The sequence below is a fragment of the Oryctolagus cuniculus genome, chromosome 13 (genome assembly GCF_964237555.1).
Source record: "Oryctolagus cuniculus chromosome 13, mOryCun1.1, whole genome shotgun sequence".
NCBI classification, from domain to species: domain Eukaryota; kingdom Metazoa; phylum Chordata; class Mammalia; order Lagomorpha; family Leporidae; genus Oryctolagus; species Oryctolagus cuniculus.
Window position 1 is genome coordinate 77,053,952 of NC_091444.1, and position 144,107 is coordinate 77,198,058.

The 144,107-nt window shown below is 43.7% G+C and overlaps 2 protein-coding genes and 1 pseudogene across 6 annotated transcripts; 2 read left to right on the forward strand and 1 right to left on the reverse strand.

Moving 5' to 3' along the window:
- Positions 1-15,671: 15,671 nt before the first annotated feature.
- FBH1 (F-box DNA helicase 1) lies at positions 15,672-97,145 on the forward strand. Its single transcript, XM_070054990.1, has 15 exons — positions 15,672-15,722; positions 18,830-18,934; positions 19,491-19,521; positions 53,669-53,721; positions 70,463-70,653; positions 71,443-71,535; positions 71,864-71,958; positions 73,907-74,075; positions 74,759-74,981; positions 75,649-75,736; positions 76,076-76,264; positions 77,154-77,279; positions 78,511-78,617; positions 87,142-87,273; positions 88,527-97,145. Exons 1-15 carry the CDS (start codon positions 15,672-15,674, stop codon positions 88,695-88,697), a joined length of 1,824 nt encoding a protein of 607 aa, XP_069911091.1. The 3' UTR covers positions 88,698-97,145.
- On the forward strand, positions 23,635-28,106 carry LOC127483592 (synaptojanin-2-binding protein pseudogene; annotated as a pseudogene).
- Positions 75,784-119,185, reverse strand: PFKFB3 (6-phosphofructo-2-kinase/fructose-2,6-biphosphatase 3). Of its 5 annotated transcripts, none has more exons than XM_070055782.1 (8): positions 116,048-117,696; positions 103,060-103,185; positions 102,216-102,312; positions 101,489-101,555; positions 100,851-100,925; positions 100,114-100,170; positions 96,896-97,020; positions 75,784-77,404 (listed from the first exon to the last, which is right to left on the reverse strand). In XM_070055782.1, the coding sequence occupies exons 1-7, from the start codon at positions 116,079-116,081 to the stop codon at positions 96,925-96,927; spliced, it is 552 nt and encodes a 183-aa protein (XP_069911883.1). In that variant the 5' UTR covers positions 116,082-117,696; the 3' UTR covers positions 75,784-77,404; positions 96,896-96,924. The 5 variants fall into 5 exon arrangements, with proteins under 5 accessions (XP_069911883.1, XP_051677545.1, XP_069911884.1 ...); XM_051821585.2 differs by lacking the exons at positions 75,784-77,404; positions 116,048-117,696 and adding exons at positions 89,575-89,978; positions 118,770-119,185; XM_070055783.1 differs by lacking the exon at positions 75,784-77,404 and adding an exon at positions 89,575-89,978.
- Positions 119,186-144,107: the final 24,922 nt, after the last annotated feature.

Consider the following 144,107-nt stretch of genomic DNA (forward strand, 5'->3'; position numbering starts at 1 on the left):
ACGAATCCACTGCAACATTGTTGAGAAATCAACGGCAACACACTACTTTGTGAAAAACTTCAACAATGGTAGTGGAGTAAATGAGGATGAAGGGTTTACAGGAACAGTGGAAGTCAGAAGAAAATAAGGACCATGTTGTACCACAGAAGCCAAGTGAGAAGGGCAATGCAAAGTGAGTAGATGTTAGTGTCAAATACTCTGAATTCAGGAATGGGTGTTCTGTGAACTAGTTAAGATGCTGCTTGGGATGCCTTCATCCCATCATGTCATATCTGGAGTTCAAGTCCCAACTCCGCTTTTGATTTCCAGCTTCCTGCCAGTGCACTCCCTGTGAGGCAGTGGGTGATGGTTCAAGCAGCTGGGTCCCTGTCACCTATGTGAGAGAACTAAGTTGAGTTCCAGGCTTTCACCTGGCCCACCCCCAGCTGCTGCATGCCTTTAGAGCATGAACCTTCAGATGAGAGATTTCTCTCTTAACTCCCATCTGCTGATTTCTGTCTCTCTACCTCTCAAAACAGACAAATAAATACAAATAAATAGCCCCACACTTTGAGTTCAGGTGGGAACAAGATTGAAAAATGTCCACTGAACACAGGTACAGAGAAGTAATTTGTGACTTTATGTCTTCAGGGAGTGATATCAACACTTGGAACAGGACAACTGTGAGGTACACGGGACTGTCCTAGGCACAGTTACTATATGTTGCCCTCCAATAAGCAAGCACCAGTAGCATCGCTCACCCTGGGCCATACTGAAAATATACAAGTGATAACCAATAAATACTGCCACACATTCCCAAATGTATCCTGAAGACTCAGCACTGCCTCTTGAAAAGCTGCTGGCTTGGGAAAATCTGGTTTGGTAGTTACAGGGCAGATGTCCACTGCAGGGACCTGAAGTAAGAACAGGGGAGTGCAGAATTAAACCAGATAAGACTTGGTGGAAATCTAGCAGAAGGAAGAAAAGTGACAGAGTAGTAGTAACTGGCTGGGGGCAATGGGAAGGGTTTTGGTTTTTTGTTTTGTTTTGTTTTGTTTTTAGATTTGTTTTAGGCCGGCACCACGGCTTAATAGGCTAATCCTCCACCTGCGGTGCCGGCACATCGGGTTCTAGTCCCGGTCAGGGTGCCGGATTCTGTCCCGGTTGCCCCTCTTCCAGGCCAGCTCTCTGCTGTGGCCAGGGAGTGCAGTGGAGAATGGCCCAAGTCCTTGGGCCCTGCACCCCATGGGAGACCAGGAGAAGCACCTGGCTCCTGCCTTCGGATCAGCGCAGTGCACTGGCCGCAGCGGCCATTGTGGGGTGAACCAACAGAAAAGGAAGACCTTTCTCTCTGTCTCTCTCTCTCACTGTCCAGTCTGCCTGTCAAAAAAAAAAAAAAAAAAAAGGTTTGTTTTATTTATTCAAAAGGCAGAATTAGAGAGAGGCAGAGGCAGAGAAAGAGAGGGAGGTCTTCCATCCTCTGGTTCACTCCCCAAATGGGCACAATGACGAGCTGAACTGAACCTAAGCCAGGAGCCAGAAGCTTCTTCTGGGTCTCCCACGTGAGTGCAGAGGCCCAAGCACTTGGGCCATCTCCTACTGCTTTTCCAGGCTATAGCAGAGAGCTGGATGGGAAACAGAGCCACCAGGACTTGAACTGGCCCCAAGGAAGGGTTTTTTAAACACAGGATTCAGCCATGTTGAAGATCTAATGGAAATGAGCCAAAGGAAAGGAGAGCTTGAATATACAAAAGAAGGGAGAAGTGGTACCAGAAGGCAACTGAAGGGGTACAAGGCAAGCACAGGTGAAACAACTGTCGATAGACATGAGGCCTAACTCCTGCTTTGAAACAGCAACCTTAAGACAATGCTGAAGCATCTGTACTGGTTTCCTATTTCCTTTCTTACCATATGGACTGTTCTCTTTTTTTAAAATTTATTTTTATTTATTTGAAAGAGTTACAAAAAGAGGTAGAGACAGAGAGGTTTTCCATCCACTGGTTCACTCTCCAAATGGCTGGCATGGCTGGAGCTGAGCCGATCTGAAGTCAGGAGCCAAGAGCTTCTTCTGGGTCTCCCACATGGGTGCAGGGGCCCAAGGACTTGGGCCATCTTCTACTGCTTTCCCAGGCCACAGCAGAGAGCTTCGTCAGAAGAGGAGCAGCCAGGACTAGAACCAGCACCTAAATGGGATGCTGGTGCTTCAGGCCAGGGCTTTAACCCACTGTGCCACAGCACCTGCCCCCAGACTGTTTTCAACACAGCAGCCTGTATTATGTCTCTGCTCTAGCACTCTAATGGCTGCCCATCTCACTCAAACTGAAATCCAGTCTTCTTATAATGGTGTATCAGGAGTTGGGGGACATCCGGCCCATGGGCTGGGTAAGGTCTGCAAAATCTTTTGATCTGACCCTGCCAAGGAAACTACAGGTGGAAGTTGAAATTCAATAAATCTATAGCAGGCTAATTTTTTTTCCAGAGTTAGAGGAAAGGTTTATTGTCAGGCGGGGGAAGCCCAAAGGGCCATGGGGAGAGGGTGAGAGAGAGAGAGAGAGAGAGACGTGTTCAAGAACAGGTCCTGTTAAACCTTTGCCAGGGGGTGGGCAGGGAAGTAGGAGTAGCAAATCCTATTAGTGTGGTGGTGGAGTTGACACCTGTTGTTGGGCCATCTGGTCACCTGGCTTCCAGCAATGGCAGTGGAGGGAAGCCCAAGATGGCATCTGGGACATAGAAGGTGCCACAAATAACACTGTGCCATTTTAATAACATTCCCCCCTTTTGTTTTTATAAAGCAAGAGTTGTATTGGATTACATAAGCCCCAAAAGTCCAGAAGGGGTGCAAGAAAGATGATCTTTTTTTTTTTTTAATTTATTTGAGTTACACAAAGAGAGGAGAGGCAGAGAGAGTGAGAGAAAGGTCTTCCATCTGCTGGTTCACTCCCTAATTGGCAACAATGGCCAGAGCTGCGCCAATCCGAAGTCAGGACCCAGGAGCCTCCCCTAGGTCTCCCACGCGGGTGCAGAGGCCCAAGGACTTAGGCCATCTTCCACTGCTCTCCCAGGCCATAGCAGAGAGCTGGATTGAAAATGGAGCAGCCAGGACTAGAGCTGGTGCCCATTTGGGATGCTGGCACAATGATCTGCCTTCAGAGCTACTTCCTGCTGACATGGGGCAACAGGTACTCTCTGCTGGCATGGGGCGATGTCTCAAGCTGTTGTCTCCTGGGTGGAGAGCCGAGTAGATCCCTGTAGCAGCATTTGGTTGACCGAGCAGGCCAATTTTTAATTTGATAATTTTGTATGGCCCGTGAATGATTGAATGATGTTATAAATACCCAAATGGCCCTTGGCAGAAGAAAGGCTCCCCACTCTGGTAAGATCCTTTACAATCGGGTCTCCTGACCTTGTTTTCTAGCACTGCCTCCCTCGGTTATGACCCGCCAACCACAGAACTTTCCTGATTGTTCCTGCAGATAGGAAGCTCATTCCTGCTACAGCACCTTTACCTGGCGCTCTCTCTCCAGCCATCCACAAAGGTTTCCACTGTTTCACCTTCATGTGTTAAGTCAACTGTCACCTGTTCAATGAGTACTCTATTTAAAATTACTATCCCTCAATCCCACCTTTCCTCTCACTCCACTGTGGTCTATAGCACACGCTCCTTTCTAAGTTAGTTATTTTAGGACTGGAATATAAGCTCCAGGAGGGCAGAGTCCTGTTTGTATTGTTCAAAGACACATACCCAGCACACAGTAGGTGCACAATAAATGATGGCTGAGTAAACAAATGAGTATAGATAATTTGCATACTTCAAAAGCAGGAAGAAAGGGGCCAGCATTGTGGTGCAGCGGGCAGCCTATATTAGAGCTCTAGTTCAAATCCTGGGGGCTCCACTTCTGATCCAGTGCCCTGTTAACACACCTGGGAAAGTTCTTGGACCCCTACCACTCACATGAGAGACCCAGATGGAGTTCTAGGTTCCTGGCTTTGGCCTGACCCAGCCCCGACTGTCACAGAAGTGAACCAGTGGAGAGAAGATTTGTCTCTCACCCTCTCTCTGTTGCTCTGCCTTTCAAATGAATAAATCCTCAAAGTAAATTAATAAAATCAAAGCAGAAAGAAATTTCCATTTGGGACTTTTTGGGAGGAAGGAAGTGACATTTTCTGAGAGTGAAGGTCAAGAAGTGAGGGAGATAGGCTTAGGGAGAAAAGAAGTCTGAAAAACTTGGAGATTGCCTGGTGGCGCTGAGGGTCCATCTGATTGTGATGAACCAGAGACTGACAGGATCAGTCCAATCTACCATCTGATAGTCCACAGCACGTGCAATTGCTTAGAGACCCTGACACAGTGAACAGCTGAGTTAATTCAGGCTGAAGTTTTCCAGAGGCAGAGGGTTTAGGGGATGGCTCTCAACCCTGGCTAATCTTCAGTATCACCTGGAAGAAGTTTAAAAAAAAAATGGCCAGTTTGGTAAACCCAACTGTGACCATTACTGCCAACACATGAGTCAGTAAGTCTCACAGCATCTGCTGTTATTATCTACATTATCCCTGCCTGTGTGGGTTCACCATACACAGATGGGGAGGGGGTGCTGTTCTGGAGGTTTTTAGTCCCCTTTTCTAAATGGGAATTTTTGTTGCCATTGTCTTAGTCTTTCTCCTTAGAACACCTCACTCTACAAACCTGTGAACCCAAAGCCTCTTCTTTTTAGTCATGTATGAATATTGTAGTTAGTCAAAATACAAACTCCCCAAGAGCAGAGACCAAATGACTTAGTTTAATGCTTTATTTCTGAGACCTGATGATTGTGCTTTTTTAATACAATTTTTATGAATGAATCATTACCACCAGCAGTGGGGATTGTATTTTCTCAGTACTGTTATTTATCCAATTTAATTTCTTTTTCACCTGCAATGCTATATCCTGTCAAATTCAGACAGGAGGAGAAACAGCCTCTGAGACCTCAACACATTGCCCAAAGTCACACTGCTGGTGAGTCAAAATGAAGCCAGAGCTCAATTCTGATACTTAAACCCATGTTTTTAATCAATATGTTATACTGCATTTGATAGGAAGGTAAGGATGGAGACAAAAAGAGAAATGAGGAAGAAGTAGGTGGAAATTTCCGAGAATGCATCCTTATTTTGTGGCCCTTTGGCAACTGCAGCAAAATTTGTTATCAAGTCCCTTTCACAACTGGAGGCCCGATTCTTCCGCCAGTAGGATCACACTAGAATCTTGATCACCTGTAGGAAACATGTAGCTATTCCCCTCTTCAGGGAGATGTGTCAGTCTACTGGCTGAAATACAGGTTTGTGCTCACTTGCAAACTTGGTACCTCTGATTAGATAAGCTATCCACTATCCTGCTTACAATTTTGTACATATGCAAATTTATGTAAGTTTTCAAATATTGTGTTGCAATGCCATATTTTGCTTACACATAACCCAGCTTTTTCCCATCCTATTTATGAGGCCAGGACTGGATTTTAGTCTTCTATAAAGCAAGCATAAATAGACCATATGCCTTTTCCTCATGAGAACTCCAATACTTTACTATTTCCCTTTTAATAAGCAAATGTCCTCTCATTCAATAAATGCTTATCTGGTGTCAAATAGAGCATCCATTGCAGTGGGAGACAAGTGAAATATGTGATGTGTTATGTGGTAAGTGGCATAAGAAAAATACAGCAAGGTGAGGGAGCGAAGATGGTGGTGAGCCATTAGTCTCAACAAAGACCTTTCTGACAAGGTGAGATTTAAACAGATACCTGGGGTAACCATGTGAGCCAAGCAGTTACCAACAGGAAAAGCATTGCAGACAGAGGGATGGACATGCAAAGATCCCAAGGAGGAGGATTGCTTGGTACACTGAAGAAGCAAGGAGAAGAATGACCAAATAAAACAGTCTCTAGGTAAGGAATCAAAGCTAACGAGGCTTGGGAAGTTTACAAAAAACCATATGGGTCATCACTAGAACTTTGCTTTTTATTCTGCAAGAGATGGGAAGCTCCTGGTAGATTTTAAGATAGCAATGATACTTTCTAAAAATTTTTACTTATTTTGGAAGTCACAGAGAGATCTTCCATCTGCTAGGACTATCTCCAGATGGTTGCCAAGGGCCGGGATGAAGCCAGGAGCCAGGAGCTTCATCCGGGTCTCTCACATGGGTGGCAGGGGCCCAAACACTTGCACCATCTTCTGTTGCTTTCCCAGGTTATCAGTAGGGAGCTGGATCAGAAGTGGAGCACCAGTTGGAACACAAATCAGTGCCCATATGGGATGCTGATATCACAGTCAATAGCTCTACCTGCTATGCTACAATGCTGGCCCTGCAACCTGCATTATTTGCCTTTTAAAGTGATCACGGTGACCTCAGTGTGACGGAGTTGACCACTTAGAAGCAAAGGTAGAAGCGGGAGCCTTTGCCATGGTCCAGGTGTAAGATGATGGAAGCTTGGGCAGGAGTGAATGTGAAGGCAATGGTCAACAGAAATCAGATTCTGGAAATGTTATCAAGGTAATTCTGGCACGATTTGCTGGTGGAGTTGATTGGAGATGTGAATCAGATGGCTCCTGGGTTGTTAGCCTCAACAGAACAAAGCTGCCATTTCATGGGGATAGGGAAGACTGAGGAAAACTTGTTTTGGATCCATTAAGTTTGTAATGCCTGTTAGACATTCAGGCAGTGCTGCAATGTAGGCAGTTAAGTGTGAACCTAGTGTTCAGGGGCCTGGCTGTGGGCTGGAGTCAATGTGGGTTTCATTCAGCCAGAGATCTGCATTGTATTGCCTGGAGAGAGAACAAGGAGAAGACACACCGTGCAAGCTGTGAGGCTTGGATCCTGGGGCTCTGGCACTTACAGGCTGGAAAATGAGAAAGAAAAACCAGCAAGGACACTAAAAACAGCCCTTTAGGAAGGAAGAGAATCCAGAGAGAAAGAGAATGGGATCTTGGCAGGCAGGATAAGGGTTTCACAAAGAAAGTTATCAGTTGTGTCGAATGCTGCACACAAGTGAAGTGAGATGAAGCCTGGAAGCAGAAATCAGATCTGAGAACATGGAAGCTACTGAAGATCTTCAGCAGGTTCAGGAATGTGGGAACAAAGCCACATCGTGTGGGCCGGACAGAGTAAAAGTGGAGATGAACATTTTAGTAGAGAAGAGAAGGTTGCAGAGCCATGTGTTGATATTTGGTGGGAGTCACGGTTCAAAATATTTTTGTCTTTTAAAGGTGGTAGCTAGTAGAAAACGTTTAGAAGGGAGTGGAAGGGATCCAATTGAGAGGAAAAGAAATCCCTGAGAAAAGTAGATGATTCTAAGAGTCGAATGCAACTCAGTGACAAAGTGGCCAGACTGGTCTTACTCTTACCCAGTTACTTTGATCATGTCGCAAGGCTGGTACAGTAGTTACTGCTCTCTGATTTCTTCTGTCTTCTGGAGAGCTAAGAAGTAAGATAATGAACAAGTGAGGAATGAGGTTTTGGCAGGTTTAGAAGACGAGAAACAGCTGGTTAGGAGGACAGGTTAAATGGATTTGTGCAGTAAAGCCTGAAGCACCCCAAGGAGCTCACTTCAGAGAGAGTAAGCTTGTGTTTTCTCCCAGTCAAGTTCACCTGCTCTGTGCTGGTACCCAGGCTGCAGAGAACTGACTAGGGTTGTGGTTCAGGCAGGTAAAATGGAAAAGAGGCGTGGAGAGTATTTTCAAAGGACTTTTGTAAGCTAGGTAACGAGCTGAAAATAATGGGCAGAAGATTTAGGCGTGTCCTTTAGCAAACAGTTAATTCTTGTTAGTTGTGGTACTTCTGTTCAATAAAGCTGTCATGAACCCTGAACTGATAAACAATAGCGTTTAAGTTCCTGTAAGCTTCCTGGTCATAATCAGTCAAGAGATCAACACATTGTTTTAGGTGTGTTTCCTGTTTAATGACACCTAACACACGATGATTTATTAATATGGAACTCACGATCCAAAGCACCAATGATAAGCCTGAATGGAACTTAACCAGCATGTGTTTTCTCCACAAGGCTTATCACAGCACTCTTGTGCTTAGGAGCAATAGTTGGGGTAGGCATTTCACCTAGCAGTTAAAATGCCCTCCACATTGTAGTGCCTGGTTTCCATACCTGACTCTGATTCCCACTTCCTGCTACTGCAGACCGTGGGAGGCAGCAATGGATGGCCCAAGTAGTTGGGTTTCTACTACCCACATAGGAGACCTGGATTGAATTTTTGGCTCCAGGCATCAGCCTGGCCCAGAACACCTAGGGAGAGAACCAGTAGATAAGAGCTGTGGCTCTGCAACTTATTTTATTTTTTTAAAGACTTATTTGAAAGACAGTTACAAGGAGAAGTAGATACAGAGTTCTTCCATCCACTGGTTCACTCCCCAAATGGCCACAAAGGCTGGAGCTGAGCCTATCCGAAGCCAGGAGCTTCTTCTGGATCTCCCACTTGGGTGCAGGGGTCCAAGGAGTTGGGACATCCTCCGCTGCTTTCCCACACCATAGCTGAGAGCTGGATCAGAAGTGGAGCAGCCAGGACATGAACCGGCGCCCACATGGGATGCCAGCACTGCAGGTAGGGGCTTTAACACCCTGCACCACAGTGCCAGCCTGGACTCTCCAATTAAAAAAAAGAGCAAGTGAGCACTTGGAGGGAGGGAAGACTGGCATTTACAATAGCAAAATCACCAATAGAAACAGCAAAAAACAACACTAAATATACTGTGAATAGCAGAGGCTAGCTGAAGTAAGGTGGGGAGTCTTGCTCAACTGGGAACAGACAGGTTTAATTTATTTGAAAGGCAGAGTTACAGAACGAGGTCTTCCTATGGGCTGGTTCACTCCCCAAATGTGGGAAAAGGCTGGGGCTGGGCCAGGCCCAAGCCAGGAGCTTCTTCTGAGTTTCTCACATGAGTGCAGAGGCCCAAATACTTCTTCTACTTCTTTCCCATGACATTAGCAAGGAGCTGAATTGGAAATAGAGCAGTTGGGACACGAACCGGAACTCACATGGGATGCCAGCATTGCAGGAAATGGGTTTACCTCCTATGCCACAGTGCCGGTCCCCCAATTCCCATCACTGGGCTCAGGAAAACCAGGAGTACATGTCAATTTGGGGGTTCCAGTTATATTTTGGTGAGGTCAATCACACATATATATTAGCTGTAACAATGAGGATCCACTAAACTGTGCATATAGATCTTTGCCACTTTTGACCAAATGCTAAGAAGCAATCAGCAGACATCTGGTTCTCAAGTCATTTGGTTCAGTTTTCACAGGCAACACTTGTATATTACTTTTTACACTCTCCAATCTGACAATCTGATGTCCCCTGTCTCCTATCTACCCACTATGAAAGAGAGACTGCATATAAGACTGTACTAATGAATTTTTGTGCCCATTTTTTTTTTAAGTGACTGAAGCTTAAGGAGGTATTAAGTAGGCTTTCCCTGGTTCTCACAAACAGTAGCAATACTCTAACAATTGGCAGGTGGATTCCACAAAGAAGGCTGTCCAATTACTTCTCACTCAGGTGTGATTTCAAGGCCGCCCCACCCCCACCCCATCATTCCAGTAGGCCTAGCGATAAGGTAACTTACTAGACCCCAAATATGTGACTTTTTGATCTTTCTTTTTTGGGGAGGTGGTTCTTGTTTGTTCTGATCTGTGCCCTGTCTTTCCATCTATGGGAAGCAGCTGCCTGCTATGCTCACCACAACCCTTGGCAGGACATTACTGTTACCGTACGAAGAATTATGGGCGCGGGAGAAGCTCAGGGTGCCCGGACGGCACCCGCGTCAGCAACGCCGAACTGTTGGGGTGCACCTGGCATTGCTTCCCCCGACCTGCGGTGACCTCAAGTCGCCTCGTTCACACCCAGCCCCCCCGAGGCGACGAAGGAGGGGGGTTGGATTAACACAGGACCTCAATGGACCTAGGAAGCTTTGAGTCACAAATAAATTGGGCAACACATCAACAAGCTATAAAAATATACAGAAAACTAGGAATCTATTTTATGATATATCATATAGATTCTTGTAATACGCCATTACAAGCAGAAATGATCCCTCAAATAAGGAGAATGTTAATATAAAAGGAGGACCACAGTCACCTAGGTTAATGCTGACTTCAGCAATGCAAAATATGGATACAAGATGTAGTAAACTATTTTAAAGAAGCTAAGGAATTAGATGGACAAAAATCATATACATTTAACACAATAGCATTGCCATTGCCAGGGCTGAGTCGATTGGAGCCTAGAATCAACTCCAATCGGCAACAGGGAAACAGAAACCCCTCCAATCGTTGTGCCTGAGAGGAGGGTTATGTCCCCAGGGCCCCAGAAATTTCCAAAACGGAAATTTCCAATGTCCAAATATAAACAGATTAGAAAATGCAACAGATGGCAGAAAAGCACAAACATTCAGGGGAAGATCACAAACACCATACAGAACATAAACACCAAACAGAACACAGACACCTTACGGACACAAACACCAGGCAGAGGAAATGGCAGAAACCAACAAAGGGTAATAATACCACAGCAGATAAGATATCCGAAAGTAGACAATTCCCAGTGGAGGAGACAACCAATGAACAGAAAGGGCAATTACAGACCACAGTACAGGCAATATCAAATAAGACAGTAAAGTTAATAAATAGACCTAAAGGTAATAGATTATATATAAATTTAGCATTATCAGAAAAAGAGAAGGAAATACCAAAAGTATATCAGTGGGAGTTAATCATAAAATTAGTAAACCTAATCATAGCATAATAGGAGTAGCAAATGTAAGCACACCAGCACAATGGAAGATAATGTTCGCACATTTATGGAATAGAGAAATGAGACTGATAAAATATTGATAGCAGAAATACCACATAACATACTAGGGATGGATGAAATCCCAAACATCCTACCCCATTGGATAGAAAATAAAGGAATAAAATCAATAAAAGGGCAAGTGTATTTAGTCAGTATAGAAATGGAACCAATAAAATTACCAAAAATAAAAAATTCATATACTAAACAATACCCAATAAAATGAGGACACAAAGAAATTAGTGAGAAGGTAAAAGAATTATTACAGGAAGATATTATTGAACATACAACTTCCTTTAAGTATAACAGCCCTATATAGCCAATCTTAAAACCAAATGGCAAATGGAGATTTACAGTAGATTACAGAAATATTAATAAATTAACACCCCAGATGCCTGGAGAATTACCAGACATCACAAGTATCTTACAACAGATACATACAAAAAATATTAAAGTTTTGGAACAATAGATCTATCAGATATGTTTTTTGCCATCTCAATAGCAGAAGAATCTAGAGAAATACTGTTTATGTGGGAGTCGCAACAATATCAATTTAAGCGTCTATCACAAGGATATAAAAACAGCCCAATAATAGCCATATCATATTAAAACAAACTTTAAGAGATGTACCAGAAATAGAAGATATATACACCTACGTGGATGACATACTAATAGCATCCACAAATAACGAGACCTTAAAACAAGATATGGAAATAGTAATCAAACACCTCTTAAGAAAGGGATGGACCATAAACAGAGATAAAGTATAAGGACCAGCTAAGGCAATAAAATTCCTAGGCATGTTAATATCTACAGAAGGCCAAAAAATACCAGAGCAAGTAATTGATAAAATCCAAACAATAGGACCCCCTAAAAATAAAAAAGAAGCCCAACAGGTAATAGGATTATTTGGATATTGGAGAAATCATATACCATATCTGAACCTAATATTACAGCCAATATATAGAATAACCAGAAAAGCACAGGATTTTATGTGGACAGAAGAGCAAGAAAAAGCATTACAATTATGCAAACAATATATAAAAGAATATAACAATTTGCATAACTTAAAAGGAGATACTATTGTGGGGAGCAACTCGGACTAGACTAAGTTACTGGAATTAAGACTTATTCTATGCATCTGCTCTCCCACAATATGGCGCTGAGAAGGGAGAAACAGCTTCTACACAGCTGCCTCCAGTTCAACCAATAAACTGTAGGACCTACTCCTGATTGGAGGAGAGCAGCGTACTCGGCGTGTGGGTAGCAGAGTTGGGATTGGTGGAAGAGGACTATAAAGGAGGAGAGAGACAACATGCACCAGGAAAATCTAAGGGGAACATCTAAGGGGAACACCTGTGCAGCCCCCGAGAGAGCCGGCCGGTGGTATGCCGCTCCCCCACGGAAGTGGGGAAAGTGGCCAGGGGGAACCGCCCTTCCACGGAGGTGGAAGGGACGGTAGCCAACCCGGGAAGAACCAGCAGCAAACCCAGGGAGGGCCGAGCAGATAAAAGAACAGCGCAGGGTCCTGTGTCGTTCCTCCATGAAGAGGGGGAGCGACAACTATCATAGATATAATATATAAGAATGACTATATAATAATACCTCAAAACCCCAACCTGTAGGATTTTACTGTAAAAGATTTCCATTTGTAGAAAATATATATTCATTATTTGAAAAAATTGCATGGACAGCTTATGAAGCACTAAAAATGACATCCACTATGACAATAGGAAAAATGATCCTACGAACACCAATCACGTTAAAGGATTGGATAAAAATGAAACCAAAAGAAACACAAGGCTTAGGATGGGAACATAAAGTCCTGATATGGCAATGGTATCTGAAACAGTTCTTTGAGGAAAATAAGGCAAAAACAGGAACTTAGAAAATTACAGAAGAAGTAGCACAAATGCCCATAGCTACATTGCCAGACATCCCCATAATAAAAGTCAAAAGAAATCTGCAACATGGGGACCAGAATACAGTAGTGACTTAGAAAATGCATGGTTCACAGATGGATCTAGCACAGTAGATAAAGGAATTACAAAGTGGAAATCAGCAGCTTATAATTCAAATGAAGATATATTATTAATAAAACAAGGAGAAAATAAATCAGCACAACATGCAGAATTAATAGCTGCAGAACTAGCCATACAGTACACCAAGGAGCATAACCTAAAAACTATATATTTTCACAGACTCCTGGTGCTTAGCCAGTGGCCTGGCAATGTGGTCCAGTAAATGGAAAATGACAGATTATAAAATTAATGGAAAAGATTTATGGTCCAAAGACATATGGAAAAATATAGATGATATGGCAAAAGAAATAAAAATAAAAGTAACACATGTAGATGCCCATACTAATAGCAGGATGAAGCAAGTAAATACAATGACATTGTAGATAAACATTCAAAGATATGGCCATGAAATTACAAGGGAAGTGGCATGCAGAACAGCAGGAAATACAAAATTAAAACTAAAAAGACAATGGGAAACAGTGAAACCAGAGGAAAGATACACCCACAACATATACTACAAATTCACACTCAATTAGGACATGCAGGAACTCATACTTTGTATGAGTGGTTCCAGAAAAGAAACTTAAAAGTTGCCTGGAAAGGTATTAAAAAAGCGATAAGGCTATGCACAACATGCCCAAAAATGAAATTAAGATTTAATCTATATAAAATGCTTGAAACACAAGCACACTATAAAAGCTTTAATTATAGAATACAAATAGATTTTATAGGACCATTAGCAGCATTTAGGAATATGTATGTATGTACTATCATAGACACCTGTGCAGGACTAGGGATGGCAGTTGCATCAACAAAACCTAACCAAGCTGTAGCAATTCAAACAGTGTTACAATGGTGCGCAGCATATGGAATACCAACAATAATAGAATCAGATCAAGGGTCACATTTTACAGGGAACTTAATAAAACAAATGATAGATAAGCTAGGACTTCAATGGAATTATCACCTATCTTATAATCCCACAGCATCAGGGGATATAGAAAGGTGGAATGGAATACTGAAAAATGAATTAGAAATGCATAAGGGAGACAACCTAAAAATAGCACTACCTAAAACAGCAATGGAAATAAATACTAGATCTAGAAGGAATCGACCATCACCAGTAGAAGAGGCCATAACTAGACAAACATCACATCTACCAACCCTATTGGATATTGGCACCAATAGCAAGAAAATATATAGTAACATCCCATTTAAAGTTATGCTAAAAAGCAGGAAAGATGCAACAATAAAACCAGCAGAAATAGTAGCCACAGGTCAAGTTAATACAGTATGGACTATAGATAATAGAGGAGTGTTAAAGTTAACCAAAATTAAAGATATACATTAATCAGTGAAACACACAATATGTGTTTTCTCATAGACCAACCATGGAGCAACAGGAAGATACAGGAAACAACGGGAGAGACCAAACTAAAGATGCCAGCAAGAACCCCAGAAAACACTGCAGAAAAGTAGGGATAAGAACTATAAGACTAATGACTATGTTAATAATAATAATGAGATGATGATAAAATACTCAAAACAGGAGGAGGTGAAAAAAGAAATAATAATACGCTACCCCACCACAGCATACATAGATGAAGGAAAAATTGTGGATAGATGGAGATGTAATTATTATAGAAATACATTATTCCATATGGCCCAAATTTTCTGTGCTAAATATAGGCATTGTAGACATTATGGAGAAATATATGAAGAAGCATGTGAGGAATATTATAAAGCAATAAGACAGCTCCCTCCATTAGCCCATAGATCATTAGAAGACATAAACAACACAAATATAATGGATAATAGCCCATTAAGATGCACTTATACAGAATTATATAGGAATACAACTTCAGCAATAGCAATATATTTAGTTCATGCCAATACTTTGGAAAGTACAGAAATGCATCTTAAAACAATGCAATAAAAAATAATATGACCTACTACACACATGAAAGAGTAGCATCAGATGATATATATTATTGTAAATAATATATATAATATATATCATCATATATCATTGTAATAATATCATATATTAGTGTAATAATCATATATTATTGTAAATATATATCATCTGATATATATTATTGTAAACTATCCACACAACTTAGATTCTTACCCTTATTTTTTGCACCAACACTGCAAAAAAGATCATGTTTAGATCAATGGGGGATAGATAATCTTGCAGAAGTGTTACTACAGTAACACCACCAACAACAGAAACCAAAATCTGGCCTCCCCCACCAACAGGCGATACAGTCTCAGTAAAATCTTTACAACCTAAGGTTAAGATACACACCTATAACCATACAGAAATTTTATTTAAATGTCCTGAATACGTATGGGACAAATTCCCAAGAGATACTTCTAGGAAGAACACCACAATCTGGTGCACATCAGGCTTTCCGAACCTCCCATACTATGGGATGTTCAGAGTATTAAATGCGTCTGAGGAATATAGTGTACTTAACAAGTCATTTCCACCAATAGAAACATGGGCAAATATAATGGCATTAGGTATAAATACATATAAATTCCCGTTAATACTAACAGACCCTATACAACAGCCATACCAGATAAATAGTGCTTACCTACCATGTCCAAGGCTACAGTTTAAATGTCAACATTTTGATATACTCTGTTTTTGCAACAGTAGTAATAAATAGTAGTAAAAGAAACACTCAGGATGAGAATAAATATAAAAATGTTAAAAAAGGATTTACCTGCTTTGAATATTATAACAAAAGTAAAGAAACAATGGATATGAAAACATTCTCAGAAAAATACAAAACATGGTATGAATTCCCAAATAACCTAGCAAAGAAATTCACGATGGAGTTAGGGCTGGATAAGATAACAAACTATGATATAAAGATTTTACAAGTGAATAATTCACATTTTATGAATGAAACATTAGTGAATACCACATGGGAATTTACAGCTTTATTACCATGGAAAAATATGTCCAAACAAATGTGGACAATCACCCAAAACAATGATAATAAACAACAAAAACAACCAGATTAAAAAAGACATGATTATTTTACAATAATTTTAGAAACAACCCCAGAAACACTTACAAAAGCAAGTAGATTAACAAAATTGGTAGACAACCTACATAATCCTAATTTCTCTAATTATCCAGTAGACCCACTCTGTCGACCGAAAAGACCGTCATGGTTCCTATGTGATACATTAATGACAGATAATAATACATTAATTTTTTAAATACCTATGGATGTAGAAGTAACAAATGAAACCATTCAAATACCATATCCAGATAAAGGAAGAAATTAGAAAATAACAAATTCAATTACAGTAGTAAAATTTACAAATTTACAATATTGGAAACACAAGTAATAGCAGTCAGAGAATGTGATCGAATAATAGACAATAAAATAGTGAGATACAAAATAAAGGATGCAGATAAGAGAAGCCTCAAATGGTGGGTGACAGCAGGAATGGATTTTGATAATATACTAAGTATCAAATCCAACACACTAATGTACCATATCATTTTATATGATGTTACCTAAATGGAATGAGTCAGATAAAATAATACAATATGATTTTATAGCACGTGCTCCATCACTAACAAGAACGGTGAGGGCAGATACTGGGATCTGCAAAATCATATATATATATATATATCACCTAAGAACTTTCAAAAATGTAACAATCAGGTGCCATGTATTATAGATAGAGGAGGAATAAATGAAACACACAAATTATATACAGCACATTACATCACTGGGTGGCAATTAATGTATAAGTACCAACACCCATATGAAGTGCTGCCTGCACCATACACCATACCAGATATGAATGCACCAGTACAATTAATAATACAATCCATAATACAAAAAATTAGTGTAACAATAGACATAGCAATCTTTTCAACAGCATTACATAAGCCATGTCCAGAAGCAAATTGGCTTAAACCTATAACATAAGACCAGGAGGGTCAAGAAGGAAGAGAGAACTGTTAGAATGGATAGCAATAGGGGGATTAGCAATAAGAGAAATAGCAAATGCAAAGGCAATAGAAGATCTGGATTATGAATAACAACAATAGAGAAAATCAGAGATAAGGAAATACAGGGACTAAAAGCAATATTAAAATCCCTAACAACTATAAATGAGATTTTACATCATGAACAAATTGTTAGACAACAAATTATAACTAATTTATATAATCAGAATTATATGAAAAAAGATGAAAAGTTACAAAAGAGATTAGATGAGCTATTTAGGGAACATGAGTGCCATCAGATATTAATGTTACAACAACAGGCACTATCAGATATAAAGCAGTTATTGAATACAGGAAAAGGAGAACATACAGATACTTATACAATATTGTTAAATCCTAATGAAAGATCATATTGTAATGAAGTAGAATGTAAAATCTCTATTATTAAATTAATGTATACCCAAACATACACAGGATATAGATCAGGACTCTTGTATAAAAAGATAGGGTAAAATTTCATACAGCCAGTGAGAGGAGGAATAATAATTAATGGAACAAGTATACCCATGGAAGCATTAACCCCTATTGCACCCATGACTTATCTACATAATCATTACCTGAACATACATGATATGCATACATCAAAGGTTATATTTTTAGACCCAGAACCAAGAGTGATATCCATAGGGAATAATATGTTTGCAGTCTGTACTCCAGAACCAGCAAACGTGACATTCCCAGGATGGGAATGCCAGGACAAAAATGGCATAACAATTCCATATTCCAGTTTTCTCAATTTTAAGTCTATTATAATTATTATGATCATGATTTTGAGGATAATAATCCAATTGAGTATACCAATGATACAGAAACCACTACATTAGTTTGGAAAATATATGAAATAACAAAAACCTTAGAACCAGGATGCACATTAATATATACCACACTTGAAGTCACATTGCACACAAAGACCAGAGAGTACACAGAATATGCAAATAACCCTATTATAATAAATCATGTGCTACAGACAGCAGAATTATATGAGGATAAGATAGAAGATAAGATAGACATACAAAGATCAGAAAAATTAGATTTACAAATTAAACATAACATAGAACAGTTAGTAAGGCAGACCACCCTAATAGAGACCTAGAATCATTAAACAAAACCACAGGAATAGTGTCTAACATAGTACATGTATTAGAAACAGATACATTAGCATATAAGCATAATGCAAAGAACACAAGATGCACGAGGGCAGATACAGCGTGGCGTTTACTACATTTTGATGTTGTTTGTCTTCATCTTCCAGACTTCTGGAGCGACATCAAGGAACTCTTCCACTGCGCTGTTATCATAATCATAACGATAGGGCCGGCGCCGCGGATCACTAGGCTAATCCTCCGCCTTGCGGCACCGGCACTCCGGGTTCTAGTCCCGGTCGGGGCTCCGGACTCTGTCCCGGTTGCCCCTCTTCCAGGCCAGCTCTCTGCTGTGGCCAGGGAGTGCAGTGGAGGATGGCCCAGGTGCTTGGGCCCTGCACCCCATGGGAGACCAGGAGAAGCACCTGGCTCCTGCCATCGGATCAGTGCGGTGCGCCGGCCATTGGAGGGTGAACCAACGGCAAAGGAAGACCTTTCTCTCTGTCTCTCTCTCTCTCTGTCCACTCTGCCTGTTAAAAAAAAAAAAAAATCATAGCGATAGTCATAATCAGACTACTGCCTCGCCTGCGAAGGATTATTTCAGGCTTCAGAAAGAACAAGCACTAAAGCTATTGAAGTTTACGGAAAGGGAAGAGAAAAAACGGATAGCAAAAATAAAAAAGGAAGTAGGAAATATAGATTTAAGGTGAGAAGACCGCTACCTGTCAATATTAGATATATTCGATATAGAAATAGCAACAAATTCTGCGGTTTGCCGAAAGGCGGCGATTCGGGAGCCGCCGGGCGGAGGGTGGGCGCGGGGGAAACTGCCGAGGTTTGCTGCAGGCGGCGGCATCCGAGTTGCCCGGAGGTAGTTGGTGGGGTGGTGGTGGCGGCTCGGCTTCGGCGTTCTCACGTCGCCATGTCTCTTTCTGTGTTTCAGCTGTCATGACTGGAGGCGGGGCTCACAGCCTTACCAGGTACCAGCCGAGGCCAGGGCGCGGGGACTGCAAGGCGCAGGCCCCGGTGGGGAAGGGGAAGGGACGGCTGCTCGACCGCAGGCTTCAGAAGTCGCTGCGGGCCCGAAGGCCGACAGGAGCCCCGCGGGTCCCCGGGGAGTGCGGGGCCAGGTGCCTTGTGCGCTCGGCAGCGGGTCTTAGGGACTTACGGCCACGGGGACTCGAGAGAGCTCAGTAGTTTTTGGAGGGGAGGGGTGGGGGAGGTGGGGGTGACTGTCAGCCAGGCATCCCAGGCCCGGTTAATTTGGGTGTGGAGGGATCGCTGGGAGGAGGTGGTGGGCGCCACGGGAGAGCACTGCGTGCTTGCTGGGCACGCGGGGCCCAGAGAGTTGCTGTGCAGGCCCGGGGAGGAGCCGAGCGGCCTACGGTTCCCGCCTCGGTCCTCTGCGACGGACAGCACCTGCCCCCACGGTTGATTTCGGGAGAGGGGAGGGGGTGGTCGTGTTGGCCCAGATAGCTGCCCTGTTAAAATCCTGTTACTCTGCTTTTTTGAAATGCATTTTACTTTCTTTAATAGGAGGTGAAAGTCCTAAACTCAGTACAAGAAGGTATGATTTTACAGATTTTAATAATCATATGTAACTAATGAAATGTAAATAATCTTTGTTGAATGTTCTACTCTGAATTTGACAGATATCGTGTACTTAATTTTCAAAAAATTTATTCAAGGTATAAAAATTTCATATATACAGATTTAGGAATACAGTGATACTTCCCACCCTATCCATTCATGCTGCCTGCATTCCCACCCTCCTCCTCCCTCTCCTATTCCCACTCTTAATTTTTACAAAGATCTGTTTTCAGTAACCTTGTTGTTAACAAGTAGGTGATTCGCGAAATGGTTGTCAGTCTGCCTCTTCTAAAAATCTGTTCTCTTTCCCGTTAGCATAGAATGGTAGACACTTGTGCAATACTGGGGTTAGGATTACAGGTCCTGTTCAGATCAATTAAAAAACTTAGATGCAGTTAAATGTTAACTCTGCCTTAGAATTTTGAAGAAGCCTGGTTAGTCCAAGATTTCCTTATTTGCAGTGGTAACTGGTATCATGTTTAGCAGTGGTCACAGGACCATAGTTTGTAACAAAGACACAAGAAAAATGAGTCATAGCCTAATCTTTGCTGAGCAGAAATATCTCATATACACTGTTACATTAAATACATTTGCGTCTGTTTATGTGGTGCTTGTAATTGATGTTCCTACTTACTGGTTTCCCAGAGTGCTTTTGCCTTTCATATGGTCACATGTAGTTTTGTTCTTTTATTAGAGTTGTTTGTTCTTTATGATAACTCAATACTTTTGAGTTTTTTTAAATAATTTAAGAATTATTTGTTTTGATAGGGGAAAGAGAAGTCAGAAAAGGGAGAGCGAGAAAGAGAGAGAGATTCCATCTTTTGATTTACTTCCCAAATGGCTGCTATGGCTAGGGTTAGGGCAGGCAGGTTGCAGCGGCCAAAGTACTTGGACCATCTTTTGCTCCTTTCTTGGGTATGTTAGCAGGCAGGTGGGTCAGAAGAGGAGCAGCAGACACAAAGTGGTGGCCATATGGAATGTTGTCATTGCAGGTGGCAGCTTAACCCACTACACCACATTGCCTGCTCTATATTTTACTTTTTTCTGCTTTTTTTCCATTTTTTCTTTTCTCCTATTTTTTCCATTTCTGCCATTATTATTCCCTTTCTCTATAGACAGAAGCAAAAGCACATAGAATATCAGGATTTTAATGATTCCTAGAACATAATAAAAACACTCTGTGTTTAGCATCCTAGCAAAGTGGTTGTTCAGGTGGGACATCTGAAACTCAAACAGATTAAAATGATTTATTTGGATAGTGAGTGACAGAAATGAGTTTTGATTACAGTGTCCTGAGTTCTAAGCCTAGTACTCTTCTTTATCATGATGTGGGTGCATGTTTTAATTAGTGAGGGGAAGTGGGCCTTGGGTACCCAGTAAAAGAGGATATGAAAGGAATTTGAAAACTAACCCAATGAAAGAAGATAAAAATGGGACTGACAGGAGCAGGACAAGTTTGAAGAAGGAAAACACTGAGAGGTATAGGAAGAAGAATTTTAGAAGTCAGCTCAGAATACTGGGATTCATGACATTTGTTTAAAGTTTGGATTTAATTTTTATTTACATATTATATTATTTGATATATTTGTCACAATTACTGAGCCATACCCAGTTTCCCCAGTGAGGGAAAACATGTAGTGTTTGTGTCTAGCTTATTTCACTTAATAAGATTACCTTCATTTCCACCCCCTTTTCTGCAGATGTCCGGATTTCATTCTTTTTATGGTTGAATAGTATTCCAATGTGCTTATATACCCATAATTTTGTTATCCAACTTGATTGATTCCGTATCTTGTCTATTGCGAACAGTGCTGCAACAAACATGGTAGAGCAGATAGCTCTTTGGTGCAATGATTTCATTTGTTTTGGAGATATACCTGGTAGTGGCATTCCTGGATAATATGGTAATTCTATTTGTAGATTTTTAAGAAGTCTTCATACTGTTTCCATAGCAGTTTTTCATTCTCACCAACTGTGCATATATAAGTTCATTTTTCTCCATTTCCTCATCAGAATTTCATACTCTCTTTTTAAAAATAGTTTACGAGTGCATTAGATTCTCAGGGCCACAGCATATATTCCTAATAATGGGGTCCTACAGCACAATTCTCATCCATGTTAATGTGATATTATACAAATAGATTAGATTCAATATAGTTCATAGATAGATTTCTAACAATAAAATACATCCCATACTCCTTCATATTCTCTAAATTTTTGAGATTGTATTTTTTTTTTTTGACAGGCAGAGTTAGACAGAGAGAGACAGAGAGAAAGGTCTTCCTTCCATTGGTTCACCCCCCAAATGGCCACTACAGCTGCTGCCCTGCGCCGATCCGAAGCCAGGAGCCAGGTGCTTCCTCCTGGTCTCCCATGCGGGTGCAGGGCCCAAGCACTTGGGCCATCCTCCACTGCACTCTCAGGCCACAGCAGAGAGCTGGCCTGGAAAAGGAGCAACCGGGACAGAATCCGGTGCCCCGACTGGGACTAGAACCCGGTGTGCCGGCGCCGTAGGCGGAGGATTAGCCCTATTGAGCCATGGCACTGGCCCAAGATTGCATATTTTTAATTTACATTATAGTCAATGCTTAATGTGCCACTAAATAGTTCAACAAGTGAAAAGAATATGAAGTAGTTATTGAGTTTCTTGAGTTTCTGATAGTTTCCAGGCATTTATCCTTCAATAACTAGTTTGTGAATATTTTCTACCATTCTGTTAGATGTTTCTTTACTGATTGTGCAGAAGGTTCTAAGTTTGGTGATCTCATATATCCAATTTTGCTTTTGTTGCCTGTGCTTTGGGGTCTTGTCCAAGAAATCCTTGCCCACGTCAATGTCTTGAAGTGTTTCCCCTCTGTTTTCTTCTAACAATTTCATAGTTTCAGGTCTCACATTTAGGCCTTTAATCCATTAATCCTACATACTTATCTCCAGTGTCCCAGCACATTTGTTGAAAAGACTGTCTTTACTCCAACGTATATATTCCTGGTATCTTAGTAAATCATTTGGCTGTATGCATGTGGATTAATTTCTATACTGTTTTTTGTTCTGTTGGTCCATGTGTCAGTTTTTATGCCAGTACCAAGCTATTTTAATTGCTTTAGAGTTTTAATGTGCTTTAAAATGATACTGTGATGTTTTCCAACTTGGTTTTTGTTTGTTTCTTCCCTCAGAATCACTGTGGTTCTTCTGCTACATTTGTGACTCCTTGTGAATTTTGCGGTTTTTTTTTTCTAGTTCTGTAAAGAATGGCACCAGTATTTTGGGAGGGATTGTCTTGAATTTATAGATTGCTCTAAGTATTATGGACATTTTAATGATATTCTAATCCACAAACAAGGATTATTTTCCATATTTTGGTGCTTGATAATTTCTTTCATCAGAGTTTCATAATTTGCATTGTAGAGATCTTTTTTTTCCTTTGTTAAATTTATTCCTAAATATTTAAATTGTTGTAGCTTTGTGAATGTAATTCATTTCTTGATTTCTCTTTCATAAGATCATGGCTAGGGCATTAAAATATTTTTTGTATGTTGATTTTTACATCCTTTGACTTTACTGAATTGATTTATCAGTTCTAACACCTTTTTGGTAGAGTGCTTAGATTTTTTTATGATAAACAGGTTTGATAAAGATAAAAGACATGGCCGGCGCCGCGGCTCACTAGGCTAATCCTCCGCCTAGCGGCGCCGGCACACCGGGTTCTAGTCCCGGTCAGGGCGCCGGATTCTGTCCCGGTTGCCCCTCTTCCAGGCCAGCCCTCTGCTGTGGCCCGGGAGTGCAGTGGAGGATGGCCCAGGTGCTTGGGCCCTGCACCCCATGGGAGACCAGGAAAAGCACCTGGCTCCTGCCTTCAGATCAGCGCGGTGTGCCAGCCGCAGTGCGCCGGCCGCGGCGGCCATTGGAGGGTGAACCAACGGCAAAGGAAGACCTTTCTCTCTGTCTCTCTCTCACTGTCCACTCTGCCTGTCAAAAAAAAAAAATAAATAAATAAATAAATAAATAAATAAATGACATGAATAAAGGAAGAAAGATACAGGGTACCCTGGAAAGCCATATTAGGCAAAAGAGGTCTCTGAAGAGGTCTCCGGTTTTTGGTTTGTTTAAGTAGAGGAATTGATAAACCTTAAGGTTTCTATTGAAAGTTGTCCAGATATTTTTAGACACTTGGAAGGGTCTCTATTATAGTTTTGTAATGTAGTATTGTCTACTTTGACACCTACTTACTGAGAGTAGTGTATAGCCCCTTGAATAAAATGGGACTGCAAGTTGCTGAACTACATAGAACTATGGCCCAATTCAGATATCCCCTCACCTCTACCTCTTTCCTTAAATTTTTGATGTCCTTCCCATATCCATTCAGGGTTAGGATAGTGGTAGGATTGGCTGGCAAATCAGTTCTAGAGCTTCAGTGGGTTGTTGGTTTTGTGTCTTTGTTGGAGGCAGATGCCTGAGACTTCATTTAGCTTGTTTTGTCGAGGGAATAGTGCCTGATCTTGTATCTTTGAGCCCATCCTTAAGATTCTATTCCAATGGAAAATATTCTATTCCTTGTTGGATTAATATGTAAAGGTTTTAGACTGCCTGTGTTTGTCAGTTTCTTGTTACTTTAATTAAAATACTAGAGTGGGGCTAACATAATGGAAAGATGTTTACTTTGGCTTAGTTTTGAGGTTCTCAGTCTAAGACCAGATGCCACCATTACTCTAGTACCTTGAGAGGGTAGTGGATGGTGAAATGGGTGCATAGGGAGAAAGGCATGGCAATGCAGGAATCAGGGAGAGAATAGCTGTATACCATTCAACCCTGTCAGGAGAACTATCTTCAGAGGAGAGGCCCCAGTGACCGCTAGGCTCCTGAGCTAGATCCCATAATTTTATTGTCTCCACTCTTAATATTTTTGACTATTAACATCAATCATGAAATAATAGTTTCTGGGCATAAGCCACAAATACTTGGGTATTTGATACCCAAACTATTATCATTCATTCATTATTTATCATTTATTATCTCAGTGAGGTGAGAGAGGTGGAGGCAGAAATAGGCAATGGAAAGCTTTTCTACAACAAAAGTGAAATTTTAATCATCACAAAACATATGTATGCATAGCTGGCCTTTTACCTATTTTTTGTGGAGAGAATTTACCCCTTTTACTTTTGCTGTAAAGGTTTTGGAACAAACTTGATGTTGCTGACATATTGACTGCTTTGGATGCACAAGACTCCAGTATGGCCAGTGCCACGGCTCAATAGGCTAATCCTCTGCCTGAGGCGCCAGCACACTGGGTTCTAGTCCCGGTCGGGGCACTGGATTCTGTCCCAGTTGCTCCTCTTCCAGTTGCTTGATGTTTCTTTTATTGAGTTATTCATGAATGGGGTTATATTGTATTTATATATTTATAATCACTGTATTAATTATTCTCATTAGTGGTCTGAATATTTTATAGATATGATGAAAATCTCTCTGTGTCTCTCTGTGTGTGTGTGTGTCTCTCTCTCTCTCTGTCTAATTCTGCCTGTCCAAAAAAAAAAAAATCTTAGGAGAAGATGAAGCTCTAGAATCAACTTTGGATCCTGAGGTATTGTCTCTTGTTAGAATTTTTAAATATAAGTGTTACATGGTGTTAAAAGTAGAAAAAAGAGAGCCCCAGCTGAGCTGAATAGGAGCGGTAAAACATGAACGGAAGAGTGGATTATTTAATCACCAAGGAAGAAACCATTCTTACCAGAGGACCCTCAGGGCTGGGCTTCAACATCGTCGGTGGGACAGATCAACAGTATGTCTCCAATGACAGTGGGATCTCTGTCAGCCGCATCAAAGAGAATGGGGCTGCAGCCCTGGATGGGCGGCTCCAGGAGGATGATAAGATCCTCTCGGTAAATGGCCAGGACCTAAAGAACCTCCTGCATCAGGATGCTGTAGATCTCTTTCGTAACACAGGCTATGCTGTGTCCCTGAGAGTACAGCACAGGTTACAGGTGCAGAATGGACCTCTTGCACATCGAGGTGAAGGGGAGCCAAGTGGCATTCCCATGGCTGTGGTTCTGGTGCCAGTGTTTGCCCTCACCATGGTGGCAGCCTGGGCTTTCATGAGATACCGGCAACAGCTATGAAAAGTTTGCTTTCCTCCAGTGCTCCCATTGAAAATACATTTCTCTAGCCCTCTTCCACTACCATTCTACCATATCTTTCTCTACATAGCCAACACATGATTTAAAGTGACCAATGCCCACCTATAACTTTGCTGTTCAAAATCGCCAAATCTTCATATTTTAATGGGAGAGTAAAGATATTTTTTGAAGGAAAGCTGAAGAAAATATTGCTTAGAGCAAAAGAAGAGATACATATTTCACTAGGTCTTCTGATAGAAATGTCAGCTGCCACCCAAAGAGAGAAAGGTCCTGACTTCCTATCACCATGGGTGATACTTTATTTCTAAGCTGGCATGCCTCAACATCCAGCTGTATGATATGAGAAGAAGAAAGGAATTTTCTTTATAATGATCTTCCTAGGGAAATTTTTGTGGCCTTTATTTCATTTCTAACTACATACCTGTGTGCCGATATTAGACAAAGAAGAGTGAAAAGAGCATTTTTACTTTTTTTTACAAGATAAATACATAGATAAAGTACACATACATACACATGTATGATAGTGTAGTAGTAATGCCTTATGAAGAACTGAAGAGGTGAGGTAGTTGCTCTGGTTTCAAGGTTTCTGATCTAAGGCATGACCTTAATTGAAGAATTTAAAGAGATATTTGTAAGCATGTATAGTATGAACCAGAGAGTGAGCCTTAAAAGAGAATGCCCAGTCTAGGGCACTAAAATACTCAATCAACCAATTAAAGTTCTTGGAAGGACAAAATTTTTTCTCCTAATAGCTGTGGTGAAACTGAGGCAAATTTCCATAATCCAGTTCTCAATCTTTAAAAAATAAAAATAAAAAAACCTTTCAGGTATAAAGATAAATACAGTAGTAAAGATAAATACGGAACCTTCGGGCTTCACTTTTGACATTTGTGGTACCTCACAGGGCTGTGAAAGTGTCAGCTGAAATGATTGTGGTCAGGGCTGTGGCAGTAGGGCCAAAGCAACCCAGCAAGAAAACTCTCGAAGGACAAAAGACAGTGCTTCCCAGGGTAGCACCTGAACTCTCTCAAGCTGTTTACCAGCTTTTTAAATTTCTAGTACTAGGCAAAATTTGAGAGAAGGAACTGCATCTCAGCCAGGATGGGCATGAAATCAATTGTTTCTGATTGAGCTACACTGGAAGGGCCTTACTGCTAAGCTTTAGTTCTAAACACTGGTGATGGCCTTTCATTAATAAACTGTTTCTCAGGAAAAGGAAAGGAAAGTTTTCTGTTGTTTTAGGGTGTAGAGAAATTTGGTGGGTATTTCATGGGGAAACCCCAGAAGGAGGATATGGATGCTAGAGAATACCAAAAATGTGATGTCCTTAAAACTGTGTTGGTTTTAAAGCATGGAGGATTAATAACCACGGTTAATGTTTTGGCTTTAAAAAATAATTTTAATTGTCTATATACTGGCCAGACTGTAAGCCCTATATCATTCTGATTGCAACATTTTGAGGACTTTACCGCAGTCTGGCAATTATTTACCAAATATTGACTCAACATCAGCATTGCCAAATACTTTTGCAAAGAAGTAAAATGTATAGCCTCCATTCTGAAGAGCTTTTTGGTTCTGGTTGGGAAGAGGATACTTAAAATAGAATTAGCAACATAGGTAGAACAGTATATATAAGTTAGTTTCAAATTTATATCAAAGATAGCAAAAGAAAAAAGTTACTGAGAAATGGGGCACTTGGCAATGTCCCATAGAGAAGGAACAAGTTAAGGTGACCCTTGGGGTCACAGTTTAAGAAAATTCATAGTTAATTCATAAAAACTTAAAAGTATATCATTAAGTTAACAATTGTAATTAGTAATGAAAACTGATACCATGCACAAATTGATGCAGCAGCAAAGAAGATATGCAGGTGACCATCTCTTTTTTTTTTTTTAAGGAATTCAGAAAAAGAAAACTGTCTCATAATGGAATCAGGCTACCTTGGAAAGGGCAAGGTTTTAATATTAAAAGGTCCAGTAAGACCTTGTTCTGTATCAACTGTTGATATAGAGAGAAACTTTGTGGGGAGCAACTCGGACTAGACTGTTACTGGAATTAAGACTTATTCTATGCATCTGCTTTCCCACAATATGGCGCTGAGAAGGGAGTAACAACTTCTACGCAGCTGCCTCTCGCCAACTTGAGTGATGACCTGCAGGAGCTGATCCTGCTCCTGATTGGAGGAGAGCAGCGTACTCGGCGTGTGGGTAGCAGAGTTGGGATTGGTGGAAGAGGACTATAAAGGAGGAGAGAGACAACGTGCACCAGGAACACCTGAATAACACCTGAGCAGCCCCCGAGAGAGCCGGCCGGCAGTGTGCCGCTCCCCCGCGGAAGTGGGGAAAGTGGCAGGGGGAACCGCCCTTCCATGGAGGTGGAAGGGTCAGTAGCCAACCCGGGAAGAACCAGCAGCAAACCCGGGGAGGGCCGAGCAGACCAAAGAACAACGCAGGGTCCTGTGTCGTTCCTCCGCAAAGAGGGGGAGCGACAAAACTTGTTTTAAACAATCCTGTCATGTGTACCCTTTGAGCTGAGCTGTTCAGCCCCCCTAAGACTTACTTAGACAAGTGGACTCATCTAGATTCCAGAGAGAAACACTGACAGTATTCGAGTTCTCACCTCTGCCAGCCCCACTGTGGAGGTATTAACTCTAGGTCCTCCCTGTTTCTGAAGGCACATGTAGCAGCATCCACAAAGGGCATGCTTACCTCCCAGAAGTCACCTCAGGACTTGGACAGTAACTCCTGGGAGGACCTTGAGACACACAGACTGAAGCAAATGACAAGCAGGAAAGAGAGCTATTTAGTTTTTTTTATTGGTATATGTAAATTTAGAATACACCTATTCCATCATTAGTAGAGGCTTTGCTTTGGCTGATAATGGATTCTGATGCACTTTGATGATTTAGGTTTTCTTGGAAATTAAAGAAAGACCAAAATATTAATGATTTAGGCAAATATACTATTCAATTTATTCTTCTGATTTTGTGAAAACAAATTATTATCATAGATGAGGTATTAGAATCTATTACAGGTTGTAACAAAAAAACCTCATGTTCTTTAAAGATATATCTAATTAGGTTATATCTAGTGTTCCTACCAGCTAAATTATTATGTTCAACATTTTGAAAATTGAATGGAAATATTTTTAAGACATGATACTAAAAACATTTCTCTGTATTTATCATTTTGTGTTATGTATATATAATTCTAATAAGATATTGTTTGTTCAAAAAAAAAGTAGAAAAAAGAATGCTTTTTTTGCTTTGAAAAATTATTTGAGAGGCAGAGGAACAGAAGATACAGACCCACAGACAGAGCTGCTTTGTGCTAGTTCTCTGTCCTAATGCCTGCAATTGCTGGAGCAGTGCCAGGCCAAAGCCAGAGCCAGGAAACAGAAACTCACTCCAGGTCTTCCTCAGGGATGCAGGGATCCATCACCTGCTGCCTCCCTCAGTCTGCATTAGCAGGAAGGTGTAAACAGGATCCAGAGCCCAGGATGGAAACTAAGGTCTCTCCTTGTGAATGTAGGTGACCTCCTTGGTATCTGAGCTGCTGGGCAAATGCCCATGAAGGAGTTGGTTTGGCTTTCTTCCTTCTGTGTTCAGCCTATACCAATTACCTCCATACATTTTCATCTTATAATCTGTAATTTGTTGTGCTGTATGTATTATATTGTTACATTTGTGTTGTTCTACAAATGTGTATGATGCATCTATATGACACCAGTTATCAGAATGAAAAAAAAGTAATGCCTAGATAACACAGGAAATCAGTTTGGGTTCTTAAATTCACTGTATCTTTTTTTTTTTTTTTGACAGAGTAAGACAGAGAGAGAGAGACAGAGAGAAAGGTCTTCCTTCCATTGGTTCACCCCCCAAATGGCCTCTATGGCTGGCGCCCTGTGCCAATCCAAAGCCAGGAGCGAGGTGCTTCTCCTGGTCTCCCATGCGGGTGCAGGGCCCAAGCACTTGGGCCATCCTCCACTGCACTCCTGGGCCACAGCAGAGAGCTAGACTGCAAGAGGAGCAACTGGGACAGAATCCGGTGCCCCATCTGGGACTAGAACCCGGGGTGCTGGTGCTGCAGGCAGATGATTAGCCTAGTGAGCCGCGGCGCCAGCCTCAGTGTATCTTTCTAAAAAATAAAGGAGTATTCCAACTGAACCTATACCAAATGTATTATTCTTGTATCTATGGATGACTAGTCATACTAGTGATATTTAAAGAGAAACCATGGGGCTGTCCTAATTGTTTTGTTTTATAATTTTGATCTTGAAATGAACTGCCTGAAATTTCACAGCATTGTTACTATATTGGATTGTTACTAAATTGGATTGCCAATTATTGATATGCAAGAAACCTTTCCAGACAAAGTGCCCCATGGGGAATATTGATATATGGGACTATAAGTGCTAGTTTGGCTCTGTGATGTTTTAACAAATAGAAACCATTCTGAAAATAATTGAGTACTTATTTGGTTTTTTATGTAATAGCAACATAATTTTAAAATAATGATGATTTTTGTTTGATGACAACTGTACAGTAAGATAGAGCAAGGCTCAGCTCGTTGGCTATCTGGGTCTTTTGTGGTTTCATGTAAATTTTATGATTGTGTTTTGTAATGAATATTATTAGTATTTTGATAGAATATATGATATAAATGGGAGTTGAATCTTACAACTTTTTTCTGCATCTTTTGTGGTGCTCATATTGGTTTTGTTTTACATGATGTTCATTTGATTTACCTCATGTTTAATTTGAAAATATTGAACCATCCTGGCACCCCTGGAATAAATCCCAGTTGGTCCTGAAGTCTGATGTTTTTGATGTAGTGTTGGATTCAGCTTGCTAATATTTTGTTGAGTTTTTGTATTTGTGTTTATTGAGGGTATTTTTCTATTTGTGTTGTGTCTTTGGTTGTAGTTTCAGAGTAATGCTGTCCTCAGAATTTGGCAGAGTTCTATTTATTTCAATATTTTGAAATAGCTTGAGCGGCATTGCAATTAGTTCTACTTTACCTGTTTTACAGAATTCAGTTGTAAAGTCATCATGTCCTGGAATTTACTTTGGGAGACTTTTAATTAGTTCTTCAATTTAATTGCTTGTTATTGGTCTGTTAAGATTTGTTATATCTACCTTATTTATGCTTGTGTGTGTATATCCATTTCTTCAGAGATTTACAATTTGTTAGCAAGTAGTATTATGATCCTTTGTATTTCTGTAGTACACATTGTAATGGCTTCTCTTTAATCTCTGATTTTACTTGCATTTTATCTGATACTTTAGCAAAAGACTTTTTACCTTTCTTTAAGAACTTTTCATTTCATTGATCCTTTATAGTGTTTTTAATTTCTATTTTACTTCTTTTCCTATTCTTGTTATTTGTTCTTCCTGCTAATACTGGATGTGGTCTGTTCCTTCTTTTCTAAGACTTTCAGATGTATTGCTATATTTTTAAATTTAAAATATTTCTATTTTTGAAGTGTATATACTTCTGGGTGTAAATATTTTTTATTAATACTGCCTTTACTGTATCCCATATCTTTTGAGATGTTGTGTTATCATTTGATACAAGAAAATTTTTGATTTTCCTTTTAATTTCTTCAGTGATGTGCTGGTCTGTCAGTTCCATGTCTTTCCCAAATCTTTTATTTCTTTTGTTGTTGATTTCAACATTTATTCTTTCATGTTCTCAGAAACTATGTGGTATAATTTCAAGTTTCTTAAACTTTATTAACTTGATTTGTGGCCTAAAATATGCTCTGTCCTGGAAAGAGATGCATTTGATTATAAGAATGTATATTCTGTAGCTGGTGGGTGGTATGTTCTGTAAATAACTGTATGTCCATTTGCTATATAGTATGGTTCAACTCTGATGTATCTTTGTTGAATTTATGTCTGTATGATCTGTCTGCTTATGAAAGTGGGGCATTGAAATCCTTTAGTATTAGTATTGGATTGTATCTCTCCTTTTAGTATATTAATATTTGATGTACATATCTGGGTTGGTCTAGAGTTTGTTGTATTTATATTCTTGAGTGTTAAGTATTCTTGTTTTATAAATCCTTTATCAATATATAATGTTCTCCTTTGTCTCTTTTTATGGTTTTTAATTTAAAGTCTCTTTTTAATCTGATGAGTATAGCTATTTCTGTTGGTTTTGGTTTTCCATTTGGATGGTATGGCTTTTTCAAACCCTTAACTTTCAATCTGTGTGTGTCTTTACCTGTGTTATAAGTTTCTTGTAGGCAGCATATGATTTCCTTGGTTTTTTTTTTTGGTCCACTCAGCCAACCTATGTTTTTCAAATGGGAAATTTAATCAATCTATAGTCAAGGTTAATATTGAGAGATAATTTTGTTGCTTTCTTATTGTTTGTGTATTCTGGTTTGTATTACCTCCCATTGTTTGTTATTGCATTTTGGAAGCTTTCTATCATTTCACAATAATATAGAATTTCCTTTGTCTTTTGTGTATCTACTCTGTTAGTAAATTTGGTACCGTTGTCTATTTTTATGATTATTATAAATCATGTCACTTTTAATGTAGTACTCCTTTGAGGATTTCTTGTAGGTATGTTCTAGTGTTGAAGACTTCTCTAAAGTTTTTGATTTTATGGGAAATGTTTTATTTCTCCTTCATTTGTAAAGGGTATCTTCACTTGATATAGTATTTGGGTTTTGATTTTTTTCTTTAAAAACTTGAATGTATCATCATCCCATTTTCTTCTGGCATGTAGAAGTTAGGCTGAGAAGTCATTTGTTAGTCGAGTGATTTTCCTAATCTTTTTAATTATTTTTTTAATATTTTATTTAGTAAATATAAATTTTCAAAGTACAGTTAATGGATTACAATGGCTCCCCCCCCATAATTTCCCTCCCACTCACACCCCTCCCATCTCCCGCTCCCTCTCCCATTCCATTCACATCAAGATTCATTTTCAATTATCTTTATATACAGAAGATCAATTCAGTATATATTAAGTAAAGATTTCATCAGTTTGCACCCACACAGAAACACAAAGTGAAAAATACTGCTTGAGTACTCGTTATAGCATTAAATCATAATGTACAGCACATTAAGGACAGAGATCCTACATGAGGAGTAAGTGCACAGTGACTCCTGTTGTTGATTTAACAATTGCCACTCTTATTTTTGACACCAGTAATCACCCAAGGCTCTTGTCATGAGCTGCCAAGGCTATGGAAGCCTCATGAGTTCACCAACTCTGATCTTATTTAGACAAGGCCATAGTCAAAGTGGAAGTTCTCTCCTTCCTTCAGAGAAAGGTACCTCCTTCTTTGATGGCCTGTTCTTTCCACTGGGATCTCACTCCCAGAGATCTTTCATTTAGATCTTTTTTTTTTTCTTTTTTTTTTTGCTAGAGTGTCTTGGCTTTCCATGCCTGCAAAACTCTCATGGTTGTTTTGTTTGTTTGTTTGTTTTGTTTTTTTGTTTTTTGTTTTTTGGACAAAACACAGCTTTATTTTCAAAGTGCATCACATTTCCCCTCGCTATGCAAAGCCCTCTCTTCTGCTTACCCTGTTAGGAAATTCATGATTTGGAGAGCATATGGACGATTGCTTTCTCATTCTGTGGTTCCCCAGGTCCCTGGAGGGTACCATAAATAGCACCTAAGGGGTTGAAGGGAAGGCTAGATTTTCTGAACTCTGCTGTATAAACAACCTCATATACTCCTCCTCCAGCACGTACACACACACACACACACACATCACACAGGACTTCTATTTAGCCTTGAGGTTAAGCACCAGGATGGGAGACTCAGACTGTCTGTCTTCCACTAGCTGTGTGGCCTTGAATAAATGTGTCAACCTCCTTGTGCCAAAGTTCCCTCACCTGTAAAACAGCACTGACAACAAAATCTCCTGTTTTATGGAATCATTAAGACTGGGAATTACATGACGTAACTCTAATTGTGCAATGATTGTCCATTAGTGGTAGTACCATTTTAGTCCTAGATATTAAGGATTTGAATATGGTTTATCTCAACACTAAAGAGTTCCACTGCCAAAATAAAAAGGAAAAACGACCATTATTGTAATACAATCCTCTTCTATTACTGAAGCCACTGAGACTTGGAGAAGTTAAATGACTTGCCTGGGATCATTTGTTTAGTGGTGGATTGAGATCTAGACATAGGGTCCCAGGCAATCATGGTAAAGTTTTATGAACTCACCATTCACAAAGTTTCACAGATCAAAATAACTTTACCTGAATGTTTATTAAGCTGGCACCAGAGACCAACTGCCCATATTATTTTATTATCAGCAGACACTGGTCTTATTTATGTGATCCCTTTGACAATTAGTCCTATCTTTATGATCAATTATAAACTTAAATTGATCACTTTAACTAGTTAAATGGCATTGGTACATGCCAACTTAATGGGATTTAGAGTGCCATAGCACAATTCTAGCTCTACCATTAGGGGTATGTCCGAGTGTGTATGTGCCAAACTGTACATCTCCTCCCTCTCTTATTCCCACTATTATTTTTAACAGAGATCAATATTCAATTGAATTTAAACACCTAAGAATAATTGTGTGTTAATTAAAGAGTTCCACCAGTGGTATTAAGTAGAATTAAAAAAAATTAAAAGGAATAAAATAGTAAGCTGTCCCTCGACAGTCAGGACAAGGGCTGATAAAGTCATTGTTTCTCATAGTGTCCATTTCACTTCAACAGGTTTCCTTTTAGCTGCTCAGTTAGATGTCACCAGTCAGGGAGAACATATGATATTTGTCCCTTTGGGACTGGCTTATTTCACTCAGCATGATGTGTTCCAGATTCCTCCATTTTGTTGAAAATAGCCGGATTTCTTTTTTTTTTTTTTACTGCTGTATAGTATTCTACAGAATACATATCCCATAATTTCTTTATCCTGTCTTCTGTTGATGGGCATTTAGGTTGATTCCATGTCTTAGCTATTGTAAGTTGAACTGCAATAAACATTGAGGTGCAAATAGCTCTTTTATTTGCCAATTTAATTTTCCTTGGGTAAATTTTGAGGAGTGGAATGACTGGGCCGTATGGTATGGCTATGTTCAGATTTAGAGGTATCTCCAAACTTTCTTCATTAGTGTTTTTACCAGTTTGTATTCCCACCAACAGTGTATTAGTGTTCCTTTTCCCCACATCCTAGAAAGCATCTGCTCTTGGTTGATTTGTGTATGTAAGCCATTCTAACCGGGGTGAGGTATAACCTCATTGTGGTTTTGATTTGCATTTCCATGATGACTAGTGATCCTGAACTTTTTTTCATGTATCTGTTGGCCATTTGGATTTCCTCTTTTGAAAAATGTCTGTTTAAGTCCTTGGCCCATCTCTCAATTGGGTTATTTGCTTTGTTGTGGTGGAGTTTCTTGATCTCTTTGTAGATTCTGGTCATTAATCCTTTATCAGTTGCATAGTTTGCAAATAATTTCTCCTATTCTTTCAGTTGCCTCTTCACTTTCCTGACTGTTTCTTTGCAGTTCAGAAACTTCTCATTTGATGTAATCCCAATTGTTAATTTTGGCTTTGACTGCCTCTGCCTCTGGCGTCTTTTCCAAGAAGTCTTTGCCTGTGCCTATATCTTGCAGAGTTTCTCCGATGTTCTCTAATAATATGATGGTGTCAGTTCATAGATTTAGATCTTTAATCCATGTTGAATGGATTTTTGTGTGATGTGTAACGTAGGGGTCTTGCTTCATACTTCTGCATGTGGAAATCCAGTTTTCCCAGCACCATTTGTTGAATAGAGTGTCCTTGCTCCAGGAATTGGTTTTAGCTCCTTGATCAAATAAAAGTTGGTTGTAGATGTTTGGATTGATTTGTGGTGTTTCTGTTCTGTTCCATTGCTCCATCCATCTGTTTCTGTACCAGTACCATGCTGTTGTGATTATAACTGCCCTGTAGTATGCTGCTGTGGCAGCTTTTGTCGTTGTACTATGACTCTGTAGATAAGTGGACTGTCTGCTTTCAGTGAATCGCTAGAGGCTTGTGGTAGGTATGGTCAGAGATCTCTGTTCAGTTTCAGGGTTAAGGGTATGCCTAAGGTGACACACCCAGTTTTGGCATGGTGTCTCTCAATGACTAGCTAGGGCCGCAGGAACCAGATTCCCCGGCAGTGTCACTCACCAGGTAGCCAGGGCCGCCAAGCTTGTGGCGTCTCCCACTGAGACTACTCAAAGTCTCAGCCACAACGTGAGTTCACCCACACACCCTTAATTTTTTTTCCCCACATTCCTGGTTCAGAAGCTTTGAATGAACCTTAATTAAAAAGCTCCACAGAAAATAACTAGTATTTGCTATAAAATTCTCTAGCTTCTAATTTTCCTAACTTCTTCTAAAACAATTTGCATACATAATTGATGAATTTATTAAACCTTTGTCATATCACTTCTTGGCCTTTTGGCTAAGATCTAATATAGACCTTTGTCATGGTTTTCCCTTATTTCTTGATTGCCTTTTAATTTTGTTTATTCTTTGAGTAATAAAAAAGTTTTATGGCTTGAGAAAAGATTCAGTTTTATGACATCAATCCAAGTTGATATGAGTCTTTTCTAAAAGTAATTTTGGCCAGCGCCATGGCTCAATAGGGCTAATCCTCCGCCTACGGCGCCGGCACACTGGGTTCTAGTCCCAGTTGGGGCACCGGATTCTTTCCCGGTTGCTCCTTTTCCAGGCCAGCTCTCTGCTGTGGCCTGTGTCGCTCCCCCTCTTCGTGGAGGAACGACACTAAACCCTGCCTAGGCTTCATATCCGAGTCACGGCACCATTATGTCGCTCCCCCTCTTCGTGGAGGAACGACACTAAACCCTGCCTAGGCTTCATATCCGAGTCACGGCACCATTATGTCGCTCCCCCTCTTCGTGGAGGAACGACACAGGACCCTGCGCTGTTCTTTTGTCTGCTCGGCCCTCCCCGGGTTTGCTGCTGGTTCTTCCCGGGTTGGCTACTGTCCCTTCCACCTCCGTGGAAGGGCGGTTCCCCCTGCCACATTCCCCACTTCCACGGGGGAGCGGCACACCGCCGGCCGGCTCTCTCGGGGGCTGCACAGGTGTTCCCCTTAGATGTTCCCCTTAGATGTTCCTGGTACATGCCGTCTCTCTCCTCCTTTATAGTCCTCCTCTGCCAATCCCAACTCGGCTGCCCACACGCTGAGTACGCTGCTCTCCTCCAATCAGGAGCAAGTCCTACAGTTTATTGGCTGAACTGGAGGCAGCTGTGTAAAAGCTGTTTTCTTCTCTCCCAGCGCCATATTGTGGGAGAGCAGATGCATAGAATAAGTCTTAATTCCAGTAACTTAGTCTAGTCCGGGTTGCTCCCCACAGCCTGAGAGTGCAGTGGAGGATGGCCCAAGTGCTTGCCCTGCACCCGCCTGGGAGACCAGGAGAAGCAACTGGCTTCTGGCTTCGGATCAGTGCAGCGCGCCAGCCGCAGCAGCCATTGGAGGATGAACCAACAGAAAAAGGAAGACCTCTCTCTCTCTCTCTCTCTCACTGCCCACTCTGCCTGTCAAAAAAATAAATAAAATAAAATAAAAATATTCCCACATTCAACATGATGCAGACTGTGGCTTTTACCATTTATTGCCTTGATTATGTTGAATCTTCTATACACAATTTTAAGTTTTTTTTTTTAATCATGAAAGGATATTGTATTTTATCAAATACTTTCTCTGCATCTACTGAAATAATTATATGTTTTTTTCTTCAGTTTGTTAATGTGATGGATCACATTTATTGATTTGTGTATGTTGACTCGTTCCTGCACACCAAATTCCATATAGTCTGGGTGAATGGTCATTCTGATGTGTTGTTGCATTTGACTAGTTAGTATTTTGCTGAGGATTTGTGCATCTATGTTCATCAGGGATATTGGTCTATAGTTCTCTTTCCTTGTATGTTTTTCTGGTGTTGGAAATAGGATAACACTGGCCCCATGGTAGCAGTTTGGGAAGGATTCCATTCCTTTCAATTGTTGAATAGTTTGAGAAGAATTGGAATTAGTTCTTAAAATGTTTGGTAGAATTCAGCAGTGGAACCATCCAGCCCTAGGCTTTTCTCTGTTGGAAGGTTGCTTATTACTGATTCAGTCTCCATCTTTGTTATTGATGTATTTTGGTTTTCTATGTCTTTATGACTGAGTTTTTGTATGTGTCCAGGAATCTGTCCACTTCTTCTAGATTTTCCAATTTGTTGGCATATAGCTGTTTGTCATAATTCCTGATGATTATTTTTATTTCTGCACTATCCATTGTTACATCTCCTTTTTTCATCTCTGATTTTATTAATTTGGGGCTTATACTTTTTTTTGGTTAGCTGGACCAGTGGTGTGTGCATTTTATTTATTTATTTATTTATTTTTTTCAAAAAACCAGCTCTTCATTTCACTGATCTTTTCTACCATTTTTGGTTTCAATTTTGTTTATTTCTTCTCTAGTTGAATTATTTCTTCTCTCCTAGCTATTGTGAATTTCATTTGTTCTTGTTGTTCTAGATCCTTGAGATGCGTTTTTAGTTCCTTTATCTGATGTCTTCCTGATTTCTTGATGTTGTTAATAATTGCTATAAACTTCCCTCTTAACACTGCTGTTGCTGTGTCCCATAAATTTTGATGTGTTATCTTCATCCATTTCTGGGAGTTTTTGATTTTCTTTTATTTTCTTCTATGACCTATTTTGCATTCTGGACATATTGTTCATCTCCATGTGTTTGCATATTTTCTAGAATTTCTTAAGTTAATTTCCAACTTCATTTCATAATGGTATAAAAAGATATATGATATGAATTGATTCTGTTTGAATTTGTTATCACTGCTTTATGGCCTATCAAATGCTCTGTACTACAGAAAGTATCATGCACTGATGAAAAGAATGTGTATTCTGCAGCTGTGGGCTGAAATATTCTGTAGGTATCAGGTCAATTTGGTCTGTCGTGTAGATTAGCCCTGTTGTTTCTTTGTTTATTTTCTATCTTGTTAATCTATCCAGTGATGAAAATGGAATGTTGTAGTTCCCCATTATTATTTTATTAAAGTCTATGTCTCCCTTTAGTTGCATTGACATTTGTTTTAAATAGCCAGGCACCCTGATATTGGGTATATCTACATATACTACAGTCACATATTCCTTTTGAATTGATCCCTTAATCATCACATAATGTCCTTCTTTGTTACTTTGAGCAGCTTTTGTGTTAAAGTGTTTTGTCTGATATTATAATGCATGTTTTTCTTTCCATTAGCATGGAATATCTTTATACATTTTTTTTTCATTTTCTGTCTGTATCTCTGTTGGTGAAGTGTATTTTTTATAGGCAGCACATAGATGGGTTTTGTTTTTATGTATTAAGCCACTCTGATCTTTACATTGGAAGAATTTAGGGGCTGACAATATAGTGTAGCAGGTAAAGCCGCTGCCTGCAGTGTCAGCATCCCATGTGGGCACTGATTTGAGTCCGGCTGCTCCACTTTCTGATCCAGCTCTCTTCTATGACCTGGGAAAGCAGTAGAAGATGTCCCAAGTCTTTGGGCCCCCGCACCTGCGTGGGAGACCTGGAAGAAGTTCCTGGCTTCTGGCTTCAGATTGGCACAATTCTGGCCATTGAGGCCAATTGGGGAGTGAACCAGCAGATGGAAGACTTCTCTCTGTCTCTCTCTGCCACTTCTTCTCTCTCTGTGTAATTCTGATTTTCAAATAAGTAAATAAATAAATCTTTAAAAAATAAGTTGAAGTATTTAGGCCATTTACATTCAAGGATATTATTGATAAGTGATGAATTTATATTGCCATTCTTTCCCTTAAATATTCCTAAGCAAAAATGCTTTGGATTTTCTTTTACTAGACAATCTTCTAGGTTCAAACTGTTTTATTATTGTGCCTGTCTTTCTCTGATTCTGGGTGTAGTACATGCTTCAGTATCATCTTTAAGGCTGGATGAATTGTGATGGACTCTTTCAACTTTTTTTTAAGGTATTTATTTCACTTTCATGTATAAATGAAAGATTTTCTGGGAACAGTATTCTGGGTTAACAGTTTGGTTTTTTTTTTTCTTTATCACTCGTATTAAGTCTCTCCATTGTCTCTTAGCCTTCAGGTTTCCAATGAGAAATCAGCTGTCAATCTAATTGGAGGTCCTTTGAAGGTAATCTGGTGTTTCTCTCATTGTAGATTTTAGAATCTTTATGTTTTACATTTGAAACTTTGACAGTAATGTGTTGTGGTGATGGTATTTTCTGATCATACCCATTAGGTTTTCCATGTACTTCCTGTACTTGGGTGTCCTTATCATTCTCCAAATCTGAGAATTTTTCTGTTTTTATTTCACTGAATAGGTCTTATAATCCATTCTGTCTTTCTGCACCTGCAGGAATTCCCAAGACATATGTTTTATTATGTCCCATAAATCTTGAACACTGGTTTTAGTTTTTCTAATTTTTCTTCTTTCTTTTTGTCTGCAATAGTTCAGAGATGTTTCCTTCCAACTCAGATATTCTTTCTTTCTTCTGCCTCAACAAGTCTGTTGTTAGGTTTCTGCTGTATTTTTAAAATTTTTACATTGAGTTCTTCATTTCTAATATTTTGGTTTGATTTCTCTTCAGAAGCTCTATTTTCCAACATAATTTTTCATCTATATCTTGTATAGATTTTACTTATATATTTGTTCCTCTGTGTTTTTAATATTTATTTATTTATTTGAAAGTCGGAGTAACACTGAGAGACAGGGAGAGTGAGAGCAAGAGAGTAAGAGAGCTAGAGAATGAGAGAGAGGGAGAGGGAGAGAGAGAGAGAGAGATAGAGAGAGAGAGAGAGATTCTCATGCTGCCACTGGGTGTTTAAAAACTGATACATAATGATACAGAGGGGCTTCACAAAGTTCATGGGAAATGTGCACTATGAAAAAAATATTCATTGGTTTTAAACAGTTTGCCTTGAAAGTAATATCTCAACGCTATTTTTGTACAAACTTTTAAAATAACTCTCATGTATTTCATATTCCATAGACTTCCACCATTCAAATTAGTATAATACAGTGTCCACAGTATGCTCCAGGAGTTGGGTAACACTACCACAATCAATTTTGGACTATTTGTATCACCTTGCAAAGAAACCCTGGATCACTTATTCATCAACCTTTCATCCCCTCTTTCTTCCTTAGTCCTACAAAACCATTTATCAGTGTTTTCTCCAAAGGTCTGCTTGCTTGGGGCATTGCATACAATTAGAGCCAGAGCCCTGCAATATGAAGCCCTTTATGACTGGCTTCTTTTACTTAGTATAGTACTTTAATGATCTATCCATAGCATGATATCTCCCAAATCTCCTTTCTTCTTATTGCCAGATAATGTTAGACTCTTTAGAAGAATACAATTCTGTTGTATGAATTATTCATTTATCAGCTGAATGTTAATAGTGCCATGAACATTCATTTCCACATTACTGAGTGGGCATGATTTTATTTCCTTCCTTGTCATTGGATTTGATCAAATGCTGAGTTAATTGGGCTTATATTCCTTTTTTCCACCTTTCTTCATGCTGTCCTTCTGTTTTTAAATTTCTGTTCATCAAGCCTAATTTATCCAGACCAGCCCACAATTTACTTTTGTTAATAAGCTTTTCATTCTGTGACACTTATGTTTCGTAAAGACTTTTACCTTTCAGTACTTGTCATCTAGTTTGTATAGAACAATACCCTGAATTTTAAAATGCTTTTATTTTTATTCTTGGGAAATAATCTTGTCTACATTTAATTTGCATTGGGGGAGAATATCTGATATTTATGCCATTTTTCCATGTGTTGAAAATATTTTAGCTTATCAATTGTTAGGATACAGGTAAATACTTTATGCCCTACCAGATATTTATTATTTATTAAACTTGTATTTATTTGTTTGAACAGAAATGTTGCAGAGAGAGATGCAGAGGCAGAGAGAGAGAGAGAGATCTTCTATCCACTAGTTCACATCCCAAATGGCTGCAATGGCTGGGGTTGGGCCAGACAGAAACCAGGAGCTAGGAGCTTCTTCTGAGTCTCCCAGTTGGGTTCAGAGGCCTAAGCATTTGGGCCATCCTACACTGTTTCCCCTGGCTCATTAGCAAGGAGTTTTATTGGAAGTGGAGCAGCTGGTACTTGAACAAGCACCCATATAGGATGCTGACGTTACAGGCAGTAGCTTAACTCATTATGCCACAGAATGGGCCTCATACATAAATCTTTTCTAAGAAATGCATTTAATACAACCTCACCTTCTCACCAACCTGTCTTAGCAACACAATATTCCATAGAGTGTTGATCACTTAGCCTTATGATTATGTGATTGTCTAAGAGCTGTAATTCACTGCTGCTGCCCAGATCCTAAGAGGATACATAGCAAAAGGTCAACATTCAAGAATGAATTAATTTTGATGTTGTAAATGGCATCCCTTGTCAGGAATAGATACTAGGTCATTTTTTCTTAAAGCACATGTCTTCCTCTTTGCATTTTAAATAAAATCAGGAATCAATGAAAATGCAGAAATGGTTATTCAAACAGGGCCTTACAGAGTAACAAGTGATCATGGCACTTCAGATTCTGAAACTATTTTTCCCATTAGGCTGTGTTCATCAGCTCTTAAAAACTAACTCCAATCCCAGAAGAGATTGTTTAGTAATCCAGGATACCAGTTTATTGATGTATAGTGAATACCATTTACCAAGACATACAGGATCATCCTGTCATTCATGTTTTCCTTTAATAGTAATTAAGATAACGGGATTTCTGTACTTACTAATATAAAACAGTGGGATAGCTCCCTCTTACTAGATTACTTTCTTTTTTAATATTTCAACAGTTATATTTATTTATTTGAAAGGCAGAACTACAAAGTGTGAAGGAGATCTTTCTCTCTCAAACACACACAGGGAGGGAGGCAGAGAGAGAGAGAGGAATATCTTCCATCCTGTGGTGGCAAAAGCTATGGCTGGGCCAGGCCAAAGCCAGGGGCAGGGACTACATCTGGGTTCCCATCTGGGTTGCAAGGGCCCAATTACTTGGACTATAATCCAGGGCCTTCCTAGGTGCATTATCAGGGAGCTAATTCAGAAGCTGAGCATCCAGGATTCAGACCAGCAGTCTGATATGACATGCCAGTATTGCAAGCAGCAGCTCAATGCACTGAATCACAATGATAGCCCCTACTAGTTAGCTTAAGTCACAATAGCAAGGCTTTGGTTGTAGTAAGCAGATATACCTGCCTGAGGATCTGGAATATTTGTGTTGACTGGCCTTTCTCAGTGATAGATCATTTTTCTAAATCAAATGAATTAATCCCATCTTACTAGCATATTCCTTATATATATATGCATATATATGAGTATTTTTAAATACACATGTATATGAAGTGTGTTGTCTTGAAGTCTTCTGTGGATGAGAATGCCAAGAGATATCACCTAAGTGTCATACAGAAATGCTAAGGAATTATACATCCCCAAATTTGTAGCACTACCCAATAGGTTTTGACTTGTTAAAAAATAATGAGGGATTTCCTGTAAATCCCCATAGAAATCAGAAGAATGGCATACAGTTATTATCCATTTAGAGTCTACATTATGAATCAAACTAATAAAGAACTTTCAACTAACACTATACAATTTAATAAAATTTACAAAAAGTTATTTCTTATCTACAGTGATGATACACAACCTACATACACTTAGTTCATGTTTTCAGGATAAATTATACAAGAATTTCATTGTACCCTTCTGCAAAATGCAGTCTTTTTGTCCATTTAAAATTTATTTCAAAAATTAGGTATTTTTCCCTTTAAATTAAAATGTCAAAAATGTTAAATGTATTAAATATATATTCATATATATTCATATATATTTTTTAAAATAGAGAAGTAGGAAAATTACCCATATACTGCCTTTTATACTGATTTTATAAAGCCTGATTATAGAGATATAAAGAGGCTTTAAGAAGTCATGGGGAATATGTACTATGAAAAACTATGCATTGATTTCAAAATTATACAAAAATTAATGTATCTCTATGGTTCATTTTCACATAAACTTTAGAGTACTCCTGTATGTTTCACATACCATGAATTTCACCCATTTAAACTAACAAAATTCAGTGTTCCCTAGTATATTCACAGAGTTGTGTAAACATTACCACAATCAACTTTATTTTATCACATTGAAAAAAAAACCCTTTAGCACTTATCATTACCCCTTAAGTCCCTCTGTCTTCCCTTGACATTGGAAACCAGTGATCTGTTTTCTCTCTAAGGCATTTCCTGTCCTAGACATTTCCTACAAATAGAATCTTACATTATATTACCCGTTATTACTGGCTTCTTTCACTTATCATAACATTTTCAGGGTTCATTAATGTCATAGCACTTATCAGTACTTCATTTTTAACATTAAATAGTGTGTATATATATATATATGAATGATATTCTATTGTCTGAATTATCTATTCATTAATTGTTGAAAATTGTGATTTATTCTCACTATTTATTAGCATTAATAATGCTGCTGTAAATGATTGTTTCCAAGTTGTGTGAACATAAAGTTTTTTGTTCCTATCATTATATTTTGGTAAATCCTAGTTAGTTGGCCCTATTCCCCCATCTCTTCACCTTTGCTCATACTGTTCTTTTAGCTTCTATTCTATTTTGTACTACCTCCTAAATCTCCCCTTTTCTGACTCAAGTTTTCATCTAACAGTTTTGTCAACCATTGTCTACCTAACAGAATTCCCTTTTTTTAAAATATTTATTTTATTTATTTGCAAAACAGAGTTACAGAGAGAAGTAGAGACACAGAGAGAGGTCTTCCATCCTTTGGTTCACTCCCTAGAAAGCCGCAATTGCCAGAGTTGAGCCAATCTGAAGCCAGGAGCCAGGAGCTTCTTCCAGATCTCCCACATGGGTACAGGGACCCAAGCACTTGGGCTATCCTCTACTGCTTTCCCAGGCTATAGCAGAGAACTGGATTGGAAGAGGAACAGCCAGGACTAGAACCGGTGCCCATATGTGATGCTGGTGCTTCAGGCCAGGGCTTGAACCTACTGCACCACAGTGCTGGCCCCTAGAATTCCTTCTTTGATTGTTCCCATCCTCCACACTGGAGAAATGGACATAGCATTTCTGATTACCTCATTTTGTGGAAAAATATTATAACTGTACTGAATGTCTTTCATTTTTATATTATTATGACATGAAATTATGAAATATCATTTCATATTTCATAGCTAACTAAGGGTTGTAACTAACTATATTGTCCAATCAGATAAGTAATATTTGCCTGTCAATTCAAGAAACTGGCCCTGAGAAATCTAGCTGAAGGTGCAGAGTAATACAGCCATCCCTGGTCAGCATTAGCAGAAGCATGAATTTATTATAACACAATATAAATCAGCTGAATAATTGGGGTCACAATAAGCATAGACTCCAGGCTGAGTAGGCTTCAACATGATTAGTGAAATACTGGAATATTAAAACGATAATTTGTCTCTTTCAGACCCTGCACAAATAAAATTTTGTAACATCCTTATTAGTTGTGCATCTAACATCCTGCTATTAAAATGTCCTCTTGGTAGAGTCAACCCATCAAGCATGTTTCTCAAGGAACTGAATTTATATCTGTTATAAATATTTTATCAGACAAGCAAATGGCTTCAGCAATTTATTATTTATTCCTGACTTTCCATTAGGTAGACCTGCCATTGTCATATCTTCATTCCAAATTCCCTTTTGCAGTAACTGAAAGCCCCACACTATCCTCATTCAGCATGATTTGGTTCTTTGGATTCCTAGTCTATTCCATCCTCATTCAGTGAGGATTAAACTTCCTCCTCATCCTCAAACTTTGCCCTTATTATTCTGATTCAGCACTGTCATCAGGACCATATTTTTCAATAAAAATATAAATGATGGAAAAAGTCTATAATTATAAAGGAGAATAAGGCATTGACTTCTTCCCACATTTCCTGATTCCTGCATCAGACTATCTTTTCTAGGCCCCAGCATTCTAACTGTACCCCTGGCCTTTGATCACTCTTGCTTACTTAGAAACAAAGCTACATGTTTACCCCAAGAACAGGAAATATTATTATAAAAGGCCTTTTTCTTCTCTATTCTATTTCCCCTGACTACTCTTGAACCTATACCAAGGGGCCATTTCCCTGATTGGTGGTGCCTATTCATTACCCAGTGGGGAGGGGCATGTAGGTGTCATAATGAGTGTTGCCTTGGGCTGGTATGTGATATAAAAACTGTAGTGGACCTGGACATATGCCTGTTACTCATTTTTACTTGAGGAGCACCAAGAAGCCTCTTCTGAAAAAAATGACAGATAAGCCACATATAATTTTTGCATTTTATCGCCATCTTCCCCCTTATTCTTTACCCCAGCCTCACCCCCATTCTAGCCCGCCACCCAAATCTTACCAGCATCCTTGTCCTCCCCCTGAGCTTCAGACTCCTACTGGTCTTCCAGCCACACCTCACCATCACTCTTCTCTCCCACACTGGCGTCACCCTCCTCCTGGTCCTCTACAGCATCCTGGTCATTCACACCATCATCATCCTCCTTCCAGTTCTTTACATCACCGCCAAATTCCTTCTGCTCATCAACCTCAACCTCTCCTTCCTCCTCATTCTCCACTTCAGTCACCCCCTCCAAGGCATCCATTCCACCTTCACCATCATCCTGGACCTCCACCCCAGCCTCACCATCTTGGTCCTCCATTGCAGCCTTGCCCTCCTCCACAACCTCCACCTCAGCCTCGCCCTCCTCCTGGTTCACTACCTAAGCTTAGCCCTACCATTTTTGCACACAGGCCTCAGCCTCATTGTGATCCTAAACAACAGACTTGTTCACCTTCAGTTTTTTCAAACCAGCCTCACCCTCCTTCTCATCCACCAACCCGGCTTAACTTTCCCTGTGGCCATGCTCACCGGCATCATCTCCTTTCTCTTCTCCCGAATAAGCCTCACCCTCCCCCTAGTCCTCCACCCAAGCACCACCACCCCTTCTAGCCCTCTTTAACAGAATGGTCCTCCTTCTCCTACCTTATACAGGTCTTATCCTCCTTTTGGTCCCCCACCCTGATCTCAATAACTTTCTGATCTCCCACAATGGCCTCACCCTCCTACTGGCTCTCCACTGAATCTCACCCTCCTGGTCATCTTCCACCTTGCTCTAACTCTCCTTATCCTCCATCCCAGCTTCACTCAAGTCCTCCTCCCCAACCTCACACTCCTGACCCTTCTCTTGAACCTCAACCTCCTCATGGTTCTATGGCCACAGCCTGACCTTCGTTCTGGTCTTTCAGCTCAATTTCACCCCCCCCCAGTCCTGCACCTCAGCTTCAACCTCTTTCTGGCCCTTGACCCCAACTCAGCCTGTTCCTGGTCCTCTAGCCAAGCCTCACACTACCCCAGTTCATCCATACTAGCCTCAAGACCTCATTCTAGTACTACATCCTTCACTCCCAGTTTTAATGTGCCACAGTAAACTCACCCTACTTCTGATCGCCCATTCTAGCTTCAATCTCTGTCCTGCATTCCAGCCTTACCCTCTTTCTGTTCTTTCAACCCAGCATCAGCCTCCTTCTTATTTCCACACCAGTCTTAAACCTCTTCTCATTTTGTATTCTGGTCACTCTCATTATCATGTATCCTGGCCTTACCCTACATTTGAAACTCTATTCCTTGGCCTTATGCTCTTTGACCTCCAAACAATCCTCATATTCCTTCTGACACTCCACCACCACAGATTCACCTTCCTTGTCCTCCATGTTACTTTACCCTCTTTTGATTTCTCAGCACTGACCTCAGTCTCTTTATTGTCCTACACACTAGCATCAAAGTCCTATGACCCTCCACCTTAGCCTTACCCTCCTTTTGGTCCACCATATCAGCCTCTTGCTTCTTGTTGTACACCCCAATCTTACCCTCTGATCCTCTACAGTGATCTCATCAATCTGTAGACCTGCATCCTAGCCTCATCCCCTCAACTGGTCCTTCACTCCAGCCTTCCTCTACCCCTGGTCTAAAACATGAACCTCACCTTCCCTCTCTCCTCCAGCCTGATCTCATCCTTCTCCTTTTTCTCCATTACAACCTTACCCTTATTCTAGCTCTGCACCTGAGCATCACCCAGTCTATCTTCCACAATGAACTTATCCTCACTTAGGTTCTCTATCCAAGCCTCCTTGGGGGCCTATATCATTGCCTCCCACTGCTTGCACTCATCTTGGCCTCACCTTCCTTCTGAGCCACTGTATTAGATTCTTTAAGACCCTGCAGCCCCTCCTACAACACAGCTGCATTCTCTGAGCTTGTACACAGGCCTTAACATTAATATGGACCATTTTCTGACCCCTGTCCCTTGTCCTCCACCCTAACTTCACCTTCATTCCTTTGGCTCTATCATTTTAATATATAACCCACCTTCCACCCCATTCTCTTTTCTTTGTAAACCATGAGGCGACCCCACAATGCAATCAGCATATTTCATATTTTTCTGCCCCAACTTTCTCCCATTCCTCAACTGATTAAACTCTTTCCTACTACTTGACCTTAATTAAATCCATACCCAGTTCTTCCTCTGTTCATACCAGACCATCACCTTGCCTTGCTTTGTGTGTTATCCTCTTTTCCTCATCTTCCTCTTATCTTCTCCCCAACTCCTTCCAACAACCCTACTAATGGTCCCCTATACTCCAACCTACCCCTACCCAACTGTAAACCAGTCACCCTTCCATACCTCATTGCTCACAAATCTAATACTAGAGGGTAGTTTCCCTTCTTAATGTGGCAGTTCTGATAAAGCTCACATTTGAAAGGACGGTTTTCCCAGCAGCCTGACCTGGTGGGTATAGGCAATGTGTGTAATGACAAGTCAGTTCATAGCCTAAAATGTCACTTGATTCATTACATCATCCTTTTCCTGGAGCAGATCCTAGTCAAGTGACTACTGTCTGTATTTTCCTTAGTCCAGTTTTCACCCTGTTCACATGCCAGAGTAACTTTAACAATTACCTTTTCTTCAGACAGGCTATTGGATCTTCTCCTTCCTGATAAAAAAGTTGCATCAACCTTTAGCTTTGTAGCTGGCTTTATGTTGGAACATAGTCTGTAACCGCAGGGCAGGCTTCAGAACCAGTGAGGAAAAAGGAGGCGATCAGGGTGGGGAAAACATCTACTCTGTTTTTGGAGCATAAAACTGTGTATCTGCCATAGTTTAAAGTGAGTACAAAAAAACGATGAGCCCTGAGAACCACACAGAGGGCACAAGGACCCTGGTATAGATAGGTTGGGACTCGGTTTCTTTTTGTTGTCATTTTTGTTATATTGGGTTGTGATTTTTTTATAGTTGTTGATTTGACCTGATTGTACTTAAACTCCATTTGTCTTGATCCAAAACCATGCCAAAGGGTTTCTGTCTGTAGGAAGACAGCAGGACCTCCATTGTATTCTCAGCACTCTGAAGGTTGAATCTGTCAACTAGTTTGACCCTAATATGAGAGGTAAGACAGTACAAGGATAAGATGTGTGCTCATCCTCCTTTTTGATAGCATCATTTGAACTACCAATATTTTGGGATTCCAGCAAATATTTTTTGAGACTTCTCAAGCTGATCATACTTTATAAAGTAATGGAAAAATAGCCAAACTGTGTTGGAAAATATATGCTATTCTGTATACAATCTCTTTTCTCTGAAGATGTTTCTGTTACTGCCTTTCAGCAACTTAGGTTTCGTATGGGTTTATTTGTGTACATCCTCCTTGGTTTATAAGGACCTCTTTGACTCTATGTTTCGTAATTTTCACCACATGTTAAAATAATTAAAGCATTTATTTAAAAACATTTGTATTCATCCACTCCTCTGTTTCTCACCTCAGTAACTTGTGTGTCAAGACTTGTGTGTATACTGAGGCTTTTGTGCATTTTTCTTGACTTGTTTTCCTGGTTTCAACCTGTGTAATTTCTATTGAAATATATTCAAATTCACTTCCTAATCCTTTGTACTTCATTTTCCAGCCCAATTCCATGAAACATTTCATATGTAATTTTACCTTTAGGGCTCTCATTTTGTTCTGTTTTATATCTAGGGCCTCTCACATGGTGTCCTTATTTTCCTTTCAGATGTGGATAATAACTGTCTTAAAGGTTTTGAATTTAACTTCATAATTCTAATGACTTCTATTTCTGTTTGTTTTATTTTTTTCTCCTAGTCATAGTACCACTTTCCAACTTCTTCACTTGTCTAAATTTTTAATAGTTTTAAATAATGTCTTCCATTGTGAATTTTTGCGTGTTGAATGACTCCTTTTGTTTTGCTTTAAAATGTATTCAGATTTTTTTTCTGGAGGGGAGTTGGGCCTCTTATTGGTACTATAAACAGAGACTTTGCTATGTAAGTCTAGAGGAGCCTTTAACTCCAAAGTTAATATTAGTTCTGTTAAGTTATCAATAGGGGAGATTGTACATCTTGGCTTCAACATGAATCTCCACATTACAGAACTCATCTTCTGAGCTGCAGCAACTGGTGCCCAAGAATCTCGGGGAGAGCTGGCAACCCACACTGATGATGACTGACCAAAAGTGGTCGGAGACCATGCCCAAGTGTGCCTCTAGCATATATTTCAACAGTGGTGGCATGGGACTGACTTAGAGGTAGCTGATTTAGGGAGGTTGCTTTATGTACAAGAATATGTTCACCAAGAAGGCAGAGCAGCAGATAAATCAACTGAATAGGTATAACCAGCTGTCTGAGTCCTGCATCAAGAGTGTCTGCAAGAGAAACCTTCAGAAACCATAACAAGAAAAAACAGCATGCAGGATTGGTGATGTCCAGTCACTGGCTCTGAGATATACATGGGTGATTTCATCATCTCATAGAAATGTTTAGCACTAGGGGCACATCACCAGATACAAATTGCTTGTTTATGATAAATTGTGTTGACTAAGGAAAGACTGCCAGTGAGACAGCTACATTGCCTCAGGTTAATTACTGGGAATGGATCACCATTTTCCCAGGGAATCAAGAGAACAGACAGGTGATACAAGTTTATGGCTTCCAGGATAAATTTTGAAGAAAATGCAAATATTTGGAAAAATCATATGATCTTTTGAGCTTTTTATCACAGCGTTGGTGGGTGAACATCTCTCTTTTTTTGTATTAATTAGAGCTTCTCACCAGCTACAGATACACTGGATCATATCAGAACTCTTAGAGTGCCTAAAAAAGTGTCCCATGAAGATCTATTGCATGTGTTTCTGTGGTCAGATACAGATCACCATGACTGGTGGGGTTTACTGAACAAGGATCTGATGGCACCCTTGGGCAAGATAATTCAAAAGCACCCTGAGTCATGCCAATGACCTCGTATTGGTATCTAACTTTTAACAGCTAGTGATGCAGGGATTTAACTGTGACAAGAACTTAGCAGCAATTTTGAATGCTTCAATCATTGTTATGATTGTGTTAACTAAATTGCACTCATGGAATCTGCTGATGCTCCAAAATAGTCTTTCTGAGACTTCAACACAGCATCTTGTAGAGGGAAGCCATATCTTCCTTGTTGTACCCCAAGACTGCTTCCTGCCATGAAATTGTATACTTATGCAGCATTTCCATGACCCATATACTTGCCTTACGGAAGTGGGAAAAGCAACAGTAACTCCAAGGTGTCACTAATGGTAAATATACAAAAACTTTTTTGGTGAATTCTGTTTCCTGCTCTAAGTGTTAGGGAGTATAAATTGCTGATTGGAAGGTGAGAAATACTCAAAATTAGAAGAAAAAGAAAAACAGAAGCAAATGAGAACACAATTTTGAAAGTGAAATAAAAAATTAAACAACATTGGTAAGAAGTGCTGAAGTTAGCTGATATCAAGCTGAAAAAAATGACTTGGTGGTGGTCTAAAGCCAGTTGATTCTGGAACAGTCTGTAAGTTATTTCATGAACAATTGGCTGGAGATCAAAATGAAATTTCAAGATTTTACAAGATGCCACATGAGAAATTTAAGAAATTGGAAGAGAGCAATTCAACCTTTCCGGGAAATAAGCTCCTGTGAAAGTAAGAAAATTGGATTATTTCCTGGCCAATGATCAGTGACAACAGTTGGGGGCTCCTGACATTTGAGATGAATGCTGATTTGAACCAGTGATTTAGAGAGCCTGTGAAGGTAGAGGAGTAGAACATCTAAGTCTACCCAAACAATGAAGATCAACAGCAAGGTCTCTGTCACTATTTGTCATTGAAATGACTTTGATATTTAAAAATATACATTAAATAATATAGTCATTAACTCAGTATGTATAGAAACCAGTCTTGTAGCAGAAATTTATTAATATGGGAGCATCTTTAGTATTAACAATCAGATTATATTTGGTAAATATTGTTTCAAATTATGAACATGCTTAAGGATCTAACATGACAATGTCCTTAATATATTTCACAAATTTCATGGGCTTCAGATCAGCAGTAACCATGACAACAAAACATTGTCCTTATTACTAACTCAGGGAAAATGTGAAACAGTAAAATCTGCTTACATTTAGCCAGAGAAGCCATGTTTTTTCTGCTATGAAGAGAGACCAGAGGATCTACCAGATGAGGAAACTGTAAAGAGACCAACCCTTGCTCCCCACCAGACTGGGTTCTCCAATAATTGAACCCACATGCTGAGATTAAGTACAAAATAGCTAATGAAAGCAAAACTATCATGCTGTTGCCATCATCTAAGAAAGTGAGGAAAAATAAAACTAGCTTTCACATGCACCAAAAGATGTGCCACATAAAAATGCAGAGCCTTTTGTCATCACACAGCTGTGGCCACTTTAGAAGGGAAATTTCGTGTCATGCTTTAAAAATATTGTTGGTGAAGAAGGCAGTTTCTGGTGGGGTAGAGGAAGCAGGGACTTCTGGATGGGGGTAGTGATACTGCTGACTGGGCATTACTGTCTCATGCTCTTGAAGTCCTCCAGCTGCTTTTTTGCCAGTGTAATCCTGCCATTTCATGCAGTGTTTGATGATGTCCTTCTGTGTTTTATGACAATTATTACCTAAGACTCGTTTTCACTCATTGCTGATACACTAAGCAAAGATAGTTTGAACACCTGTCTTTGAAGGCTTTCCATGTAGCCAATGATGCCTAAAACCACCAGGGGTTCTGGATCTACTTTGGTCACCATGGACACGCCCTCCTTCTTATTTACCTGTATTCATGATGGAGGTCCAGTTGTGTGGGAACGCTGTGGCCAAGAAACTTGACTGGATCCAGGAACAGCTGGAACAACAAGTTTGTGAACCAAGTATTTGGTCAAGATGAGACGACTGATTTCATGAAGTTGAACAAGCTCAAAAGCCAAAGAAGCATCTACCCTCTGGGTTATTTGTCCACTACAGTGAGTTGATGAAAGAGTGTCAAACTGAAAACCTGTGTGGTACAAACCAAGAAGCACCTGCTAAACCACCTCAGCTCCTTGCTGGTACAGAACAAATGGTATGCTCTGGAGAAGGCTGACCTCAGGATCGTCAACACAATCTCCACGTTTGGCCATGACAATTTTCAGACAGAGAAGGAGACAGTCACATTTAAGGAAGACAGAATTGCAAAGGAAGAGCTGAATTTGAGGCACAGATTGTACTCCTGGTGTTATCACAATGGATGCTATTTTCCATTGTAAAAAAGAAGGTAGAAAATATTTTCTAGTGTAACATTGTTTGTGATTCCATTTGCCTTCTCTGAGAGACTAAAGATGGCAAGATGGGTTTATTAACACTTTGTGAAGACAGTTTAACTTTCAGTTAGCTACAGGTTTTCTCAGTATGTCCATAGATAAAGAGAACAGGAAATTTATCATTGGAACTTTATGAACATTTTGAAAAGCAAGTACCAAACCTCCCTCCTACTTGTGAGTTTTTAAATCATTCTATTTCAGGGATAGTTTGTAATTATATTCTGTGACTTGTCTGCATTCAGGTTATTCTTCTTTGAGCTCACCTTCATGTGTCCTTTGGTGCCATCAGAACCCGGTAAGTTGTTTTAAACAGAACTGCTTCTCTCCTCCTCTAAGAGGGTATGACTGCACCAGAGCTCTGTAGTGTTTTAATAAAATGTGCATGAACTAAGGACTCAGAAAGTCATATTTTAATTGCCCTAATGGGCAATGAATGGTGCTGTTTATTAAAAATGGCAACTGATAAATTTGTAGAATTCTGGGTAAAGAAAAAAATCTCAATGCCATGAAATTACTCTCTCTGATGTATCCTTCACATTTCTCAGGGTATATTTGTGTGCCTTATGATACAAGTTTTGAGTTTTCACAAAGAGAAACAAGTATTCTCTAGTATATCTGGTCATAATTCACTTATTTTGTAATTTTTATTAGTGTAAAGGTCAGTTTTCATGTATTTCATAGATACAATTTTGTCCCAAAACTGTGTGAGTACTTGGACTGTTCTACTCAACATTCCAGTCACTTTTACTCAGCCCGATTGAGCTTCACCCCGTACACCCATAGAGTAAGCAGACAAAGATTCAAATGGACTCTGTACACAATTCTTCTTTCTCCTTCTCCATCTCTCTGTCTCCTTCCCTCCATCCTTTCCTTGCTCCTGCTCGTCTCTCTTTTTCCATATCTATATATCTTTTTTCTAGTATATCTAAAATTCTCAGCTGCATCATTCTCTTTTCTTAATCTGTGTCTCCTCAATACAGAAATATTTTCATGATCGCCTTGGCTTCCCCCTCCACTTACATTTCAGAAAGTGTTTCTAGGGCTTCTAGGGACAAATTTGGAGAAATTGAGGCTCAATTTATTTTTCTTCTGTCAGGAATCCAGTTCAGTGCTGACTGTGACACAGTGGGGGGAAAATAGCTATTTTGTATTTTTCTGGTTGTTTTCAGTGACAGAGGAAGTCTAGTAACAGGCACTCCTTCTTGAATGAAAGTAAAATCTTGTTTTATTTTTATCCTACAGTTACCTGATCTGTCTCTTTATCCAAATATGATTTTACTTCTATACCACGTAAAATTGTACTGCACTACATATATAGGTGGTCTACTTGTAATATTAGCAGAAGTACATTATAAACCCAAATATTTTCCACTTTTAACCAGTACTGTTTTAAAAGTTATTTCCCAATTGCTCTACTGCATTCAGTTTGCTTCCTGCTGCTACACGTTAGTCTCACCAGCATATAATGTATATCTCATTTACTAAGATATTTTATGTGTTACAAGTTTAATTTTCTTTGCAATGATTTCATACATTCTTAGATGAACTAAATGATGTTGTATTCTCTTTCTAATTTGAATGATATCTAAAACTGCATTGTATTTTCTAGTTGATTTTCCTGTTTACAGGGTCACTGTGTATGAATGAATTGTGAAGGAATCCAGACATTTTTAGAGAAGTCAACTCATTAAGCACACTCTCTGATAGGTGCCGCTATCCAGAGATTTCAAATGAGCATATTTGGTGGTGAGGGGTATTTCTGCATATTATATCAGATACATTAGATACTCCAAATGCATCTAAGTTGCAATGAAATGTGGGCTTCATATAATTTGAAGTAATTCTATTTTATAGTACTTTATCTACTGTGTTTGATGTTTTTTAAAAACAAGTTAAATTATTTCTTCAGATTATGCTATTCTCTTATCCCTTAATAAAGTCCAGAGTGAGTCCTAGCCCAGGAAGCTCCCTAATCTATCAGTGCTATCACTGATCTATCAGTCCCTCAAATTTTCCCAGTCTGTTTACCTCTAGTTCAGTTTCTTCTTGTCCTGAAACAATACATCCCTCCAAATGCCTGTGCATGGGCCCATGTTTCCATCTACCTTCTGGAACTTGGACTCTCCAGTTCTGCTCCTCCTGAACATCCTACTAGCAAAGGCACCAAAATAATTCACATTCCCATGTTGGAGTCCTGGAGTTACTTCAGTGACTTTCTCACCCTCACACCACACATCTAAGTAATTACAAGTCCTGTTCAACCCACCCCAGTCCTCTCACCTTACTTTTGCCATTTCCTTTCTCAGTGATAGATAGCATCACACATCTGCATGCATCTGCACCTTCACTTACTTAATTTCCCCCTTTGAATGACCCCTGAATATGACTTTCAATCCATCCTGTCTCCAGGACCCTAGGCTGGTGTAACAGATTCCCACCCATTTTATTCTTCAAACTGGTCTCTCTACCCGTCTCCTCCACTCATCCACTCTATCAGTTTGATCATAAAGACAGTACCAAGAAAACCTGGCTGCTTATGCAGATTCAAGATATAGTGTAGGAACCTAAATAGGGTTATGTTTCTTTGGCATCTTAGGAGTTACCAAGCACTTTCACATGGGAGGTGTTACATCTTAATCTCACTGCATTTCTTTCTGAAATCTGTAAGACAGTCTTATTATTTCAACTTAAGGGACTTACTGTCAGAGTTGCACTAAATTTCTTATCCAACATTACAAAGCTCAAATGTATGAAAATCAGGAGTAGAACATAAATTTGATGACCACAAGACTAGTGCCCTATTCTATGTTCCAATTTTCTTTCACAGCCATTCAATTTATTTTTTTTAACTTTTATTTAATGAATATAAATTTCCAAAGTGCAACTTTTGGATTACAGTGGCCTTTTCCCACCCCTAACTTCCCTCCCACACACAACCCTCCCCTCTCCCACTCCCTCTCCCTTTCCATTCACATCAAGATTCATTTTCAATTATCTTTATATACAGAAGATCAATTTAGCATATATTAAGTAAAGATTTCAACAGTTTGCACCCACACAGAAACACAGAGTGAAAAATACTGTTTCAGTACTACTTACAGCATTAAATCACAATTTATAGCACATTAAGGACAGAGATCCTACATGAGGAGTAAGTGCACAATGACTCCTGTTGTTGACTTACAAATTGACACTCTTGTTTATGGCATCGGTGATCACCTAAGGCTCTTGTCGTGAGATGCCAAGGCTATGGAGGCCTTTTGAGTTCGCTGACTCTGATCTTATTTAGGTCATAGTCAAAGTGGAAGTTCTCTCCTCCCTTCAGAGAAAGGTACCTCCTTCTTTGATGACCTGTTCTTTCCACTGGGATCTCACTTGCAGAGATCTTTCATTTAGCTCTTTTTTTTTTTTTTTTTTTGCCACACTGTCTTGGCTTTCCATGCCTAAAATACTCTCATGGGCTCCTCAACCATATCCAAATGCCTTAAGGGCTGATTCTGAGGCCAGAGTGCTGTTTAGGACATCCGCCATTCTATGAGTCTGCTGTATATCTCGCTTCCCATGTTGGATCGCTCTCTCCATTTTTAATTCTATCAGTTAGTATTAGCAGACACTAGTCTTGTTTCTGTGATCCCTTTGATTCTTAGACCTATCAGTATGATCAATTGTGAACTGAAATTGATCACTTGGACTAGTGAGATGGCATTGGTACATGCCACCTTGATGGGATTGTACTGGAATTCCCTGGCACATTTCTAACTCCACCATTTGGGGTAACTCAGCTTGAACATGTCCCAAATTGTACATCTCCTCCCTCTGTTATTCCCACTCTTACATTTAACAGAGATCCCTTTTCAGTTAAATTTAAACACCTAAGAATAATTGTGTATTAATTACAGAGTTCAACCAATAGTATTAAGTAGAACAAAAAATACTAAAAGGAATAAAGTATTAAGTTGTTCATCAAGTCAGGGCAAGGGCTGATCAAGTCACTGTTTCTCGAAGTGTCCATTTCACTTCAACAGGTGCTCTGTTAGTTGTCACCCACCAGGGAGAACATACAATATTTGTCCCTTTGGGACTGGCTTATTTCACTCAGCATGATGTTTTCCAGATTCCTCCATTTTGTTTCAAGTGACTGGATTTCATTGCTTTTTACTGCAGTATAGTATTATATAGAGTACATGTCCCATGATTTCTTTATCCAGTCTACTGTGGATGGGCATTTAGGTTGATTCCAGGTCTTAGCTATTGTGAATTGAACTGCAGTAAACATTAATGTGCAGACAGCTTTTTGTTTGTCAATTTAATTTCCTTTGGGTAAATTCCAAGGAGTGGGATGGCTGGGTTGATAGCAGGGTTATATTCAGGTTTCTGAAGAATCTCCAAACTGACTTCCTTAGTGGCTTAACCAGCTAGCATTCCCACCAACAGTGGATTAGTGTGCCTTTTTCCCTACATCCTCGCCTACATCTGTTGTTGGTAGATTTCTGTATGCGAGCCATTCTAACCGGGGTGAGGTGAAACCTCATTGTGGTTTTGATTTGCATTTCCCTGATGGCTAGTGATCCTGATCATTTTTTCATGAGTCTGTTTGCCATTTGGATTTCCTCTTTGGAAAAATGTCTATTGAGGTCCTTGGCCCATCTCTTAAGTGGGTTGTTTGTTTATTGTTGTGGAGTTTCTTGATCTCTTTGTAAATTCTGGTTATTAATCCTTTATCAGTTGCATAGTTTGCAAATATTTTTTCCCATTCTGTTGGTTACCTCTGCTCTTTCCTGACTGTTCCTTTTTCAGTACAGAAGCTTCTCAATTTCATACAATCCCAATAGTTAATTTTGGATTCCACTGCCTATGCCTCCCGGGTCTTTTCCAAGAAGTCTTTGCCGGTGCCAATATCTTTCAGGGTTTCTCCAATGTTCCCTAATAGTTTGATAGTATTGGGTTGTAGATTTAGGTCTTTAATCCATGTTGAGTGAATTTTTGTGTAAGGTGTAAGGTAGGGGTCTTGCTTCATGCTTCTGCACATGGAAATCCAGTTTTCCCAGCACAGTTTATTGAATAGACTGTCTTTGCTCCAGGAAATTATTTTAGATCCTTGATCAAATACAAGTTGGCTGTAGATGTTTGGATTGATTTCTGATGTTTCTATTCTGTTCCGTTGATCTATCCAACTGTTTCTGTACCAGTACCATGCTGTTTTGATAACAACTGTCCTGTAGTATGTCCTGAAATCTGGTGTTGTGATGCCTCCAGCTTTGTTTTTGTTGTACAAGATTGCTTTAGCTATTCGAGGTCTCCTGTGTCTCCATATGAATTTCAGCATCGTTTTTTCCAGATCTGAGAAGAAGGTCTTCGGTATCTTGATTGGTATTGCATTGAATCTATAAATTGATTTTGGGAGAATGGACATTTTGATGATATTGAATCTTCCAATCCATGAGCATGGAAGATTTTTCCATTTTTTTGGTATACTCTTCTATTTCTCTCTTTAAGATTTTGTAATTCTCATTGTAGAGATCTTTAACATCCTTGTTTAAGATTATTTCAAGGTATTTGATTGTTTTTGCAGCTATTGTGAATGGGATTGATTATAGCACTTCTTTCTCAGCCATGGCATTGCTTGTGTATACAAAGGCTGTTGATTTTTGTGCATTGATTTTACATCCTGCTACTTTGCCAAACTCTTCTGTGAGTTCCAATAGTGTCTTAGCAGAGTTCTTTGGGTTCCCTAAATAAAGAATCATATCATCTGCAATAAGAGGGATAGTTTGAGTTCTTCCTTCCCAATTTGTATCCCTTTAATTTCTTTTTCTTGCCTAAAGGCTCTGGCTAAAACTTCCAGAACTATATTGAATAGCAGTGATGACAGCGGGCATCCCTGACTGCTACCAGATCTAGTGGGAATGCTTCCAACTTTTCCCCACTCAATAGGATGCTGGCCGTGGGTTTTTCATAAATTGCTTTGATTGTATTGAGGAATGTTTCTTCTATACCCAATTTGCTTAGTTTTCATCACGAAAGGGTGTTGTATTTTATCAAATGTTTTCTCTGCATCCATTGAGATAATCATATGGTTTTTCTTCTGCAGTCTGTTAATGTGGTGTATCACATTGATTGATTTGCGAATGTTGAACCATCCCTGCATACCAGGGATAAATCCCACTTGGTCTGGGTGGATGATATTTCTGATGTGTTGTTGCATTCTATTGGCCAGAATTTTATTGAGAATTTTTGTGTCTATGTTCATCAGGGATATTGGTCTGTAATTCTCTTTCAATGCTGCATCTTTTTCAGGTTTAGGAATTAAGGTGCTGCTGGCTTCATAGAAAGAGTTTGGGAGGATTCCCTCTGTTTTGATTTTTCTGAATAGTTTGATAAGAATTGGAGTTAGTTCTTTAAATATCTGGTAGAATTCAGCAGTGAATCCATCTGGTCCTGGGCTTTTCTTTGTTGGGAGGGCCTTTATTACTGATTCAGTTCTGACTCAGTTAAGCGTCTGTTTAAGTTTTCTGTGTCTTCATGGTTCAATTTAGGTAGGTTGTATGTGTCCAGGAGTCTATCCATTAGTGGTAGATTTTCCTGTTTTTGGCATACAAATCTTTGTAGTAATTTCTGATGACTCTTTTTATTTCTGTGGTGTCTGTTGTTACATTCCCTTTTTCATCTCTGATTTTATTGATTTGGGTCTTTTCTTTTTTTAGTTAGTTGGGCCAATAGAGTGTCCATTTTGTTTATTTTTTTTCAAAAAAACAGCTGTTCGTTTGGCTGATCTTTTGTAATTTTTTTAATTCAATTCTGTTGATTTCATGTCTGACTTTAATTATTTCTCTTCTCCTACCATTTTTGGGTCTGGTTTGCTGCAGATTTTCTAGATCCTTGAGGTGAATTGAAAGCTCATCTATTTGGTGCCTTTCCAATTTCTTGATGTCGGCACCTATTGATATAAACTTTCCTCATAACACTGCTTTTGCTGCATCCCTTAAGTTTTGGTATGTTGTGCTGTTATCCTCATTTACTTCCAGAAAGTTTTTTTATTTTTGATTTCTTCTGTGACCCACTGTTCATTCAGGAGCATGTTGTTCAGTCTCCATGTGTTTGCATATGCTCTAGGGATTCCTGAGTTGCTAGTTTCCAGCTTCATTCCACTCTGGTCTGAGAAGATGCATGGTAGGATTTCAGTTCTTTTGAGTTTGCTGAGACTTGCTTTATGGCCTAGTTTGTGGTCAATCCTAGAGTAGGTTCCATGTACTGCTGAGAAGAATGTGTATTCTTCAAGTGTAGGTGAAAAGTTCTGTAGATATCTGTTAGATCCATTTGGACTATAGTGTCGATTAAATCTGCTGTTTACTTGTTGATCTTCTGTCTGGTTGGTATGTCTGTTGCTGAAAGTGGAGTATTGAAGTCCCCAATATGATTGTGTTGGAGTCTAAGTCTCCCTTTAAGTTCCTTAACATATCTTTTAAATAGCCCAGTGCCATGTAATTAGGTGCATATACATTTATAATAGTTACATCTTCCTGTTGAATTGATTGCTTAATCATTATATAGTGCCCTTCTTTGTCTCTTTTAGCAATTTTGTGTTAAAGTCTATTTTTTCTGATATTAAGATGGCTACACCAGCTCTTTTTTGGTTTCTGTATGTGGAATATCTTTTTCCAACCCTTTACTTTCACTGCATGCACCTTTGTTGGAAAGATGTGTTTCTTGTAAGCAGCAAATAGATGGGTTTTGTTTTTCAATCCATTCAGCCAGTCTGTGCCTTTTAACTTGAGAGTTGAGGTCATTTACATTCAATGTAACTATTGATAAGTAGTGACTTTGCCTTGCCATTTTTCCAAAGATATTTCCAATATATGCTTTGAACTTCCTGTGATCTTTTACTGAGAGATTTTCTTCCTTTACCTTCTTTCATATTGATGGCCGTGTTTCTGTGTTTCTGTGTGTAACACATCTTTAAGCATCTTTTGCAGGGCTGGGCGAGTGACGACAAATGCTTTCAATTTCTGTTTGCTATGAAAGGTCTTTATTTCACCTTCATTCACAAATGAGAGCTTTGCAGGATATAATATTCTGGGCTGGCAGTTTTTTTCTCTTAGTACCTGGGCTATATCTCGCCGTTCCCTCCTAGCTTGTAGGGTTTCTGATGAGAAGTCAGCTGTGAGTCTGATTGGAGATCCTCTGAGAGTAATCTGACATTTCTCTCTTGCACATTTTAGAATCTTTTCTTTATGTTTCACTGTGGTGAGTTTGATTACAATGTGTCATGGTGGGGATCTCTTTTGGTCTTCTTTATTGGGCATTCTATGTGCTTCCTGTACTTGGATGTCTGTTTCCTTCGCTAAACCTTGGAAGTTTTCTGCTAGTATCTCACTAAAAGGGCCTTCTTACCCTTTCTCTCTCTCCATGACTTCAGGAACTCCTAGAACCAGAATGTTGGGTTTCTTAATAGTATCCTGTAGATTCCCAACAGTGTTTTTTAGATTTCTAATATCCTCTTGTGTTTGGTTTGACCGTATACTTTCCTGTGCTCTGTCTTCTATGTCCGATATTCTCTCTTCTATCTCACTGACTCTGTTTTTAAGGCTCTCAAATGTGTTTGTCATTTTTTCTATTGAATTCTTCATTTCATTTTGATTTCTCTTCAATATCTCAATTTCATGTTCTACTAAATTCCTCATTTCATTTTTATTCCTCCTTAAGATTTCATTTTCATGAGAGAGATTTTCTACCCTGTCCAGTAAGGATTTCTGTAGTTCAAGAATTTGTGTTTGAGAACTTCCAAATGTTCTTATCATACATTTTTTGAAATCCGTATCTTGCATTTCTTTTATCTCATCATCTTCATAATCTTGTATTGGAGTGTCATGTTCATTTGGGAGCATCATGATGTCTTCCTTTTCTTGTTTCCTTGGCTTCTGCATTTGCTGTTTGGCATTGTGGAGATATACTTTGGTTTCTTCTTCTCCTTCTTTTTTTTCACTGTGGTGGCTTTTCTAGTTATACTATGTCTCTAGATTAAGTGGACTGTCTACTTCTGGTGAATCTCTAGAGGCTTGTGTTGGGTGTGGCCAGAGAGCTCTATTCAGTTCTTCAGGGTTAAGGGTGTACCAAAGGAGACACACCCAGGTTTGTCCTGGTAAATCTCTCTCTCTCTCTCTCTCTCTCTCTCTCTCTTATTCAGAAGGGAAGTAATTCTGCTCAGCTGAGCTCTTCTCCTCAATGGCACCATAGATAGCAAGTTGAGCTGGCACGCCACAATGCTGCCCACCCCCTTCTGTTTGTGAACATAGTAAAGGCACTTGCAAGGAATTCTCTCCAATTTTCTCATTAGTAACTCCAATTTTAGCTCATTTACTCTTCTTTCTTCCCTTCTTCCAGCTCTCACAGTTGTCCCCTCCTTTAAAAAAAATTATCTCTGGATCTGTGCTTCGCTTTCTTCTCCTTAAGGGGGGTTTTTATGCATTATCTACTCGTCCTCTTCCCTTCTTTATTAGCATTAGTATTGACAGTTACAACTTTTTTCATTGTCCTTTTCCCTCTAGTTAGGAACATGGTCAGAAATAAAATCAAACCGTGCATTCCCTCTACTCTGTTCATTTTGAAACTTTTATCTAAGTGCTATTCTTCCAAATATCTCTAAAGGGAAAGCTTAACCCACTGCTACTCAGAGTCTGGTTCGAATCCCCTCTGTTCTTTGGACCCATTACTGCCAATGCCCACCCTGGGAAGAAAGCAGATAAGAACTCAAATCTTTGCCAACTGTGTGGGAGACTGAGTTCTGGGACCTGGTTTCAATCTAGCTGAGCTCTGGCTGTCTGTGTCTCTATATCACACTTTCTGCTTTTGCGATAGAATGGAAACAATCAAAATTAAGAAACCAAAGTATGTTCAAAACTGTTTTCAGAATCTTAAGGAAATGATAGTGTCATATCATGTGAAAATTAATTTGCTATGATATCTGTATTATGAGTCAACCTTTCTTTATTTATAAGGACACAAATATACATAATATTTACTTGACAAAAGGGTAAATAGAGGAAAGAGTGAAGGAGCACATTAATTTATGGTTTGAAAGGTTCTAGGTTCCATTTCAAGCAAAATAAATAGCTCTTTAACTTCTCTTGAGAGGTTAGGTCCACTGTTTCAAACACTTGAGTTATTTTCGCTTCCTTTCCTTAATTGTGAAATGTGTGGAAATCTATCACATGGTATTGCAAGTGGTCTCCTCCGGAGTATTCCTACTCGAGGTGGTTTTTTTTTGTTTTTTTGGTTTTTTTTTTTTTTTGGTTTGTTTTTTTTTTTGACAGGCAGAGTGGACAGTGAGTGAGAGAGACAGAGAGAAAGGTCTTCCTTTGCCGTTGGTTCACCCTCCAATGGCCACCGCAGCCAGCGCACTGCGGCCAGCACACCGCGCTGATCCAATGGCAACAGCCAGGTACTTATCCTGGTCTCCCATGGGGTGCAGGGCCCAAGCACTTGGGCCATCCTCCACTGCACTCCCTGGCCACAGCAGAGAGCTGGCCTGGAAGAGGGGCAACCGGGACAGAATCCGGAGCCTTGACCAGGACTAGAACCCAGTGTGCTGTCGCCACAGGCGGAGGATTAGCCTATTGAGCCGCGGTGCCGGCCTCAAGTTTTCAAAATTAAAGGTATACTGGGGACTGCGTTGTGGCACAGTGGGTTAGACCACCACTTGATGTGCTGGTATCCCATAGTGGAATGGCGACTTGAGTCCCAGCATCATGTCCATGTGCCTAGTGAGGTAGAAGATGATGGTCCAAGTGCTTATGCCCCTACATTGTGTGGGGAACCAAGATGAAGTTTCCAGCTTTGGCTTGGCCAACCCCTGATTTTGGAGGTCATCTGGGAAGGAAATCAGTGAATTGAGAGTGAATTGCTTTCAATCTACTATCAACAAAATAAATGAAAAACAGCTCACTTATATTGTGGTATGAAATCAGTATATCTTTTTATTCTTAGAATTCTCTCAGAAATGCTAAGCAACATGCCCTAGCAAAAGTACAGGCATGTTACATTGCCGTGTAGTAATCGTGTCCTTCTGTGCTCCAGCTTCATGCCCGCCTCTTTGTCCATTTTCCGGATTGCCTTGCTGCTTCTTGCAATATAAAATATGGAAAGAGAAAACAAAAACCAAAAGTGTTGTCATTTTTTATGCATCATCTACCCACCTCTTCCCTCCTTAATTAGCATTAGTATTGACAGCTACAATTTTTTTTCTTTATTTCATTGTCCTTTTCCCTAGTTAGGAATGGTCAGAAATAAAGTGAAACATTTTAGCCCCTCTATTCTGTTTTAAAACTCTTATCTAATAGCTATTCCTCTAAATGTCTCTAAAGGGAAAGGTTAATCCACTGCTACACAGAGTCTCATCAGCATCGGCTCCTGTGGAAAACTTGCTAGAATTACAATAGCCAACATCTAATATATTGGAATGCAATTTCAGTGAGGGCCTCTGTTATTCTTGATGTTTGAGAAGCTCCCGTCTTTACTGAGTTTGCTTCCATATTTCTATTCCTTAAAGTTACAATTTTGGAATCTGGCCCCATGTTCCTCCCAGTAACATCCCCAGAGTTGAATCAGCATCAGAAGCCTTTTGGGAAGTACAGAGACATCAAAACATGAGAGGCAGAGAGAGATAGAGGGAAAGAGGGACAACGTTCATACATTCCCTGGTTTATTCTATAATACCTCCAATCACCAGGCATGGGCTATAAAATACTAATAGGCAGAAATTCAATCCTAGTCTCTGATGCAATTCAGTGAGCACAAATACATGAGCTTTCAGTCATTGCCTATCAGGGTATATATTAGCTAGGAAATGGAATTGGGCATGGAGCCAATATACAAGCCCAGGCAATGTGATATGAGTGCTTGGCATCCCAAATGATCTCTTAAATAGTATGCGAAATGCTGGTCCCCTAAATATTACCTAAAGATATTAAGCCCAGATTGCTGTTTGAGGAAAGGGATAGCCTTGACAATTCCAATATAATAATGGATTGATGGCCCAAGCACTGTCTTCTCAAACTGAAGATGTGGACAGTCCAAATTTCTTTTTGCCTAGTCGCATTAGTAGTACAACGGCATCCATATCCACTTTTGAATGAAAAAATTGGAATAATTCTTACCTACTTAGATATACTTATTTTTAAACCCAAATTCTTGATTACCTTTGTTTTGCCACCACATGAAATTGATCATATGAAAGAAACAAAGACAATCAGTAGAATTGTAAACACTTAACACACAATTAAGTGTGTGAGCCAAAAGGGTGAAAACATATGTGACTAATATCCTTACAGGCACACACTAAGGGGAGAAATTAGGGATGTCATCTTGTTGTGTTGGTGGGGCAAGTGCTCAAGTGGCTGGTTAAGGCCTATGTTCAACTGTAGGCTTCAGCTAGGAATGCCAGCTTCCTCTACTGCACATCAAGGCAGGCAGGCAATGATGACTCCAGTAGCTATGGCCTGGCCATTCTCTGGGAGACCTGAACTGAGATCAAGTACCTGGCTCCCAAGAGTTACAATGTCTAGGGGTGGAACCACCTATGGTAGTTCTCCTTGTCTGAACTGGCACGTGTGTTTCTGTCCATTTCTGTATCTTTCAAATGTTTTTAAGGTAGAAGAGAGAAGCATCCCTTGGATATTTCAACATCACTTAACATCTATACTTTAAAACCACATACACATGGTGTGTGTGCACGCGCACACACACACACACACACACACGGCAATACCAGAGAATCCATATACACAGAAGGCAGATTTCGTCCTATGATCAGGTGCGGGTGGATATATAGGAACTGAATGAGAAACAGAAAAGTATCATTCAATACCTCTAACCCTGAAATGAACAAAGTACAATAAAGGCAGGCATGAAAAAAGAATTAGTTCAACTTAGAGGCTGGGGGATGGCCACAAAGAAAGGGCCACACCATAAAAAACCAAGTGCAGAGAGAAAGCATAAAAACATTTCTTGGGGCCGGCGCTGTGGCTCACTTGGCTAATCCACTGCCTGTGGCACCAGCATCCCATATGGATGCTGAGTTCTAGTCCTGCCTGCTCCTCTTCCAGTCCAGCTCTCCGCTGTGGCCCAGGAGGGCAGTGGAGGATGGCACAGGTAACTGGGTGCCGCACCAGTGTGAGAGACCAGGAGGAAGCACCTGGCTCCTGGCTTAAGATTGGCGCAGTGCCAGCCATAGAGGCCATTTGTGGGGTGAAACAATGGAAGGAAGACCTTTCTCTCTGTCTCTCTCTCTCTCACTGTCTAACTCTACCTGTCAAATAAGTAAAAAAAAAAAAAAAAAAAAAAAAAAAACCACATTTCTTGACAGGGCATTAACAGCCAAAGTGAGAGGTGGGAAGCCACATAACGAGTGAGGTACACCAAAGAAATAAGGTTAAATTGGAACACACTTCTAAGGAACTGGATGAAAGTTGCATGGGAGATTCAGAACAAAGTCCAAAGATATGTCATGCTACCATATGAATTGTCTTCATTCTGAATTGGCCATCCACTCCTTAAGCAGTTTATTTGCATAATCTCAACATTGCTTTAGAAACGCCAATCTGCCCTCAAGGGAAAGACACATGACAGAGCATGCTTTGTAAGAAGATTATCCTTAGGTGGTCGAGTATAAACAAAATAAAATGAGCATGTGATAGGTTTATATAAATGGATGACCAAACCCTATTTACAGATTTCTTTGCCTCTATTGAAAGGATAGTGATTAGATATATGTTACAACAGGTGCTAAGAGCATTATAAATTTTGAATCTAGCTTAACTTAAATATTTTAGACATCAATTAGGCTCTATAGTATCCAAAAGTCTAGTCAAAATATAATTTCACTGGCATCATCTACATTATGAGGTAAAGCCAAACAGTATTAAGCCAGAAATTGAAATTCCAGTGTTGACATACCTGTATCTGGATATTTTATCTTCCATCACATCCTTTTTGTTCCTTCTTGGGTGTGTGTTCATCTTCATTTATTGGACATGTGACGTTTTCATGTACAACATCTATGCTTCTACAGGTAATACCACTGATAAAATGAAATTCCCTCTTCAGTGAAGTCCACTGTGAATGTCTTCCTTTGTTATTGTCTGTAGAATAAAAATGTTGTGTTTTATTATGTGAGACACAGGCTTCAAGTCTGTTGTGTGGGTAAGCTTGCAAACAAAAGGCCTTTGGGATCATTCTATTAAAGTGGACGCTGCATTTCTGATCCAAGTAATGCCATGTTTGCTAGCATTTTCTGTCATTTGCATTGCTAATTCCAGTACTCTTAAAAGACCTTATTATTTAATTAAATACAGCGTATCTGTATAGATATTACAGTAAGATGAACGCGACACGTTTACGAAGTTAGGTACAAAACAACATTTGTTTTTATGAATTCAGCATTTAAGGATGATCTTTCACGGAGAGTTTATTTCACATTTTTAAAGAGTTGTTTTTTACTTATTTGACAGAGTTAGAAGCTCTCTCTCATCTGGTTCTTCTCTTTATCAGTTGGTTCACTCTCCAAATGACTGCAACAGCCAGGGCTGGTCCAAGCAGAAGCCATGTGCCTGAAATTTCATCTGGGTCTCACACAGGGGGCAGGATTCGAAGCAGCTGCACATCATACATTGCTATTCGGGCACATGAACTGGAAGCTGGATCAGAAGCATCGAGTAGCCATGCACTCTCATACATGATGCCAGCATCCCGAGTGGCAGCTTAAGCCACTGTACCATAATGCTTCTAGCTTTGCAATCTGAAAATGTCTTTATTCCCTTGCTTCAAGAAGTTATACAAAATCGTGTCTGTAATAATATGTAGTAAACGTTCAGTATTTATATCTAATTAGTAAAGAGAAATAGCAACATAATTCATTAACATCATTTTATATTTAAATATTAGTTTTCTTGGGGCTGGCTCTGTGGTGCAGTGGGTTAATGCCCTGGCCTGAAGCACCAGCATCCCATATGGGCACTGGTTCAAGTCCCGGCTGCTCCACTTCCTGTCCAGCTCTCTGCTATGGCCTGGGAAAGCAGGAGAAGATGGCCCAAATCCTTGGGCCCCTGCACCCACGTAGGAGACCCGGAGGAAGCTCCTGGCTCCTGGCTTTGGATCGGCATAGCTCCAGCTGTTGCGGCCATCTGGGGAGTGAACCATCGGATGGAAGACCTTTCTCTCTCTCACTCTCTCTTCTCTCTCTGTGTAACTCTGACTTTCAAAGAAATAAATAAATCTTTTAAAAAATATTAGTTTTCTTTATTTCATTAATTTCAATAACTGCTGAAGTACAATGACTTCTTGTTGTGAGGATATTATGTATTTTTAATCTTATTACTCCCTGTTAGAGCAAGAGCAAAGCTTAATTTCTGTGGTGTGGGCAAGCCTCTAGACCCAAAGATTTTCCAGACTCCTCCAGAGACTTAAAGGTCTACTTAGTCATTTAAGTTGAACCATTTTCACTATTATTCTTTGGCAGTTGCATTGCTCAATGTCTACCAATGGAAGTGTATTCATTGAATTAAATACACTACGTGTTACAGTCAGTGAAACTTTATTTTTTAAACAATTCATTAAAAATAACATTCATTTTATCATCAACTCAGCATTTATTATATTGTATTTCACTGAGGGCTTAATTCAGATTTCAACAGTTTATTTTATGTAGCAGGCAGGCAGAATTGCAGAAACAGAAGAACTGATTTAGGAAAGAGAGCTTTTGATTGCTGGTTCAGTTCTCACATGGCAGCATGAGCTAAGACTGGGCCAGGTTGAAGGGAAGCAGCCTGACTTTCCATCTGGGTCTCACCCGGTGGCTCCAGGAACCTAAGAGCATGCTACACATCCACAGCTTCCTATACGCTTAAACAGCAGGTTGGATCAGAAGCAAGGAGTACCCAGGATGTGCTCCACATCCTCTTAAGAGAGATGTGGGCACGCCAAGTGACAGCTCAACTCATTGCAGCATGATGCCTAGGCCTACTTTGATAGCTTAAAGATGCTAGATGTGGTTTTAGTGAGAGGTGCATGGGATTATCCTTTCTTGAAATGTATTCCCTAATAGGTGGAATTGTGATGATGTAGACATGATAATGATATGTGTTAGTGAACCTTTACTTAGACATTACCAAATGGAGCATACTGTCTTCACAAAACAAGGTAAAATTTCAATATTTAGGCCGGTGCTGCGGCTCACTAGGCTAATCCTCTGCCTAGCGGCGCCGGCACACCGGGTTCTAGTCCCGGTCGGGGCGCCGGATTCTGTCCCGGTTGCCCCTCTTCCAGGCCAGCCCTCTGCTGTGGCCAGGGAGTGCAGTGGAGGATGGCCCAGGTGCTTGGGCCCTGCACCCCATGGGAGACCAGGAAAAGCACCTGGCTCCTGCCATCGGATCAGCGCGGTGCGCTGGCCGCAGCGCGCTGGCCACGGCGGCCATTGGAGGGTGAACCAACGGCAAAGGAAGACCTTTCTCTCTGTCTCTCTCTCTCACTGTCCACTCTGCCTGTCAAAAAAAAAAATTTCAATATTTAATATTACCTAATAACTACTCAATAATAAAATAAATAGTAAATTGGCATCATCGTGCTGGAGAATTGCTGGTCTTGATTTCCTCCCTGAAGACCACTCCCAGGTAGTCGCTCACTAGCTGGTTGCCCTCTTTGTACTCTGTTGAGCACTTGTAGACCTGAGAGCTCATGGTGCCTGGAGAGGAATGGTGGGCAGCAGAGATGGAACTCATGTTTTGAGAGGTCCATCTCTGTGCGAGGTTCTTTGTTAGATGCTATATAAATGTTATGAAGGTAAAGAAAAACTCAGATCTCAACTCTCAACAGTGTTGATGAGAAGCAATCTAAAGTAAAACAAAAGGTTCTGTGTTTCCCACAGTTCAGGGAGTTTATAGATGGCACCCAAACCCCAGACGTGGCTTTCCTCGCTGATTCTCTGAATTGTATTGATCGCAGCCTGTGTCTGGTCTCTCCTCCCCTCTGTGCACCTCACTCTACAGGGAGTCAATGTCTGGGCTCTGGTGGCAGCTGTCGTGCTCCTGTCCAGCAGTGTGAATGACATCCAGAAACTGCTCTTCTGCCTCAGGAGACCCAGTTCTACAGTGACCATGCCAGACATCACTGAGACCTTATACTGCATAGCTGTGCTGCTGTATGCCATGAGGGAGAAGGGGATTAACATCAGCAATAGGTAATGCCTTGCAAGGAAAAGAGGAGTCCCTGATAAAGTGAGAAGGTCCTGTACTTGGTTCCAGCTCCAGCCCTGCTGCTTAGCACTGGTTCTTACTGCTTCTTGGCTATGTTTGGTTTTTAAGGTCACAGCTCATGATGCTCACGATGCTCATGATGGCTAAAGAGCATGTCCTGATTTTTTCTCCCTTTGATATGATACACAGAAATATCATACCTTTCCTAGAACTATGTTCTCTAAGAATGCTTTTGTCAGCTGCATATATATTTAAATCAATTTCTTCCCATTTTTTTCTATAATGGTAATGTTTTCTTTTTAAGTTTTTGTTTTGTTTTTGAGAATCAGGGGGAGAGAGAGAGAGAAAGTGAGAGCTAGAGAGAGCAAGTGTGCAGTCCTGAGAGCAAATTCCCTTCTGCTGGTTCATTCTCCAAATGCCTGCCATGGCACCCAGATGAGGCCAAAGCCAGAACCAAGAACTCAGTACAGATCTCCCACGTGGGTAACAGGAACCCAATCACTTGAGCCATCACCAGTATCTCCTAGAGTCTTCATTAGGCATAAGCTGGAGTCAGAAGTCAGAACCTGGTATCAAACTCAGGTACTCTGATGTGGAACAAGGGCCTCTTAACCAAAATCTTAACCACTAGGCTAATGCTTGCCCCAAATGGTGGTATTTTGTTTTTAGAAATGGTAAGGAGTTTACATATACATATATCTGAAGAAAAATAAGGTACAGATTGTGACTTGAATTTGAAACTGTCTGTATCTGCTTTTTTTTTTTTCTATTAGAATCCACTACAACATTTTCTATTGCCTGTATCTTCAGGAAAATTCCTGTGCTCAGACCATAAGAGGTAAAGAGGAGCCATCTGTTTTGCCAGGGTATGTATATTTAAAAGTACAGGTATGCATTTTGTCTCTTTCTCATACTCAGCTAGTGGAGCTGTTTTGTTTTACTGTAATTGTATTGAAGTGTAATTGATATTATGGAAAATTCATCCATTTTAAGATTATATAGTACCGAATGATTTTTAGTAAAATTTCCTGAGTTGTGCAACTACCATCATAATCTAGTTTCAGAGCATTTTGTATCCTCTTAAGTGGTTTTTTGGGGCAACTTTCATTAATCCAAGTTTGTTTGGTTTTTGGGCAGTTCCTCCTCCCGGCTTTTCAATTACGTTTTTTACTTTTTTTTTTCTCATGATTATAGCAAGAAAACAACCATCCAACTTACACATGAACAACAACTGATTCTGAATCATAAGATGGAACCTCTCCAGGTGGTAAAAATCATGGCCTTTGCAGGTAAGGGAGCTTGCATCAGGTTCCTGGAATACAGCATCAGTTCATGATGCTAACTTTTTGCCTTTTATCACTATGTTCCCTTCCTGCTTCCAACCCCAGCATCATTTTTTTTCTTTTCTTTTCTTTTCTTTTTTTAAGATTATTTATTTGAAAGAGCTACAGAGAGAGACTGATCTCCCATCTGCTGGTTTACTCCACAGATGGCCACAACAGCTAGGGCAGGGCCAGGCTGAAGCAGGGAGCTAGGAGCTTCCTCTAGGTCTCCCACATGAGTGCAGGGGCCCAACCGCTTGGACCATCCTCTGCTGCTTTCTCAGGCGTGCTAGCAGGTAGCTGGATCAGAAGTGGAGCGGCTGGGGCTCAAACCAGTGTCCATATAGGTTGCTGGTATCCCAGGCAGCAGCTGTACCCACTACACCACAGTGCCAATCCCCCTGCTCCTTGACCAGAGCATCTTTACTGTGACCTGTTATCAACCTACTTCAACCAAATCATCTCAAAAGCATTGGAATTCTTGTTTAGACAAATAGTTCATAGGAATTAGTTTGTGGGGTAGAAACCAGTGGGATTAGTTAATCCTGTCTATCATTTATCATCGTATATACTCACATATTGCTCTTTAGAGATGAGTCATATTAATCACCTTCTCAGATGATTCTAGTTGCCGCCTAAGAAGAGTGATGTCTAGGGGGCCCTCCCTCCTTTGGCTCCAAGTGACTTTCCTAAATGTGTTGTTTGCTATTTTCCTATCTCAGTCAGCTATGCTGCTCTACTTACAGTCTCCTAAAGTACTTGGCTGTTCTTCTGTCTGAACCTTTGCTCATGCTGTTTTCTCTAACTGGAACCCTTTCCTGCTTCTTTTCTGCCTAAATATCCCACTAACAACAATCATTTCTTGTCTGCAATGTGCCTGGATGATCCTAACAGCATCCTATAAGGCTAATTACGTGTATGTATTTTACAGATTAAAGAAATTGAAACTCAAAGACTGGCTTGATTTTACATAAGCAAGTCAGCAGTAGAGCCAGAATTTGACACTGGATCTGTGTGTCAAAATATATACCTTTTTGTCTTCATGTCTTTCCAGTCTCATGATTTTCTTCACAACTAGATTGTGATGTGTATTTTAAAATTCACTCATAGTGCTTCGCATACAGCTGAATATATAGTAGATGCTCAATAGATATGTGATAAATGGGGCAAGCGTTTGGCCATTAGCTGATAAGCCAGTTAAGACTTCTGAACTCCATGTATGAGTGCCTGGCAGCAATACCTGCCTCAGGCTCTTGACTCCAGCCTCCTGCTTATGCAGACTCTGACAGGCGCTGGTGATGACTGAAGTGACTGGATGCCTGTCACCTACGTGGGAGACCTTGATTGAGTTCCTAACTCCTAGCCTTGACCGCAGCTGGGGGTTGTTGTGGGCATCTGGGAGTGAAACAGTAGATGAGAGGTTTCTGTCAACCAATCAGTCTGTCTCTTTCTCTCTGTATCTCTCAAAAAATAAATGAATAAATACTTGTTAAATCAATGACAGACTAAATAATGGAATAATTGCATAATAGAGAGGTAGGGCCGACAGGAGACTTTCGAATGGATCACAAGAGTCTTGAATCTTATGTGTATGCTTTAGGAGCATGACTGCTAGGCCTTCAATAGCCATAATTTACTGAATTCCTCTTTCTGGGCCTTGATGATTGTCCTTGTCCTCATACATCCTACAAGTAAATGTTACCAACGTGTTGCTGAGGAGCAGACTGAAGCTCAGTGAGCTCAGGTGACTTGCTGTTTATTACTTAGCTAGAATCTGCAGAGCCAGGATCCTAGCCTGCTCTAGTCTGGCTTAGAGTCTGCTGATCCTTTTTTGACAGTAATGAAAAGTTTGTTCCTGCCAGGGCAGGATAAGCCTGGGCAAGACCTGGTTAGAAAATTCGTTGCCTGGTCAGAGGCACGGGGAAGACCTCTACCCTTGTCAAGTATGCAGAGAAGTGGTCTGAGAGCAAGTTTCTCTATGTGACATTCAACAAGAGCATTGCAAAACAAGCTGAACTTGTCTTCCCCAGCAATGTCACCTGCAAAACCTTTCATTCCATGGCCTACGGACACATTGGACGGAAGTGAGCATTACTAATGCTGGCATCTTGGTCATATCTTACTGTTTTTCACGTGATCTTTATGATTGCATATGAACCTACATCATGACATTAAGAAAATGTAATGCTATTATCTCCCTTTATAGGCAGAGATAAATACAGGTTTAATGACTGATACTTTTATCTTACAAAAATATATTACTCACCAATGATAATATCTTGCTGAAGGGCATTCTCAGTTCTCTGTAATTGAGGCACAAAAAGTTGAAATGACTTGTTTGCAGTTTGAGGTGTCAAAAATTTTGATTAGTTTTAGGCTTTCCTCGGAGAGCTGGTCAGGGGCCCTCAGCAGAAGTCTGCTTGCCCCAGGTTTCCCAGATGTGGAGTTTTAAAGGCACATTGAGTACCCCCTTGGGGGGCCTCTTGGAGCCTGGACCCACACATTGGAATAGTAGTATCCGCTGTGAGCTGACTGACCTTCTGGACTGTTGTATGTGAATTCCTAAAAGCCTATTGTCAGCCATTTTGAGTCAAGTGTGGACCTTTCAGAACTTCTCTGGCATTTAAAAACTTCTGTCTCGTGTGTGTGTGTGTGTGTGTGTGGTCCTTAGAGCTACCTTGTGGTGTCGTTGGAGGGAATGGAGGAAATACTGAATACCACAGTGACTTGAAAGTCAAATACTGTTTATTTGGTGTGTACATTGCAGATACCAGTTGAAGAAGAAGTTGAATCTATTCAAGTTAACACCCTTCATGGTCAATTCTGTTCTTGCTGAAGGGAAAGGCGGATTCATAAGGGCCAAGCTAGTGTGTAAGACTTTAGAAAACTTCTTTGCCTCGGCTGATGAAGAGCTGACCATCGATCATGTGCCTATTTGGTGTAAGAACAGCCAAGGACAAAGAGTCATGGTGGAACAGAGTGAGAAACTGGTGAGTACTCCAGTAGTATAGTGTGTTTTCTGTCTTTCTGTCCTCAGAACTCTGTAGGGAGTTGCCAACGGAGGGTGAGACTGTAGCCCCGTAGTGATCCCCGTGGATCATGTAGCATTCTCTCCAATGAAGTACACTCTTAGACCTCTCACTTCATTCTGTGACAGATAAGATATGTCATTGACTTGCTCACGACTTATTAGAGCTTGTTGTTGAATCATCTCGTCCTAAAACCTGATCTTTCGTGGTGACTGGGAATCTTTTCTAATTTCTTGTTTCTTTGTGTTTGTGTTTTGGCTATTGGTTCTGCATAGATTTTGCTAGTAGAAAAGTCTATTTCTTATTTTTATCACAACTTTACAATCATTTCTTTTGATGAATTACGAACCAGTAATAAATCTACAAAGATAGCTCATCAGCTGTTGTGACTCTGTGCAGTGCTCTGTCATGGACTTGGTACTTCCCCCTCATTTTTCTTGGCATCAAGACCCTCCACAATATTTAAAGGCTGTCAGGAAGCCTTAGGAGGTTCAGGAGGTGCCTGCTGTGACCATTCTATGATGATCTTTTACTGAGATTGCTGTATGTGGAAATGAAAGTGTAATTTCAGAGTTCTGTCTTTTCCAAAGTGTTAAATTGTGAGTTACCATTATCTGTTGCTTTCCAGAATGGTGTCCTTGAAGCAAGCCGACTGTGGGACAACATGCAGAAGCTAGGGGAATGCAAAGAGGAGGCTTACCAAATGACTCATGATGGTAGGCCATTTTCCAGACATTTTCTATCTGTTAAATGTAGCTGTTTGTTTTTCTTTTTCTTTTTTTTTTTTTTCTGCTTTTGACTGCACTGAATCAAATCCCTGTAAAGTAGGTGAGGATCTCAAGCATAGAGTTGTTGATCCTCAGCTGGAGACGAAGAGGCTACTGCACTGACTTGCCCAGGGACACACAGAGTTAGTGATACAGTCAGGACCAGAACCTGGGTCTCCCAACTTCAAGACCATCCACCATCGTGCTGTTGGTTAGGAATGTGCAGCTACTGCCGCCATCAGTTAGTGTGGCCTGCGTCATATTAACCTATATATGTGTTCTCCTTAGGAAACCTCTTCATCAAAGACAGATTTATCAGAAGATGGGTACACAAAGAAGGCTTTAGCAGCTTCAAGAGATACGTGACGGCCGCCGAGGACAAAGAGCTGGAAGCAAAGATTGCAGTAGTTGAAAAGTATAACATCAGGATTCCAGAACTAGTAGCAAGGATAGAAAAATGCCATATAGACTTTGCAGGTAAGGAAAAAAAAAATGACTCTTACCTTCTCTGCAGGAGGAGGAACAAATGCGCTCTTGCTGCTTCTGAACATTTTTGTTTATTTTCATCTTATGTGGAAGGTGGGAGGGAAGGAGGGGACAAGGGAGGGAGGGGAAAGGTGGGTGTTCTATCCATTGGTTCACTCTTCAAATGCCCACAACAGCTGGAAATGGACCAAGCTGAAGCCAGCAGCCCAGAACCCAATCCAGGTCACCCATGCAAGTGGCAGGGATCCAAGTACTTGAGCCATCATCACCTGGTGCCTCTCAGGCTGTGCATTAGTAGGAATCTGGATCAGAAGCAGAGTAGCCAGGACTTGAACCACTGAGGCGCTAGTATGGGATGCAGACGTCCCAAGCAGCAACTTGACTGCTATGCCACACACCCACCCTATTTCCTGATGTTTCTTAACTGCGTGAATAGTTGTGACCTGCGTGAGCATGTTGTTTAAGAGCTCGTCCTCCCTTTAGGGCTGTTTATTTTTATTGTATTTCCAAGTCAGTGGAATAGAATGTTCTAGTTCTGCTGCATGTAAATTTAGGTAAGCCCTGCAATGCTCTTCTGGGCCTGTGGCCCTTTATGTGTAGAATATAAGGGGTGTGTAAAGTCACGTGTCTTCTCCACTATGATTCTTAGAGGTACTCCTACAATTCAGTTTTAATTGTCCCCTCATCCTCTTTTCTTTCAGCTTCAGTTTCCTCTTTTCTCCTTTTCTCACAAAGCTGTGTATAGCAAACACACACACACACACACACACACACACACACACACAGATTTTAAGAGTAAAGTAGGAGCATACACTTTCTCTCCTCTCGTTTCTTCCCCTGTGGCACTCTCATCTAACTGTGTGCTGTGTTTTTATTCTAGAGTACATTTTGGGCACTGTGCACAAAGCCAATGGCTTGGAGTTTGATACTGTGCATGTGTTAGATGATTTCGTGAAAGTGCCTTGTGCCAGGCATAATCTTGCCCAGCTACCCCACTTCAGAGTTGGTAAGGAGACTGGTTGCTCTTCGTTTGAGTGTTATGATCAATTAGCACTCAAGGGTTGAGTGAGATGCTTCCTTTAGACTACTTTGATTTTTCTTGGATGCTGTGGCCTCCTGGTAGGTAAAGTCCTAGAAACAAGAAAAAACACCTACTAGTCCTAAACTTTTGATTCTTATGTTGTAATCAAAATCAAGCTCCCATGGGGTCCACTTCTCTCAGGCTGCTTATGAGACTGTTACACTTATGGTGGGCCTATTTAACACACATCTACTCTCAGCTTCAAAATTTTCTCCATCAGATATAAAAGCTTTGAAACATGGTTTCCCTGCTAACCAAGGTGTTTTCCTTTAATTAATTCTTCTCATTAAAGAGATCAGAAATCACCAAAGGTGAAATAATAAACACTGTCATTTGTCTGCTTTTTAGCAAAAACTGGCTGTTAACCATGGATTCAAACTTGAGGATGTAGTATTGTAATGCTGAAAACATAAATACTAAACATCTCTTATTTCTGGTGGATATAGCCATAAAAGGAGGGAGAGCCATAAACAGAGGTGGCCATTGAAAGATACCAGCTGCTTTTGTTTTTTAAAGATTTATATATTTGAAAGTCAAAGTTAAGAGAAAGAGAGAGAGAGCTTCCATTGGCTAGTTCACTCCCCAGATGGCCACAAAAGCCAGGGCTGAGCCAGACCAAAGCCAGGAGCTTCATCTGGTTGATGTCTTCTGTTGCCTTGAAACATTTCCAGGTTGGACTAAATCCGTGCAGAGAAACAGTGTCAGGAAATGGAAAGAGGGCGGGCTTTAGAGATGACTAGACTTGGGTCCTGCTCTGGGCAGGTCCAGCTCTGGGCCTTTGATTACCTTGGCCTTAATTTGTGCCAATGACATGACCTCTGTAAACCTCAGTTTCCCCATTGTTGTGAGCAGAACTGGGATAATGAACATCACTACCTACCTGGCACATCACAGGTATTGAATAACCAATTTGCATATTCCTAGTACTTGCCATAGCAGGACTAAATAAAACTCAGCATGTTGTGCCATTGGTCTGCAAGGTTTTTGTTTTGGGAATTGCCATTTGTAGGGAAATTCTTTATATACAAGCCAGCAAATCTTGAGTGGCTTTTTTTTGGAATGGGTTATGAGTGAGAGGATGTAAACATTTAGATGAGAACATAACTTTTTGTAAGTGGGCTTTTGAGTTTATTTTTTCCCCTTTACTTTTTTTAAGAGTCATTTTCTGAGGATGAATGGAATTTACTGTATGTTGCAGTAACTCGTGCTAAGAAGCGTCTCATCATGACCAAATCACTGGAAAACATTTTGACTTTGGCTGGGGTAAGAGGCATGAGTAGCGTGAGTTAATCTGCCAGTGTTTGAATTTTGCTGGATTTGAATAAGGGGTCGATCTGTATGCCTGCAAAAGCCTTTGGATCAGAATCGTGGGTTAGAGGCAAAGGCCTTTATGTACAGAGGGTGATTGTGCAACACTAGTGCAAGAAGCGTTCTAACCAAAGAAACAAAGATACGATTCTCTTCTAAATTTTTCCTAACTCAATTTTAAAAGGGTTATTTTAAAAATAACAACTGTATTCATCTGTTTCTTAGTTTTTCTTTTGCTCAGTTAGTTCTCAACACTCCAGGAAGAAAAGAATGTTTTCTGCATCTAAACCTCCTCCCTCCCATTCCCTAGTCTTCCTTTAAAAGACAGCTGCTGCTGTCACTGAGACTTTCCCAAGAATATCCTTGCCAGAGAGGACGCACTTAGACCACTGGTCATTGTCACTGGCTAAGACACAAAAATGCAAGTAGGTCAGCAGTTGGTCTCCACACTCATAAAACTGCCTTCTCTCTACTTCCTTTTCCCAACTTTCCTGCCTTTTCTTGAGCTAGAGCAGAGATGATTTAATCTGCTCAATCTTGTTGGGAGACTGGAACACAAATAACAGTTACCATCTAGTCCATCTTTCCTAAAAGAAAAATGCTTAAGCCTGATATCTAAAACTTAAATGCAAAAGTTAATGTAGTCAGCCAGCGCTGCGGCTCACTAGGCTAATCCTCCGCCTTGCAGCGCTGGCACACCAGGTTCTAGTCCCGGTTGGGGCGCCGGATTCTGTCCCAGTTGCCCCTCTTCCAGGCCAGCTCTCTGGGAGTGCAGTGGAGGATGGCCCAAGTCCTTGGGCCCTGCACTCCACGGGAGACCAGGATAAGTACCTGGCTCCTGCCATTGGATCAGCGTGGTGCGCCGGCCACAGCGCGCCGGCCGTGGCAGCCATTAGAGGGTGAACCAAGGGCAAAAGGAAGACCTTTCTCTCTGTCTCTCTCTCTCACTATCCACTCTGCCTGTCAAAAAAAAAAAAAAAAAAGTTAACATAGTCTTCCTTAGTTACCTGGGAAACATGCAATTTTGTGTGTAGCAGAGTGATGTATTCAAAGTGCTACATTGTGCTGTTCTGTTAAGCAGATGAGTGTTACATGCTGAAGAGTCAGTACTGATATTAAAGGCTTTGACTTTTAGTGTAGGGTGTGAGTTGGGTGGAGCCATAACTATTTTAAGTAAATGATATTCAAGGTCTCAGAGTTGTTAAGTGGTACTAAAAACAGAAACTTGATACTTGTAATTGATCAAATGTGCCAACCACATTTTGGACACAAATATATAGACAAATGGGATTTCTTTTCACATTTGTTTGAGGAATACAATTGGTAACTTTAATGGGAGTATTATAAAGCAGTAATCTCATTTCACAACATGGATTAAATAAGATTTTTGTTTTACTTATGAAAATTTTGAAACATGAAAAAGTTGAGGAAACAATACATTGAGTGACCATATACAAAGCACCCTATATGTATTTGGAGTATACGTCTCCTAAAAAAAAAAAAAAAAAAAAAAAAAACACTTTTTTTTCCTGTAACCACAGAGCTGTTTCCATGTTTTACAGAATTTAAAATAATATGTAACTCCTGCTACCCAGTATATAGTCATATATACATGATTATCTAAAAAATGCCTTTTTACAGTTGGTTTGTTCAAATCAAGATCCAAATCAACATTAAGTTGTTAGTCTCTTAAGTTAGTTAATTTGGAACAGCCAACGCCCCCCCCCTTTCTTTAATGGTCCTGTCTTATTACAGAAACTGGGTCAAATGCCCTATAAAATGTTCCACATTCTAGATTTGCTTCCTTATGTGGTTATGTAACTTGCTCTACCGTTAGTGTTGCCTATCCTGGATTTCCTGTAATCAGAAGTTAGATGTAGAGGCTGGATTATATCCAATCTTATCTGTTTTGGCTGGAATGCTCCGTGGAGGGAAGGGCTTTGTTCTTTGTCTGTCATCACATGTTGTCAGGTTGCCTATCACTCTTTAGTAATGCTAAGATTACTCATCTGTTTTTAAAAAAAGATTTATTTATGTATTTCAAAGTCAGAGTTACACAGAGGGAAAGAGAGGAGAGAGAGAAAGAGAGAGAAGGAGAGGTCTTCCATCCACTGGTTCACTCCCCAGTTGGCTGCAACAGCCAGAGCTGCACCAATCCAAAGCCAGGAGCCAGGAGCTTCTTCCAGGTCTCCCATGTGGGTGCAGGGGCCCAAGGACTTGGGTCATCTTCTACTGATTTCCCAGGCCATAGCAGAGAGCTGGACTGGAAGTGGAGCAGCCGGGACTTGAACCAGCACCCATATGGGATGCCAGCACTGCAGTCGGTGGCTTTACCCACTACGCCACAGTGCCAGCCCCTATTCCTCTTTCTTGTCAATCCATATTTTGAAAGAAAAATCAAATGTTCATACTGATAATTCCAATCCCAATTATTAATTAATAATAATAATAATAAAATAATTATTGAGCTGGTTTTTGTTAATGTAACACAGACATTTAAAGGAGTTAAAATTGTGATGTAATGAGTATCCACTAAATCTGGAGCTGGGACCCCCCCCCAGCCGTCCTCTGTGCTACCTGGGTGAACCCTGATGTCAGGCCCATTCTCTGTCCTGAGAGTACCTAACTTCCCAAGTCTTTACTTCGTAGTGTTTTCCCAAGTGTGTAGCACCAGCAGTTTGTGTACTGAAAATAAGACTTTTTTGCATGTGTTATCTTCATTCTCCTTTTTTTTTAAAGCTACACACTGTGTCTATATTGCAGCACCTTTAACCTTTTACATTTGTAACTCGTGAATTTTAGTTATGCAGTCCAGTTCAGTTTTAACACTAAACTTTACTTCTTTTAACTTGAATCTTTCACACTGAAAATCTTGGTTCTTAATAGCATTTGTTACTTACTTATACCATTCTGTGTATTTCAAAATAATACCAGTATCATTATGAATAGAATACTGAATGGAATGTGAGGTTTCCCAGAGGCTTCATTTCTCCTGAGCATATATTCCACTAATGATGGAAAACTAAAGATGTTCTGAAGTCACTTGAAATAAGTCTGTCCGTCCTCTCTGGTTTTATCACCAGTGAAACGTACAATCTGAAATGTATGTTTGTTTTCAGTCCTTTCAGGGATGGCTTTGCTGCTTTTCAATTTGGTTATCTTTTGAATCTGTAAGGCCTGTTTATGTTTCCAAAGTCAAAGCTTTCTAACAAGAGGAATCTTTCATTTCTGTCCCCTTCAAACCATTCTCTGTCCCTGCCTTTGGTAGCTATTTTTTTTAGAATTTCTAATTGATTCCTCTTTCAGTGTTTCTTTTTGCAAATATCAACAAATCTGCATGTATTTTCATATTCTCCTTTTTCATGAAAGATAGCATTCTACAAGGGGTCTTTAAAAAGTTCATGGAAAATGTATGTTATGGAAAAACTATGCGTGGATTTGAAAACTGTTTCACTCCAGAATAAACTACTTTTTAAAAAACATACATAATACATTATATACATATAGATACAGATTTTAAGAGAGACATCCCCAAATGCCCACATTGGCAGGGGTAGGCCAGGCCAAAGTCAGAACTTAGTCTGGGTCTCTCATGTGGGTAGCATAGACCCAAGTACTTAAGTCAGCCACCTGCTGCTTTCCAGGGTGTGCAATAGCAGGAAGCTGGTATCCAAAGTGGAGCCTGGACTTGAACCCAGGCACTCTATTATGGGATATGGTTGTCTCCAGTGCTATCTTAACAGCTAAGCCACACACTCACCCCAAAATCAATGACTTCTAATTCCATTTTCCATGAACTTTTTGAAGTATTCTCATAGACCTTTTGAAGACATTTGGAAGCTTATCACTTGTTTACTGCATATATTTGACAGGGAAAATCCATTTCTCCATAGAAGAAAAATAATATAGAATCTAGAGAAACGCTTCCCCATTATTGAGACAGGGTTAGGAAACATCTGTCTGCCCACAGGAAGACCCCAAGAAACTGCCTTTTGTGTGAACAGATGTTTTTAAATCTGAAAGCCCTTGTGCAAGGTAGAGCACTTCTGCTTTTCTTTATCACAGCCTGTGAATACGTTTGGGAAATTCTGCTTCAGAAGTGGTTGAGTCCAGTCTGCTCAGAAAGAAGGGCCTAGGGGTATTGAAGACTCTGGGGCATGAGGCCAGGACGATTTAGAGGCTGTGAAAACATGTGAAAAGTAGTAGTCATGGTGGTGGCATTTTCTTTTTAATTTACTTTTTGAAGACTTATTTATTTCCTTGTTTGACAGAGTAACAGGGAGGGAGGGAAAGGGGGAGAGAGAGAGAGATCGATCTTCCATCAGTTGGTTAACTCCCCAGACGGCCACAACAGCCAGGGCTGGACCAGGCTAAAAAGCGGGAACCAGGAACTCCAGCCAGGTCTCCCACACAGGTGGCCAAGACTCAAGTACTTGAGACCTCATCGGCTGCTTCCCAGCCACATTAGCAAGGAGCTGGGTGGGAAGCAGCGTAGCCAGAACTCAGAACGACATCCTGATTTGGGATGCAGGTGTGTCCCACACTGTGACTTACCCTCTGCTCCACAATGCCTGTGACGTTTTAGACGTAAAACATGAGCCTTTTTTGTTTTCTGCTCCCTAGAATAAGCCATTACCCTATAACCAAGAGTCTCCTTTTTCTCTGATCTCCTTAGAGAATATGACTGATGTAAGAATCACCAGAAGCCTTTTTGCTCATCTTTTTTTTTTTAGTTTTAAAGTGAAGAAAATCACTGTATTTTTGAAGTGTTAAGTGACACAGTTACTAGTTGCTCAAAGACAGCTTCTCAGCTCCCTATTTTTTTTTTTTTTTTTTTTTTTTTTTTTTTTTTTGAGAGAGAGAGCGACAACCTCTGTCTGCTGGTTCACTCCCCAAATGCCCACAACATCAGGAACCAGGAGCTCAAGCCCAGTCTCCTAAATGGGTGGCAGGAACTCAATTATTTGAGCCATGGCTTCTTTTTTTTTTTTTTAGACAGATACAGTTATACGGTGAGAGATAGAGAGAGACAGAAAGGTCTTCTTTCCGTTGGTTCACCCCCGAAAAGGTCGCTACGGCTGGAGCTATGCCAGTCCGCAGCCAGGAGCTAGGTGCTTCCTCCTGGTCTCCCATGTGGGTGCAGGGGCCCAAGCACTTAGGCCATCCTCCAGTGCCCTTCCGGGCCACAGCAGAGAGCTGGACTGGAAGAGGAGCAACCAGGACTAGAACCCGGTGCCCATATGGGATGCCGGCGCCGCAGACAGAGGATTAACCAAGTGAGGCACAGCGCCAGCCTCATGGCGGTTGCTTCTTGAAGTCTGTGTTAGGAGGAAATTGGAGTCAGCTGTTGATACTGTAGGCTGCAGGTATTTAACCTGTGGCCTAAGCAGTAGGCCAAATGCCTACCCTAGAATCTTAGATTCTTAATCTAGATCTCACATCATTAGGACAGCACCTAACATATAATTGATACTCCACTCGTGTTTGTTGAAAAAAATATTTTCCCATGTGGTGACTGGCCACAGTAAAAGCACAGGCCCTGTTCATGTCTGGTTCTCATTCCAGTTGTTTCGATTCTTTGTGACCTGAACCAGATGACTTAAGCATGGTTCCTTACCTGATAAAGCCGGTGTAAGGGTATTAACTGCACCTCAAAGGATGGTTTTTTTTTTTTTTTTTAACAGACTAAGTAACTATTAGCTGTTATTTTACCAGATTGAAGTTTTAAATATTGATATAATCAAATTGACCCTGCAGGGTTCTCTCTCTTGTTCTCAGTACATATTATGTATGTGGCATACACCATGCTTACAGTACATATTATACACACATGCCAGGCTCGTCACAAATACATGCTGTGCTCATATACCTGTTATGCATATACAGGTTTCTTGGTACTAGGCTGTTACTAGCATTTTTCTCTCTAATGCTCTCGCAAGTGTGAGGGTAGTCCTCCAAGGCCACCTGGCATGTGATGTCACCACAAAATAAATACAGAAGAGATGAGGCTCCAGCTGTCTTCTGTTAAGCTAGACATGAAAGATTTGCAAAGACAAAACAGTGCTACTCCTCTCACCACATTTTGAAAACTTCTGAGTGTATATTTCTGAGATTCCAAGATGATAAATAGTAATGGTTCACATATACAAAGGCTCTTTAGAGCCTATGATGTTTAGTAACATAAAGAGTACTAAGACCAAATCATCTGTATTCTAATGCCCTGGAACAGTGTCTTTCAAATTGTAGGTTGCAGTTCACTAATGATTGGTGACATTAATGTGTTATCACAAGCTTTAAAAAAAAAAGTAAAATGGTGCCAGCACCTTGGCTCACTTGGCTAATCCTCTGCCTGCAGCTCTGGCACCCCGGGTTCTAGACCTGGTTGGGGTGCCAGATTCTGTCCTGGTTGCTCCTCTTTCAGTCCAGCTCTCTGCTGTGGCCCAGGAGTGTAGTGGAGGATGGCCCAGGTTGTTGGGCCCTGCACCCGCATGGGAGACCAGTAGGAAGCACCTGGCTCCTGGCTTTGGATCGGCACAGTGCGCCAGCAGTAGCAGCTGTTTGGGGGGTGAAACAATGGAAAAAAAGACCTTTCTCTCTCTCTCTCTCTCTCTCACTAACTCTGCCTGTCAAAAAAAAAAAAAAAGTAAAATGGCAAAAAATTCAAAGTTATCACAGTATATTGGGTTAAATGGTATTTTGTGGAGATTTGATTTCAAGTTCATTTACCTATATATGTATGTATGTATGTATGTAGCAGAGACAGATACAGCTCCCATTTGTTGGTTCAATCCCCAAATGCTCATGAGGGTTGGAACCAGGCCAGGTTCAAGTCAGTAGCTGGGAAATCAATCTAGATCTCCCACATGGGTGGCAGGAACCCAATCGCGTGAACCATCAGTTCTGCCTCTTAGGGTCTGCAGTAGCAGGAAGCACAAGGTAGGAGCTGGAACTGGGTATATCAAACCCAGGGATTCAGATATGGGATGCAGCTGTCTTAACTGCTAATCTAAATGCCTGCTCCTTAATTTCTTACACATGTAAGTATAGAATTGTACTGTAAATGAATCAAAACTGTTTGAAATCCCCAGCCCTGGAGAAAATCTTGCAGTGGGCTGGAAATATGTACAAAGATATTCACTTCTGCATCGTTGGAAATAGTTTAGAAACCCGAGTTTCCACAGAAATGCATAAATAAAATATAAAAGAATGATGGCTGAATCCTATATAGCACAAGAGGAAAGTGAACAAACTGAGAAGGAAACCAAAAGTATGACACTTATGTAACAAACAGCTATAAAATGCCTTATGCTTTTGGACATGTATTAAACTTGAAGCTATTTTACAGTGGCTCACAAAAGAGGCACCCAAAAAGAAAATGGAGATGGCAGTCAAAGGGACTTCAGCAAAATCTGTTTTGTTGTAAAATGGAAGAGAAAACCAAATAAATCAAAATGTGGTACATAGATTCTGAAAAATGTGGTAAACAACTCAATTGTAATCTAGAAAATATGAAATTGTCATTTATGATCAGCAGTTATGAGTGGTCCTGCTCATTTAGTTTGCCCATACTTTGTGGAACTCCTCAGAGGCAGCAGTGAATCAAACCAAAGTCCCTGTTTTTGTGACAGCAGATGCCTTGTTCTCTACATTTCACAGATAAAGAAACTGAGGCTGAAATGTATCAATTTCCCACTTGCCAACCAATAGCAGGGGAAGAGGGAAGTGTGCAGGGTTGATTTGCACATCTGTTTCTGTTTCTGTTTTTGTTTTAATATTTATTTATTTGAAAAGCAGAGTGGGAGAGAGAGAGAGAGGGAGAGAGATCTCCATCTGCTGGTTCACTCCCCAAATGGCCACAACATCCAGAGCTGAGCCAGTCCAAAGGCAGGAGCCAGGAGCTTCTTTCGGGTCTCCCACGTGGATCTAAGGCCCCAAGCACTTGGGCCATCCTCTGCTGCTTTTCCAGGCACATTAGCAGGGAACTGGATCAGAAGTGGAGCAGCCTGAAACAGACGCCAATATGGGATACTGACGCTGCAGGTAGTAGCTTTACCTTCTGTGCCACAGCACCATCCCCTGGACGTCCTTTAAGTTCTTCTCTCTCAACTTAGCGGAGTTACAACGGGAATATACAAAAAAAAAAATTTGTAATAATTCAGTTGGAGGTTGGTTAGCATAAGTAGAATCCAGAAATAGTCTTGAAATATCACTGTGGGCAATAGTTTTGCATGTTTGTCCACTAAATCTTATTTTTTAAAAACTAGCTGCAGTTTTATCAAGAAGCCAATGGGACTATTTCAAGTGTTTTCTCTTGATGGAAGCTTTGGAGTCAGGGAAAATCAGAGAAACTAAGGGAAAACAGGGTAACCTTTTCTCATTCTGGAACTCAAGATGCATCAAAAGGGCATTTACTGTGGGAGTTTCCAAGTAGAAGGTAGCAGAGGTGCTATTATTCTCTTTCTGTCTCTTTCCTTCTTAGGAGTACTTCTTACAAGCCGAGCTGACAAGCAACGTATTAAAAACAGGAGTGGTCCGCTGCTGCGTGGGGCAGTGCAACAATGCCATCCCTGTGGACACTGTGCTCACCATGAAGAAACTCCCCATCACTTACGTATGTGGTCTCCCCAACAGCACCTGCTCTCTTTGGAACTTAATTCAGTCATTGGCATTTTACTGCTTGTCAGCCATGTAGTTATCTAGGTTGTGGGTGAAGGAGAGAAGAGAAATTGGTGTAATCCTTTTTTAGGTTTTTTTTTTTTTTTTTTTTTGACAAGCAGAGTGGACAGTGAGAGAGAGAGACAGAGAGAAAGGTCTTCCTTTTGCTGTTGGGTCACCCTCCAATGGCCACCGCAGCTGGCGCGCTGCGGCCGGCACATCATGCTGATCTGAAGCCAGGAGCCAGGTGCTTCTCCTGTCTCCCATGCAGGTGCAGGGCCCAAGTCCTTGGGTCATCCTCCGCTGCCCTCCCAGGCCATAGCAGAAAGCTGGCCTGGAAGAGGGGCAACCGGAACAGAATCCGGAGCCCCGACCGGGACTAGAACCCGGTGTGCCGGCACTGCAGGTGGAGGATTAGCCTATTGAGCTGCGGCACTGGCCTAGTTTTGTTTTTTTTGTTTTTTTTTTTTTGTTTTGTTTTGTTTTTTTTTTGTTTTTAATTTATTTGAAAGGCAGAGGCAGAGAGAGAAGTCTTCCATCTGCTGGTTCACTCCTCTAAATGGCCGCAACGGCCAGAACGATCCTAATCTGAAGCCGAGAGCCAGGAGCTTCCTCCAGGTCTCCCATGTGGGTGCAGGGCCCAAGGACTTGGGCCACCTTCTACTGCTTTCCCAGGCCATAGCAGAGAGCTGGATTGGAAGTGGAGCAGCCAGGACTCAAACCAGCCCATATGGGATGCTGGCACTGCAGGCGGCAGCCTTACCCGCCATACCACCTGGCACCTTTAGGTACTTTTTATACATAAGGCACAAGAGATATGGTCTCCATATATGTCAGAGAAAGTATTAGTCAAGAGTCAGGATATGTGGTCCTGTCTGGTTGTGTAAAGCCTTATTACCTGGGAGACTGGGTTGTGACAAGATGCATCAGAAGACAACCATTTACCTGGAGAGCCTGGTTCAGTTTTTCTGATTCTTTGTGTCTGATGAGATAAACTGTGGTTTCTATTTTCAGGGAATTTGGAGGAGCTGAGTCTACCCTGGCAGTAGTGTTGTGGGAAGCATTACTCCAGAGGGTTTGCACTGGTCTGAAAACATCAGCTCATAAGACACTGTCCCTTGGCAGCTGTGACAATAATTCAGCACTTTTCGGTAGAAAGTCTTTGTTTTTGATTGTTTCCTTACCTCTTTTTTCTTATCCATCCTGCAGAGCAACAGAAAGGAAAACAATGGTGGCTACCTCTGCCACTCCTGTGTAGAGCAGCGTATTGGGCCTTTGGCATTCTTGACTGCCTCTCCGGAGCAGGTGCTCTCCATGGAACGCACCGTAGAAAACATAGTGCTGCCCAGACACGAAGCCCTGCTCTTCCTTGTCTTCTAAGGCTGGGACAAGCATTCTCCGTGGTGCGGGGTAGCTTGCCACATGTGGACTCCACCTGCTGACAGAAGTCTGTGGGGTGGGCTCTCACTCTCCTGAGATTCTGAATGCAATCACAGAGCATTTTCTGCGGAAGAAGAAACCAACCAGACTTGGACCTGCCATTTCTCCATTCCCTACAGCTAGCCAGTTTCCATTTGCCTACCCTCCATCTGTATCAGGTCAGGGAAGAGGAGGAGGATCTTTTGATTAAAAAAAAAAAACGTTTTATGTATTTAAGCTTTTATTACAGGATTTCAATTAAACGGCATTGCAGCGCTGGCATGCCACTGTGACACCTGGTTTCCTCTTTTTTTTTCCTCTTTTCTCTTTTCAACAGCTGTCTCTGTTCACATGATACACCAAGCAGATTATGAGACTTAATGTGTAGGGTGATAATTGGCATGTCCAAAATGTGACTTTTGTACCATGAGGAATGACACATTTGTAAGACCTGATGGGTACCTTTGTCATGATGAAGTATGCAGTTTAAATAATGAGGGCACCTAATACATAGAAAGGCAAGTACAATGAAATAGTTAGACTAGTTAGATGTAGTATTTCCTACAATACAACTGAAACACTTGAAAGGTAAAGTGGAGGTGGGTGGGGAATTCGTAGAAGAGAGATGGTTCACTGTGTTTTGGGATAGTGGGATGTTGTGATAAAGTATAAATTCTTACAGAAATGACCAGTACGTGTGGATGTACATTGAAAGGTATTTGACATCTTTGGCATACAGCAGTTTCAGGATGTTGATGGCAAGTGGCGGGGTGAGCACAGCATCACCCAAAGAACTACCACATTGGTCTCAGAGCTGAGCCAAGCAGATTCCATGGTGTTTTTTTTTTTTTAATAGAAAGCTTTTATTTAATAAATATAAATTTCGTAAGAACAACTTTTGGATTATAGCTGTTCTTCCCCCCATACCTGCCCTCCCACCCCCAAACCATCCCACCTCCTACTCCCTCTCCCACCCCATTCTTCATTAAGATTCATTGTTAATTATCTTTATATACAGGAGATCAACTCTATACTAAGCAAAGATTTTAACAGTTTGCTGACACCTTGTTTATAGGAAGATCCTTCCAGTTGCAGTTTGGAGAATGTTTCAAGAAGATCAAGGAAGGGGGACCAGTGTTGTGGCGTAGCAGGTAAAGCTACTGCCTGCAACACTGGCATCCCATATGGGTGCCGATTTGCATCCCAGCTGCTCCATTTCTGATCCAGCTTCCTGCTAATGGCCTAGGAAAAGCAGAGGAAGATGGCCTAAGTGTCTGGGTCCCTGCCACCCACCTGGGAGACCTGGAAGAAGCTTTTGACTCCTGGCTTCAGCCTGACCGTTGTAGCCATCTGGGGAGTGAACCCGCAGATGGAAGACTTTCTCTCTCTCTCTGATTTTCAAATAAGTAAATATTTAAAAATACAAAAGGCCAGATAAATTAAAAGGCTAATGATTATCATCTCAGCAAGAAAATGACAAGTGATGGGCAGTTGCACTGTGACTGGTAGGGTGAACTGGTGATTGGGTAGACAGATTAGTGGTCTTGGAAGTATGGTCCCCAGATGAGTGGCATCAGTATCAGCTGGGAAGAGTTAGAAATACAATTCCCAGTGTACCACAGACCTTCAGGGTCAGATACTCTGGGGCTGGGGCTCAGCAGTTGGTATTTAACAAGCCCCACAAGTGGTTCTGGTACACGCTGAATTTTGAGAACTTGTGCTCTCAATATTAAGAAGGTAGAATCAATAAGAATAGCAGTGCTTAGAAGGGGATAGATAGAATCTTAATGTGAATCCCCATTTTCTGGCTGATTCTCCAGGTAAATAGATAACCTTCATTGAAACAGGGAAACCAGGAGAAGTAGTAGGTTTGTGCAAAAATTACGAATTTGCTTTTTTTTAAGCTGGATTTATCTGAAAGGCAGAGTTAGAGAGCAAGAGATAGAGAGAGCTTCCATCGACTAGTTCACTCCCCAAATGACTGCACAGCCATTGGTGGGCTGATCCAAAGACAGGAGCCAGGAGCTTCTTCCTGGTTTCTCATGTGGGCACAGGTGCCCAAGTACTTGGGCCATCCTCCTCTGCTTTCCGGGTACATTAGCAGGTCGCTGGTTCAGAAGTGGAGCAGCCAGGACTTGAACTGGCACCCATATGGGATACCAGTGTCACAGATGGCAGCTTTACCCGTTATGCCACAATGCCGGCCCCTGGATTTGTTTTTTTGATGTAATGATTTTAGGGTGCTTAAGAGAAATTAAAATAGAATTGTCCAGGGGGCTATTGGGTAAACATCTATACTCAACAAAGAGCCGTGGGTAGAAATAATTTTAAAATTATCAACAGGTAAGTGGTAGTTAAGGATTTTGATGAATTCATTCCGGGACAGTATAAAAAAGAGCAGCAGGTATTGTGGTGCAGCAGGTTAAGCTACCACTTGGGATGCCCCCATCCCATATCAGAATACCAGTTCCAGTCCTGGTTACTCTGCTTCTAATCATGCTTCCTGCTAATGCATTCTGGGAAGCAGCGGATGATGCCTCAATTGCTTGGGCCCCTGCCACCGACATGGGGGACCCAGATGATCCCAGGCTCCTGGTACTGCCCTTGCCCATTCCTAGCTGTTACGGGCATTTGAGGAGTGAACCAATGAATAAAATATCTCTATCTCTGCCTTTCAAGTAAATGAAAATAAGCAAACTTGTTTTAAATGAGGAACAGATGCCAAGAAGCCTACCTGAGGTTGGGATAAAGAAAAGAGGGTTTTGTAAAGAAGCGCGACAGCTGATTCTGGAAGAATGGCCATCATGATGGTGTTCTTAGTAAACTCAAGAGAGGAAAGAGTTAAAGCAGTCCTCAGCATCCAGTGTAGCTGGGGCTGGGTCAGGCCAAAACTAGGAGCTGGACTAGAAGCGGAGCAGCCAAGACTTGAACTGGAACTCACTGCAGGTGTTGGGCCTAACCTGCTGCATCACCACGCTGGCCCCTAACTGATGAATTTCAGTGAGCTAGAAGTTAGACTAGCTCAGGCTAGCCTGTGGTAGGCTAAAATGTATACAGAACTTCTGGGGTCTGGGCTTGTCCACCCATGACCCCCTATATGGGTGCCAGTTCAAATCCCAGTAGCGCCACTTCCAATCTAGCTTCTTTTTAAATTGCCTGGGAAGAAGATGGCCCAAGTACTTGGGGCCCTGCCACCGACATGGGAGACCAGGATGGAGTTCCAGGCTCCCGACTTCAGCTGTTGCAGCCATTTGTGGACTGAACCAGCAGAAGGAAGATCTCTCTTTCAGTTTCTCTGCTTCTTAATTCTGCCTTTCAAGTTAAATAAATGACTGAATGAATGAATAATGACTATCATGAGAACACTGTGTATGGATTTAAAAGAGTAATTGGGCCAGAACCACTGTGCTCAGTATCACACTATAGAGCTTAGGAAAACTCAAATTCAGGGGCCAGCGCTGTGGCACAGTAGATTAAGCAGTGCCAGCATCCCATATGGCCACCAATCTGAGACCCGGCTACTCTGCCTTTTTTTTTTTTTTTTTTTTGACAGGCAGAGTTAGAGAGAGAAAGAGAGCAAGGTCTTCCTTCTGTTGGTTAACCCAAATGTCCGCAATGGCTGGTGTGCTGTGGCCGGTGCACCACGCTGATCCAAAGCCAGAAGCCAGGTGCTTCCTCCTGGTCTCCCATGCGGGTGCAGGGCCCAAGCACTTGGGCCATCCTCCACTGCCTTCCTGGACCACAGCAGAGAGCTGGACTGGAAGAGGAGCAACCGGGACAAGACTGGTGCCCCAACCGGGACTAGAACCCGGGTGCCAGTGCTGCAGGCGGAGGATTAGCCAAGTGAACCACAGCACTGGCTACTCTGCTTCTCATCCAGCTCCCTGCTAATGGCCTCAGAAAGCACTAGAAGATGACCCATTTGTTTGGGCCCCTGCACCCATGTGGGAGACCCAGAGAAAGCTTCTGTCTTTGGATTGGCCCAGCTCTGGCCATTGCAGCCATCTGAGGATGAACCAGTGGATAGAAGATCTCTCTGTCTCGCCAATAAATAAATAAATCTTAAAAAAGAAAGAAAAACTCAAATTCAATCCCTGAACCTATGATGTTGCCACTACCTTCATGAGAAGAGAGTTGGCATTGAAACTTTAAAAAAAAAAAAAATTTCTTAAGACAACATCAAAGATGTTGGGATTTTTTTTAAACATGGAATTTTTCAATTTTACTTCCAATTGTTTTAAAGATTTATTTATTTGAAAGGCAACGTTACAGAAAGGAGAGACAGAGATCTCCCATCTGATGGTTTACTCCCTAAATGGCAATAGACAGGGCTAGGGCCAGGCTGAAGTCAGAAGCCTAGTGTTCCCTCCGGGTCTCCCAAGTGCATCACAGGGGTCCATTCCGGCCATCTGCTGCTGCTTTTGCAGGTGCATTAGGGAGCTGGATGAGAAATGGAGCAGCTGGGGCTACAAGTGGCTCTCATATGGGATGCATTGTGAGCAGTGGCTTAATGCTGCACCACAACTCTGGCCCCATTCCAATTTAAAAGTCTAGCTGCTGTGTGTATACAGGACCTGGGGTGGGCACTCGGAACTCTCCTCTCTCGGCAACCTCTGCAGTGCCTTGAGCCTTTGAAGGCTTCTGGGGACACTTAGAGAAAACAAGCAGCCAGGTGCAGCCCAGCTGGCCCTGAGCAATCTAGCAGCATTTGCTTCCAAGGGGCTTTTGAAGATTCCACACTGTCTTATAACCAGTGCTTCTGGCACTCTGCCTAGAGAAGTGAAGCAGCATTCCTAAAAACAGGACCACCTACTTTCACAGCAAAGGTGTCTATCCACCAGAAGGGAGCAGTAGGGAGGGCTTGGGGTTGAGCTCCCGAGGTTCTGCTGGCTATGTTCAGTTGTTCAGTCCTTGTGAGACCTTCGTTCTTTAAGGCTGCTCTTGTTTCAGATTTGTTTAACATGAAGTTACTGAGCAATCCTCCCAGAACCCTGCTGATAATGGGGCCTATAAGAAAAATGTGTTTCCCACTGACACCTGCGTTGCCCTTCCTCTGCGTATCTGCCCAGCTGCTTGGCGCTGCTCTTTTCTTGAACTCATTGCTTGCTTTCCTCTCTGCATGCCTCCTGCCCATTTGTTTTATTTGGAAGGCAGAGAGAGACAGATGGACAGAGTGAGATCTCCCACCCACTGGGTCACGCCCCAAATGCCTGCAGCAGCTGGGACAGGGCCACACCAAAGCTAAGCTGAACTTCAGTCTGAGTCTTCTTGGTGGATGGCTCAAGTGCTTGGGTCCCTGCCGCACACATGGGAGGCCATAGTGCCTGCCCCCAATAAATCATATATAAGTGCTCCATTTCACCTCATGCCTTTGTGAGAAAGGTGACACATGTGCTGTTACCTCCACTCTAAAGACAAGGCAATGTCAATCTACTTAGCCAACAGACTCCTCCAAGGGACAGAGCCAGCAAATGTTGAAATTGATGTGTTTAACATGTTCTTAGTCATGTTCTACCCACTGTATAATAAAGCAGCATTTAGTATATGCTACACAAATAGAACAGATAATAAATGTTATGAGTTCAGAAGCAGATGACTTTATACATTTGAGTAGTTTGTGGAGGCTCTGTGGACAAAGTATAAATCGAGCTGGCTCTCAAAAGATAGGTTGGATATAGAGGATGTTGAAGGAACCACAGATGGGTTGAGCTTAGCAATGGGCCTGGCCTGTGAGGAGGCAGTGAGACTGGGAACCAATGGGAAATGAGGTGGAGGTCTGTGGATCCAAGTTTTAGACAGCCTTTGGGGAGGTGTGGTTCCCATTCAGGAAACTAGGAGCTGGACACAGGGGAAAATCACAGGAGAGCAAGCTTCCTCTTGTAAGAGGACCCCTCAACCAAGAAAGAAATGTTATCAGACGAAATAAGCCAAAAGTATTTCTGAGAACAACAGAAGTAAGAGGAGAGCGTGCTTGGGACACACTTGAGTCCTCCACATTTCCCCGTTACATTCTCATTCCCATACTGAGGCCATGTGCTCAGCAATGCCCTACCTTTCAGCTGGGAAACAGCAGTATTCAACAACTCAGCTACCTGGACTCTTAAGGTTGGGTTTTTGGCTATCTTGGTCTTGTATCTCTAAGGGATGAAATTCAGCGCAATCACAGGAAGTCTCTAGGTGTCCAGCTGTGGCTGGAATTGGAACTTGAAGGGTTTGAACTTGTTATTCTAAGTTTTTCAGTGCCATTAAAAATAGCTACCATCTGTGACCTTGGATTTCTCATGCCTTCTCAGAACCAGGCCTTTATGGAACATGGCATCCCTGGAAACTTTTGGTGAACTAATTTACTGTTTTCTGTGAGCTGCCCAATTCCTAGCTCAGACTATCAGAATTTTTACTCTTCTCTTCCCTTCCTAAGGCAGATAACCAATTGCTCCCATATTGGTTTGGCACTTTTCACCAATAAGTAATGAAAACAGAATCCGTTAAGAGGAAGATGGAGACGTGCACTAGAAGAATATCAGGAGCTCACAGAATCAAAGAAAGCTGGAGGATTAGGTTTGGAAAATGGATCTGAACCAGAGCAGTCTGGAGAAAGAAATAGTGTGACAGCTAAGGCCATTACAGGACACCGCTCTGCAAGTTCATTGTGCTTCATTCATTCCTCCCATAGTCAACAGCTTCTGAGTCCCAGGTGAAAAGGTCTGATGGGCCCAGCCAGGTTAGATGAGAGCATATGGGAAGGGGATGTCTGCCCCTACCCTGTATTGAACAACAAGGCACCCCAACACAGTGGAGGACACCCATAAATGTAGACAAAGAAGTGCTATGTCCTGGATAGCTAAGACTAACCCAAAAAAGCAGCATGTGTAGACAATATTATTGACAGGCACTTGAGGGAGAGAAGGGTAAAGTGAATTTCCTCATTATTAGAGCTCCTTGTTTATATGCATCCTGGAATGATATTCACACATTCAGCCCTGATTTGTGCTGGGTGTTGGGGAGGCTATGATTTGAATTGGGCTGGTTCTACTCCAAGCAGTGCAGACTTGTTGGGAAATAGGCAAGGAGATTCAAGATACTTAAGCCGCATTTTTTTTTTTTTAAATTGAGGCTAGAAATGGGCAGCCTCAACTAATGGTGAAAGGTCTTTGATGAAGAAGTGGAACAGGCACTTAGAAACATGGAAGATTCTTAAATGTGGGTTTTGATCCCTGTTCTTTTACTTCCTAATGTCTAGAAGAGAGTTTAAAAGGAAGAAAATAGGGGCCGGCACCACAGCACAGTGGGTTACTCTTCCTCCTGTGGCACTGGCATCCCATATGGGTGCCAGTTCTAGTCCCCAGCTGCTCCTCTTCCAATCCAGCTCTCTGCTGCAGCCTGGGAAAGCAGTGGAGGATGGCCCAAGTGCTTGGGCCCTGCACCCACATGGGAGACCGGGAGGAAGCACCTGGCTCCTGGCTTCGGATGGGCGCAGCTCTGGCCATTGCGGCCATTTGGGGAGTGAACCAACAGAAGGAAGACCTTTCTCACTGTCTTCTCCCTCTCACTATAACTCTGCCTCTCAAATAATTAAATAAAATCTTAAAAGGGGGGCGGGGTGGTAAAAGTTATTCTTGATCAAGGAAAATGAAGCAAAATAAAAAATATGAGAAGTAATGCGTTTTTTTTTTTATGGCATATTTCAGAGTGCAGGAAACAAGGGAAAAGGGGAAAATGTGAGTTTTTTAGGTTTGTAGCCAGTTAAAGACATCTGGGCTAAAGGCATAACAGCTGTAGAACTTTGAAATCTTTTGGAGTTCTGTGAACTTTTTCCATTTCATTATAAAAATTTTAAGATGGATTCTAATTAGCACTTGGCAGGTAGTGGTTCCCACAGATCATTCTGTTCCTTCATCCAATATTTATTGACATCTACTGAGTGCCAAGGATTGAAAAGCAAATCACAGTTCTGCAGCAGCTCTGGAAACTGTGGGAGGCACTCACCAAATCGGGCTTCCATTGATTCCTTCCCTCCCATTTGAGCCTAGGCTGGCCTTTGAACATGGCTAGACCCACGGAATGCGACAGTGATGCATGTAGGTGTCTGGTCTGACACTAATGGCATGGCAGCTCCTACCACTCCTACCACTGTGCTGCAGGAGGTCACCGCGAGGTACCTGTCACATTTATCAGGGTCGAGGGGCTGCTAGCTGGCTTCATAGCAACTGATTCGCTTCATGAAGTCGTCCATGGCCTCTGCTGAATTGCAATCTTTGTAATCCGGGCTGGAGATTTTAACTTCCTGCAATACCACAAAGAGGCAGCTGATGAGTCACACTGCAAGGCTTTCTGTTGTAGATTAAGCAGGATTTGGGGCTTTCAAAAGGGGAAAGCACAGAAAGGTTCAGAATGAAGATTATCCGACCCAGCATTTAAGAGAAAAAAGAAAGAAACTGGGGGGTGGGGGGTGTCAGCCTGATGATTACATGGGGAGGACCCGCAGCCCAGACCGAGAATTGCTGGTTGGAAGAGCAGAAACAGGGAGCCCACGAGGATGCCGTAATGAACCCCTCTGCACAGACCACCCCGAGTCGGGATCAGGCCAATAACCGGATGACCACCACACAGGCTGGCCCTCAGTTCAGCCGAATTCCACAGGAGCACCTGCAGGGCTCTGCACACCGAGCTGGTGACAGAAGGGTAGGCATCTGCTCCTACAGATGCACCCAGCCCTGTATGGATCCTTCTCCATCTGTCCCCACAAAGGCAGCACCCACCTGTGATCGGGCTGCAATGAGCTGCTTCTCTAACTAGACCCCAGGCCCACTGCTTTGCAAGGGCTTTGATCCCAAGAGTAGCTGGAGCAGACACAAAAAAAGAAAAGTAGGCTCGGCTACCTCCTGTAACTGAACACTAGGCCTGGGAGACTAGTAGGTTTTAGGGAAACTCAAAACTTGTTAATGCCAGTGCTCTTTTTCCCCTCAACAACTGCCCTAACTACAAAGCAGCCACTCTTCCAAGATCCAACCCAGAGGGAAGCTAGCAGGGCCAGGGTTGTGGCATGGCAGGTTAAGCTACTGACTTCAACGCCAGCATCCCATATGGGAGCACAAGGTTCAACTCCTGGCTGCTCTGCCTCTCATCCAGCTCCCTGCTAACATGCCTGGGAAAGCAGCAAATGATGGCCCAAGTGCTTCGGCCCCTGCCCTCGACATGGATAACTGAATGGATTTCCAGGCTCCTGGCTCCAGCCTGGCCCAACCCCAGCTGTTCTGGTCATTTGGGGAGTGAACCAGTAAATGGAAGATCTCTTTCTCTCTGTGTCTCTCCCTCTCTCTGTCACTCTGCCTTTCAAATAAATAAAATAAATCTTGAAAACAAAAAAGAGGCTAGCCTTAAGCTCAGCAGGTCAAGCCACTGCCTATGACACTGGCCTCCGATCTGAGCGCCAGTTTGAGTCTTGGCTGCTCAGCTTCCAAACCAGCTCCCTGCTCATGTGTCTGGGAAGGCAGCAGAAGATGGCCCAAGTACTTGGGTCCTTGTCACCCATGTGGGGGACCCGGATGGAGTTCCTGGTTCCTGGATTCAGCTTGACCCAGCCACGCCATTGCAGCAGACAGAAGATCCCTTTCTGTCTGTCTGTCTCTCTCTCTCTCACACTCTGCCTTTCAAATAAATATTTTTGAAAAAATTAAAATGGGGAGCTAATGTTTTATAGGGACAGGGTTTCAGAACGGGAAGATGAAGACAGTCTAGGGGCCAGCACTAGTGGTAAAGCAGTGGGTAAAGCAGCCGCCTGTAGCGCCCGCATCCCATATGGGCACCGCTTTGAGTCTCTGCAGCTCCACTTCCAATCCAGCTCTCTGCTGTGGCCTGGGAAAGCAGTGCGAGATGGCCCAAGTCCTTGGGCCCCTGCACCTGCATGGGAGACTGGAAGCTGCTCCTGGCTCCTGGCTTCGGATCAGCACAGCTCTGGCCATTGCGGCCAACTGGGGAGTGAACCAGCAGATGGAAGACCTCTCTCTCTCTGCCTCTCCTCTCCCTCTGTGTAACTCTCTAAAATAAATAAAATAAATCTTTTTAAAAAAAAAGTCTGGAGGTGAGGAGTGGTGACGGCTTCCCCACAACGTGAATGTAATGAAAGCTGCTGACATTTACACTAAAAAACGGTTCAGACGCAAAGGGCGTGCTGTGATATTTTACTACAGTTTCCTACATACAGCTTACAAGTTCCTGGGCCTAACTTGCCAAGGTGCTCTGAGGTTTCTGGACACAGAGGGTGAGGGGTGAGGCTGTGTTAGTGGACTACACGATCAAGGATGAACTCCTGCCCAGGCACGCTGGTGACTGCTCCCTGGGGAGGAGGATCACACAGCCGCACTGTGCTCCACCACCAGGTGGAACAAGCAGAGCCAGAGGAACTAGCACGACGCTTGGCTTAGATTATTGCAACTTGTGTTTCCTTGTACTTTGGATCCCTTCCGTTGGCCCCACGGGAACTCACTTGAACCTGTTTTCCACAATTCAGGTCGCTCTGCCTGAAATATGAACTACTTTCTCAGACAAGGCTTGCACACGACTGCACTGCCTTGGAGAAAAAGCCCAAGAAGCCAGTGTGTGCTCAGCATCTCCTTCAAGATGCACATCTACGTGCAGCAACAGCACGGCGTTCCCTGCTTATCGGGAAAACTTTTCTTTATAAATTTCTGAGCTGCTGAGGCTGGAGAGGGTGACCTGCAGTGAAGTCTTCACAGTGATCATTTCTGTTCCTGACACACGGGTGTCAGCACCATCCACCCTCAGCACACCTAAGCACGCTCTCATCGGGGTAGTGGAGACAGAGACGGCTCCGCGGCACGAGCATTAGACGCATCCTCTAGGAAGACACTTTTCCCCACACCCCTTCCTCTCAGACGTGGGACCTCTGCCTTCAGGTTACTGAGCCCTATAGGCTGTTTATACAGACCGTTCTCACCTACCAGAGACCTTCCTAGCAAAAGCTACCAGCCCTGCGGCCTCCCAGCCCTTCTGGAGGAGTGAGCTGCTCCTGGTCCCCAGCAGCCCCATCACCACGCAGCTGCCAAGCTGCAGCTGTCTGCAGAAACTGATCCCCGTTCCTCTGCTGTGTCTCACGTCCCAGCCAATGCTGTGCACTGCCAGCTATCCTCAAAGACCCCACGTGGGGCCAGCTCAGGTCTTGGGACAGGCTGCTCCATTCAACCGCTCTCTGCCCTTCTCACCTCTCAGACAACAACAGAAGCTGGGAGGGGCAGCTCATCCTGAGGGGTCAGTGACTCTGCAGGACCTGACCTGGGGCCCCCAACTTTTCTTGGATCGAAGATGTGCTTGTGGTTTAGGTGCAAACACAAAGAGTGGGGGTGGCTGGTTGTCTTACCATGATGTTGGAGGCCACAACTGAAGGGTCATCACACACGGACTCAATGAAAAACACCTGGTGGAAGTCAGCCAGACAGAAATGTTAGAGAACTACATCTATGGGCAGGCACTTGGCTTAGCAGTCAAGACACCAGCTGGGATACCCACAGCCCCTACTGCAGTGCCCAGGTTGCAGTCCCAGCTCTGCTTCCACTTCCAGCTTCCTGCTACTGCAGACCCTAGGAGACAGCAGGCGATGGCTCAATAGTTGGTCTCTGCCACCCCAGTGGGAGACCAAGACCAGGAGTTCCTGGCTTCTGGCTTGAGCCTAAGTCCTGGTTATTCTGGGCATTCAGGGAGTGAACCAAAGGATGGGAGATCTCTCTGCCTGTCTGTTGCCCTCTGCCTTTCAAATAAACACATTTTTTAAAAAAAATAAAGTTGACAATAAAAGGAAAACATCACACCACAATGGGCCAACTTAGATATCACTGTGGTGCTAGCATCACATACAAGGAGGAAAGAGGCCATTTATCAATTCCCAAAGACACAAAAAGATATGGACCCATTGCCCCATCCCGGGTGGGAGGTCTTCTCCATCCTCGAGAGCTCTGCCACAAGGAAGGCCCTGTTTTCAGACAGCGAAGCTCAGGCAGCGGCAGACGAAGGAACAAAACGGAATCAGGGAGTCATTTGGTCCCCGAGGTCCTCCCTCTCTTCTGAGCTCCCTGGAGCAAGACAAGGAGTCTGGCTCACCTTGAAGTCATTTTCTTTGGCAAAATGAAGGATCATGTGTCTCCTCTCTCTAGTAGTGTTGGTGGCATCAAAAACCTGAGAAGGAGGGAGAAAGGCAGGGAAGAAGAATCTGAGCTTGAGTTGAACAGTATTTACCAACACCACCAATCTGCCATTTCCAGGAACAAGTCCAGAAAGGCACTTCCAGGAGAGACGGTGCTCTGCCCATCTCCAGGGCTGTGCCTGTAGGCAGCCCTCCCTCTCCCACTGCCTCCAACACTCAGAGACAGCAGGGGAGGGGTGGAATGGCCGCTGGAAGCAACCAGTAACACCCAGCAGGAGGGAACACACAGAAGGGCCAATGGCTCCTGGGCACTGGTGGTATCCCAGATTCTGCCTTCCCTCAAGGTGGTGACCAGTTGCCCATAAGGCTGGGGTTGGGCATATGTGTGACAGCCCTCACTGTGGCTGTGTCCTTGAGTCCCTACCCAGTCCAAAGGCTCTTCTAGCCACCTGCTTCCCTCATCTCTCCAGGCCAGAGGCCCTGTCTGTCCCTGTCTGCAATGTCCCCACAGTGTCTCCCAGCACCGTGCAAGCCACTGAGAACATCTTCCTGCTATGGCGTTGCAGAGTGAGCCAGCTGTATGCCTCGGACTTACTGCAATTTGACCTCCTTCCTTTGTCAGGTAACTTTTGACATCTCTCAGGGCAGCTAAGGCACATTGCCTGCAATGCACAAGAAAGAGAAGCTGCAATCAGAGCCAGCCCCTCCACCAGGGTAGCCCAAGGAAGCTCCCTCCCTGGCCCCAGCCAACAGTAACAGGCAATTCTGTTCCTAAACTGCTCAGTGCTAGCCAGGCCCTCCAATCAGGTCCAGCGCAGATGGCCTGGGCGCGCTGTCAGGCCTGGCTGCACACTGGAACCATCCCTCTGGAGGGCTGTTACAAAACAGACGTCCAGAGCCCACCCACAGATGCTCCCGGGTGGGGCCTGGCACCGAGACCTTGACAAGCTTCCCAGGTGGCTTCTAAAGTGCAGTCAGGGTTGAGCACATTGCACTGGGGCTCCCAATCGCCTCCTGCTTCAGAAGAAATCCTTTCCAAACGTACCCAGATGATTCTAATGAAAAGGACTTTGTGTGCTCTCAAGGGCTGGGGCTGCTGCTGTTGATCTGTCTCTGTTAGCTTGGGCAGACCCTCTGGGAACAGATCAAAGCTGCAGAGTCTCGGACAGGCAGAGAGGCTTGTCCCAACACCTGACAGATCTGATGGCCACCAGCGGAGAGCCACTCTGCAGGCCAGCCTTTCCCTTCCACCTATGGAGCCCAGCTAAGAGACAAAGCGAACCCAAACCCGCAGCCCACCGGGGCAGCTCGTCGTGGCTTACTTGCGGACTTTCATTGCTTCTTCATTGTCAGGGCGGAAGAAGTTGTAGGAGCTGTACTGCTTCACAGCCTCCCGGCGGTATTCTCCCACATTGAACACTGTGGATGGGAAAAGTCAAGGACAGCCCTGGGTGACCTAGCAGGAGGAAGGGGCCGACTTCCAGCTGGGAGCACAGTCCCAATCAAAGGGGGGAAAGAAAATGAACAAACACCAGCCTGAATAAGATGATGATCCAGTATGGAAACTAAGAGTGTGAGTGTCCCAGTCCAGCATCACCACCTGCTCCCTAGAAGCAATGGGCTGGGAAGCAGCCCGGCTTCCTCCAGAAACACAGAGCCCACTGCTGCCTGCACGATACGTGAGGCTGCACCACAAGGCCCGGGGCTCCATAGGCTGTAGACTAGAGACTGGGATTATAAGAACAGAGGTGGTCTCGCCAGAGCAAATACAGAGACCATGGTTTCTGCTAAGAGGCTCAGGCAGGCGGCCAGCAGGGGGACACATTAATAGCTCCCAGGATCTCTCGGCAGGTGGCAGCCAGAGACATGAAAAAAAAAAAAAAAAACCACAGTCCCCATATTTAAGATACTTCCAGCTGGGAGGACCGGGCAGGTTCACCCACAGAGCACTGGAGGAGGGTTAGCAGAGGAGGGTTCAACCAAGTGCAAGGGCAATGATATGCAGGGACTGGGTGGCCAGAGAAGGCTTCAGGAAGGAGATGAAATCAGTCAGGCAGTGGCAGGTGGGGAACTCAGCAACCACGGGTAGTCCTGAAGGTGAGGACCAGGAGCACGCAGGATCGTAGCCCACGGCTTGACTCCTCTAGTCTCAGGACCCGGCCTCACCTTTGGTTGGGACGCCAATCCAGTTGAGGTAGCGTGTCAGCTTCTTGGAGATGTACGTCTTCCCCCGGGCTGGGAGGCCCACCATGACAATCACTGTGGGGGAGTTGGTCAGCTTCGGCCCACAGGCTGGAAAGGACAACCAAGAGAGAGATAAGATCAAGTGTTCTACAGCACAATGGGGTGACTACAATTTATCATCATTTATTATCTACTTTATATAGATCTGAGACGAGTCAGGAGGCTCCAAACATTTCTAGCTAGGTTCCTAGAAATAAGGAGATGGAAATAGTAATTACCGGGCGGAGCCAAGATGGCGGAATAGTGAGGGCGCGCACCGATAGTCCGGGCAAATTTAGTTTAATAAAAGGGGAGTTACGGTAGCCTCAGAAAAAAGAACCAGGAAAATATTGCAGACGAAACTCTTCTGGATCCAGTGGGCGTGAATCGGAGGACCTACTGGGAGAACAAGGTCGCCCACCGCGCGCGAAAGCTGAGCCGCAGGACTGAGCCGCAGGACTGAGCCGCGGAAACCGAGCCGCGGGACTGAGCTGCGCAAGCTGCAGGGTCTGCGCGCAAGTGCTCAAAGGGGAGTGCAACAGCGGGGAGACTTGGGACGTCCAGGGCTCCAAGTCCACACATCGGCGCTGGAAGGGGAGCAGACCTGCGTGGAGAGCGTGGGAGCCCACAGTTCAGGACACCAGCGGCAGACTCAACACACCAGCGCTGGAACGCGAGGTGAGCCGAACCTCAATAACCCGAGACACCGGCAGGCAAGCAGAGAGAGGAGACTAGAGGGAACGACCCCCCGGGGGGGGGGGGGGACTTCACCAAGCTAACTGGAAGAGAGAGGGGAAAAAAAAAGGTGACTGGTACGGACACGGGTTTCTCTCTCTCTGCTCACCTCTCAAGGGCGAGCAAGACAAAGAGCAGGCGCCATCTTGGACATACGTCATAAGCAGAGCGACCTCAGGTCTGCACCGGCCCTGAGCCTAGCAGAAAAACCTGACTCTGGGCGGGGCGAATTAACAGGAGATTAGGACCTAGTAAATTTGTGGTGCTACTGAACTGAGACTGTGAAAAAAGAGACGGTGGGGGAGAGAACTCACGGAATTCACGTGAGCACTCTCCAGAGACGCTACAATTCCGTAACTTTGGCAACCCAGTGGGAGGCTGAAGGAGAATTTGAGCCCACTCTGAGGGCCAAACAGATTCCCTGTGTGGTCCTTGGGAAAGAGCTTCCGATCTCTGGCTCCTGTGGGTATATCATTTGCCTGCTAACTACCTCCAACTTCGTTCAGCTGTGCAGAATAACTTCCCTTTTGAATCAAAAAAGAGAGAGAGAGAGAGAGAGAGAGAGAGAGAGGTTTACCACGCCTAACCTGGGAGTGTCACCTTTGGCACACCAAACAGAGCTCTCAGGCCACACCCATCTCAAGCCCTAAGGCTCCATCAAAAACAGATAGTCCACTTAATCTAGAGTCATAGGATAACAAGAAAAAGCACCACAGTGAAGAAACCAAATATCTCCAATATGACAAACAACAAACGCAAAAACCAAGGTAATAAAAACAAGGAAGTCACCATGAAGCCCTCAAATGAAAAAGACACCCCAATTCAAGATTATGAGGATGATGACATAGAAGAAATGCAAGAAGCAGATCTCAAAAAATTGGTAAGAACATTAAGAAGTTCTCAAAAACAAATTCTTGAACTACAGAAATCCTTAATGGACAAGATAGAAAATCTCTCTCGTGAAAATGAAATATTAAGGAGGAATCAAAATGAAATGAAACAACTAGTACAACAGGAAACTGGGATAGTGACTGAAGTGAAGAATTCAATAGATCAAATGAAAAACACAATAGAGAGCCTTACAAACAGAATGGGAGAAGCAGAAGAGAGAATATCGGACTTAGAAGACAGAGAACAGGAAAGGATACAGTCAGACCAAAGAAAAGACGAGGAAATTAGAAATCTAAAACATATTGTCGGGAATCTTCAGGATACTATTAAAAAACCCAACATTCGGGTTCTAGGAGTTCCTGAAGGCATGGAGAGGGAGAAAGGATTAGAAGGCCTTTTTAGTGAGATATTAGCAGAAAATTTCCCAGGTTTGGAGAAGGACAGAGAAATCCTAGTACAGGAAGCTCACAGAACCCCTAATAAACACGACCAAAAGAGATCCTCACCACGACACGTTGTAATTAAACTCTCCACAGTGAAACATAAAGAAAAGATCCTCAAATGTGCAAGAGAGAAACATCAGATTACTCTCAGAGGATCTCCAATCAGACTCACAGCTGACTTCTCATCAGAAACTCTACAAGCTAGGAGGGAATGGCGAGATATAGCCCAGGTACTAAGAGAGAACAACTGCCAGCCCAGAATATTATATCCTGCAAAGCTATCATTTGTGAATGAAGGTGAAATAAAGACTTTTCATAACAAACAGAAATTGAAAGAATTTGTTGCCACTCGTCCAGCCCTGCAAAAGATGCTTAAAGATGTGTTACACACAGAAACAAAGAAACACGGTCATCAATATGAAAGAAGGTAAAGGAAGGAAACCTCACAGCAAAAGATCACAGGGAATTCAAAGCATATATTAGAACTTATCTTTGGCAAATGGCAGGGCAAAGTTACCACTTATCATTAGTCACATTGAACGTGAATGGCCTGAACTGTCCAGTTAAAAGACACTGTTTGGCTGATTGGGTTAAGGAACAAAACCCATCTATTTGCTGCTTACAAGAAACACATCTTTCCAACAAAGATCCATACAGACTGAAAGTGAAAGGCTGGAAAAAGATATACCATGCCAACAGAAATGAAAAAAGAGCAGGCGTAGCCATCTTAATATCAGACACCATAAACTTTACCACAAAAACCGTTAAGAGAGACAAAGAGGGACACTACATAATGATTAAGGGATCAATTCAACAGGAAGATATAACAATTATCAATGTATATGCACCTAACTACAGGGCACCGGTTTATCTAAAAGATTTGTTAACGGACTTAAAGGGAGACTTAGACCCCAATACAATAGTACTGGGGGACTTCAATACTCCACTCTCAGAAATAGACAGATCAATAGGACAGAAGATCAACAAGGATACAGTAGATTTAAACGACACTATAGCCCAAATGGATCTAACAGATATATACAGAACTTTCAATCCTACAGCTAAAGATTTTACATTCTTCTCAGCAGTACATGGAAGCTTCTCTAGGATTGACCACATACTAGGCCATAAAGCAAGTCTCAGCAAATTCAAAAGAATTAGAATCATACCATGCAGCTTCTCAGACCATAAAGGAATGAAGTTGGAAATTAGCAACTCAGGAATCCCTAGAGCATACGCAAACACATGGAGATTGAACAACATGCTCCTGAATGAACAATGGGTCATAGAAGAAATCAAAAGAGAAATCAAAAACTTTCTGGAAGTAAATGAGGATAACAGCACAACATACCAAAACTTATGGGACGCAGCAAAAGCAGTGTTAAGAGGAAAGTTTATATCAATAGGTGCCTACATCAAGAAATTGGAAAGGCACCAAATAGATGAGCTTTCAATTCACCTCAAGGATCTAGAAAACCTACAGCAAACCAGACCCAAATCTAGTAGGAGAAGAGAAATAATTAAAATCAGAGAAGAAATCAACAGGATTGAATCAAGAAAAACATTACAAAAAATCAGCCAAACGAGGAGCTGGTTTTTTGAAAAAATAAACAAAATTGACACCCCATTGGCCCAACTAACTAAAAAAAGAAGAGAAAAGACCCAAATCAATAAAATCAGAGATGAAAAAGGAAACGTGAGCCGGCGCCGTGGCTCAATAGGCTAATCCTCCACCTTGCGGCGCCGGCACACCGGGTTCTAGTCCCGGTTGGGGCGCCAGATTCTGTCCCGGTTGCCCCTCCTCCAGGCCAGCTCTCTGCTATGGCCAGGGAGTGCAGTGGAGGATGGCCCAGGTGCTTGGGCCCTGCACCCCATGGGAGACCAGGAAAAGCACCTGGCTCCTGGCTCCTGCCAGGATCAGCGCGGTGCGCCGGCTGCAGCGGCGGCCATTGGAGGGTGAACCAGCGGCAAAGGAAGACCTTTCTCTCTCTGTCTCTCTCTCTCACTGTCCACTCTGCCTGTCAAAAAAAAAAAAAAAAAAAAAAAAAAAAAAAAAAAAAAAGGAAACGTAACAACAGACACAACAAATAAAAAGAATCATCAGAAATTACTACAAGGACTTGTATGCCAGCAAACAGGGAAACCTATCAGAAATGGATAGATTCCTGGACACATGCAACCTGCCTAAATTGAACCAGGAAGACATCAAAAACCTAAACAGACCCATAACTGAGACAGAAATTGAAACAGTAATAAAGGCCCTCCCAACAAAGAAAAGCCCAGGACCAGATGGATTCACTGCTGAATTCTACCAGACATTTGAAGAAGAACTAACTCCAATTCTTCTCAAACTATTCAGAACAATCGAAGAAGAGGGAATCCTCCCAAATTCTTTCTATGAAGCCAGCATCACCTTAATTCCTAAGCCAGAAAAAGATGCAGCACTGAAAGAGAATTACAGACCAATATCCCTGATGAACATAGATGCAAAAATCCTCAATAAAATTCTCGCCAATAGAATGCAACAACACATCAGAAAGATCATCCACCCAGACCAAGTGGGATTTATCCCTGGTATGCAGGGATGGTTTAATGTGCGCAAGACAATCAATGTGATACACCACATTAACAGACTGCAGAAGAAAAACCATATGATTATCTCAATAGATGCCGAGAAAGCATTTGATAAAATACAACACCCGTTCATGATGAAAACTCTAAGCAAACTGGGTTTGGAAGGAACATTCCTCAATACAATCAAAGCAATCTATGAAAAACCCACAGCCAACATCCTATTGAATGGGGAAAAGTTGGAAGCATTTCCACTGAGATCTGGGACCAGACAGGGATGTCCACTCTCACCACTGCTATTCAATATAGTTCTGGAGGTTCTAGCCAGAGCTATTAGGCAAGAAAAAGAAATTAAAGGGATACAAATTGGGAAGGAAGAACTCAAACTATCCCTCTTTGCAGATGACATGATTCTTTATTTAGGGGACCCAAAGAACTCTACTAAGAGACTATTGGAACTCATAGAAGAGTTTGGAAAAGTAGCAGGGTATAAAATCAATGCACAAAAATCAACAGCCTTTGTATACACAGACAATGCCATGGCTGAGGAAGAACTTCTAAGATCAATCCCATTCACAATAGCTACAAAAACAATCAGATACCTTGGAATAAACTTAACCAAGGACGTTAAAGATCTCTACGATGAAAATTACAAAACCTTAAAGAAAGAAATAGAAGAGGATACCAAGAAATGGAAAAATCTTCCATGCTCATGGATTGGAAGAATCAATATCATCAAAATGTCCATTCTCCCAAAAGCAATTTATAAATTCAATGCAATACCAATCAAGATACCGAAGACCTTCTTCTCAGATCTGGAAAAATTGGTGCTGAAATTTATATGGAGGCACAAGAGACCTCGAATAGCTAAAGCAATCTTGTACAACAAAAACAAAGCTGGAGGCATCACAATACCAGATTTCAGGACATACTACAGGGCAGTTGTAATCAAAACAGCATGGTACTGGTACAGAAACAGATGGATAGACCAATGGAACAGAATTGAAATACCAGAAATCAACCCAAACATCTACAGCCAACTTATATTTGATCAAGGATCTAAAACTAATTCCTGGAGCAAGGACAGTCTATTCAATAAATGGTGCTGGGAAAATTGGATTTCCACGTGCAGAATCATGAAGCAAGACCCCTACCTTACACCTTACACAAAAATCCACTCAACATGGATTAAAGACCTAAATCTACGACCTGACACCATCAAGTTACTAGAGAACATTGGAGAAACCCTTCAAGATATTGGCACAGGCAAAGAGTTTCTGGAAAAGACCCAGGAGGCTCAGGCAGTCAAAGCCAAAATTAACTATTGGGATTGCATCAAATTGAGAAGTTTCTGTACGGCAAAAGAAACAGTCAGGAGAGTGAAGAGACAACCATCAGAATGGGAAAAAATATTTGCAAACTATGCAACAGATAAAGGGTTAATAACCAGAATCTACAAAGAGATCAAGAAACTCCACAAAAACAAAACCAACAACCCACTTAAGAGATGGGCCAAGGACCTCAATAGACATTTTTCAAAAGAGGAAATCCAAATGGCCAACAGGCACATGAAAAAACGTTCAAGGTCATTAGCAATCAGGGAAATGCAAATCAAAACCACAATGAGGTTTCACCTCACCCCGGTTAGAATGGCTCACATTCAGAAATCTACCAACAACAGATGCTGGCGAGGATGTGGGGAAAAAGGGACACTAACCCACTGTTGGTGGGAATGCAAACTTTTCAAGCCACTATGGAAGTCAGTCTGGAGATTCCTCAGAAACCTGAAGATAACCCTACCGTTCGACCCAGCCATCCCACTCCTTGGAATTTACCCAAAGGAATTTAAATTGGCAAACAAAAAAGCGGTCTGCACCCTAATGTTTATTGCAGCTCAATTCACAATAGCTAAGACCTGGAACCAACCTAAATGCCCATCAACGGTAGACTGGATAAAGAAATTATGGGATATGTACTCTTTAGAATACTATACCGCAGTAAGAAACAACGAAATCCAGTCATTTGCAACAAAATGGAGGAATCTGGAACACATCATGCTGAGTGAAATAAGCCAGTCCCAAAGGGACAAATACCATATGTTCTCCCTGATCGGTGACAACTGACTGAACACCAAAAAGGAAACCTGTTGAAGTGGAATGGACACTATGGGAAACGGTGACTTGATCAGCATAGCCCTGACTGTTAATGAACAACTTAATACATTATCCCTCTTAGTAGTTTTTTTGTCTGTTCTACTTAATATGACTGGTTTAATTCTGTAATTAATACACAGTTATTCTTAAGTGTTGAAATTTAACTGAAATGTGATCCCTGTTAAACATAAGAGTAGGAATAAGAGAGGGAAGAGATATATAATTTGGGACATGCTCAAGCTGACTTGCCCCAAATGGTAGAGTTAGAAACATACCAGGGGACTCCAATTTAATCCCATCAAGGTGGCATGTACCAATGCCATCTCACTAGTCCAAGTGATCAATTTCAGTTCACAATTGATCATAATGAAAGGACTAAGAGTCAAAGGGAGCACATAAGCAAGTCTAGTACCTGCTAACACTAACCGATAGAATAAATAAAGGGGAGAGTGATCCAACATGGGAAGTGAGATACTCAGCAGACTCATAGAATGGCAGATGTCCTAAATAGCACTCTGGCCTCAGAATCAGCCCTAAAGGCATTCGGATCTGGCTGAAAAGCCCATGAGAGTATTTCAGGCATGGAAAGCCAAGACACTCTGGCAAAAGATCTCTGTGAGTGAGATCTCAGTGGAAAAAACAGGTCTTCAAAGAAGGAGGTACCTTTCTCTGAAGGGAGGAGAGAACCTCCACTTTGACTATGACCTTGTCTAAACAAGATAAGAGTCGGAGAACTCAAGGGGCTTCCATAGCCTTGGAAACTCATGACTGGAGCATAGGGGGATTGCTGATGCCATAGACAGGAGTGTCAATTGGTAAAGTCAACAACAGGAGTCACTGTGCACTTACTCCTCATGTAGGATCTCTGTCCTTAATGTGCTGTGCATTGAGATTTAATGCTATAACGAGTACTCAAACAATATATTTCACTTTGTGTTTCTATGGGGGTGCAAACTGTTGAAATCTTTACTTAATGCATACTAAACTGATCCTCTGTAAAAAAAAAAAAAAAGAAAAAAGAAAAAGAAAAGAAAAGAAACTATCAACTCCCAACTTGACTCTCACTGGGATTAAACATGACAATAGGTCTGATCTGATTTCATCATAATTTAAAAAAAATCATCTATTATTTTTCACTTTATGTTTCTGTGTGGGAGCAAACTGTTGAAATCCTTACTTAAGGTATACTAAGCTGATCTTCTGTATATTAAGATAATCGAAAATGAATCTTGATGTGAATGGAAGGGGAGAGGGAGTGGGAAAGGGGAGGGTTGTGGGTGGGAGGGACGGTATGGGGGGGAAGCCATAGTAATCCATTATTCATACTTTGGAAACTTATATTCATTAAATAAAAGTTAAAAAAAAATAATAAAAAGTAAAAAAAAAAAAAGAAATAGTAATTACCCCGATTTACACATTGTATACATGTGCTGAGTTAGTACACTGTAGTCCATAAATACATACAACTATCATGTGTCAATTAGAAATAAATGGGGGGGGGGCAGTTAGGATGCCTGTATCCCACAGCAGAGTACCCAAGTTCAATACCCAGTTCTGGCTCCCAATTCCAGCTCTTGCTAATGTGGACCCTGGAAATCGGCAATGATGGCTCAAGTCATTGGGTTCCTGCCACTCATTCCCAGCTCCCAGCTACTGCACCTGCTCTCAGGCCTCTGCAGGTTTTTGGAAGTGAACCGCCCTATAGGAGCCTGTGCACACTCTCTCTCCCTCTTTCTCCAAATAAATAATAAACGTAGATGAGATCTAAGGAAATAACATTTTCACTAGGGGATCACCAGTCACGTGGCAGAAGTTATTGAGCACAGACCTCCCTCCAACAATAAACTTCAAAGAATTTCGTCAGAATTCTTTCATTCCTCATCCCAAGCCCCCCCACCCCCCACAACATTTTATAATCCAATGGGTCCTCGGCCCCCTAGTGGCCAGAGCCCCACAATGACCCCTTGCAGCTCAACCTCACTTTAGGCTACCCTTGGCAAGTGCAGTCTGGAAGCCAAATTCCTGACCCGACACAGAAAACCCTACACCCAGTAGGCGACCCACAGTAGAAATGCTCCTCTCCTGGGGGTGTAATGAAGGGACCCCAACACCAGGGAAGATGATGGCAACAGGAGAGCAGAGTAGGTTCCAATCGCAGTACACAAACCGAGGCAGCAGGTAGCAGAGGGCCGTGGGAGTTGGGCCCTGGACCTGCCAGGATTCAGAGGGAACCCAAGCACCAGCTTCCTAGCCTCCACACAGGAGGTCTCCACGGCCTTCCTCAAAGAGATTTTTATAAAGAAGGCGATTGGTTTTACCAGATCAAAGCAGGTCGGGGGATGCAGAACACTGGTTCTCTCCAGGGGACGGGTAAATCCCGGTATCCCTGAGAGTCTCAGCCCCTTCCCCGACCGCCACCTTCTGCTGCCAGGCTGATGGATGCCAGGGAGCCAGCCGTGCCAGGCACTAAGCCCCAGGCAGAGGTTGGCACCACCAGAGATGCTGTGGCCTCTGAGTACCCTCCTGGCGTCCACCACTCAACCACGATCCCATGTTCCTCAGAGGTTTCTGTAAGATACCACCAGGGACCGGGATCTCCCCCGGATTCTCAGAAAGCAGCCACAAGCAGCCTGTTCAGGAAACAGAAGGCCTGAGACTCTGGCGACTCCTGCATCCTAGTGACAAGCACGCTCACAGGCCAAGGGCCATGTGCCAAGTCCAGCCCGGGCGGTGCTGCCCCACGCTCTCGGGCTGTCGCGGTCAGCCCAGCTGTGCTCATCACATCCCAGGCACAGGCTGCACGGCTTGCAGGGGAAGCTTTGGAAGCCATAACACCCGATCTAGGCCAATGTCAGATTTGGACAGAGGCTCTGACGCACGGATGAGCCTCCGCAGGCAAGCGCCAGGGTGCAGAGGAAGCAGAGCTGCTATCCTGTGCACAGCTGAGGGGAAGAGGCCCCTGTCTAAGGCTGGACCCCCAGCAGAGGTCCCCAACTGAGGTCCATTGCCAAACACCACCGTAATTCTATGTTTGCCTCCTAACCCTGCAGGCTCAGGGGGTTCCGGTTCCTTGCTAGTATCTGTGCACCATTTGTAACCTGGGTGACAAGGGGGAGGAAGCAAGGCCATCAGGGGATCAGGAGATGCTCAGGGGGCTGCAGAAAGCCCTTGGCTGCCCTCCTCGGCTTCCAGCAGCCCTGCAACTAATGCATTCCTAGAAAACAGCAGCTTGCCACGCCCGCAGGGGGGCAGCAGGGATCATCATCGCCTTAGTGAAGCAAACAAGCACCAAGGGCTCTCATGCCCCAGGGACAAGCAGACAGCTGGCTCCTCCGAGCCACCTAGACACACACAGAGACAGACCATCAGACACACACACAGCTGCACTCACACATGGGACCAGGTCAAGGCAGCCGAGACAGAAGATAGAAGCCACCTGATGTCCCAAATCCGAGATTACAATCCATCCACTAATCACAAGAACAAATCTTCTGCCAGTAACACTTCGGGAACAAAAAATAATAAAATAAAATAATACTAACAAACAAATCCAAAAAGACACAACAGAGTGAACGCTACAAGGCAGAAGTTTGGGCTGAATTTCAAGCCCTGCTAAACCATCACTCCTTATTCCTTAGCTTCATGCCTAAGATTCAAAGACGTGGCAAGAGCCTGCCCAGGGTGGCTGCCACCGTCCCTCCTCCCGGGCACTCCCGGCTCTCAGGAGGCAACCACAGTCCTTCTGACTAAATCTTTTGAGTCTCATTCTCCCTCAACCCTCCCTGCTTTTTTTTTTTTTTTTTTTTTTAACTCACAGCACAACTCAATTCAATGGCCCTGTCGCTGCCTGAAGGGAGACCTTGGGTTTCTTCCTGCCTTCTTTCTCGATACTTCTGCCATCAAGAGATACAGCTGTGTACCACTCTCATCCTCCTTCCTGTCTTCCTCAAGAGCGCAGTGATCGCGGAATAAACACCGTGTTTCACACAAGCTGTTCGGAGGAGCGCCTGCACATGTCATGCAACGCAGCTGTCGAACTTCTTCTGACAAAACAAGTTTTTCAAGTGTAGCTATGCTGAGATGTCAGTGTTAGACGTCAATTTGAGGATGCCTAGGGGAGCACACAGATGTTCACTATGCTACAGGGGAAGGAAGCCATCATTTAAAAACCACTGGCTGGGTTAACAGAATGCACACCCTGATTTGCCATCAGGGTGGGGCAGGCTCAGGCTCAGGCTATAAGGCTGCTGCATGGTTAAGGCTCTGACCACTGGAAGTCACCAAGTACCAGGAGCGAACCCTCAACTTTAAGAAGTCATCATGTTCATTGACTTGGCCATTTGTCACACTTGCTGGGTGCTGGGTGAGCTGGGGGATGGCTGGATGAATCGGGGTCAGTGTCAGAGTACCTTGGAGCTAAGACTGGGCTGTTCACAAGCCAGTCGTACCATTTTACTGCTACTGAACACAAACTGGCTACTTGTTCCAGTCCCCCTGCAGGTCATCAAACCAAACCAGGTTAGCTGGTGAGCACGTGAGCTGCAGGCAATGTTGACTGAGGTTGCCGATTAGGGAAAGAATCAGCCAGACGGACGAGTTACACCCCACCATCTGGACGGGGCTGGTCTGTGTCACAGCTGGGTTGGGAGGCTGGCACCCAGGGTTCCAACTCCAGCTCTCCTGCCTAGATTAAGTGACTGCCCTCTCTGATAAGGACATCTGCCCTCATCCACCCCACGGATGCCCTGAACTTATTCTCAGAAGACAGACAGTGGTTGGGAAGACCCTCGGCTCTGGCTTCTGTACCTCCTGCGAGCTTCCTTCTACTCAGAGGCTCCGTGTGATGCTAGCCTCAAAACACAAGATGCAAACTCACGTCTTCTTTTCTACAAGTCGGTGAGCTGGGCTTCATTCACAGAAAGATGAGTCTCCAGAAGGGATCCATCCCCATAGCTGCCGAAGGGAACCAAGGCTGTGCTGGTCTACAGTAACCACCTCAAAGCACTACCACCAGATGAGGACAAAACTCTGCAGCCACATGAGCACCCTATGGGTTTAACATGCCGGAGACCAGAAGGCAGGCAACATGAGCACACAGAGAGATGTGGGACAACTGGTTGTGGGCAACCAGATATAAACCACTCTCCCGGCATCAGTGGTGTCCTCAAGTTGACCTAATATGAAGACTCGCATCTCAATGAGTTAGCCTCGATGGAGGATTTCCAACAGTGGGAAGAATGCATCTAATTGACACTTCTTTCCATATCTCTTCTGCACTATTTGATAGTTACCATGCACAGGCATTACTTTGCATGCATATTTTAACTAACATCAAACCAATCTCAGGCCTAATGAATGGCCTTTGTAGCCGCAGAGTTCTAACCGGCAACACGCAGTGGTACAGGGGATATTTTAATGATCACTGACAGATTTAGGAGGCAATACAACAGCACAGTGTGATGCAGGGCAGGGAGGGGTCACACTGCAAAAGCAGCACGTGGTGGATCAGGACTCAGCTGAGGTCTTCCTCGCATGGAACCCTGCAAGCGCTCTCTCCTCAATGAGGGGCTCTCCACCAGCAGCCAAACCCAAGGCGCTTCTAAAATGTAAGATGCACGTAGTGACCAGGCTTGAGGCTCCAGTAGGAGTTCTTTTTCACTATGCCCCTCGCCTAGCCCCTCCCAACTGAGTCTAACGTGCAACCCAGGCTGAGAATCACCGGCTATGAACTTCAGGGGCAAGACAGGCATCTCCTAGGGCATCCGTGCATCTCCTTAAAGCAGAATACCAGGCAGGTGGCCCATTTCCAAGATGAGAATCTTTCTGTCTTTATCTGAGTACCACATGGACCTCTGATCCCACTATTCTAGATCCTGAGCAAAGATAAATTAGCAGCTTGTCTCATTCCACTGTAGGTATGAAAAACCCTTGGTACCTTCAGGTGCTGTCTCTGCTCCCTGTTGAAGACAGCCCTGTAATGACCCGGATGAATATCCACTTTGCTGCGCTGATGATGGCAACGTTTTATTTAAGGCTTACTAAGTGCCAGGCACTGTCTCTCAGCCCCATTAGATAAACAGTAATGCAACCCACACGACAGACAAGGATGCTGAAGTTCTCGGTGCATAAATAACTCACCCCAACAAGTAGGGACCCAAACACAGAGCCACATGATTTTTTTTTTTGTGATGATAAAGGAGAATCAGAAGGAAGGGTCGGTCCCCCTGCCAATCAAGAGCTTAACTTCGCTTCAGGTAAGCTGATTCACAAATTCAGTTAGTCTCCCCTCCGTTCTGGTTTGTGTCTGACAGGAGGTGCAGGCTTTGCAGCTGGACAAGAAACTTAATCCATCGACTGTAGGCATAACTCTCCCCTCAACTCCTCCCCCCCGCCCCAGGTCTGAAGGCTTCCGACAGGGGATTTTTTTTTTTTTTTTTTTGACAGGCAGAGTGGACAGTGAGAGAGACAGAGAGAAAGGTCTTCCTTTGCCGTTGGTTCACCCTCCAATGGCCGCCACGGCTGGCGCACTGCTGCCGGCGCATCGCGCTGATCCGAAGCCAGGAGCCAGGTGCTTCTTCTAGTCTCCCATGCGGGTGCAGGGCCCGAGCACTTGGGCCATCCTCCACTGCACTCCCTGGCCACAGCAGAGAGCTGGCCTGGAAGAGGGGCAACCGGGACAGAATCCGGCGCCCCGACCGGGACTAGAACCGGTGTGCCGGTGCTGTAGGTGGAGGATTAGCCTATTGAGCCATGGCGCCGGCATCCGACAGGGATTCTTAGGCAAATTTCTCATCCGAGTGTGCAACGTGCAGTCTGATGGAGTCTAATGGATGGGTTTTTCTCAAGCCTGGAGGAGGATGCATGGCCGCACCCTGGCTTCTCTGAGAAATCACTAGGAGCTAAGGCGGTGCAAACAGCAACCTCGGGAGAGAAACAAGCCAGTGTGTGTAAGGGCACACATACCATCCCAAGTATTTACAGACATAAAAATCCAGTCCTTGCTTTGTGCCACCCACTGAGGTTTACCAAGCGCCCAACGGATAACACTTGTTTTATTCAAAACCGAAAGGGGGGGGGGTGTTCCCCCTCTGGCCTTGGCCACATCTCCCCCTGGAACCCTGGAGTGGGGTGCATCCCCCACCACCCACAGGTTACATAGGAAGACCCTGGGCAGCTCCGGTTTAGCGAGCACGTTTCGAAGGGCCAGATCCGCGGCAGACCTGCCGAGCCCCAGCCCTCGGCTTCTGCGCCAAGAAGGCTGAGAAGCAGAGGTCTCCTGCGCACTTGCCCTCAAACCTCCGGGTCCAGGAGGACCTCGGCCCAGGGCGCACCCCAGGCAGGCGCAGGGCTCACTTCCCCTGCACCGGTCCTGGCATGGGAAGGGCGGTGATTCAGGCTGGCAGAAGCCCAGCGCGGGCTGTCACGTTCCGCGGTGGCGCTCCTAAAAAACGTGGCAGTGGAGACGCCCGGCCAGCACCTGGAGCTCAGGTGCCCTCAGATGACCGGAAGCCGTCTCCAGGGTTTGCACCTGGATTTGACAGTCCCCTCTGCGGCTACGGCCCGGCCTGGGCAAAATGACCACCTGCTAACTGGCCCTCGGCCACACGATGGTACTCTGGACACCTCCTGGCCAGTCCAACCGTCCTTTCCGGAGGCTGCAGGCGGCAGCTGGCGGTGGAGAACCAGGGAGGCCTCTCGAGAGCGCATCGGGGTGACAGGAGCGGCGGCGGGAGGCGCCCGCACATTCCGAGCCCCGGGGGACGCGTGCACGCGTGACCTCCCACCAACCCGCGGTCACCGCCGCGCGCCCGTCCCTCAACCAAGCGCCACGGAGACCCCAGGGATTGTGATGTCGCCCCTTAGCCCCCGCCGCTTAGGGCGCCCCGCAGTCTCCGGAGCAGAGAGGGAAGAGATGGACATCGACAGGGAAAAGAGAAGTGAAAAGAGAGAATATCGAGAAATATACTCGCACAGGGGCGCACGGAGAAAGAGTTAAGGGGGAGAAATGCGAGCACGAAGAAAAAGCAGACAGGAGACATGTTTAGAAAGGGGGCAGATGGAAATCGGAGGGAGGCAGGAGACGGCGGACGCCGGAGACCCGAGAGAGGCGGAGGCGCAGACGGCCGCGCCCCTTGGCCGCAGTCGCGCCGCCGGTGCCCGGGGCGGGGCGCGCGGCCCGGCCTCCCCGGAGGCGCACGCTTTCCGCCGCGTCCGTGTTCGCTGCCCAGGCTCGGCGAGTGCGGTGACTGTTACTCGCCACCGCCGGAGAATTAGGCAGGCTGCCCGCAGCTTGCCTTGACTGAGGAGGGAAAGTGTGCCACCCACCACTCAGCCTTCCCCAAACCCGGGGGACAATCAGGCGCGGTGTGGAGCCCAGTCGAAGCAGGGTCTCACTTTATTGTAAAAGGGAGGTGTATATATAGCTGAGGTACAGAGTGGATGGTACAGAGCAGATGAGCGGATGCGGGCAAGGGGGGGTAGTGATGCAAAAGGGTCTTAGCCACTCCTATTATACCACCTTAATGATCCTTAGGCAGAAGCGCCCAGGGGCTGGGGTGTTTGTTACCAGCGATTTGAAACTTAAAGTCAGGTTTTCAAATTCGAGGCAGGCTCAGAAAGTTCCTCTAAGCCTCTCCGGATTCAGCGTCCCCACAGGCCAGCTCCCCGGTTCCGGGGCCATAGCGCCCCCGCCGCCCGACCCGGGAGCCGCAGCCAGCCGCCGCCCCCGCGCCGCCGCCCGGGCCGGCACGAACGCGCCTCCCGCAGCGGGGCATCCGCACAAAGCGGCCCCACACAATGGCCCAGCCCTGCACGCGGCGGCGCGGACTTGCAATTCCTGCTCCCGCGCGATCGCACTCACATCTGGGCAACGAGGGCCGGTAGTCGATGCACCCAGATCTGCACCCGGCTCTGCGTCAACTCCAAGGGCATCTTCGCAGCTGAGCCCGGCGGCCCACCACCCCCAGGAGGAGAATCCGACGTGGGGACGAGAGTGGCCGCCAACCCCCGGAACAAAGAAGAGGGGGATGCGTGCGCCGGCGTGCGGCCAGCCGCTCGCTGAGCTGCTGCTGCTGCTTCTGCTGCTGCTTGGGGAAACGTGCTTTGTGCTCAAGTCCCGGGCGCTGGCCCGCCACGAGTGCTCCGCTGATCGCGGCGAAGGGCGCGGGCTGCAGGCTGCTCGCACGGCCGGTGCGTCTGTGCCAGAAAGCCCCGGGATGCTCGGGCGCAGTGACAGCCACGCTCCCGCTCGCCTGCTCTCCAGCTCTGCCGGGACGCCCCACTCACTGCCCGGCCTTTTAAGAGTCGCGGCGCACGTCAGCCTCGGGGCGGGCCGCATTCTTCCCGTCCCAGCCCCTTTTCCAGTGGGGAGGAGGCTGCGCTGGCCAGAGGGCGGCTTGTGGGTGCCCCCTGCGGGCGGGAGACGACAGCGCGCACCGCTTCTGCAACCCAGCCCCGGCGCTGGAGAACGCCCAACCCTGCCTGACCTCTCACTCCAGTTACCCCATCCTGAGGACAGCTTCCTCCATTAATTCTGACCCCTCATCTCTGCTGTGCTAGGGGAGAGCAGGGGCGCGGCGCCATCCTGTGTAGTCTGCGGACCCTCGCGACCGAATCCCCTGGGATGCTGGTTAACACGAATCCCGCTGATGCGGCCTTTTTCTACCTGTGCGGTCTCAGTACTCCGCATTCCTACAGCGCGCTTCGGGGCAGCCAGAGCTGCTTCCTGATCGTACCTGCGAGTCATCACCCACTACGATCCGTGCCATCCAAGGGGCAGGGGGCTTCTGGGGTTCTGCACACACCTACTGGCTGGGCAAGCCCACCGAGAGGCAGAATTCTTCCACCTTTCCTCTGAACTTCCAGAGACATTGTTGGTTCCAACTTAAGGGAGGAAGCAGGGACCGGTCTGCCCCATCTTAATTTCTTGTCCAAGGTCAGCTCTCAGGACACCAGGCAGCTGATGTTCCCAAGAGATCCCAGATGAGCTTTATTCGCACACCAGGCGCCTTCCCTGCCTGCCTGTCAATAGCCCTGGGTGTCCAAGACAAAGAGAGGGTTCTTCCCCAGTCACCTCCTGCCCCAGATAAGCAGTAGGCAAAGGGAAGTTAAGGTTAGGCCCCCTCCGCTGGGGATATCTAACCAGGGGAGGAGGATGAATTCACATTTGTTTTATTTTTGTGATAGCCGGCTAGAAACCCTTGCAACCTTTGCAGCCCTGGGGGGTAAATGAAGGTAGCAACCTCATGGAAGACATAATCTCTCCACTCCAAAACCCTTGTCAATGACGGGAATGCAGCTACAATCCAGGAATGTACTGGTTTAGCCTTCCTCCTGACTTTCTCCTCCTTGGGTAAATGGCCCCATCTTCACCCTAGACGGTCCCCTCCGGAGCTTCACCAACTGCCCTGTCCACCCACGGTGATGTACGTACAGCCAGAACTACCGGGGCAGATGGAGGACTTTTAGATACAGTCAGGCACCTGGGCCTTATCAAAAAGCTAAAAATACCTTCAAGACACTTGTGAACCCCCTTTGTTTTCTGTGAAGGAGTGAGGGGAGGGCTGGAGATTACAGAGGTCAAGGAAGCATTTCAGGGGTAAAGGAAGAAGGCCGGTTAGGGTTGGTCTGTGGGTGTCTGTCCCCTCCCCACCCAGCCCCCCGCTTCCCTTACACTGCACACAGACCACAGACAGCTCTCCAGGGGACTGACTCCCTGTGGACCTGCTGTAACCCGGGGTTAAGGCAGGGAAAGATCAAACTGCCACTCAGCCCATCTCACCCAGAACAATGGAGCTGTTTGGAAGGCAAGAGCAACAGAAAGGCTTTCATTGTGGACTGAGACAGGAGCAGGGCAGTTACTTAAAATGAGCCTCTGACATTTAGGAAGACCCACCAAGTGCCTGGCGAGGTGCTTACAGAGGTGAAATCACTGGGCTCGGCCCAGCCCTAGAGAAAGGACCTCGGAGGTGGTTTTTCTCCATGACGGCTGGCCAGTGTCCCTGAACCCTCTACCCATGGATCCCAAATGCAGCTGGAAGAGCAGCAACACACATGATCCCGTGCCAACTAGGAGCACTGAAAGTTGAAACCGTGCTAGTGCCAACCTCCTCCCGGGGGAGAGGATGAGCATGGTAACAAGCTGTGGCAGGCTGCAAGCAGTCCAAAGTTGCTAATTAGACACAAAATGTCATTATTCGTTCCTGTGAAAAATCCCACGTGTGAGAGTGAACGGAGACACCAAACAGTGAGACCAAACCCTCCACACCCACCCACCAACAAGGGGAGGGGAGGAGTGACTTTTTTAAAATATAAAATATTTGTAATTCACGTTGCCCAGTGTCACAAAAGGGCATTGAAAATCCAATTCATAATGTGCACACAGATGTTTATAGCAGTTTTATTCATAATTGTCAAAACACAGAAGCATGGGGCCGGCTCAACGGCGCAGCAGGTTAAGCCACTGACTGCAATGTTCCTCTCTGTTCATGTCCCGGCTGCTTCAGTTCCAATCTAGGTTCGCTGTGCTTGGGAAAGCAGTGGAAGATGGTCTCAGTGCTTGGGGCCCTGCACCCATGTGGGAAACCTGGAAGAAACTTCTGGCTCCTGGCTTCAGATGGGCCCAGCTCCAGCCACTGCAGCCATTTGGGGAGTGAACCAGTGAACAGAAGATCTCTCTCTCTCCTTTCTTTGTAATTCTTTCAAATAAATAAATCTTCTTCTAAAAGATTTACTTATTTATTTATTTGAGAGGCAGAGAGACCAGAGAGAGAGTGGCTAAAAAGATGTTAGCTAGCAAGGCATGAAAAGACATGAAGGATCTTTAAATGCATACAACTAACTCTGAAAAGGCTACATACTGTCTGATTACAACTATATGACACTCTGGGAGAGGGAAAACTCTGGAGATAATAATAGAAAGATGGGTGATTGGGGGAGGAAGGGAAGGATGAACAGGCAAAGCACAGAGGATTTTTAAGGCAGTGAAACAATTCTGTATGATGCTAACACCGTGTATTTGTGCAAAACCCAGAATGCACAACACCAAGGGGGGACCCTGTGGGGAGCAACTGGGAGCAACTCGGACTAGACTAAGTTACTGGAATTAAGACTTATTCTATGCATCTGCTCTCCCACAATATGGCGCTGGGAGAGGAGGAAACAGCTTCTACGCAGCTGCCTCCAGTTCAACCAATAAACTGTAGGACCTGCTCCTGATTGGAGGAGAGCAGCGTACTTGGCGTGTGGGTAGCAGAGTTGGGATTGGTGGAAGAGGACTATAAAGGAGGAGAGAGACAACATGCACCGGGAACATCTATCTGAAGGAACACCTGTGCAGCCCCCGAGAGAGCCGGCCGGCGGTGTGCCGCTCCCCCGCGGAAGTGGGGAAAGTGGCTAGGGGGAACCGCCCTTCCACGGAGGTGGAAGGGTCGGTAGCCAACCCGGGAAGAACCAGCAGCAAACCCGGGGAGGGCCGAGCAGACAAAAGGACAGCGCAGGGTCCTGTGTCGTTCCTCCACGAAGACGGGGAGCGACATAATGGTGCCGTGACTCGGATATGAAGCCTAGGCAGGGCTTAGTGTCGTTCCTCCACGAAGAGGGGGAGCGACAGGACCCTAATGTAAACTATGGACTCAGTAATTACGGTGATGGTGACGAAGTACTGATGTAAGTTCATCGAGTGTTAACAGACGCACCCATCTGGTGGGGAATGCTGACAGCAGGGGAGGCTGTGTTTGTGGCATGGGAGGGGGCAGGAGGTATGTGGAGCCCTGTACTTTCCTTTCCTGTAATTTTGCTGTGAGCCTAAAACTGCTCTAAAAAGTAGAGTCTATTTTTAAAACATTTAAGTGGTGTCACATCACAGTGGGTTAAGCTCCACTTAGGCCGGCATCATATATGATGCCCATTCAAGTCCTAGCTGCTGCTCCATTTCCAATCCAAGTTCCTGCTATTCCACCTAGGAAGGCAGTAGAAGATGGCCCAAGTGCTTGGGCCCCTGCTGCCCATGTGGGAGACCCAGATGGAGTTCCTGGTTCCTGACTCAGCCTGGCCCCAACTGTTGTGGCTATTTGGGGAGTGAACTAGCCAGCAGATGGAAGATCTTTCTCTCTCTCTCTCTCAAATAAATCTTCTTTTAAAACTCATTGTTGTTGAACGGATGTCATACATATCTTCTCCAATCAAGTGGACTTTAATTGTCTCATTATGGAGGGTATGAGGAGGGGCCGCTGTGCCTCAGTCTGGCTCCTGGTGAATCCACTCAAATTGTGCAACATAAGTGCCACCAAACCCTCCAGGAAATTTCCATTTCCCTCTGCCCAGTCCCTGTTACTCACCACCTGCGTGCCTTTCCTTCCTGAGCTTGTACACACACCTCTAACGTTGTTGATGTGTGGGACCAGCATCACACCTGGCCACTGCTCTGAGAGAGCTTTGTACTCTTTGTCAGCCTCCTCACCCGATTTGCATTCAAAGACATATTTGCCTTCAAAAGCACTATATTACATATTCAAAATACATGAGCTTTGTAAAAACCAGGTCCACTGTAGTCTAGCTCACAGTATCATAGCAAAGTCAATTTCCTGGTCTAGGTTTGTTTTTTTTTTTTTTTTTTTTTGCTATAGTCACTTAAGATGTCACCATTGGCGGAAGCTGGGTGAAAGGTTCCTGGGACTCCATGTACTCTTTTGCAACTTCTTGTAAGTGTGCAGTCATTTCAAAATAACAAGTTAAATTTTTTTAACAAGTATCAGTGACAGTTCAGTTTGCTCAAATTCTGAAAAAAAAAAAAGAAAAGAAAAGAAAAGAAACAATGCATGGATTGTGTAGATTCTGGCTTTGAGTGAGGAAGGACCTGGGAAAAGACAGTCACGAATTCTGTGATGATTTGCCTGTGCTGACAACACCTTTGCTTCTTGCAAATGACACACACACAGCACATGGAATCTGCATAACCCCTACACCTGGAGGAAAACAGAATCAAGCTGTGGTTTTGTTTTGTTTTGTTTTGACAGGTAGAGTTATAGACAGTGAGACAGAGAGAGACAGAGAGAAAGGTCTTCCTTCCATTGGTTCACTCCCCAAATGGCCGCCACAGACAGCGCTGCCCCAATCCAAAGCCAGGAGCCAGGTGCTTCTTCCTGGTCTCCCATGTGGGTGCAGGGGCCCAAGCACTTGGGCCATCTTCCACTGCCCTCTCAGGCCACAGCAGAGAGCTGGACTGGAAGAGGAGCAGCCGGGACTAGAACCCGGCACCCATATGGGATGCCAGCACCACAGGTGGAGGATTAACCTAGTGATCCACGGTGCCGGCCCCTCAAGCTGTGTTTTAATTTGCAGGGTGATTCTGTTTGTTGGCTTTGTACAGTTCTCTGGGGGCTACAAATGGGTCTGTAGTCTTTATCACCAGTGTGCACACTTGATGTCAAAATAAAGAAGCTGAAGCCTTCGCACAGGGTTCAGTCAAGGACTCCTAGAGGTTCAAGCTGGACCTGCCTTTCCCCGAGGTGACAGGTGGCCCAGAGATGGGCAACCACTCAAGAAGTGCATGGACCTGCTTACACACAGGGTTCTCCTTGTGGTACCCAGAGCTCAGGAAATGCTCCCCGATAGCAGCCGTGTCTCTGACACCGCGAGGAGGAGGCTGCTGAAGCAATCTCAGTTATCCCGGGTGCAACCAGAGCCATGCCTGAAGACTATTACAGAGCAATAGCTCTCATGCCCACGAAGGTGATTTGTAATAAAGGGGGAAATATCCATCATTGGAATAAGAGGAGGGAACAAAGACAGACCTAGCGTTTGGTAAGAATACACCAGATGCAGGCCAAGGGTAAGTTCACATTGGGAAGCCAAGTTCACATATAGTTGTGAACTTTGCGTCCATCTCATCGCTCCTCAGTTTCACTGAAAGACAAGCTCTCTCATTGCGTTCTACATGCAACAAGTACTTGCTGGGAACTGGCTGTACCATGCAGCTATAAACTCAGCAAGATCTGATCTTTGTCAAAACTAAGAACTCGGAGCCTAGCACTGTGGTGTAGTGGGTAAAGCCACCGCCTGCAGTGCCGGCATCTCACACGGGCACCAGTTTGAGTCCCAGCTGCTCTACTTCTGATCCAGCTCTCTTTTATGGCCTGGGAAAGCAGTGCAAGATGGCCCAAGTCCTTGGACCTCTGCACCCATGTGCAAGACCTGGAATAAGCTCCTGACTCCTGGCTTCAGATCAGCACAGCTCTGGCCATTGCAGCCATCTGGGGAGTGAACCAGTGGATGGAAGACCTCTCTCTCTCTCTCTCTCTCTCTGCCTCTGCCTCTTTCTCGCTCTCTGTAACTCTGCCTTTCAAATAAAATAAATAAATCTTAAAAAAAAAAAACTAAGAACTCACTTCTGAATTCCTTCAGGTCTCTGCAATACACACACACACACACACACACACCCCTTACTTTTCTCCTAATAGTTAATGAAACTGAAGCCCAGCAATATTAAATTAATTATCTGTGATCACATAGCTGATAAGCCTAAGAATAAAAAAGACCTTCACTAGTTTGGTACTCTTGGCATTTCTCTCAATTAAATCACTTTGCAACTAGAATGTTCAATGTCTCTTTAAAGATGTATTTATTTGAAAGAGCAACACAGAGAAGAAGAGACAGAAAGAGACAGAGAGAAGAGAAAGATCTTCCATTCATGAGGTTACTCCCCAAATGGCTGCAATAGCCAGGTGTGGGCCAGGTTGAAACCAGGAGCCAGGAACTCCATCTGAGTCTCCCACATGGGTGGCAGGGCCCAAGCACTTGGACCACTCTCTGCTGCCTTCCAAGGGCATTAGCAGGGAGTGAAATCAGAAGCCAAGCAGCTAGGACTCAAACTGGTACTCCCCTATGGGATGCTGGCATTGCAAACAGTGACAACTACACCACAATGGCAGCCTCTTGGTTTTTTCTAATACAATGCTGACAACAACATTTTAGATCCGAGTGTTTTAGATGTGGTCTGTATAATGTGCAAATAAGAATCATCTTCAGAAACTATTACGAAGATAAGTAACTCAAAACCTACAAACGGTCCTGCAGTGTAAAATGCTTAACACGTGACAACAATGAGCTAGACCCTCAAAGACTTACACACTTGCGTGTTTCAGCAAAGTCACAGCAAAAGAGGCGCATGCCCAATTACTGCAGTTAAAGTGAATTTAACAAGATACAGCGACTTTATGAAATTAATCAGCATTTAAAAAAGAAAAAGATGTGGAGAAGGTTTTTGTCTTCTTATGTATAGTAGTTCTTCCTTATTGGTAGGGTACACGTTCCAAGACCCCCAGGAGATGCCTAAAGCCATGGCTAGAACAGAACCCTATACAATACATTATGTTTTCTTATACATACACATAGAGGATAAAAGTCAATTGATAAATTGGGGATTAACAATAATAAATAAAACTGGACAATTATAACAAAATACTGTAATACAAGTTACATGAATGTGGTCCTGTCTCAAAAAAAAATCTTATTTAATTTCACCTTCACACTTTAAGAAAGTACTTTATGGCTTCTCTTTAGCATGTCCAATTGCTAGCATCACTACTCTTATACTTTACAGCCATTATTAAGTAAAATAAGGGTTATTTGAACACAAGAACTGCAATACTGCAATAAAAAAAAGAGAGTATTCTCAAAGGTTCTTGGAAAAAATGAAATTAGAATATAAGTGTATACTGGTGCAGTTTTTCATAATACATATTTTCCACAAACTCTTTTGAAGAGCCCTCTACATATGAATTTCAAATTTTTTGCATGACAATAAACTTATATTTTAATTCCACTTTCCAAGAACGTTTTGAAGTTTATAGTTGACTTGATATCAAGATGACTACTGGCCGGCGCCGCGGCTCACTAGGCTAATCCTCCGCCTTGCGGCGCCAGCACTCCGGGTTCTAGTCCCGGTCGGGGCACCAGATTCTGTCCCAGTTGCCCCTCTTCCAGGCCAGCTCTCTGCTGTGGCCCGGGAGTGCAGTGGAGGATGGTCCAAGTACTTGGGCCCTGCACCCCATGGGAGACCAGGATAAGTACCTGGCTCCTGCCATCGGATCAGCACAGTGTGCTGGCCGCAGCGCTGGCCGTGGCGGCCATTGGAGGGTGAACCAATGGCAAAGGAAGACCTTTCTCTCTGTCTCTCTCTCTCACTGTCCACTCTGCCTGTCAAAAAAAAAAAAAAAAAAAAAAAAGATGACTACTAAGTGAATAATGGCAGGTAGCTTATAAAGCATGGAGATGCTGGACAAAGTAACGATTCATGTCCCAAGTGGGATGGAGAGACTGCCTCACGCTTCTCAGAACAGTGCACAACTTAAAACTTTGTTTCCAGAATGTTCTATTTAATTATTTCAGACCATGGTTGAGCATGGATAAATGAAACCACAGGTAGGGATCAGAGCTGTGGCACAGCAGGTTAATGCCCTGGCCTGAGGCTCCTCCGGCATCCTATATGGGCGCCAGTTCGAGTCCCAGCTGCTCCACTTCCGATCCAGCTCTCTGTAAAGCAGTAGAGGTTGGCCCAAGTCCTTGGGCCCCTGCACCCACATGGGAGACCCAGAAGAAGCTCCTGGCTCCTGGCTTTGGATCAGCACAGCTCTGGCCAGTGCAGCCAATTGGGGAATGAAGCATTGGATGAAAGACTTCTCTTTTTCTCTTTCTCTTTCTCTTTCTCTTTCTCTTTCTCTTTCTCTTTCTCTCCCTCCCTCCCTCTCTCTCTCTCTCTCTCTCTTTCTCTCTTTCTCTCTTTCTGTGTGTGTGTGTGTGTGTTTGTCTGTCTGTCTCTTTCAAGTAGATAAATAAACTTTCAAATGACTAATCTTGTGTGGGTTTCATGCCCTCCCCAAAATAACAGTGGATGGAAAGACAAAAAAGATATTTGAAAAATGAAGATATTACACATGCTACAGTCAGCACAGAACAGCTTACTGGATAAGGTGAAGAAGCTGCTAGAAAGAGTAGGAGAAAGCAAACCCACAATCCTTGAGATAACTCTCTCTCTTTCTCTCCACAGCCTGGCTCTGGCATCAGCTCTCAGTTTTTCCCATTGGGAACTCGCTCAGCATCCAACAGCATGGAACACAGGGAAGAAGGAGAAACCAAGAGCATTAGGACGTGACAACTCATTTCACATCAAGCAGGTGGACCCACCACTGTACGATATTAAGTTTCCTCAGCTAGGAAGTGGGGCTAAGAGCCACCTAATAGAGTTTTCATACCAAAAGGATTCTGCAGAGTACACAGTAGACTCAATATTGGCTGGCCAGGAGCTATGGCCAAGCCAAGCCGTCATCTCTCTACAGAATCCGGGTTTCTTCCTGAAGTCTCTGGAACCTTGGTGGCACCCAGACTGGAACATGGGGAGTTCTCTGATTCCTGTGCTCCTCGTTCCCGCCCAAGCCCACCCAACTCAGTTGAGTCAATTACGTATTTGGAAGGTTCCTCCTGCTGAGCAGTCACTGCACAACAGCCATCCTCCCTCGTTTCCCTTCACAGCACAAACTCAGTTTTCAGCTGCCGACCCACATGGACCAACTTTTCAGAGCTGTGAGTCAGATATGGATGAGAGGCTAACCTGGCCATGGAGAAGAGAGTGCCAAGTTCCAAATGGCCCCACCTGTGCTGGCCCTGGGGCCTTTCTCTGCGGCTGGAAGAGCTTCTGAACAAGGTACAGGAATGGGGGAGCACCTGTGACAGCAACGAGCCTATCACAATCCTTCTAAACCACATCCTTCTCCAGGGCTCTTGGGTGCCTTCTCTGCCAGCTCAGCCCTGAACCAACCACTATTCTGATTCTCCAGGTGACCTCAGATTGAACTTCTGGCTTCAGGCTGTTTGTTCCATTATTAACCAGTGTTACTGGCTAGAAAGCCGTTTCTTAAGCTGAGTCAAGTCTGACTTCCTGCAATTTCCCTTCTCGGTTCTCATTCTGTTGCTGGATACAGAATACGCCTGTGCCCCCTTCCAACAACAGATGTGCTCACCTTTGAACATCTGTAAGGAGTTCTCCTGTTCCCATTGTAACATTCCAGGAGCCCACTCCTGGCTTCCAGATCAGCAAAAATGCAATTTTCCCATGGCTCACAGCAAAGAGGCTACACTCCTAGAGGAAGGGTGAATTCATCTCTTGGTGTCAAAAGAGCCAGGTTCCAGGCAGAGGTCAATGTCGAATGACACTATTACACCTGTGGAAAATGCCCAAATAAGCCAGGCACTCAAAATAGCTACAACAAAAGGCAATTCTAGGGAACTTCGATCACCTAGGTCTGGATACTCAATCATTGTTCATCAGGCTTGTCTCAACTCGTTATCTTATCCAGTGGGAATGTAAAAATAGGAAACAGAGAGCGGTGTGGGGATGCGGACATGGCCTGAGTTTGGAGCCCAGACCCTGGTTCCAACCCCATATACCTAGGCTGGACACTTGTTCGTATGTCTGTTGGTGAGTCATCCAGGTGGCTGAACATCTCTTCCACTTCCTCAGTGGCAAAGACCAGTGGTTTCCATTGTTCTCCATGAAATACAAATAGAAACTTGAGAGTTAATTACTAAGCTGTCAGCAACGTACACACAGGGTCAGCTGTCCATCTCTGAATCACCAAAGCCTACCATTGTGTGCCACACAGGAAGAGTTCAATATAGGCTTGTGTGATGAAGGGACATTCATAGCTGCAAGGATTCAACTAATCAACAAAATAACCTTGAATAGGAACAAGTACTGGCTCACATCATGGTCTGGAAGTAGCTTCCAGAAATCCTCAAGAACCGCAGGGCTCTGAGTTAGCCATGCGCAGTGGCTCTCATCTGTAAAAGGAGGCTAACAGTGGCCTTGTCAACCTCAAAAGGTTATCAGGAGAATCCAATTAGATATGAATAAAAGTGTTCTCGGAAAAACTGTCCTCAAACCAATCAGCACATAAATTCTGAATTGTCCGACAGGTGCGGTCTGAACAGATTCCTTTTCATCTTGGGTATCTGTCATTTGGTATCCACCTTCTAGGTGCCACAGCAATTCAATGATATGCCCCTAAAACACACACACACACACACACAGGGAGGCAAAGGCGAAGAGTCAAGATCAAAACAACTGAGGCTCAGGGCCAGTGCTGTGGCGTAGCAGGTAGGGCCACCATCTGCAGTGCCGGCATCCCATATGGGCACCAGTTCGAGTCCCAACTGCTCCACTTCCCATCCATCTCTCTGCTATGGCCTGGGAAAGCAGTGGAAGATGGCCCATGTTCTTGGACCCCTGCGCCTGCATGGGAAGACCCCTGCACCCACATGGGAGACCTGGAAGAAGCCCCTGGCTTCTGGCTTCAGATCGGCTCAGCTCCAGCTGTTGCCACCAATTGGGAGTGAACCAGTGGATGGAAGACCTCTCTATCCTTCTCTCTCTGTGTAACTGACTTTCAAATAAATAAATAAAATCTTTAAAAAAAATCTAAAAACAAACAAACAAACAAACAAACTACTCTTAACCCAGGAAGAACAGAAACCAGAACTAGCCAGACCCCTGCCTACTGAGTATGGTAAAATGGGCCCTGGTGACATGCAGACTGCATTGAGAAAGAAAGGGACGGACGCTCTGTCGAAAGGCCTGCGTGTGCCTGCGGTACACATGTGTGCAGTGGAGCAACTCTGGGCTGGCAAACCACAGCTGGTCTCCTTCTCCTGCTCTGTGCCCCTTGTACCTCTTCTTTTCCCCAGAGGAAAAACATCCTAAAAATAGAGCTGAGTCAAACCCCTCAAGAAATGCAGATTTCAGAAAGCAATGCTAACTAGGTGCTTTAAACCTACCCCAGCTGGGCTATCTGAATGTTCAAATTAGAAAAGGGGACAGCCTGTAATCATTGGTGGGAAAAAAATCATATTCAGTTCTAAAAGACCACGTCTAAGGGGGAATCCCAGCAGATCATACATCTCCATAGAAAGGTGATTGGGATGTCTGAACCACCCAGAAACCATCCATGTGCAGAGAACAGCTAAAGAACTGGACATGAGGTAAAGATTATGTGATAAAATGACAGCTACTTACAAGGACAGTTGTCTTGCACTGTGCTGCTCCCATGAACAGAAACTGGACACTTTGAAGGTACAGGAGATGCTGTCCCAGTACAACAGACAGCAATGGGCCACAGGGATGGTGAGCACCTGCCCCATGAAGACTCCCAACAGCAGTCAGATGCCTATAGGTCAGAAACCTTATGGAAGGGTTCCCATGCAGTGGTAAATCAAATTAGCTGGCCTCTACTAGCCTTGCAAATGGGGGATCCTGTGATTCGGTGAGGGCCTGGGCCCCCATCTCAACTCTACCTCCCCTACCCTCCCCAACTCTGTGACTTTGCACAAAACACTTCTCTCCACTTCCAGGCTGGAGGATCTCACAGATTCTTTTCTGCTTCAATGTCTGTGAGCCTAGAACTCCAACATGAAGTGAATCTGGGTGTAAAACTGCTGATCTAGCATTTGGTCATACATCTGACCAAGCTGGGCAGTCAGGAGACACAGAGCCAGCAGAGGAGACACCCCTTTGACAGGTCGCTTGGAAAACACAATGCTCCTGAGCAATCTCTGCAGCCGGGGTTTCCTAAGTGTGACATGGTTTTCACACCAGACAGAAACAGATCTGTTTCAGTTACTAATCTTTTAATCAATAAATATATTTGTACAAATGTATTTATTTTTTTCTGTGGCAACTGCCATATTGCATTTTATGCTTCATAACAAAATACCCCAGGCTGGGTAACTTTATGAAGAACAGAGGTGATTATTTAGCCCTCAGCAAGGGCATGCATTTGGGGATGGCTGTCTTGCTGGCAGAGTCCTGGGGCAGCCCCAGGACATCACATACACGCCACGAGACAGGGAGCTCCCATGTGTGTATGCGCATGTTTTCTGGTCTCCCTCCTCTTATGAAGTCACCAGTCTTCAATCACAGGGGCTTCACCCTAATGTACTTATCCAATCCTAATCACCTCCCAAAGCCTTACCTCTGAACACTTCAGTCATATCAACTTTCCACCCTCTTCAAATACCCTACCATGGGGATTGAATTTCAACATGCTACCCCCAGGGGACACACTCACACCATAGCCAAACCACAGTAGCAGGCTTCAGCGTTGGGCCATTATACAGCCTGATCACTATTTAAGACGGAAGCACAGGAAACAATCATGTTGAAATACAAGTTAATGAGACGATGACAGAGACACATTAATGAAGAAAAGGCTTTAAGCAGGTACTTTAAGGGGTTTTCCATTGGCCAAATCTGCTGAAATCTGAGGAATGAAATAAATAACAGCAGTAATAGTTCACAATCCAGAGAAAAATAAGAACTTAAGAAGTCATGAATCCATTTAAATGTAAATGAAATAATGAATGAATGAATGAATGAATGCAGGGTATGGGAAAGTTCTTCTTTAGAATAGAATGCCAGCATGATGGAATGATGGAATTTGTAAGTCACCATTTGCTGATTGCTACTGAATAATTGTTTCACACCAGAATCATCAAGTGCTTGCAACAAGATAATTTGCCAAGTCCCAAAGCATCTCCCCACAAAATGCTTATTAATCACAGAGGGAACAGCAGTGACCTTGCAGGAGAGAAACCTGGCAGATACCATCCTTAAGGAAGTGACCACAGTTAACCCCACCAATCTGAGAACAAACAGCACAGATTTCAAAAATTTTTACACTTGTCTGTTATTTCCATAAGCTTTTAAAATGTATTTATTCGAAAGGCAGAGGAACAGTGGCAGGGAAGGGGAGAGTGGAGAGAAGTCAGAGTGAGAAAGAGAGATCTTCCATTTGTTTGTTCACTCTGCAAATGCCCACAACAGCTAGGGCTGGGTCATACCAAAGCCAGGAGCCAGGGACATCATCTGGGTCTCCCACGTGGGTGGCAGGGACCCAAGCGCTTCTTGGGCCATCTTCTGCTGTCCTCCCCAGGGCACCAGCAGGAAGCTGGCTCAGAAGCAGAGCAGCAGGGACTCAAGCTGGCACTCTGACGACGGGAGACAGGCCTCCCGAGTGGAAGCCCAACCTGCTGCATCACAGCACTGGTCTCTCCTGGAATTTCCTTTTTTTTTTTTTTTTTTAAGATTTTTTATCTATTTACTTCAGAGGTAGAATTACAGAGGGAGGAAAAGAAAGAGAGAAAGGTCTTCCACCATCCACTGGTTCACTGCCCAAATGGCTACAATGACTGGAACTGGGCCAATCTGTAGCCAGGAGCCAGGAGCCAGGAGCTTTTTCTGGGTCTCCCATGAAGGTGTAGGGGCCCAATGCCTTGGGCCATCTTCTACTGCTTTCTCAGGCCATAGCAGAGAGCTGGATTGGAAGAGGAGCAGCTGGGACATGAACTGACACCCATGTGGGATTCTGAAGCTGCAGGCAAAGGCTTAGCCCACTATGCCACAGCACTGGCCCCTCCATGGACTTTTTGAAGTACTCTCAGATGATGCTTGGCACACCCTATGTGTTCGACACATTAGAATTTGTACTGTTCCACCAACATTCTGAGTACCTAAAGTGGCCAAAAGTGCTTTGACAGACAGGAAGAAAAGAAGAGAGAAGGAGCAAGACTGGGAGATAAATTTTCACAATTTTCTGATAATTTATCAATTAAGCAGCAGCCTTGTATTTCTCCCTCCTCAAAAAACAAACATTGTGGGAGACAGTGCTGTGGTACAGCGAGTTAAGCTGCTGTTTGCATATGGGCACTGGTTCTGAGCCCCAGCTGCTCCCCTGCTAACGTGCCTGGGCAATCAGTGGAAGATGGCCCAAGTGCTTGGGCCCCTGCACCCACATGGGAGACCCAGAAGAAGTTCCTGGCTCCTGGCTTTGGCCTGACCTAGCCCTAGCCATTGTGGCCATTTGGGGGAGTGAACCAGCAGATGGAAGATCTCTCTCTCTCCCTCTCTCTCTCTTTCAATTAAATAAATAAATCTTTTTTAAAAGTAAATTTTAAAAAAGATATTTCCCTTGTGCATAGTATCAGAAAAAAACAAGGTGAAATTGGTGTTTGAGTAGAGAAGCCAGGGACAATTCAGGTGAAAAGAAACAGACGTATTGACTGTCACACTTCCTGCGCCCCAAAGGACCCTTCTTCCACCATCAGCCAGCAAAGCCCTGCAGAGGAAGCACCCTAAGGCTTTGAACTGAGCCCAAGCATGAGCACCTGGTGCTGTGGAGCGCCCAGCCTCTCCTCTCTCTGGGACATGAAGATGAGGCACTTTGTTCCTGGTCATCCAGGTCCTACCCAGGCTTTGGCTCTTGCCCTGGTCAGCGGGCCTGGCACCACCAAAGCAGAGATGGGCCTGACCAGTGAGCCTTGGCTCCTGGCCTCCTTGGCTGGAGGGCTGCATGCAGCTCCAGGCCCAGAAAGACAGCTGGCACTCTGGAACCCCACATCCTAAGAACCTGAGCAGGACACGGGTGTCCTGCAGCTGGCAGGTGCAGGAACACGTCGTGAAGCGAGATGGGAATGGAGCTTGTTTACTGTCTCCTGGCTATGACTCTTCCAAGTAGGAACTGTGACCCTAGATCAAGAAAGCAGGTCACATGGCTAGACAGGAAAACGTCAGCAAGGTCTCACTTTCATTCGGTAAACAGGCTGGGGACGATGAAATGACATATGAGGAGACTTCAAAGTCTGTTTCAATGCCAAAAACAAAAATAACTAAAACTCATTATAGTTTTTTCAGAATACACATTTTCCATGGCTTAAAAAAAAGGTTTTATTTATTTATTTGAAAAGCAGTAACACAGAGAGAGAGAGAGAGAAATATTATCTATCCTTTAGTTCACTCCTCAGTGGCTGCAACAGCCAGGGCTGGACCAAACCAAAGCCAGGAGCCTGGAACTCCTTCCTGGACTCCCACGTGGGTGGCAGGGACCCAAGCACTCAGACCACCTTCCTCTGCCTTCCGTGGATTAACCCACTGTGCCACAGGGCCGGCCCCAGGCACGAGCCTTTTTAATTCCTCTGGTCCCCAACTTGTCTGTGTTAGGACACCACACTGAGTCACTGAGAGCCAACTCCTTTACTCAACAGATGAAGAAACTGAGGCTGAGAGGGGTCAGCAGAGAAAGCATGGGCCTGGAGTCGAGTCCAGCGGTACTGACTGCTGCCCCCTTTCCTATAAGTGATCTCCAGTGGGTCCCACATCTTGTCTCATAGCATGTCTCGTGTAAAGATCTGCACCCTTCCCACGCCTACTATCTCTACTCAGATGTTACTGCTCAAAGCCTGGACTACGAGTCAGCACTTCCCTTCCCTCCCCTCAGCCTCTCCTATTCCAGCCCACTGTGTACAGCACTCACAGATTCATCTTCCTAAAATAATACTTGGGTTCTATTCTCCCCTCTTCTCAGGAACTATCACTGGCTCCCTCCTTCCTCCAAGACCCTTTTCAACCTACCGGACTCATCGTGATGTCTCTGACGGGTGTGTATCAAGTCTTCTGCTGCTAACACCCTCTCCCCCGTCTTTATCTTGTTGCCATTATTCAGCTGCCAGGGCTCAGCCTGAGTGCCCCTTCTCAGACCCCTGCTCTCCTTATAATGGGACCCTCCTATGACTCCCTTAGTGCAGTGACCTCACCCCACCACGGCACTCAACAGTTTGGTAAACAGACCATAAGTTCCTTAAAGTCAAAGGCAGCATCATGTCCACCTCTGGATTCTTAGACTGTGTCAGACACCCTTAGACTGTGTCTTCCTTTGCCGTTGGTTCACCCTCCAATGGCTGGCGCGGCCGGCGCGCTGCAGCTGGCGCACCGCGCTGATCCGATGGCAGGGGCCAGGTGCTTCTCCTGGTCTCCCATGGGGTGCAGGACCCAAGCACTTGGGCCATCCTCCACTGCACTCCCGGGCCACAGCAGAGAGCTGGCTTGGAAGAGGGGCAACCAGGACAGAATCCGGTGCCCCGACCGGGACTAGAACCTGGTGTGCCGGCGCCGCAAGGCGGAGGATTAGCCTAGTGAGCCACAGTGCCGGCCCTAAACATCTCTTTCATAAATAAGAATTTAAGTCTCAAAACTCAAGCCCGGTACCTCTCACTGACTCCCAGAATATCAGTTTTGCTTAAAATAGAACAATGAGCAAAAAGTTAGAAAAATTTGCCCTTGCAGTGCAAGCCCGGGGATCTTAGTTAAGGCACTTAACCATTCAGTGCCTTGGTTTCCTTCCTCATTTGGAAAGCCCTAAAAAGAATAGTGGCTTCCTAGAGTTGCAATATTAAGTAACCCCACTGTTGCATTTGGGGTGTGAACCTGAAGACCGGCAATCTCTCTCTCTTTCAAGATAACAAATAAAAATTTACAAGCAAAAATAACAGTGTTTAAGTATGCTTTCTGAGTGTTTGTGCATAGTGAAAGTAGTAGGGATTCTATTACCTGTGTGACAGGTTGCCAAGCCTAAGGCAAGGAAGGGCAACAGAGTATTCTAGTTCCCCCAGCATAGCAAGGTGGAAGACCAGGGGCAGCTCCACTCACGACTCCTTGGCTTCCCCCGTTCCAGTGAGCCAGCGCCCAAGCCCTCCTCCCCACTGAGGCATGTGCTCCCCTCCCCTGAAGTGGGCTGCAGAAGCCATCTGGACCAAGAAGCAAATTGACATCAGGAAGCACATGACACATCCCTGATGGGAACAGATCCCAGCAAACTCTCTGATGATCCCACAGAGCTAGCGAGTGAGCGCAGAGTGAGTCCTTGCAGACTCAAGGATAGCACCATGGTGTTCCACGAGGAGACATCAGAGCATCTGGCCCTCACACCCGGTGATTTCTGGGTTTCCCTTGATGACTAAGACTCCAGTAAGTATGGCAGCAAAATAGGGAAAAGTGCCAATTCACGCTGTCTGAGTCAGCCTTCCAACTGCAGCACTGTGGGGCCTTCAGAGTAAGAATCTGCATTGGAACAGGAGCAGATGATTCACAGGCATTCAATCTTCAGAAGCAGAGAGCTAGATCGGAAGAGGAGCAGCAGGGACTAGAACCAGCGCCCATATGAGATGCCGGAGCTTCAGGCCAGGGCTTTAACCGGCTGCGCCACAGCACCAGCCCCATGAGTGAGGTTTTCAAACCTATTTCTCTGAGATGAAGCCTTCTAGCTGTCATTAGGCCTGTAGCAAAAGGGTGATCTACAGGTAGGTGTGGCCAACCCTCCTGGCTTGCCTGGACTAGGTGGTCACTGGATACTCTGGTCACACAACTGGAGGCTAAGTTGGCAGGTGGCTGGGCTGAGTTAGTTCAGGAAGCCTTCCTGGAGCTGCCTCCCCCACCGCAATGGAGCCCTTCTCAAGTTAATGCAATGGAGGAAAGGACAGAAATTCAGTCGGCAATTGGGTGCTACCTACACAGAAACACCAGGAATACGGAAAACCTCGTAAATGCTTTTCCTCCCAGCCTGGAAGATACCATATTAAGTGGCCATAGTAAACCATACAGATAATTGCTCTAGAAATTCGTTGTGTGGATGGTGACTGGCCCAGAGCATGGTGGATCTTTCTGGAAGGCTGCTCGCTGAACAACTGCTCAGGGAAGTCAGGGCCACCACTTCATTGCAGACACAGGCTTGACTCGGCTCGTCACACCCCATGGCTGTGACTGATTTGTGCAGCTGCTTAAAAAAAAATCAGTGCTCTCGGCAGCTCCACAGGTCAGAGAGAAGGCAGCTGTAGGAGTTACCCATGATTCACACGCTCTGTCATGCCATGTCTAAGCCATCAACAAATTCTGCTGTTTCTATCTCCTGAACATATTCAGAATCCAGCCACCTCCAGCACATTCCGCCATCCAGGCCAGATCTAAGCCGGCATCTCCACTCGCCTGCGTTATGTCCAGAGCCTCCTACCTGGTCCCCGCTTCATCTCCATCACCTCACAATCTCTACAGAACCACTGCCTACCAGAAATGAGCCTTACGCCATCAAGTCAATTCATGCCACCCTCCCGAAAGCCCTCCAAGGGCTTTGCATCTCACTCTAGGAAACAAAGGCCTTACCATGGCTGACGAGGACCTATGCAACCGGCTCATACCATTCACAGTCCACAGCCACCAGCTCCCACATGCACTCCACTGCAGCTGCACTGGTTCTGCCACCACTCAGCCTATTCAGGTTCAGAGCCTTTGCCCCAGACCTGGGCACCTGCCAGTGGCCATCCCCGCCCCACCATGCCTCCCCCTCCTCTTTCCTGCTTCCTTGGGCACACTCTGTTCACTTGCTTGTCTGTTCCCACCCCCAGTAGAATGTAAGCTCCAGAGGCAGGGTTTTTGCCTGCTGAGTTCACTGCTGTGTCTTCAGCACTTACATCTGCACCCGGCACATATGTGTAGGCACTCGGCACATATTTGCCAAATGACTGAAGGGCTGATGGAAGTGACTTCCGACTTCCGTGACATCAGGATTACGTCATCCCCAGCAGGAAAGGGCAGCCCACCTGGCTTCCTGTCATGTCTCTCCTTCTTTTACTAACTTTTCTGTCCTGGATCTATATCCCCCACTTTATCAGTGTGCCCAAAGCGTTCCTCTTGTGAATGTTCCAGAGGAACCTGGCCCTTGCAGATGGCTGATTATTATGGTACCTCCCATGCTCTCGGTCAGATCCACAGCTCTTCCCACGGCTGCCCGGCTCAGGAAGCCCCAGAGAGGATCGGACACCTCCACCACAGGGCTGGGCACTGAAGCCCCCAAGGAGGACCACCCAGACCTTGCTGCAGGACCTAACGCACACCCAGAACCCGAGCTGCAGGGCAGCCTGGGGAAGTCAGGCACACAGCTCACCAGCCAACACAGTACAAATTGATCCAACCCACAGAACAGTGGTTTCAAAACTGTGGGTTACAGCCCACTAGTGGCCTCGAAATCAATTTACTGGAACATGACCAGAAATTTTTTCACTGGAATGGAAACGGACAAGAAAGTATCAGAATGTACTGTAAGCATTGTTTCACAAACGTTCTGTGCAAGCATCAAGCCAGCACTATTAAATAAGAATTTCTGGGGCATTTAAAAAAAAAGAGATTAATTTACTTGAAAAGTCAGAGTAAGATAAAGAGACAGAGAGAAAGAGCGATCTCCATCTGCTGGCTCTCTCCCCAAATGCATACGTACAGGGCTGAGTCAGGCTAGAGCCAAGCGCCAGGAACTCCGTCCTGTTTCCCGTGTGGATAGTAGGAGCCCAAGTACTTGAGCCCTTAGCTGCGCTCCCAGGTGCATTAGCAGGGAACTGCACTGGAATCAGAAGGACCCCATCCCAGGCACTCTGCTATGCAAGAGTGTGTCCCAATCAGAGGCTTAACCCACTACCCCACAATGTCCACCCTGGCATCAATTTTTTTAAAGATCCCCAGATAATTCTCTTTTTTCCTTAAGATTAATTTATTTATTTGAGAGGTAGAATTACAAAGAGAGGGAGAGGCAGAGAGAGAGGTCTTTCATCTGCTGATTCACTCCCCAAATAGCGACAACAGCCAGAGCTGCGCCGATCCAAAGCCAGGAGCCAGGTGCTTCTTCCTGGTTTCCCATGCAGGTGCAGGGGCCCAAGGACTTGGGCCATCCTCCACTGCTTTCCCAGGCCATAGCAGAGAGCTGAATCGAAAGAGGAGCAACCGGGACACAACCTGGCGCCCATATGGGATGCCAGCACTGCAGGCAGAGACTTCGCCCACTACCCAACAATGCCGGCACTATAAGCTCCCCAGTTAATTCTAAATGTGTGGCCAGGAACAAGAGCCACGGAAGTCTGATTCAGTCCTACAGAGAAACCATGCCTCTGTCCTCATGGCTCCAAGTAAGCATGGCTGCCCCCACCATCACACAGCCACCATGCTAAGGGCCAGCGTTTCCCCAGCCCAGAACTTTCTCCCTCTTCCTGTTTCTAAGTCTATGCTTTCTGGGGACCTCCCCAACTTCTTGTCCCCCACCCACTGACTGACTAGACCTTTGTCTCACAAGTGTGGCTGGACAGGCCTCCAGGACGGCACAAGCAGCTCTAGGAGGTTTGCAGAACACAGCCACCAGAGGTCAGCATCTCAGCAGACAATCCAAGCACCAAATCAGTTCCACCCTAGGACAGGGCTCAGGTGTCTCCTAAGAGCACCAGCAGCCCTCAGTGTCCCTGCACATCGGACAGGAGAGCCAAAGCAAGGGACCCACCTCCTCTGAAAAAACCTACTAACTACTCCTGTGGCCGAGGGCAGGAGCACGAGTGGCTGTTAACACACAAGTGGCCAAAACAGCATGAGAGACCAGATGGAGTTTCAGGCTGCTGGCTTCAGCCTAGCCAGCCCTGGCCATTGCAGTCATCTGGGGAGTGAATCTGTGGATGGAAGATATTTCTCTCTGTGTTTCTGTGCCCCCCCGCCCCCTAACTCCACCTATCAAATGAAAAATAAGGGGCCAGCACCGTGGCTCACTAGGTTAATCCTCCACCTGTGGCACTGGCATCCCATATGGGCGCCAATTCTAGTCCCGGTTGCTCCTCTTCCAGTCCAGCTCTCTGCTGTGGCCCGGGAAGGCAGTGGAGGATGGCCCAAGTGCTTAGGTCCTGCACCCGCATGGGAGACCAGGAGGAAGCACCTGGCTCCTGGCTTCGGATCCGCACAGCACGCTGGCCATAGCGGCCATTTGGGAGGTGAATCAACGGAAGGAAGACCTTTCTCTCTGTCTCTCTCACTGTCTGTAACTCTACCTGTCAAATAAATAAATAAAAATCTTATAAAAAATGAAAATAAAATAATAAAAAAGGGACACACACACACACACACACACACACACCAGGATGTGCAACTTGAAATGAGTGAATTGAATCCTTCCTCTACCGCCTGTGACCCTGCATGGTCATTCTGTCCAGGAGCACAGCAGCAAGGACCTGCAGGTAGAGGACACAGATTCCGGGGAGGTGATCAGAGGAGCCTTTGCCCTGGAGCCACCTGAAGGAACGTCCTGTGTGTGATTAGGTCAGCCTGACATCTGAGACACAGTGTTCCAGGCTGGCCCAGCGAGATAAAGGGGAGGCCTGCAGCCGCGGAGCCTGGATCCCGGCAATGGCACCCTTTTCACATACTCTGCAGTCTGACTCAAAGCTGACGGAGCACAGAGACCAAAGAACACGGAGTCACAGTTCTCTGCATGGGCCACTTGTCTGAGAACTTGGCTGGAGATGCAGGCAGATGCCAGGCCAGGGTGCCCACGACAAAGGTACAGACAGAATTCCAATGAGGTACAGGGGGTTAGCTGGCACTTGACACAGTGGCATCCCATACTGGAGGGCTGGCTCAAGTCCCAGCTGCTCTGCTTCTGATCCAGCTCTCTGCCAGTGTGCCTGGGAAGGCAGCAGAAGATGGCCCAAATGCTTGGGCCCCTGCCACTCATGTGGGACACCCAGATGCAGTTCCTGGCTCCTGACATCAAAATGGCCCACTCCAGGCTGTTGTCTCTCTCTCTCTCTCTCTCTCTCTCTCTCTCTCTCTGATGCTCTGCATTTCAAGTAAATTCTTAAACTTTGGGGAAAAATCCCTTTGCCTCCTGCAGCTGACTTAGCAGTAAAGCTTGGGAGGCAGGAGGCTCTGTGTACACAAGTCCAAGCAACCGGGAAGCATCAATCTCAGAATCTGAGCTGGAGGGAACTTCAGCTCACTGAGCGAATGGGTAAACAGAGGTCAGTGATCTTAAGTGGCTTCCGTGAGATCAGGCAGCCTGTGCCTGCCACGGAGGACCTGTCGGGACCTGGTTTCCTAGCTCCCAGGTCACTGTTGTCGCCCTGATACCATGGCATCTACGTACACATTCGCCTCCTCCAAAGAGGTGCGTCCCGGCACTCCCCGGATGCTTCCAGAACTGTGCCCTGGCCACCAATGACTAGTGCATACCTACAGGCTGACTGATCTGTGAACACGACTGCAGGCTGTGGAATAGGACAGCGGTCTCTACATCACCCAGGGGCCCCTGTGTTGGAAAAAAAATCCTGAATTCCACGTAACATCAGACTACAAATCCTACAGAACAGCAGGCAAGGGTGTAGGGAGCAGGGAGGGGAATGCAGCCTCACTTCCCACTCCTCCCTACTGTCCAGGCCCCTCCCCCTGCTTTTCTGTGCTTCTCCTGTGACTTTTATGCCTTCTCTCCCACATTCATTTTATCCACGTTCATCTCCACAGAGATACTGGGAAGGACAGGAAGACACTGTGTGACTGGGCTTCCAGCCTCCAGGGGCGTCGGGGGCAGACATCCATAGGAAGGATGTCATCTCTGTGCTAGTCCTAGGACAGACAGGAAGACACAGGTCACGCCCCGGGGAACTCCCAGTGGGCTGCGAAGTTAAAGGACGGACTCAGAGTTCACAGCAGGGATAGAGGAGTGTGATGCATGCATGGGAATCTGCAAAATCTACCATTCCTGGGGCCCGGGTGGTGGCAGAGCAGCTTAAGTCGCTGCTGCCTGCAACCCCCAGCATCCCATAGGAGCACTAGTTCGAGTCCTGGCTGCTCCACTTCTAATCTCACTCCCTGCTGATGCACCTGGGAAAGCAGCGGAAGATGGCCCAAGTGCTTGAGCCTCTGGAACCCATGTGAGAGATCCATATGGAGTTCCTGGCTCCTGGCTCCAGCATGGCCTGGTCCTGGCTATTGCAGCCATTTGGGGATGAAAGATCTCTTTCTCCCTCTGTCTGTCTGATTCTCTCTGTCCTCTACCTTACAAATAAGTAAAAATCTTTTTAATCTATAATTCCTGAGGACTTTAGGAGCAGTTAGTATTCTTAGCTTTCTATAAGAAGAAACCCCCCGAATGACCCCACCCCAGCCCCAGCCTGAATTAACCATGCAGACTACGCTCATGCTTGCAGTACTACGTTTTACTGTTGTTTTAGGACGCCATTATTTCTTTCCAAAGAATACCAAAATGGTGACAAAACTAAAAATTGGCAGTGTACAGGTATTCCTTGCATTTATGATGTGGTAGTGTCTTTATTAAAAATTACACATTGTGGGGAGATATGCATCACCTGTTTAGTGTTCGGGGCTTCTAACAATCTTAATTTGGCTCTGCAACTACCCATCCAAAAAGAAAATGGAATTTTGGGGCTGGCACTGTGGCGCAGTGGATAAAGCCGCCACCTGAAGTGTCGGCATCCCATATGGGCTGCTCTACTTCTGATCCAGCTCTCTGCTATGGCCTGGGAAAGCAGTGGAAGATGGCCCAAGTCCTTGGGCCCCTGCAACCATGTGGGAGACCTGGAGGAAGCTCCTGGCTCCTGGCTTCAGATCAGCACAGCTCTGCCCATTGCGGCCAACTGGGGAATGAATCAGAGGATGGAAGACCTCTCTCTCTCTTTCTGTCTCCCTCTCTCTCTCGCTGCCTCTTCTCTCTCTGTGTAACTCTCAAATAAATAAATCCTTTTTTTAAAACTGGGATTTTTCACAGATTAACCAAGTACAAGAATTTACAAAACACTGGCTACCACCAGGGCCCCTAACTTAAAGAGTTCACAAAATTCACATGGAGGAAGCATTCTGAGGACAAACAAGTGATAAACCCAAAACAGGAAACAAGAGCTGCTATGCACATAAAGTAGATGGGAAAGGTGTTGGAGACGATGTGGACTTAGAAAGAGACCCAAGAATGATCTGAAGCTTGCTTGCATGCATGTGTGAGTGTGATCTCTCGCTCGCTCTCTCCGTGTGTGTGTGTGTGTTTGCGTGTGTACGTACTCGATGTAGCATAAAGCATGGTATGCACCTGGGAAGGTGCAGAAGTAACAGGTGAAACAGCATATGCAGCAGAAGTCCCAACTGGCCAATGTCAGACACTTAGGAACACTCCTGAACTAGAGAAAAATGCATCATAAAGAAGTAAAGACCAAATATTAAAAGGGCACAGCTGGCCGGCACCGCGGCTCACTAGGCTAATCCTCTGCCTTGTGGCGTCGGCACACTGGGTTCTAGTCCCGGTCGGGGTGCCGGATTCTGTCCCGGTTGCCCCTCTTCCAGGCCAGCTCTCTGCTGTGGCCAGGGAGTGCAGTGGAGGATGGCCCAAGTGCTTGGGCCCTATACCCGCATGGGAGATCAGGAGAAGCACCTGGCTCCTGGCTTCAGATCAGCGCAGTGTGCCGGCCGTAGCGGCCATTGAGGGTGAACCAACAGTAAAGGAAGACCTTTCTCTCC

Excerpts from the sequence above, each read along its gene's own strand:
- FBH1 (XM_070054990.1), top strand. The coding sequence starts at position 15,672 with ATGGAGTTAGGGCTGGATAAGATAACAAACTATGATATAAAGATTTTA. Across the intron at positions 53,722-70,462 it reads TTTGGTGCCATCAGAACCCG|GGAGTCAATGTCTGGGCTCT; the intron begins GTAAGTTGTTTT and ends CTCACTCTACAG. Across the intron at positions 70,654-71,442 it reads GGGATTAACATCAGCAATAG|AATCCACTACAACATTTTCT; the intron begins GTAATGCCTTGC and ends TTTTTCTATTAG.
- PFKFB3 (XM_070055782.1), bottom strand. The coding sequence starts at position 116,081 with ATGTGGCTCTGTGTTTGGGTCCCTACTTGTTGGG. Across the intron at positions 101,556-102,215 it reads GAAGCAATGAAAGTCCGCAA|GCAATGTGCCTTAGCTGCCC; the intron begins GTAAGCCACGAC and ends TGTGCATTGCAG. Across the intron at positions 100,171-100,850 it reads CCAAAGAAAATGACTTCAAG|GTGTTTTTCATTGAGTCCGT; the intron begins GTGAGCCAGACT and ends GACTTCCACCAG.